The 144,179-nt window shown below is 38.7% G+C and overlaps 5 protein-coding genes, 1 long non-coding RNA gene and 3 pseudogenes across 6 annotated transcripts; 5 read left to right on the top strand and 4 right to left on the bottom strand.

Annotated features, from left to right (window-relative positions):
• Positions 1 to 28,473: 28,473 nt before the first annotated feature.
• Positions 28,474 to 34,472, top strand: LOC132644211 (germin-like protein subfamily 1 member 17; annotated as a pseudogene).
• Positions 34,473 to 35,499: 1,027 nt separating this feature from the next.
• Positions 35,500 to 39,630, top strand: LOC132644210 (uncharacterized). The gene is made up of 4 exons (XM_060360785.1): positions 35,500 to 36,090; positions 36,326 to 36,519; positions 36,672 to 37,024; positions 39,311 to 39,630. The coding sequence occupies exons 1-4, from the start codon at positions 35,500 to 35,502 to the stop codon at positions 39,628 to 39,630; spliced, it is 1,458 nt and encodes a 485-aa protein (XP_060216768.1).
• A 5,198-nt stretch (positions 39,631 to 44,828) lies between these two features.
• Positions 44,829 to 54,049, top strand: LOC132599810 (uncharacterized). Its single transcript, XR_009567026.1, has 3 exons — positions 44,829 to 45,099; positions 46,248 to 46,338; positions 53,827 to 54,049. It is a non-coding gene; the product is annotated as an uncharacterized LOC132599810 (long non-coding RNA).
• A 16,893-nt stretch (positions 54,050 to 70,942) lies between these two features.
• LOC132644836 (germin-like protein subfamily 1 member 14) lies at positions 70,943 to 76,511 on the top strand (annotated as a pseudogene).
• LOC132644209 (germin-like protein subfamily 1 member 7) lies at positions 71,262 to 73,906 on the top strand. Its single transcript, XM_060360784.1, has 5 exons — positions 71,262 to 71,385; positions 71,485 to 71,610; positions 71,773 to 72,038; positions 73,656 to 73,691; positions 73,805 to 73,906. Exons 1-5 carry the CDS (start codon positions 71,262 to 71,264, stop codon positions 73,904 to 73,906), a joined length of 654 nt encoding a protein of 217 aa, XP_060216767.1.
• A 262-nt stretch (positions 76,512 to 76,773) lies between the features above and the next one.
• LOC132644835 (protein IQ-DOMAIN 11) lies at positions 76,774 to 79,963 on the bottom strand. The gene is made up of 6 exons (XM_060361469.1): positions 79,262 to 79,963; positions 78,452 to 78,814; positions 78,158 to 78,373; positions 77,790 to 77,921; positions 77,107 to 77,705; positions 76,774 to 76,987 (listed from the first exon to the last, which is right to left on the bottom strand). Exons 1-6 carry the CDS (start codon positions 79,334 to 79,336, stop codon positions 76,963 to 76,965), a joined length of 1,410 nt encoding a protein of 469 aa, XP_060217452.1. The 5' UTR covers positions 79,337 to 79,963; the 3' UTR covers positions 76,774 to 76,962.
• A 6,023-nt stretch (positions 79,964 to 85,986) lies between these two features.
• Positions 85,987 to 91,821, bottom strand: LOC132644834 (F-box protein FBW2-like). The gene is made up of 2 exons (XM_060361468.1): positions 91,324 to 91,821; positions 85,987 to 86,900 (listed from the first exon to the last, which is right to left on the bottom strand). Exons 1-2 carry the CDS (start codon positions 91,683 to 91,685, stop codon positions 86,345 to 86,347), a joined length of 918 nt encoding a protein of 305 aa, XP_060217451.1. The 5' UTR covers positions 91,686 to 91,821; the 3' UTR covers positions 85,987 to 86,344.
• Positions 91,822 to 107,620: 15,799 nt separating this feature from the next.
• On the bottom strand, positions 107,621 to 108,802 carry LOC132644208 (E3 ubiquitin ligase PQT3-like). Its single transcript, XM_060360783.1, has one exon. The coding sequence runs from the start codon at positions 108,800 to 108,802 to the stop codon at positions 107,621 to 107,623; it is 1,182 nt and encodes a 393-aa protein (XP_060216766.1).
• A 1,811-nt stretch (positions 108,803 to 110,613) lies between these two features.
• LOC132644833 (indole-3-acetaldehyde oxidase-like) lies at positions 110,614 to 123,279 on the bottom strand (annotated as a pseudogene).
• Positions 123,280 to 144,179: the final 20,900 nt, after the last annotated feature.

Here is a 144,179-nt window from a genome sequence, read left to right as displayed (position 1 = left end):
TCGAATAAGTTTCACCTTATCCACGGCCTGCTGGACCACATCTGGGCCAATGAACTCAGTCTCCCCAACATCAAACCAACCGATCGGTGATCTACATTTCCTGCCGTACAAGGCCTCATATGGTGCCATCTGAATACTGGAGTGGTAGCTGTTATTATAAGCGAATTCAACAAGCTGCAAATGGTCATCCCAGCTACCTCTGAAATCAATAACACAGGCACGCAACATATCTTCCAATGTCTGAATAGTGCGCTCTGCTTGACCATCGGACTGGGGATGAAATGCTGTACTCAGACTCACCTGGGTCCCCAATCCCTCCTGGAATGATCTCCAGAACTTAGCTGTAAACTGGGCACCTCTATCAGAAATAAAAGACACAGGAACTCCATGCAGTCTCACAATCTCCTTAATATATAGCCTGGCATAATCTTCAGCTGAGTATGTAGTCCGGACTGGAAGAAAGTGAGCTGATTTTGTCAGCCGATCAACGATAACCCAAATGGAGTCGTACCTCCGTGGAGTGCGAGGTAAACCTGTAATAAATTCCATATTAATGACCTCCCACTTCCACGTCGGTATCTCCATCTCCTGCAATAGCCCACCGGGCTTCTGGTGCTCAATCTTAACCTGCTGGCAATTTGGACACTGAGCAACGAACTCTGCTATATCTCTTTTCATACCGTCCCACCAATATAGGCATCTGAGATCATGGTACATCTTCGTCGACCTTGGGTGAACAGAATATCGGGCGTAATGTGCCTCGCCCATAACCTGTCGCCGCAACCCTGCAACGTCAGGTACACACAATCTGCCTCTGTGAAATAACACTCCATCAGGTGAAATCTCAAACGGAGTCTTCTCCTGTGCCAGAGTTGCATCTCTGTACTGTGCTAGAATAGGATCCTCATACTGATGCCGCTTAATATCTTCTGTAATAGAGGACTCAGCAATACCTCGAACAGAAACCCCAACATCTCCCGAATCAGCCAAGCGAACTCCAAGACTAGCCAACTGATGAATATCGCGAACCATTTCTTTACTCTCTGATGGCACGTCTGCTAGGCTGCCCATAGACTTGCGGCTGAGTGTATCCGCCACAACATTAGCTTTCCCAGGATGGTAGAGAATGTCAACATCATAATCTTTCAGAAACTCTAACCACCTCCGCTGCCGCAAGTTCAGCTCCTTTTGCCTAAAGATGTACTGAAGGCTCTTATGATCTATATAAATGTCAACGTCAACCCCATATAAATAATGTCTCCACATCTTCAAAGCATGAATGACCGCGGCCAGCTCCAAATCGTGAGTAGGATAATTCTTTTCATGTTTTCTGAGCTGCCGGGAAGCATAAGCTATCACCCTGCCGTGCTGCATCAACACACATCCCAAACCAATACCAGAGGCATCAGAATAAATCACATACCCATCTGGACCCTCCGGAAGAGTCAGGACTGGAGCCGTAGTCAACTTCTCTTTCAGCAACTGGAAGCTACGCTCGCAAGCATCTGACCACTGAAACTTAGCTCCCTTCTGAGTCAGCCTTGTCAAAGGCGCTGAAATGGAAGCAAACTTCTCCACGAATCTCCGATAATAACCAGCCAATCCCAGAAAGCTACGCACCTCTGTCGGCGTCGTAGGTCTAGGCCAATTCTTTACGGCCTCGATCTTCTGGGTATCCACCCGGACGCCATCAGCCCCAATAATATGTCCCAGAAATGCCACTGAAGATAACCAGAATTCACACTTAGAAAATTTAGCATATAATTCCTGGTGCCGAAGTGTGCCAAGTACCGTCCTCAAATGGTCCGCATGCTCTGCCTCTGACCGAGAATAAGCCAGAATATCATCGATAAATACGATCACAAACATATCCAAAAACGGTCTGAATACCCGATTCATCAGGTCCATAAATACTGGTGGGGCATTTGTCAGCCCAAAAGACATAACTCTGAACTCATAGTGCCCATATCGGGTCCTGAATGCTGTCTTGGGAATATCAGCCTCTCGTACCCGTACCTGATGGTAACCCGATTGCAGGTCTATCTTCGAGAAGTACCTGGCACCCTGCAGCTGATCAAACAAATCATCAATCCTGGGGAGGGGATATTTATTCTTGATGGTTACCTTATTCAACTGCCGATAATCAATGCACATCCGCAGCGAGCCGTCTTTCTTCCTCACAAATAATACCGGAGCTCCCCAGGGTGACGCACTAGGCCGAATGAAACCCTTCTCCAATAAATCTCTCAGCTGCTCTTTCAATTCTTTCAATTCTGTAGGTGCCATTCTGTACGGAGGAATAGAGATAGGCTGAGTGTCTGGCAACAGATCAATAGCAAACTCTATCTCCCGTTCGGGAGGAAGACCCGGAAGCTCATCTGGGAATACATCTACAAATTCATTAACCACTGCGACTGACTGAAGAGTCGGTGCCTCTGCCTCTAAATCATGAACACGGACCAGATGATAAATATACCCCTTTCTGATCATTTTCTCAGCCTTGAGGTATGAAATAAACTTACCCCTCGGCGATACTGTATTACCTACCCACTCTATAACTGGCTCCCCTGGGAATTGGAATCGGACTATCTTCTTTTGACAATCAACATTAGCATAGCAAGAAGCTAGCCAATCCATACCCATAATCACGTCAAACTCGATCATATCTAACTCTACCAAATCCGCCTTAGTGCAGCGGCCACAGATAATCACGGAACAATCTCTATAAATCTGACTGGCTATAACAGAATCCCCTACTGGTGTAGTTACCTCAAAAGGCTCTATCGGTTCGGATTCTATCCCAATTTTATCAGCAACGAGTGGAGATATAAATGATAATGTAGAACCAGGATCAATCAATGCATACACATCACGAGAGAAAACCAGTAATATACCTGTGACGACATTAGGCGAAGCCTCCTCGTCCTGTCTGCTAGCTAAGGCATAAATGCGGTTCGAAGGACCGCTAGAACCCGAAGCTCTGCCGCGATCCCTGCCGCGGCCTGCTGGTGCTGGAGTACCTCGCCCCGCAGGGCGCATCACCACCGAGGCTGAAGATGAACCACCGGATGACCCGGTAGACTGAGCTGAACTGCCTGTACCACCTCTAGCCGGACAGTCTCTCATCTGATGGCCCTGACGGCCGCAAACAAAGCATGCACCCGTAGCTCGGAAACACTCTCCCGGGTGCTGTCTCCCACAGTAGGAACACAAAGGTCTGGGTGGCCTCATCTGACTGCTGGAACCTCTGTCCAACTGTGAACCTGAAGCCCTGGAGCTCGGGCCTGCCCCTGAATATCCGGCACCCTCGGATCTCCTGCCGGTAAACTGTGGGGGTGTACCCCGTGATGACTGAGAAGGATATCTGCTCTGCTGCTGCTGCTGAGGCTGTCTGCCTCGGAAATCTCCAGAATAGCCTACGGATCTGGCCCTCTTGGGCGGCCTCCTGTCCCGATCTCTGCTGGAATAATCAGCTCTATGTCGGTCCTCCATACCCAGAGCATAAGCCTGTAGTCGGGCAATATCCATGTCTGTCTGCAATGCCACCGCCATACAGCCATCAATCAAGTAGCGGTCTAACCCCATCACGTATCTGTGCATCCGATCGGCCATATCTGCTACTATGGCAGGTGCGTACCGGGCCAGAGAATCAAACTCCATATTATACTCACGAACACTCCGACCCCTCTGCTGCAGATGTAAAAATCGGTCAACCCGCGCCCGCCTAACTCTGGGGGCAAAAAGTGGCGGGTAAAAGCAGCCACGAACTCGTCCCAAGTAGCTGGGGAAGCACCCTCACCCCTAGATAGCTCTCAGGACTCATACCAGTGAGCAGCGACATCCCGTAGTCTATGCGAAGCCAACTCAACAGACTCAGTCTCTGAAGCCCTGACCAAATCTAGTGAGCGCCGCATCCCCGAATAAAGTCATGGGGGTCCTCGTCGGGCTTAGACCCGTAAAACTTTGGAGGGCCACATAATAGAAACTCTCGAACCCTCAGGCTGTCACGCCTATCGTCATCATCATCATCTCTCCGCCCGCGTCTGCGCGCCTGTCTCGCTAACAGAGTGATCAATAACTGCACAGCCTCTCTCAGTGTCCTGTCCTCCGCCCCTGGCTGAGGAGCTGGAGGCGCGGGAGCTGAAGCCCCTGGAGCTAATGGTGAAGCTGCTCCAGACTCCTATGACGATGAAGACGTAGCAGAGTCGGCTGGCCGGGACGTAATATCACGCATCATCTGAGAAAGGGTCCGAGTACCCTTCTGAGCCCGGCTGGTCTCTCCTACTACGCCCTTTTTCTTCTGGACGGCCGTCGCCTTTTTCGGAGGCATCACTGAAAGAAAAACAACAACAGATCAAAACAGAATCATCCTAATAGCACAGTTCTATCGCACGATCTATGATCAGAAGAAAAGACAACATCCTAAATGTCTTGTAGCCTCCTGTTTATAGATGTGGTGCACAACACACCGATAAACAAGACTCTACTAGACACGATCTGTGGACACTCCGAGGACAAACCGCTCTGATACCACTTTTGTCACGACCCAACCCCGTAGGCCGTGACTAGTGCCCGATCTGGGCACCCGAACCCATCTATCAAATATTATCTCAAATTCTATCAACTCATTCTAGTGTATGGCGGAAGCCGACAAGACTTTATTTCAAATTTAGGTAATTTCCAGAAAATTTCGGCAGAGTTTCCTTTGTTTTACGGACTATCCAATATACCCTGCACGCAGAAAATACCAACAAAAGCCACACAGGGCTAACCAAGCAATATATAAACATATGCGGACCGGCCGCCTCGGCGTATAGGATCGCCCAAACAACATATGCGGACCGGCCGCCTCGGCGTATGGGATCGCCCAAACGACATGCACATACATCTATACAGAAAGACCCTAACCCACAAACATGTCCACAGACCTCTAAACAGACCGACAGAATCATATGACAGGACAGGGCCCCGCCGTACCCATGAACGAATATATACAAATGCACTAATAAAAATATATATACCAAAAGTATAAGCTCCGGAAAGAGAGGAGCACTCCGAATAGCAGAAAGGGTGTCCTAAACAGGTGGATCACCAGGCTGTGCGTCCGTACCTGCGGGCATGAAACGCAGCCCCCGGAGAAGGGGGTCAGTACGAAATATGTACTGAGTATGCAAAGCAGAAGGTACAAAAATAATTCTGAACAATAATCGAATCAGATATATAGAAAATAATACATATAAAAAAAAATATCAAAATATTTATTTCCAAAGTATAAATTATGCATAGGGCACAGGAAAATGTGGTCGCCCGCCTGTCGATGGCGCCACAACACAGCATAACACCAGAAAGTTTCAAATCTCCGAATCCCCGTCACACATCACAACACAACATAACACCGAACACAGCATAACGCCAAACATAAGTGGAACTCGGCCCTCAAGCGAGGAGCACGGTGAACCATAATCACAGCATAACACCGGAATGTATCACAAAGCGCACGACAACAGAACCGGCCCGGGAACCGGCGAACGATATCATAGGGCACGAGCGGAGTAGTGAGGAATCATATGCATAAAATCATCATCATAAATCCAAAAGATAAGTAAAATAGTCATATTTGAAATCGGAACAATAATTACAACATTTTCTTCCCAAAGTTACCGAAATTACCTAAAGGGCGTCGCGGGACCCACGGATGAGTATAGGCCCGAACTGAGCCTGCCTATGAAAAACATACTCATTTTATATCATACAAACTCCTACGAAAATTTCAAAGCAATCCGAGCTTTTCTGAGGAAATTATGAGCGTTTGAAGTTTTGGAATCGCTAAAGAATGAACTTTAAAACAAAAATCAGCTTTCATGTAATCTTTACAAATTATGGATTCGAAGAACATAAGAATCAATGTTTTGCCATGACAAGGCAAGGATGCCAAAGAACAAATGCGATTCATAAACATGCTCGGATTGTGAGAATAGAGTTTCCTCGAGGCTTATATCATAGCCTATTTTAACTAAGGCATGCCGAAGAAGGAAGATTACTTTACATACCTCAAACGCTCTCCAATACGATCCAAACTCAAGCTAAATCCAACCTATGATTCGGGCTGCCCGCGATCTATAAACAAGCCATAAAATGCCAAACATTAGCTAAAGACTTTTTGGGCATTAAATTCCAATTTCGCCCTTAATTCTACAGAATTTTGGGCAGCATTTCCCCTGTAAATAGGCTACCCCGAGAATTTAACTCGGCCGTATCAATCAACAAAAACAACAGCAACCAACCTAACAACATTAATAATCAATCCGAAAGGTAATACAACAATAATAGCTCTTTTTTCCATCATTCATCAACTTTCATAAATTCAATTCGACGACTTACCTTCAAGCCAAAATCGACGCTTATACGCTCACATACTAACCCGAACCCATACCAAAAACATTTCAAGACATTCTAAGCAATTCATACAACATTTCCAACAACCCAAATTTTTTTCTCCAAGCTGGCCGAACACAGCCCCAACCGAGACAGCCCTTTAATTTATTGTTTTTTTTTTTCATTTCCAAATCATGGTTTGTATCCTCAATTTACATTCTAACAATGCTATCTCATCAATATACCAATTACAATAAATATACAATAACCTCCAAAAACAGTCCGCACATTAACAACATCATTTTGAGTCAACAAACATTCATTTCCAACATAAGATTCATAGCGACGACGATTAAAACATTAAGCGACGTTCATTCGTTCATCGTCATATAATGTGACCCATTTCAATCAACACTACACATACACATATATGGATGATTTCCAATTGTTCTTCACCTTACAATGATCATAATCAACTAACTAAACATTAATTCATAATTTTAATCACAACACAACAACACCCATCACACGCCCAACCCTCATACATATGGCATCCACTTCACCATTCTTTATTTCATGATTTTCAACCATAATAAGATACTACAACATGAATAGAACCTTCATAACACAAATACAAGATCAAATCTTACCTTTTTCTCTTCAACTTCCAATAGGCTAGGGTTTCCAAAAGATGAAAAACAATGGGTTGATCGCTCCAACGATGCTTCCACGCTACTTAGGGACCTCAATATAATAGGTTTTCATCATCAAAATAATTTTAGAAGGACAAGAAATGGAGGTGGATTTTTTTTTTTTTTTGGGTTGTGGCCGTAACATCCTTAATGGAGGGAGCTTCACTTTTTTTTTTTTTTTTTTTAAGTGTGGATGAAGAGAAAAATGAAGTGGTCATCTTTATTTAAGTTAGCAAGACTTGGTCAAGGTCCCTTGGCCCACATAATGAGTTGTTTCACTTAGAAGATGACACAAAGTTGTGTGGGCACCACATGGAATTTGTGGATGACTTTCCACTTCAAATTTTTTCACTTTTGGTCCCAAATTTTCCTAATTGTTCCATACCAATAAATTCATGCACAACTTATATCTCAAAATAAATTCGAAGGTCAAGAATCCCGACTTTGTATCCCAAAATAATTTTGTCCTTAGCTTATCATAAATAAATCCAGATTATTCCACTGTACAAAAATACGGGTTCTAACAATAAACCTAGACCGCGGTAAACCTTCGTAACCAAAGCGTCACGACGACATCCAAAGGTGACCTTTGGGTTCTTAAGTAGGGGGCAAGGAGGAGCACGTAGGAATGCCGACCACTACATAAGCCACTAGTGGTTGAGAGAAAGCGAGCAGCACCTTGTATAGGTTGGGCGGAGCTTAAAGAAGCAAGCCCCTATCAGAGAAAGCCATTGCGTTCTAGCCTAGCTAGCTAGCGTTTTTCAGCTGGCTGTTATGTTAGTTGTAACGCGCCTTTCCTCCTTCTCTCACTTTAGAAAGATTTTTCAGTATTTTATTATGATGACCTGGTCGAGAAAGTACGATACATCGGTGTAAAATATTTCTTTTTTTCTGTGAGCTTGGTTTACTTGATCGAAGGGTGCAGTAGAACTTGAAGGAGAGGAATAAATACCAGGTCTATAATTTTGACAAAAGGAGGACCGCTTCAAAAGGAGAGGTACTGTACTGCAGCTTCATATTGCTGGACAAAAACAGAGCAAATGGAGTACCGTACTGCAGAAACTCGATTGCTACCCCAGATAGAGGAGGATAGTGTGTGCTAGGGAAGAAATTGGGTACCTGGACCCTTGACAACAGACCTAGGACTACATAGTATAGCATCAGATGTCCTTAGAGTTATTTTGTTGGTTTATCTTTTTGAGAGCTAGCTCTAGAGTCAAAATGAGCTAGTTGTACATAACTGTTACTTGGTTGAATGAAAAGTTTTCTCCTTTGACCAAAAAAAATATATATGAGGGCATGCTGCCTGAGGAATGAGTGTTATACCCCATTTTAACCGGGTTGAAATTAGGAGTATAACGTATTGGTGATTCTTATTTTGTTTTTAAGGAGTCGCCACCTAATTAATTTAACGGTGAATTAGGACACCCAGATGTTAACTAAGGTAAAGTTAAAACTAAACCTCCGTCAATAATCTGCTTAATCAGTGTGATTCTTGATAAGGGTTCTATATTATCCTAAAGGAAAGGGGTTAGGCATCATTTAGAATCCGTTAACTACGGTTATCCGGCCAAACTTAGGTTAATTAATCAAGGTGAAAATTTGTATAAAAGAGGACTTTGAATGCCATTTTAAATAAAACTTATAACAGATGGTTTCCATAAAAGTGGATTTTAAATACTCTTTAAAATAAAATTCACAAAATGTTGCTAAGGTTTTGAAAGAAAAATATAATAATGCTATATAAAAAATAGGATTATAAATACATATTAATTGATTCTTTTATGGTTTAGGAGTATAAACTAAACACAAAAATAGCTAATATGAGTTTCTTTATCCTTTTGTCATTTCTCATTAACTATGCATAGCTGAAAATATATGTGATTGACTCCAAACTTGAAGAGTTATTTATAAAATATCCTTGAGTTTATATTTGCGTATTAGTGACATTTTAAAATGTATATGATAATAAGAATAAAATATGATCCCCTTTACTTAATATATAGTCATGCCATTTTGCAAATCGATTATTCCAAATAAATAAATATTAGACAAATATTAGACATTATAAATAGTTTTAACATAAAAAGAAGGGAATAAAACTTATAGAATTACTTGTTAGTTTCTCTTAAATTAACTACCCATGATTAACACTAAACCCCACTAAATTTACTAGAATTCATCTAAGTTCAGAAAACAAAAAATAAAGAGTTAATCATGTCATACAAATTAAATGCACAACAGTAAAATAGAGAAGTAGATGTAATTTAAATGGGCTCAGCCCATTCTATAAAAGAACTGCTACATTTGGGAATGGGCTCAGCCCATTCTTAAAGCTGTGGCGGTCACTGCTGCTATTTGGCTTTGGCCCAACAATCTCTTTTTTTTCGCTGTAGACTGTCGCTGCCGTATGGGCCTCGGCCCAAAATTATTTTACGCAACTGATGGGGCCGACTCGATAAGAGAGTTTCGTTGGGCTTTTATCCCAAATGAAAGGAAAGATCAATAAGGTTAAACATGTAAAAATACGAATTCAAAACGGATTGTGTATATGCTGTGTATAATTTATGTATAATTCCAACAAAGATGTATACTGATACTATGGAATATATATAAAGCTTAACTAATATACCACTGCCTGTGTTCTAAAACACGGGAAACACAAAGAAAAAACAGAAACTGCACGACAATCCCCTTATGTTCTCAAATTTTATCCTTGGCATGGTTTAACCCAATTCAGAGTTTCTCTATTAAACAAAATAGAAGGCTCGACCAAACAGTAAACTCCAATAAACAGGCAGAAATAGAACCTCAGAAATATTTACTCCTATCATATTCTCAATGGATTTTCGGAAAAGCCAACCAAAAGCTTGGAGAAATATGCTGGAAAGTGAGGGGTTGTTCGATTCATACGCTAGTTATACGAAAATTATAATGCATGGATTGTTTATGTGGTTAAAAATAATGAAGGGATTGTCATACAATGAACAGTGGTGTAGAGACTGTTATACGATGAATAATAATAAACAGAACGTTATGTAGTACTCTTTATAGTGACACAACTTGGTTATTGACTAATCATATGAGATCTCACTCATGGTTATGTAACTGAGACTATCCTACGACCAGTTGTTAACAGAAAATACTTGATCGTTTATTACAAGTTCCAAAAGATCAAAGAAGGCTATTATTAATGAACAAAACAAGAAAGGCTAATGGTCGTTTAACTGCTCCTCATATGAAACTTCAAACCACACGACTGAATATGTATTCCGATTTTAAGATTGTCACTTCATGAACTAACTTGTAAATTGAACTCGTAGACAAGTCTTCTTCTTTATATAGCAATAGTTCATCTTAAATTACTCTACCAACAAATTCAGATTACAAAATAAAAGGGAAAACTGAAACTCCGGATCATTTGTTGAGGAGACAACTTGAAAATCACTTGATACGAATGGAGTCTCCAAAGCATAAGTCTCAAAGAAACAGAATCCAAAGATTGTTACATAAACTAGAATCGTTTGTTAAATCGCACGATAAGAAAGTAAAACAAATGAGAAAGAAATCTAGAGTCATAGCCTCTTACTCAAACATGAAAAGATAACATCTATCCTTAAGATATTAACGGTATATGAATCTGGCGTATTAAGATCCCTTTTTTTTTACCACACTCCTGGCTATAACAAAGAATCAGAAAGTTAACTTTCACGACATTAGCAAAATACAAACACGTATTTAATCACTATAATCAACATGTCTAATACGTCATTTGTTTGAATATGAAGTAAAAATGAAGAGAAAGACAGAGATGAAAGGGAAAATAAGAGCGCTTATTCATTCAAATTAAACACAGAACTTGAATTGATCTACCTACTTTGGACGAAACTAAATACCAGCTGATTAAATGGCTAAACTTTTAATCCGTAAATTAAATAAAGACCTATTAATTAACAAGCTTAAACAACCAATAAAGTAAAAAATTGAATAAACCTTAAACAAACTTTATTGTTAGCACATACTCATACCAGAGAAAAAGTCTGATTCTCTTATCATTTACGACACAAAGCAGAACACAAATATACTTAATTATCATAATAAAAATTATTTATGTGACATCCATTTGAAATTGAAGTAAATCAAAAGGAACAAAAGCGATAGAGAAGAAACACGCACGGCCATAAACTTGTCTAATGGTAAGGGTATACATCAAGCAAAGTAACAGGGCACTAACATACTTCAATTTTTTTTCAGAGGAACCACTTTCAACAAAGGAAAACAACACTGTCATGGGCTTCAACATACTCAAATAACACACACACACATATGCATACATGCTTGCTTAATTATAAGGCTGTAAATATGATTAATCAAAGAGTGAGTTAAGTGGCAAAGAAAACAGACCAATGTTTAACTAACATACACTTAGCAAAGCCTACTGGTTGCTTATTTTATTCATTTTTTTTTCAATATTCCCCATAAGATGACTGAAAATCACAAACAAATAAATTTCTTTTCTTTTAGCGAGACAATAACGATTCTCAGACGAAGGACTTCTTTCTCAATTCATTTCATCCCTTTGAGCCATTTTTAACTTAAGCCATCCATAACATTAACACAACATTAATATACAGACCTAACTACACACGGCTAAATCACAATATTACCTAAGTAAACTTGTTCAGGCTAACTCTCCACAGAAAAGGGTAATGCACACATATACAACTAACAGGTCACATAATCTAAACTCACGCGCGATTAATCCAATGACAAGCGAACCAAAGTCGACTTAAAGCACCAGGCTAATCTAAATTTGTATATAAAACTAAAACAATCACAGAATTAAACTGAACAGGACTTAATTCAACTAGAATAACTACAAAAAAAAAAAAAAAAAAACTAAAGTGCAACTAAGCAAACAAATCGCATAAACGGTTTCAAACACTCAAACAAATACTAAAACAAATTAAAGGAGGGAAGTTTACCTTCTTCGGGTGCAGCGAATCTGAGGTGCGGGGGCTTCTCGGATCTATACTCGTAACACCACAAATCCCGAATTCGCACACACTCGAACTTGAACTAATTCCCGAGATAAAACGAAAACAAAAAAAAAGACTGAGAATCTTTTAATCGATATCAACAAAGAATCGTGACTGCTAAATAGTATTTCTTAAGGGGATTTTTTTTTTGGGGTTCGAAAGCTTCAGTTCTTGGGGGAATTTCCTGAATAAAAAAAGATCCTCTCTACAAGGACTGGTATTTATAGTGGCGAGTTAGGGTTTCTTATGAAGAGCGTGGACAGAGGAACGTGGGGATGGCAGAGGCGTGGGGAACAGGGGAAGGTGGAGGTGGCAGAGGTAACGTGGGGGAGAGAAGAGGGAGACAGGCGTGGTGGGGATGCAGATGAAGGAAGAGAGAGGAAGGAGCGTGAGAGAGGAGAGAGAGAGGCGATGGGGGGGGGGGGGGGTGGCGCTGAGGAGAAGAGATGAAACCCTAGGGGTTTCATCTTTTGTTTAAAAGGAAATGGGCCAATCGGGTCAGGTCGGGTATTGGATGTGGTGGGCTGAAAATATATGGGCTGGGATTTGTTTTTTTTTTTTTTGGGCTGGGGTGAATTAAAATGTGGGCTGATTTTATTAATTGATCCGAAAGTAATACGGGTTCTAAAGAGACCCGTTTTAAATTAATCATATACTGAGTGTGCTAAAATATCCTCTAATATAAGTATGCGTTTATTAATATTTAGATGAAAATAAAATGACGTCGTAATAGCTGTGCAATAATATATCGAAAGTCCACAGTAAATAAACACTATTATTTAATTATGCGAAGATAAATGCGATGCGTGTGCGTGAGCTGGTAAAAATGCCGAAATGATAAAAATTGTGAATTATAATAATAATAATAATAATAACGATAATAATAATAATACTAATGATGATAAAAATAATAATAATAATAATAATAATAATAATAATAATAATAATAAAAATTACAATAGTTGGTGAATGCAATGGAATAATGAAACGCTGATTTTAATAAAGCTAATAATTATAGTAAAAAAATATAAATATATATTTTTTAATTTTCCAAAATATTAGAAGCGCAAATAAGTATTTCGGAGGAGAGGCGGGACAAAATTGGGTGTCAACAATGAGTACTCTAACACTTCTTGCTTGAGCATGGCAATGAACTTGTGGGGTTTAACCATTTAAGGGTTTTGCCAAAATAGACTGTCGCACCCTCTTTTAACCGGGTCGATTTGGAGGGTATGACGTATTGGTGATTCCTGTTTGTTCGTTTTAAGGAGTCGCCACCTAATTAGTTTAACGGTGAATTAGGACACCTAGAGATTAACTAAGGCAAAGTTAAAACTAAACCTCAATTAATAGTCTGCTTAACCAGTGTGATTCTAGGTAAGGGCTCTATATTATCCTAAAGGGAAGGGGTTAGACATCCTTTAGAATCCGTTAACTTACGGTTATCCGACTAACTTAGGTTAATTAATTAAGTTTTAAATATAGTGTTTGAATTTTAAGAAATAACTTGTAAAATATAGTAGTGCCATTTGAACTAACTTGTAGGAAGATATAATAACTTGCATAACGGGAATGTTTCTTTTTAAAATGAGACTTATAAATACTGTTGAAACTTTGAATGAAAATAGTAATGTTATCTGAAAATAAGACTTACGAAGTATAATGTTTTGCGTAAAGAGGGGTTTCAAATGCTATTTATAATAGGACTTGTAAAAGGTTTCAAATAATGACACTACTCAAAACGAGACTAACAATTTGTATAAAAGGATATTCTAAAATGCTATAAAGTTATGAGTGTTACTAATGGTTTAAATGGAAGTGGAATAATGCTATTCAAAATTAGTTTTACGAAATACGATAATTTGCATATAAAATAGAAGAAGATGCGGGGCAATGTTTTAATATATATTTGAAACAAACCAAACGATGAGGTATGAATTGACTTTGCATTTTAGAAAGATAAATGAAATACAAAACCGCTAATGAATTTACTTTATCCCTTTTATTGTTCCTTATTAAATACTTAGCCAAATATGTGTGGTTAATTCGACTTGAAGAATTTAAAATATACTGAAATTTATATTGGCACATTAATGACGTTTTGAAATGTTTAGGATAAAAATATGATTCCCTTTTTACTTAAAATATATAGTCGTGCCATTTTGTAGTTCAATTATTCCAGTGAAAAATAAACATTATAAGTATTATAAATAATTTTAACGTAAAATAAAACAAGAATGAAACCTATTAATTATTGGTTTACTACCCGTTATTAAGTAACTTCACTAAAGTTCATCTAAATTAACAGGTGTTAGTCACGCAATATAAATTAAATGCATAAAAAAAGTAGATATAGTTTAAACGGGCTCAGCCCATTTAGGACTGCTACAATCGAGAATGGATTCAGCCCATTTTTGGGGCTGTTTGCGATCTGCAGCTGTTATTGGGCCTCGACCCAATTTCTTCTTCTTTTGCAGGTGGGTTGACTCGAGAGCTGAGTTGGGCTTTTAGCCCAACAGCGAATGCAGGAATGACGAGTCTCTTGGACTCGTACACGATGGTCATGCACAAGAATGAAAGGAAAAGAATTAGTATCTAACCAATGGATAAGCCAAACATAAAAATATACATCGAAAAAAAAGGATCAGTAAGTTGTGTATATTCCGGGTATATGTGAGATATGTCCCATGTTTCAATCAATAACAGACTCGAGGCGTTGAACTAATTACCAGTTTAATCACTTGCAAAGACAAACGAACAGGATACAAAAGTATTTCGGATTATCAATATGCAAGCAATACGAACCAAATCAAGATATTTTTTACAAAAATATAGTTCTCTCAGACATAACAAACATAACAGATATTGCAACAAGCACTCAAAAGAGACAACACACAGCAGACGAACAAACAGATTTGCACATTGGATTCACACTTATCGGAGGCATGAACTAACTACTTATAAACAGAGGGAAATATCAGGGAAGAAGGGGAAAGTGTACATGATAAGAATAAAAACAACTAGAGTCTCAAGTATTAAGCAGGAGGTCTAAATTAGATATACCACTAGATTGATGGTGATTCTGCATATGAATTAGGACACAAGGACCAGTTTAGAATGACATGTGCAAACTGGACTGGATTAGGCAAAGTCCCCCACATTATTAAAGTTTAAACTGACCATGTTTTTCATAAATTATGAATCAACAATTCCATAGAATCCTGATTCAGTTACCAGAACCCAACACAGCATCCCAGGTTACTTCCATATCAAACAAAATCTACAGACTATACTAAAGCATATTTAATCATACTGATTTCATCTTTCAACAAATCATAGATGACTGAAACCAACTAATATTGAGCATAAACAAGTACCACCGAATCTGCAGGACTATGTTAAACTACCACAGACTTAAGCAATCAAATTTTGATTGAACATACAGACTTAACCTACATCAGGAGTTGTGTAAACATAAGTTTGGATTGAACAATACGCTGACTTTGAAATGTCAAAATCATCTTCGGCAAATGAATGAGCTATTCTAAACATGCTCAAACAAACCTGATTGTGTCAGATTAGAGACCAAATCGAATCAGCGACCAACATTGACGTATAATCATTCTATCATATTTAAAACAAACAGATTTCGTTCATGTCAGAGTATATTACTCGAATAAACAGAGTGAGAGAGAGGCAACACTGAACTGTTTTATTCACATGCCAATATACCTAAGTTATACACACAGTGCTATGTATATTAGATGTATATCGAACACATACTTCCCTTTTTGCCTTGATATCCACTGTATATTCTATGTATATTTATCTTTGAACAGATTCTAACTCTCGAGAATTCAGTCTAAAACCCCAAAATTACAATGTTCATCTTTCACAACTCGTCTTAGTAATCAAAACACCTTGTTCTAACAGCATCTAAATATCAACAAACAAACGACGATAGGGACAAACTACACATTTAACTAACTAAAGCAAATGCTAAAGACCAAAAACAAGAGATGTATTAAGGTTTACCTTTTTGTCGTGCAGCGAACGGGATTCTAAATCTTCAATCTACCTCCAAACACTTATCAAATTCAGCTCGCATATGTGCGGATTCGAACTGATATCGAGGGTAAACGAAATAAAATTGATTTAATATTTTTGACTTGGTAGAAATGACCCCTAAAGGACTGATGTTTAGGGAATCCTAGGAGACTTATGTTTTCTTAGGATGATTTTTTTTTGCGACTCGAGAAACTCGGATCTTAGGGAGTTTTTCTCAATCCAAAACCCATCCTGTTTCGATGAATCAACCCCATTTTATAGGGTTTTGGGTTCAAGGCCAAAATGACGAAAGGAACAGAGGGAGAAGTAACGTGGCGACATGCGGGTGTGGGGGTGTCAGACGCGTGGGGTGTCAGTGGTATAATGGAAGTAACGTGGGGGTATGGGGGGCGTGATGGTGTCAGTAATGAAGTTGAGTGGAACAGATGGATGGCAGAGGTATGGGCGAAGTCAGAGGAAAAGGAGAGAGTGTGAGATCTGTGTGTGGCGGCTAGGGTTTAAGGAAAAGGGGAAAGAGAGGAGAAGAGGAGTGCGGCGGAAGAGGGGTGGGGCGATGGGAGGAAAGCGAGGGGAAAGGTGGAAGAGCGGCGGTGGGGTGAGGCGATGAGAAAAAGGCGGAAAACGAAGAAGAAAATGAAGGGGAACCCTTTTTAGGGTTTCCCTTATTTTCTTGACAATGGGTCGGACCCAGTCCATAAATGGACTGGGTCAATTTTTAGACCGGGTATTAAAGAATGAGCTAGCAAATTAAAATACGGACTGGTCTAAAAATTAAGGTAAAAATATAGGCTGGTTAAGAACTATTTATGAATCGATTGGACTTTGATTTGGGATCTGATACGTCACAAATACGGACTGAGTGCAAAAAATAGTTTGGCTTCTGAATTTGAATAAGAGACCTATTCAAATAACTTGTGTTAAAATATTGCTCGACATGAAATATGCAAACATTAATGCTTAGATAAAAAATGGCGTTGTAATAGCCGTGCAATAATATTTCGAAAATCCACAGTAAGATAAATACTATTATTTAATTATGCAAAGATAAATGCGATGTGTATGCGTAAGCTGGTAAAATACTGCAATGATAAAAATTGTGAACTGTAATAATAATAATAATAATAATAATAATAATAATAATAATAATAATAATTAGTAACTGTAATATAATAATGAGACCCCGGCTTTGATAGAAGGCTAATAATCATAATATAATATATATATTTTTTAATTTTCCACAAAATGTTAGGAGCATAAATAGGTATTTTGGAAGAGAGGCGGGACAAAATTGGGTGTCAACAACTTGTCCCTCTTTGCCCGGTAATGATGAAAGAGTTGTCGGGCAAAGATGTTGACTCAGTAGCCTATTTTGTCCCGGCTAAAGGAAACTTGAAAGGATTATGACCGAACTCCGGTCTCTGAGTTGCCTACATACCTCGGGCTGTACGAGAATCAGGTCAAGTGTAGTTCTGGGACAATTACGACACTTGAACCCCAATTGGCGCGAAACTTGCAAAATATTGTCCCAATGTTGAATTATGATAACACTGGGTATTGTGATAGAAACTTGAGAATTCTGAAAATTGAATTGCTGGAATGCAAAAGAATACTAGTGATTAGAGACGAGTGTTCGAGGTAGATCTTTGACCCGTGTCGAGAAGTCTGATTATCCTTCCCGACGAATTGCCCCAGTTCGCTGCCAAAGAAAAAGTTCCACGATTTGATGTGTGATGCCAACTTTGATATTTGTTCAAAGCCACCAGCTAAAAACAATTGTTAGCAATAAAGAAATATATGTAAATAAGCCAGGGTTGGAGAAATTACACTTTCAGCCCCTGTTTCAGAAGTGGAATCCACATTTGGAGGTGAGTGCCCGCATTCGGAGGTGGGTGCCTGAACTTTGAATATAAAATACCCGCATTCGGAGGTGGGTGTCTGAACTTGAATATAAAATACCCGCATTCGGAGGTGGGTGCCTGAAATAAAATATAAGATACCCGCATTCGGAGGTGGGTGCCTGAACTTGAATATAAAATACCCGCATTCGGAGGTGGATGCCTGAACTTGAATATAAAATACCTGCATTCGGAGGTGGGTGCCTGAAATAAAATATAAGATACCCGCATTCGGAGGTGGGTGCCTGAACTTGAATATAAAATACCCGCATTCGGAGGTGGGTGCCTAAATTAAAAAATTGAAATACCCGCATTCTAAGGTGGGCGCCTAAATTAGAAATTGAAATACCCGCATTCTAAGGTGGGTGCCTAAATTAAAAATCGAAATACCCGCATTCTAAGGTGGGCGCCTAAAATTGAAAATTGACATACCCGCATTCTAAGGTGGGCGTCTAAATTGAAAATTGAAATACCCGCATTCTAAGGTGGGCGCCTAAAATTGAAAAATTGACATACCCGCATTCTAAGGTGGGTGCCTAAATTGAAAATTGAAATACCCGCATTTTAAGGTGGGTGCCTATATCATGTCCACTTCCCATGGTGCAAAAAATGTAAATCCACATCCACTTTCGGTGCAAAAAATGTAAATCCACATCCACTTCCAGAGTGCAGAAAAATAAATCCAAGTCCACTTCCATAGTTCAAAATATAAATCCACGTCCGTATTTCACGGTACAAAAATATAAATCCATGTCGACTTTCACGTCCGTATTATATAGTACAAAATAAATCTACATCTACTTTCACGTCCGTATTATACGGCGCAAAAATAAATCCACTTTTACTTTGGAAAACATAAATCTGTATCCACTTTCTACAATTATATGTATATTTTTTGTAATATAATTCTATTTCTACTTCCATGCTCGCATCCACAATGTAAATGTAAATCCACGTCCACTTTAGAAATAGTATTGTAAAAAGATATCCACATCTTAATCCATGTCCCGTTGTGAAGGAATTTAAATCTATAATTAACCCCACAATACGATGCAATATTTTGATTTTGTTATCTTATTAAAATACCCCATTCTAAAAGAATTTGATAATGATTTGAACATGTATGAAGTGATGACGAAATTGAGAAATTCTAACCAATAATAGATGATCAGGGTCAGTGTCCATGATTATATGTATTCGATCCATCGATGAATGTCACGAGCTAAAACAACTGTTAGTGATAAGAATCAATAGCTGGGTCTAAAAGAATTAGACTTACAACCCTTGGTTGAGAAGATGAACTTGTGTCCACTGTTGCAATTGAAATTTCGTGATGAGTGGAACGACGTCCACCGTTCGGCATAAGCTACCTTTGCATCCATGCTGAAGAGTATTTGCATTTTGAAGAAAGTTAACTTTTTTATCACGCCCATAATTTAATACATGCACCGTGTTCATGTTAATTGGACCTGTCTCAACAAAGAAAAATTGTGAGTTTAAAAGAAAATTGGTTGACTTGTGCATGTCGGGGAACTTGGCTCTTGAATTGACTTTTGTCTCGGTCGCGTCCACGTTCTTCGATGTCTCACCACATATCTTGCTTTGCCGGGGAGTTTCAGTTATAAAAAAAAATGTATTTTGAAAATAAAAGTAATGAGATTTGGATGACTTTGAAAGGAAATACTTAGTGGCTCTAATATGTAACATGATTAAGAAGACTCAATTTTTGAATTTATTCACATTTTAGAAATATGGATGGACTTTTGTTTAAGACCACTTTTATGCTACGTCTAAAAATTTGTCCCAGTTTCAGTCTTAGAGATGCTTGATTCTGGACAATTGAAAAATAAGAACTTATAATGAAAGTTTTCGAAAGTGATTTGACCGACTTCGAAATTTGTCCCAGTTTCAAGTCCTGGAAACGCTTGGTTCTAAACGATCAAAAAGTGAGAAAATTGTAATGAAAATTTTTTGAAAGTGATTTGACCGATTTCAAAAATTTGTCCCAGTTTCAAGATACTAAGACACATGAATTTAAGCGGTGGGGAAGACCAAGTTTTGTATAAAAATCCTTATGTATTTTATAGGAACCAAAATGTTTGGACAAACTGAAAATTTTTAAAATAGAAGGGCCGAACCCGCCTCGGGTTGCCTACGTATCCCCAAAGGAATCAGGCCAGACGTAGTTCGTGATGAACATAAAGATTTTTGAGTTTGTTTTGTTTTTTAATAAAGGGGCCGAACCCTATGTGGGTTGCCTACGTATCCCCAAAGGAATCAGGCCAGACGTAGTTCGTGATGAACATAAAGATTTTGAGTTTGTTTTGTTTTTTAATAAAGGGGCCGAACCCTATGTGGGTTGCCTACGTATCCAAAAGGAAATCAGGCCATACGTAGTTCCGCTCATACAACAAAAACACTGAAATATTTTGAAAAAGTGGCCGAACCCGATGTGGGCTGCCTACGTATCCAACAGGAAGTCAGGCCAAACGTAGTTCCAACCACAAACAAAGATACTGAAATGATTTGAAAAGAGTGGCCGAACCCGATATGGGCTGCCTACGTATCCAACAGGAAGTCAGGCCAAACGTAGTTCGTTACAAACAAAATGACAGAATCTTAATTTAAAAAGGCCACAACAAAACATAGAGGCCACATGACAAAAGGAACTAAATGTTCTAGTTGATGCCTCCGGCCTACTACAAAAGGAAATTTAAACTTAAAATATTGAAACTCCCGGCGAACCGGGGCTAAGATAGAAGTCCAATTTTGCAACTCCGGTCCTGGCTCAGCAGCCTATAAAGTCAATATTTCAGCAAAGTCTTTGATTATCACCGCATGATCATCTTCATTTTCCACGAACAGGTTCTTGACTCCCTCCACGATATCATCATAGGCAACTTCAACAATCAGATCTGAAGGTTTTGAGAAAGTTTGATCAATGGTAGGAATGGGTTTTGGCAATGCAATCTCTTTCCTTTTATTCTTTCGTGCTTTCTTCACTTCTTCCTCAGTTGGCTCATATCCCAAACCGAATGTAAACTGTTGCGTAGGGAGAACGACTGGCTCAACCCGCCCATTTAATGTCTTCCCTAGCCCAAATCCAGGTTGGTACCCATTTCTCAGCATTTCTTCCGCAACCATAATCGCGGCGCATGACCTTTTAAACTCTTGAGTTTGACATACTTCACTCTCCTTAGTGACATTCACAACCTCCCAAGCGTGGTAAGCTGCTCCGTCGAACCCTCCTTCTGCCTCGACGAATGGGGTGGATTGCTCTAGATAGAAAGACGTGTCCCCTTCTCCATGTATACATATTTGTTGCTGATCCCACTCGAATTTGACAGTTTGGTGCAAAGTAGATGGTACAGCCCCAGCCAAATGGATCCACGGTCTACCTAACAACATGTTGTATGTCGTGGAAATATCAAGTACTTGAAAATCCATAATGAATTCAACAGGGCCAATCAACACTTTCAACTCTATTTCTCCAATGGGGCGCCTCTGAGCCCCATCAAATGCTCGAATATTCAAATCACTTGTCTTAAGCTCACTAACATTGTATCCTATCTTCTTTAAACTTGTTAATGGACAGATGTTGAGTCCAGAACCCCCATCAATCAATACTTTAGCCACAAACATGTTACGACATTTGACAGTTATATGGAGTGCTTTGTTATGCATGCATCCTTCTGGCGGCAGTTCTTCATTATCGAAACTGATTCGATGGCTGTCAAGTACGCGCTCAATCATCCCAGCTAACGCCTCACTAGTTGTTTCGCTTGGGACATATGCTTCATTCAAGATCTTCAACAGTGCATTTCTGTGCATATCCGAACTCAAAAGCAAAGAGAGAATAGGAATTTGAGCATTGGTCTTTTTCAACTGATCCACGACCGAGTACTCACTAGCTTTAATTTTCCTCAGAAATTCTTCTGCTTCGAATTCAGTCACGACCCTTTTGGGAGGTACGTTGGTTTCCTTAACTTTCCCCAATCTAACTAGCTCTTCTGGAGAATAGCATCTTCCAGACCTTGTCATTCCTGATGTCTTAACCTTGTCAGTGATCGCGTCCTTTCCTCGACATTCCATAACAGTTTGTTGATAATTCCATGGTACGGCTTTTGTATTGAGCGCTGGTAACTGATTTGGTGCTTGAACTACTTCCACAGGCGTTGATGAAGCTCCTAATATCTCGACAGCCACACAACCCCTTATCACTACAGCCGGAGAAGCAACGGCTACAAAATCATGATCCTCCATACGATCCACAGGCACTATAAATTCGGCTGGGTCATCAACATTTCCATCTATTCCAATCATATTTATCGTGGCCCCATCATGGGTCGGGAGTGGATTGTTAACCACATTTGGTGTTGGTGGTTTGACCGTGATCTGTTTTGCTTCAATAAGATCCTCAACCTTATGCTTCAATGCGCAACAACGATCAGTGGAATGGCCTTTTACCCCCGAATGATATGCACATGTTTTAGTGGGATCAAAGCTTTTGGGTAATGGATCTGGAATTTTACCTTCCACAGGATATACTAAGCCTGAAGCTTGCAGCCTTTCAAAAACAACGCTCAGTGGCTCTCCTAATGGTGTGAAATTGCGAAACGGTTTATTTGGGCGAGGTGCGAATGCATTGTTTGGATGATGAGTTTGTGATGGTGGAGCTGGATATGTTGGTGGTCGTGGAGCTCGATATGCTGGTTGTGTGTTGTAAACAGGGTACGATATTTGTGGTGATTGAGGTTGGTAAGATGACAAAGCTTGGTCGTAGGGATGTGGAGAATATTGGAAATATTGTGAGTGGTGAGCGTTAGGCTGGTATCGCGGGGGTCGTTGATGGTGGTACGAGGTGTTTCCCAAAGCCATTACCGAGGCTGCTTCCTTTTCTTTTTTCTTTCCGCTTCCGAGAGTACCTGTTTGTATAGCCCTACTAGTAGACTGCAAAGCCGCAAGACTCATTATTCTCCCTGTCTTAATGCCATCTTCGATCATGTCCCCAGCTTTGATCACTTCTGCAAAAGTTTTTCCACTCATTGTCACCAAACGTTCATAGTATTCCGGTTCTAGTGCTTGAATGAAGAAAGTAACCATTTCTGTCTCCTCCATGGGTGGGTGTACCCTAGATGCTTCTTCTCTCCACCGTATAGCATATTCTCGAAATGATTCGATCGACTTTTTCTGCAACTTTGTAATTGAGATTCTGTCAGGAGCGATCTCAACATGAAACTTGTAGTGATCCACAAAAGCATTTGCCAAATCATCCCAAGTACGCCATTTGGTTGTATCTTGCTTAGAATACCACTCCAAGGCTTTTCCACTCAAACTCTGATTGAATAGTTTGACTCTTATCCCTTCATTCTTCCCCACACCAATCAACTTTTCACAATAGACCTTCAAATGGAAGAAAGGGTTCCCCGACCCATCAAACTTCTCAAATTTTGGAATCTTGTAACCTGGTGGCAATTCTACCTCAGGAAATGCACATAATTCTTCATATCTCACGCTTTGGTTACTACCAAGTCCACGCAAACTTCTCATGGCATCCTCCAAACTTTTGAGCTTTCTATTTATCATTTCATCATTAATTGACCGTGCCTCATTTTCAACTTCGACATAATGATCAACATCTGTGCGACATTGTCCCTGGATTTGTGTCATGGGTGGAGCTGTGGTATAAGTATACACTGGCGGAACTTGATGTGTATTGGTAACATCATGTGCCGGCGGTATGAACTGAGTTTTTGAAGAGGTGGTTATAAATAAAAGGGGAGCATTTTGAGTGAGGGGTTCGGAACGAACCGGCTGAGAGGTGGTAAAATAATTTGCTTGGTTAAATTCGTCCAAATTTGGGAATGGAGGTGGCATAGGCAAAGTCTGACGAACCCCATGAGATGGAGTCATATGTGGTGGCGTTTGAGAAAATGACCGGTTGTGAAGTACCATGTGACTTAATTCAGCAACTCGTCGCTCCAAACGAGCAATGATCTCCAAATGTGTTTCTGGTTCATTAGAAGATGTGGGATCACTCGTGATCGGTAAACTAAGAGATGGCTCAGATGAAGTGGTTGCATTGATCAAACTTTGCTCCATTTTAGAACGAGTCTTTTTAATTAACCAGGTGACTAGTGATGAGTCAGAGTCTGATTTCTTGGCTCTAGACCGTGTGAAATATGGATGCTCTGCCAGTTCCCCTTTAGCACAAGTCAACCTTTTTTATTTTGAAAATAAGTTTAAAAGAAAAAAAAATAAAACAAAAAAAGAAAATGAGTCAGTATACGGTAAGGACATATTATTGCATATAAACACATTATTGCACATAATACATCGCGTTTTATAATGCAAGGGACCTCTTTATGCCAGAGGTAGGCCTAACGAATATTTGAAGGACAAACATGTTTTTTTATGTGTCATTCCATAACTCTTTACAAGAATAATAAAAATTTATTACATGCCAGTCAATAATACAATTCAAAGTTAATCTAAGATATCTAATACTTCAACTCCACTAATTTCCTTTGGCTGTCTTCAAACCTCCGGCATTAATTTTGGATGCTCCACAACAACCTGCAACAAAAGGTTAGTTTCCTTGAAATATTTATCTATAGAGTATTAGGTCCACATAATCCACATATTTGTCCTTCAAATAATGCACATAAATAGTGAATGGTGTCACTTAGAGTCATAGACTCATTTGGACATTTGGTAAGGTTGACTAATGAACTTAATACTCCAAGGGTATTAAGCCTCTTAGGTTTAAAATGATGCATGTCCTTACAAGGTTTTGGTTTTCGCTCTACCTAGGTAGACTAAGAATGGTTTTCCTATGACACAAGGCTCCCCCAAGCGGACAACTTGGAAGTGGAAAGTCCGTGGCCGTCGACTGCACCGCTGATCGACTAAATCCACAAGACCAATCCAACTAAAGGGGTAATTTAGTAGTGCACGGGCGCAAACTGCGAAGCCGCTTTAAGTGTGTGAATATGTGTGAGTTTTCCAGGAGTGGAAGAAATATGAGCGGAATGCCAATTTAAGGAAAGCAATAACATACATATTACATAGAAAAATGCATATAAAGAATAAAACAATAATAAAACATTTAAAAACATATAAAGCAAAAAATACAAGAAAAATAAAGCAAAACAAACAAAACATCCAACAAATTATTTATTAACCTAAGTTGTTATGGTTAGAGCCTAAAGTTCCCCAGCAGAGTCGCCAAGCTGTCGCACCCCCTTTTAACCGGGTCGATTTGGAGGGTATGACGTATTGGTGATTCCTGTTTGTTCGTTTTAAGGAGTCGCCACCTAATTAGTTTAACGGTGAATTAGGACACCTAGAGATTAACTAAGGCAAAGTTAAAACTAAACCTCAATTAATAGTCTGCTTAACCAGTGTGATTCTAGGTAAGGGCTCTATATTATCCTAAAGGGAAGGGGTTAGGCATCCTTTAGAATCCGTTAACTTACGGTTATCCGACTAACTTAGGTTAATTAATTAAGTTTTAAATATAGTGTTTGAATTTTAAGAAATAACTTGTAAAATATAGTAGTGCCATTTGAACTAACTTGTAGGAAGATATAATAACTTGCATAACGGGAATGTTTCTTTTTAAAATGAGACTTATAAATACTGTTGAAACTTTGAATGAAAATAGTAATGTTATCTGAAAATAAGACTTACGAAGTATAATGTTTTGCGTAAAGAGGGGTTTCAAATGCTATTTATAATAGGACTTGTAAAAAGTTTCAAATAATGACACTACTCAAAACGAAACTAACAATTTGTATAAAAGGATATTCTAAAATGCAATAAAGTTATGAGTGTTACTAATGGTTTAAATGGAAGTGGAATAATGCTATTCAAAATTAGTTTTACGAAATACGATAATTTGCATATAAAATAGAAGAAGATGCGGGGCAATGTTTTAATATATATTTGAAACAAACCAAACGATGAGGTATGAATTGACTTTGCATTTTAGAAAGATAAATGAAATACAAAACCGCTAATGAATTTACTTTATCCCTTTTATTGTTCCTTATTAAATACTTAGCCAAATATGTGTGGTTAATTCGACTTGAAGAATTTAAAATATACTGAAATTTATATTGGCACATTAATGACGTTTTGAAATGTTTAGGATAAAAATATGATTCCCTTTTTACTTAAAATATATAGTCGTGCCATTTTGTAGTTCAATTATTCCAGTGAAAAATAAACATTATAAGTATTATAAATAATTTTAACGTAAAATAAAACAAGAATGAAACCTATTAATTATTGGTTTACTACCCGTTATTAAGTAACTTCACTAAAGTTCATCTAAATTAACAGGTGTTAGTCATGCAATACAAATTAAATGCATAAAAAAAGTAGATATAGTTTAAACGGGCTCAGCCCATTTAGGACTGCTACAATCGAGAATGGATTCAGCCCATTTTTGGGGTTGTTTGCGATCTGCAGCTGTTATTGGGCCTCGACCCAATTTCTTCTTCTTTTGCAGGTGGGTTGACTCGAGAGCTGAGTTGGGCTTTTAGCCCAACAGCGAATGCAGGAATGACGAGTCTCTTGGACTCGTACACGATGGTCATGCACAAGAATGAAAGGAAAAGAATTAGTATCTAACCAATGGATAAGCCAAACATAAAAATATACATCGAAAAAAAAGGATCAGTAAGTTGTGTATATTCCGGGTATATGTGAGATATGTCCCATGTTTCAATCAATAACAGACTCGAGGCGTTGAACTAATTACCAGTTTAATCACTTGCAAAGACAAACGAACAGGATACAAAAGTATTTCGGATTATCAATATGCAAGCAATACGAACCAAATCAAGATATTTTTTACAAAAATATAGTTCTCTCAGACATAACAAACATAACAGATATTGCAACAAGCACTCAAAAGAGACAACACACAGCAGACGAACAAACAGATTTGCATATTGGATTCACACTTATCGGAGGCATGAACTAACTACTTATAAACAGAGGGAAATATCAGGGAAGAAGGGGAAAGTGTACATGATAAGAATAAAAACAACTAGAGTCTCAAGTATTAAGCAGGAGGTCTAAATTAGATATACCACTAGATTGATGATGATTCTGCATATGAATTAGGACACAAGGACCAGTTTAGAATGACATGTGCAAACTGGACTGGATTAGGCAAAGTCCCCCACATTATTAAAGTTTAAACTGACCATGTTTTTCATAAATTATGAATCAACAATTCCATAGAATCCTGATTCAGTTACCAGAACCCAACACAGCATCCCAGGTTACTTCCATATCAAACAAAATCTACAGACTATACTAAAGCATATTTAATCATACTGATTTCATCTTTCAACAAATCATAGATGACTGAAACCAACTAATATTGAGCATAAACAAGTACCACCGAATCTGCAGGACTATGTTAAACTACCACAGACTTAAGCAATCAAATTTTGATTGAACATACAAACTTAACCTACAACAGACTTAACCTACATCAGGAGTTGTGTAAACATAAGTTTGGATTGAACAATACGCTGACTTTGAAATGTCAAAATCATCTTCGGCAAATGAATGAGCTATTCTAAACAGGCTCAAACAAACCTGATTGTGTCAGATTAGAGACCAAATCGAATCAGCGACCAACATTGACGTATAATTATTCTATCATATTTAAAACAAACAGATTTCGTTCATGTCAGAGTATATTACTCGAATAAACAGAGTGAGAGAGAGGCAACACTGAACTGTTTTATTCACATGCCAATATACCTAAGTTATACACACAGTGCTATGTATATTAGATGTATATCGAACACATACTTCCCTTTTTGCCTTGATATCCACTGTATATTCTATGTATATTTATCTTTGAACAGATTCTAACTCTCGAGAATTCAGTCTAAAACCCCAAAATTACAATGTTCATCTTTCACAACTCGTCTTAGTAATCAAAACACCTTGTTCTAACAGCATCTAAATATCAACAAACAAACGACGATAGGGACAAACTACACATTTAACTAACTAAAGCAAATGCTAAAGACCAAAAACAAGAGATGTATTAAGGTTTACCTTTTTGTCGTGCAGCGAACGGGATTCTAAATCTTCAATCTACCTCCGAACACTTATCAAATTCAGCTCGCATATGTGCGGATTCGAACTGATATCGAGGGTAAACGAAATAAAATTGATTTAATATTTTTGACTTGGTAGAAATGACCCCTAAAGGACTGATGTTTAGGGAATCCTAGGAGACTTATGTTTTCTTAGGACGATTTTTTTTTGCGACTCGAGAAACTCGGATCTTAGGGAGTTTTTCTCAATCCAAAACCCATCCTGTTTCGATGAATCAACCCCATTTTATAGGGTTTTGGGTTCAAGACCAAAATGACGAAAGGAACAGAGGGAGAAGTAACGTGGCGACATGCGGGTGTGGGGGTGTCAGACGCGTGGGGTGTCAGTGGTATAATGGAAGTAACGTGGGGGTATGGGGGGCGTGATGGTGTCAGTGATGAAGTTGAGTGGAACAGATGGATGGCAGAGGTATTGGAGAAGTCAGAGGAAAAGGAGAAAGTGTGAGATCTGTGTGCGGCGGCTAGGGTTTAAGGAAAAGGGGAAAAAGAGGAGAAGAGGAGTGCGGCGGAAGAGGGGTGGGGCGATGGGAGGAAAGCGAGGGGAAAGGTGGAAGAGCGACGGTGGGGTGAGGCGATGAGAAAAAGGCGGAAAACGAAGAAGAAAATGAAGGGGAACCCTTTTTAGGGTTTCCCTTATTTTCTTGACAATGGGTCGGACCCAGTCCATAAATGGACTGGGTCAATTTTTAGACCGGGTATTAAAGAATGAGCTAGCAAATTAAAATACGGACTGGTCTAAAAATTAAGGTAAAAATATAGGCTGGTTAAGAACTATTTATGAATCGATTGGTCTTTGATTTGGGATCTGATACGTCACAAATACGGACTGAGTGCAAAAAATAGTTTGGCTTCTGAATTTGAATAAGAGACCTATTCAAATAACTTGTGTTAAAATATTGCTCGACATGAAATATGCAAACATTAATGCTCAGATAAAAAATGGCGTTGTAATAGCCGTGCAATAATATTTCGAAAATCCACAGTAAGATAAATACTATTATTTAATTATGCAAAGATAAATGCGATGTGTATGCGTAAGCTGGTAAAATACTGCAATGATAAAAATTGTGAACTGTAATAATAATAATAATAATAATAATAATAATAATAATAATAATAATAATAATAATAATAATAATAATAATAATAATAATAATTAGTAACTGTAATATAATAATGAGACCCCGACTTTGATAGAAGGCTAATAATCATAATATAATATATATATTTTTTAATTTTCCACAAAATGTTAGGAGCATAAATAGGTATTTTGGAAGAGAGGCGGGACAAAATTGGGTGTCAACATAGACGACCAGATTTGACGGAAAACGAATCTCATCTGGGTATATTTGGGCGGCTATTTCTGATAAAAGGTACTTTTAGAGATTACTGGTTTCAGGTTTGGCAATGGTTGGTTAGTTATAATGAGATTATATATAACTAAAAGGTAAATATGCTAATTAAGATAGTACAAAGTTTTACTTATTTCAGTATATAAAATGTGATTATATATTTTAGGGAGAATTGTCAAAATTGTACCTAACCTATTCAGTATGTTTTACTTTTACACTTTAAGTAATTTGTTTGGTATGGAGAAAAATACTTTCAAGAAAATGTTTTCTAATTTTTTATGTTTGGTTGGTCATATTTTTCAGAAAACATTATCTCTATGAAAACAGGTTTTTTACAAATGAGTAAAATAATTTCTCTAATGAAAATAGGAAAAAACAACTTTCACAAGTAGTGGCATTACACATAAATTGTCTCAAGCCCCGCCCTCCAGCACAACCCACTCCCACCTTCACCCTCATAGGCCCCATCCCACCACCCCCACAACCCTACCCCCAACTTCCATAGTGTTTGGACTAGATTAGAAAGAAATGTCTGGGACAATATTTTCTGCATACGTACTAAATATAAAAAAATAAGTAAAAAAATTATTTATTTTTGAAAAATATTTTCCTTCGTACCAAACACACCCTTCATCTTTCTATTGCTTCCTCAAAAGTCAAAACCCAACCTAAGCTTTTAGCCTAAAATTACCCCTCTTCCCCACGGAAAAAATCTCCCAATCTCTATATAATTTAGTGACACCATATAATTGGTCCATGTAACTCTTAGCCCGATACTAGCCCTGCCAAGCAGACTCGATACAAAATTTTCAATACATATTAATTTGGGGAAAAAAACATATATGTACATGGTAGAGGGTATATTTATAGAATACGACGATATTTTTTAATTTATAAAATATATCAATAGACTTGTTACAAAATCTATACGAATTAGGTAAATTAAAAATAAGCAAATAAAACACATTAAATAATGTAAGAAAATCGTTTTACTTATTTTATCCACTTTTCTCTCTCCATTCAAAATTTAGAGATATAGTTCCCTGATTTTCTCCAACTTCTGCTTCCTTATTCCATCCATTTTTCTCTCTCCATTCAAAATTAAGAGATATTGTTACCTAATTTTCTCCAACTTTTACTTAAAAAGTCTATTATAATAGGTAATTTTTATGTACAAAGTCCATACACCAAAAAACATATATTTATAATTTTCGTATGAAATATATATAACTATATAGATTCTTATAATTTTTATATATGAAATATGTATAAAAATTGTATGTGTATTTTGATTATTATAAAGTACTTATAAATTGTGTAAAATCTAATCAAAGTATGTATAAATTTTGAGAAAAATATGTATAATAAACTTGTAATTGATACAAACCAGATTCCATACAAAGTTCATACACCAGAAGTAAATATATATTAATTTTTGTATGCAATATGTATAAATGTATAAATTCGTTATAATTTCTACGTATGAAATATGTATAAAAGTTGTATGTATATTGTGATTATGATAAAGTACGTATAAATTGTATAAAATCTGATCAAAGTATGTATAGATTATGAGAAAGTATATATGTATAATAAGTTTTCTTATTGATACAAACCAAATTCCATCCACATTTCATACACATATCAGTTTTCAACATTTTTAAGACTAATTGATATCGAATTTGTTCGCATTTCATACACATTTTGCCGCATATATCTAAAAAATGACATATAGCAGACTCCATACATATTTCACACATATATTAGTTTTCAACATTCTTTTAAAACTACAGTTTATATAATTTATACAGATTTTCAAAACACACAATGATTATATATATCTCAAAACGATACAAATCAATTTTTATATACAATTAATACACAAGTTAGTAATAAAAAATAATTTGTAATATTTGTTTGAAAATTTATACTAGGAGAGAAGATGGATTTTAGGTATGAAAATGGTGTCTATCATAGAGGTGGAGGGGGGGGGGGGGGGGGAGGAGAGAGAGAGAGAAATATTTTAAAAAAGAAGATGAAGTTGAATGGTAACTATCCTAGAATTAAGTCCACATTTAAAATCAGATTTTCTTCCTTAAAAAAAAATCTAAAATCGTGGGTATTCCATTAAACCCAAATCTGGTATACTTTGTAATTTTGTTGGTATGTTTTGTAAATTAAAAAAAGTATCCTTATGTTTTGTAATATAGAGGTCATTTGCCCTTATTTTTTCCTTATATTTCAACTAGATGAGAGTATAAGTAGTCACACCTTTCTGGTCGTTTGAAAAAAATTCATAACAAACTCAAAGCATAACAATGAGGATGTGCTGGTTCATAACAACTTTATCCGTTACTGCTTTCTTTTCTTTCCCCTGCTTATCTTTATGATCCCAACCCTCTACAGGACATATGTGTTGCAGTTAACGACTCTAAGACTGCTGCTAAATCATCCTTCTATATAGGAGTGTAAATGGGGCAGGGCGGGGCAGGATATGACAGGCCTTGACCCGCTAAAATTTTGACCAGCCTTGCTCCATTTAGCACTTTTTAAAATGGGAAAACTACGTGTATATATATGTTAAGGAGAAATATTTGTGAAACGTGACAATAGCTTTCTTTATTTACAAAACATAACTATATTTTACCAAACATGACAGATTTTCATATATTTTTCGTTTTTTATTTTATTTTCAGAAAATAATTTATTTATTTTTTAAAAACAATTTTATATTTTTTTTTAAAGATTACATCAAATTTTTGTGTATGAAATGTGTATGTGTAAGAGAAATTTTTAATATAGTTTTTCATACACAAAATGTGAATGAAATTCTAAGTCTTGAGCGAGATATACACATTTCATACCATTCTCATACATAAAATTTTGAGCATAATGTTTAAGCTTTGATCGAGATATACACATTTCATACATTTTTCATACACAAAATTTGAGCAAAATTTTTAAGCCTTGAGCAAGATATACACATTTCATACACAAAATTTAAGCGATTATTTAAGTCTTGAATGTTGTATCAAAGTTGTATACAATGTTGTTGTAGTTGTATTAATTTTAGAGAAATCTAACATGAACTTGATACACGAAAATGTGAGCGAAATTCTAAGCTTTGAGCGAGATACAAATTTCATACCGTTTTCATACATACAATTTGAAGGTGATTTTTTAAGCCTTGAACGAGATATACACATTTCATATAGTTTTCATACACTAAATTTTGAGCGAACTTTTTAAGCCTTGAATGATATATACACATTTCATAAATAAATTTTGAGCGATAAATAATTTGTTATAGGATTTGTAATGTTATGTTTTGTAAATAGAAAACTATCGTTACGTTTCGTAAATATTTATCCTTAATATGTATATATACGTAATTCTCCCTTTTAAAATTTTTGCACTCCTGCCCCGCCCTGCTAAGCCTGCCCCATTTATGTGTTTTTCATGTTTTCTATATTTTTCGTTTTGCAACATTTTAAAATAATCGTTTTGAACTGTTAAAACTTCCACCCCATTTTTAAAGTTACCATGTAGCTGTAGATTTTCAACATTAACAAGTAACATCTAATCGGTTCATGAAACCCATATTCTTAATTATTGTCTCCAAGACTCCAACTATTTAATTCTGTGAATTATTTAGGTGTACTCGGTTTCTTTTCGTTTCATTTTTGGCTGTATTATGAGTTCAAGTTGAGCTCATTTACAATGACAATATTCAAAAACAATGAAAAAAGTGTGATCAAAATTTAATACTATAAGATAACTGACAAGAATGACTCTGTAATAAATGAAAGAAAGGGCGTTTCATATGTTGATGCAACAAATATAAGATAACTGAAAATGATAATTAGAGTCACAAAAGAAAATAATAGATTAGTAACGACAAAATAATACACTACATATAGTACTGATAATAGTAGTAAAAAAAAGTTAATTTTGTATCTTTTTCACGTGAAGACATCTTAAATTATTTATACTTCCCAAGAGCATAATATTAATATGTCAAAATTTTAAACAAACGACTTATGGCCAAATACAAGGCACTGTTTACATTCTCTGTGTTGTTTTTAAATTATTCGAACTGGCATCTGGCAAATGGAAATCAAGAGACAAGAAATGTTGTTTGTGCAACAGGGTCGTCTTTTTTGCCCTAACCCAGCTTTCAACCCGGACTTTGCCCTGCCCTGCCCCAATTAAGGTTTTCCAAAAATTAAGTTTTGCCACGGCCCGCCTTGCCCCAGTTGTCATCCCTACCTCTATAAAACTTCATTGTTTGGGAATGAGGCATAATTTTTGTAAATATGTTGTATAACTTCTATCATTTGACGTAGCTTCATTTTATTTCACTTGTGCAGTCTTCGTGAATGGAAAGATTTGCAAAGACCCAAAGCTTGCAAAAGCAGATGATTTCTTTGCTTCAGGTCTTAATGTTAGTGTAAATGCAGTGCCTGGGTTTGGTTTTGCTATAAAGACTGTCGATGTAAACAACATGCCTGGACTTAACACTCTTGGTATTTCTATTATTCGTGTTGACTTGGAACCACAACGTCTTTTTCCACTTCACACGCACCCTCGAGCTTCTGCGCTGATGACTATCCTGGAGGGTACTCTCTATACAGGATTTTTTGTCCCTGATGTTGCAAACTTCTTTAAAAGTCATCTCTTCTCCAAAATCTTGAATCCTAGAGATGTGTTTGTGTACCCACAAGGTCTAATTCACTTCCTGTATAATGTGGGACACAAAAAAGCTACTTTTCTCGCTTCTTTAAACAGTCAAAATCCTTGACTTATCATGATTCCTGGTTCAATCTTTGCTTTAGAACCACCTATTAGGGACGACGTTCTTGTCAAAGGCTTCCAGCTTAATAAAACAGAGATTTCATAACTTCGAAAGAAATTCTCTCATTATGCTCTATATTGTTAGCATGAGTGGATATTATGCAAGCTACTATGGTTAGGTTTTTAGAACTAACTATCCTAAATGGTTAGGTAGTTAGAGTTAACTAACTCAAGATGGTTCAAGTTAAGTGTAGAGTGTATATATACATGTATGTTGAGTATAATCAAGTAAGTGGAATCATTCAATATCAATGTAAGGCGTAAAAATTCTCTCACTATAACAGAATTCTCTCCTCTTCTCTTCTCTTTCATTTCGTGCAGTTACTTCTCCTTCAAGCTATCTTCTTCCTTAAGTTTTCTCTTCATTTCATCTTAGTAATTCAAGCTCCTTCAATGGAGTTATCATGGTATCAGAGTCTATCACGATTGTAGATTAGTATCGAGGGAAAATTATTGTTCATAGTTTCCAGAAATTGCTTAGATTCGAAGAAAATTGAGTCCAGTCAAAATTAAGCATAAATAAGTAGAGTTATTGATTTCAAGTTCATTCAAAGGTTAAAATCATGACGAGTGTAACTACAGAAGGATCACAATCTCTAAAAACTGGAAACAATTGTATGAACAACACTTTAAATGAAACAAATGGAACTACAAGCACTAGAGCGACAAATGCATCAGTTCCAGTGATAAATCACACTTATCCTTTGTACCTACAGTCAACAGATACACCAGGTAGTTCTCTAATCACTATGCAACTGATTGGTTCAGCAAATTATGCCTTATGAAGTAGATATAAGAGAATTGGATTGATAGGAAAAGGAAAACTAGGCTTTGTTGATGGCAGATATCCAAAAAGTAGTTTTTCTGCAGAGCTTCATGATCTGTGGGAGAAGTGCAATGCTGTAGTACTCTCATGGATCATGAGTGTTGTCTGACTTGGTTTACTTAGTAGTGTAGTGTATGCATGTGATGCTCGCAAAGTCTGGTATGAGTTTAAAGAAAGGTTTGGTAAGATCAATGGATCTTAAATATTTCACCTACATAAAGAAATTCACACTTGCACACAAGGAACCATGTTAGTCTCAGATTACTTCTCAAAACTGAGTGATTTTTGGAATGAATTTGATGCAATTATTCCTTGTCCTGGTTGTCCATGCCCTGAATCAAAGAAATTTATTAAGCACTTTGAGTACCAAAGACTCCTACAGTTTCTTATGGAACTGAATAAGTCATATTCACAAGCTAGGGGTCAGATTCTCATTATGTCTTCCACTCCTAATTTGAACAAAGAAAATTCCTTAATAGTTGATCAGGAAAGTCAGAGGAACCTAGCTAGTGCTGCTCATGTGAGTCTAGGATCTGGCACTATTGAAGGAACAACACTGTTTAGTCACAAAGGGAGTGGTATTGGAGGTGGTGATGTAGGTGGTATTGGTCCAAGTGTAGGTGGTGTTGCAACAGGCAATGGTCACTATGGTAATCATTTTCACAAACCACAGAAGCAGTTTACAATATGTGAAATGTGTGGTTATAAAGGACATACTAAGGAGAAATGCTTTAAGATAGTTGTCTATCCACCAGGTTGGAAGACAAGAAGGAAGAACGGACCACATGCTAATCAAGTTGCACTCAAGCAGCCTATAGCACACATGGCTGCAAATCCAGTACAACCTAGATAAATGCAAACATGTTCCTAAGAATAATAGGAATAAAGTTCATTTGCCTATTAGTAGTGTGGTGCCAGTATCTCATGTTGGAGATTAAAAAATCTTTAAGGATCATCTCATCACCAATGTTCTGTTTGTCCCAGAGTTCAAATACAGTCTTCTATCTGTATCTCAACTTACAAAAGAAATAAAGTGCTCGGCATTTTTCTTTCCTGATTTCTGCATTTTTCAGGATCTTTACACTGAACAGGTCAAGGGGATTGGTAAAGAAGAATGTGGAGTTTACATACTAAGAGAAGGAGGGTCTCATCAGACTCAAGTCCAAGTTCAACCAATAAGGGAAGTTGTTAATACTGCTAGTTCAGCTGAGTCTAGTTTTTTGTGGCATAAGAGATTAGGACATGCTTCTGTTGATATAATAAAGAGGCATGTGTTTTTTTAGAACTTCACTATCTGCAAATCACTCTCATTGTACTGTTTGTCCCTAGTAAAACAACCAAAGTTGTTATTTCTTATGAGTACTCATGTTTCACATTCTGTGTTTGAACTTATGCACTGTGACTTTGGGGACCTTATAGAGTTCCTACTTACAATAATAAAAGGTACTTTGTAACCATTGTCGATGATTTCTCTAGATATACTTGGGTGTTCTTCATAACTTCCAAGTCTAATACTATTGTAGTTCTGAGACAGTTTTTGACTCAAGTTAGAAATGTGTTCTCTACCACTGTGAAAACTCTTAGAACTGATAATAGGGGAGAATTCTTTAGTTCTGAATGTCAAACTATGCTTAATGAATATGGGATAATACATCAATCATCATGTGTGTACACACCTCAGCAGAATGACATTGCTGAGAGGAAACACAAAACAATACTTGACATGGCAAGAGCCCTTAGGTTTCAGGATTCTGTTCCTTTGAGGTTCTGGGGTAAATATGTCCTAACTGTTGTATATATTATCAACGGAAAAGGCTCAAATATGCCATCGAACTATCAGAAATGGCTCATTTATGCCACTCGTTGAAAGTTTGGCTCAAATATGCCACTGCCGTTACCTTTTTGGCTCATCCATGCCATTATTCACTAATGGTGGTTTTAAAATACCAGATATGCCACGTGGCAAAAATTTATTGGTCCACGTCACTTAAATGAAAACCAGCCAAAATAAATCCTAATTAAACCAACGGAAAAGGCTCAAATATGCCATCGAACTATCAGAAATGGCTCATTTATGCCACTCGTTGAAAGTTTGGCTCAAATATGCCACTGCCGTTACCTTTTTGACACTCAAATAATAATAATAATAATAATAATAATAATAATAATAATAATAATAATAATAATAATAATAATAATACAAAATTCAGTTAGAATACTTTTTTTTTACAACCATGGTGTCCGGCCAGATGGAAAGAAATCACCTAGTATTTTTGCCTTTGCTAAAATTTGAACATGAGATCTCATGCTTCATTGACCACTAGACTGACACGCTTGAGTGCCACTTAGAATGCATTTTATCTTCAATCATTTCATCAGCCTTATTACTTCAAATTTGCTTTTTGACAAATCAACATTGACGAGATTACAATTATGTTATATTGCTCAAATATATCTATGAACGATATATATAAGGTAATTAAAATTTTACTTGATTTTAAACTCCTAAATTTAGTACTTCATATATATAGTCAGGCCTCTCTATAATATCATCTTTATATAACAACTCACTATAAAAATCAATTTATTATCGAATTCAAATTTTATGTTATATTTTTCACTCTATAATAACTTTTTACCTACGGAAAAAGGTTTAAAAAATGTTCTTAACACATTAGAAATGACTCAAAATGTTCTCCTTTTATTTATTGGATCAAATTTGCCCTATCTTCCACCGATCAAAAATGTCCTTATATGTATTCGAAATGACTCAAAAATGTCTTTCTTCGGTTATATGACATTCAAAAATGATTCAATCATATGATTTTTTTAATTTTTTTTTTGAAAAAGTAAACAACCAGTATAACGTAATTTGAAAATAACAAGGCACAAAGTGGCTCTAAAAATTCGTCGTAACTGGAAAATGTAGAAGTTTGTCAACAATTATTTGTTTGAACGATTATTTTATAGTGCTTTAATTTGGACACGACCAACAATGATGAAGGTGCAAACAGTTGAGCTATTTGAGCAGTGGCATAAATAAGCGGAGTGTCAAAAAGGTAACGACAGTGGCATATTTGAGCCAAACTTTCAACGAGTGGCATAAATGAGCCACTTCTGATAGTTCGATGACATATTTGAGCCTTTTCCGTTGGTTTAATTAGAATTTATTTTGGCTGGTTTTCATTTAAGTGACGTGGACCAATAAATTTTTGCCACGTGGCATATCTAGTATTTTAAAACCATCGTTAGTGAATAATGGCATGGATGAGCCAAAAAGGTAACAACAGTGGCATATTTGAGCCAAACTTTCAACGAGTGGCATAAATGAGCCATTTCTGATAGTTCGATGGCATATTTGAGCCTTTTCCGTATTATCAATATAATTCCCTCCAAACTACTCAAATTCAAATCTCCTTTTGAGTTGTTGTACTCATACCTTCTATCACTCAGCCATATCAGAGTTTTTGGCTGTCTATGTTATGCTTCCTGTCCCAAAGTTCTTGATAAATTCTCATCCAAAGCTATACCAGTTGTCCCACTTGGTTATTCCTCCACTCAAAAAGTTTACATCCTATATGATCTACATAACAAAACCTTGTTTGTTAACAGACATGTGGGGTTTCATGAAGAACTGTTTCCTTTCAAACATATGCAAACCTCATCTAATCCTATTTTTCTTATATTAAAACTCTTGTCTCCTACTTTATCTCCTGAATCAACCCAAACCATCACCTAGTCTATCTGGTTCTTCAAGCTCTATATCACACCAAAATCTAGCACCTTCTAGTCCTACTCACTCAGATCACTTTGAACCAAATCCTCATTAGACTGCAGAACCAAATCCACTTCCACCTCCAAATGAAGAACCAGCCCAAAATTCTATCCCAATACCTTTCTCTATAGCAATCAGTCTTCTAGAACTGTCAAACCACCCATATGGATGAAATATTATATAACCACCTCCATAAAAGACTCTTGTCTATATCCATTCTCTGATCATGTGTCCTATAACCACCTCTCACATTCATATATGCATGCCTTGTCTGCTTACTTAGCTTATATTGAACCTTGCTCATTCAAAGAAGCATCAGCTGATCCTAAATGGGTTCAAGCAAAGCAGCTAGAGATTGCAGCTTTAGAAGACAACAAAACTTGGAGTTTAGTGGATTTGGCTCCAGGAAAGAAGCCTGTTGGATGCAGGTGGATTTATAAAGCTAAATCCAAGTCTACTGGTGAGATAGAGAGATTCAAATCTAGACTTGTTGCTAAAGGATACAGTCAAAAGGAGGGCCTAGATTATGGAGAGACATTCAGTCCTATTGCCAAAATGGTCACTATCAGGTCAGTTGTTGCTATAGCTGCTGCTAAACACTAGTTTATCTACCAAATGGATGTTCATAATGCATTTTTAAATTATGATCTACTAGAAGAAGTGTACATGCAAGTTCCTGAAGGGTTTTCTAGACAGGGGGAGTCTCATAAGGTTTGCAAACTACATAAATCACTGTATGGGCTTAAACAGGGCCCTAGACAGTAGAATTTGAAATGAACTGAATCCTTGGTGCATATGGGGTTTCAACAGAGTCACTATGATTATTCTCTATTCACAAAGAAGTCTAATAGTGACGTTGTGATCATTCTAGTCTATGTAGATGATCTTTTGATAACTGGTAACAATCCACACATGTTATGTGACACTAGAATGGATTTGTAGAAGAGGTTCAAAATGAAAGACTTGGGTGAACTCAAGTTCTTTCTAGGTATTGAATATGCAAGGTCAAGTAAAGGGATCATATTATCTCAAAGGAAGTATGCTCTAGAGTTAATAGCAGAATCAAGGCAAAATTGTTGGTACACCTCTTGAACTAAATCAGAAGTTAACCTTAGTCCAATATGATCAGTGCATCTCAAGTAGCAGCACCGAGAATGGTCAAACAATAAATAAGCAAGAGTCTCAGGATGATGATCAATGCTCTCCAGGTAAAAGCACTAAGAGGGACCAAGCCATGAATGATCAGATGCTACAGGATCTTAGTAAGTACCAGAGATTAGTAGAAAGACTACTATATCTCACTATGACCAGACTAGACTTGGCATTCTCAGTTCAGGTGCTAAGTCAGTATATGCATTGTCCAAAAACTTCACATATGGAAGCAGTACTCAGAGTAGTTACATATGTAAAAGAGGCACCAAGATTAGTCTTGTTCATGCCTGCTGAGGACACTACTAAGTTGTCAGCCTATTGTGACTCAGATTGGGGTGCATGTTTGGAGACTAAAAGATCAATTACAGGGTATCTAGTCAAATTTGGAAGAGCATTGGTATCTTGGAAGTCAAAGAAATAAGGAATTGTGTCAAGAAGCTCTGTTGAAGCTGAGTTTATTAGCATGGCTACATGTCCAGCTGAGGTAACTTGGTTGATTGGACTATTTAGAGAACTTGGAGTACAAGTTGAAGTACCCGTAAGAATGGTGAGTGACAGCAAAGCTGCTATTCAAATTGCAGCCAATTCTATATTTCATGAGAGAACTAAGCACATAGACATTAACTGCCATTTTGTGAGAGAGAATTTGTCAAGGGCTGCTAAAAAATGAATATGTGCACACTAATGATCAACTAGCAGATTTACTAACAAAGGGACTAGGGAAAGCACAACATCAGTACTTGCTCAATCAACTTGGAGTAATGAACCTATTCTAACCATGAGTTTGAGGAGAAGGGTTAGCATGAGTAGATATTATGCAAGCTACTATGGTTAGGTTGTTAGAACTAACTATCCTAGATGGTTAGGTAGTTAGAGTTAACTAACTCAAGATGGTTCAAGTTAAGTGTAGAGTGTATATATACATGTATGTTGAGTATAATCAAGTAAGTGGAATCATTCAATATCAATGTAAAGTGTAAAAATTATGTTACTATAATAGAATTCTCTCCTCTCCTCTTCTCTTTCATTTCGTGCAATTACTTCTCCTGCTATCTTCTTCCTTAAGTTTTCTCTTCATTTCATTTTAGTAATTCAAGCTCCTTCAATGGAGTTATCATATATGTCATTAAAAATATGATTCTGTGTTTTCTGAAAGTTGTTTGCAGCGCGCTGCTCACCAGCGTTGGAATACACCTTTCTCCAATAACCAACGTCTTATGAAAGCATTGGAATAATACTTTTATCTAATAACCAGTGTCTTATGGAAGCGTTGGAATAACACGTTTTTCTATTTATTACTGTTTGTTGTGTTTTTCCAGTATTTGGAGTGAACTTATTCATTCATAGAAGCTGACATTTTCCCTAATTTTCTTTCCTCTCTGTCTTGCTGTTATTCTTGGAAAGTGAAATTAAGTTAATGAACTTAGGATATATGTTACATACTAGATTAGGCTTGCCCGTGCAAACACAGGCCCAACATTTTAAATGAATCTCAATAGCAAGAAATATCAAAGATCAGAAAATGGAGAATATAATGGTTAATAAAGTTGATACAATAATAGAAGTGCATGGGGAATATCCTCTCACAGGGTTGTTGATGAGTCTACATAAAGGAACAGATGATATCACTGGTAGGATTGGGCTCATTGAGTCCTGGAACAAAGGTCAATGCGGCCATCTGCTAAGTTCTTCACCGTACATGAATTCTAGCATATTCTTGAATGCTTCAAGAGGAACATCTTTTATGCAGATCATTGAAGAAACACTCCCCGTCATTCCGTTTATAAATAGCTGCCAATTCAAAAAAAATTCAGAGTAGTCTAAAAGTGATGCAGAAGAAAAATTTAACTACTCACATAACACAACTAAATTTTTTGATGTTATTTGCACAGTATAAAATCAAAAACTTGGAAGAAATAACTATTCAACTTATCCATTAAAGCAATATTTGAGTGTTGATTTCTCAATAGAACTCAGAGTAAAATCTCTCATTAATTGGTTTAACCGTTGTTTCAAGATAACAGTGCACAATATTTCTCTGTAGTTCTGTAATTTCACACAGATTTTAAATACATTGATAGCAAAGAGCAATATGTGAGCATATATTTTTCTTCAATGTCTCTTTACTACTGTAGGAGATACGCCAAGCAACCTTTTGCCTTTCTATTGTTGTGAAACCATATTTTGCGCGACATCTGAGTGAACGATGGTTGTTCCAAAGTGCACACATATATTAACAGTGAGTGCAACTGTAAACTAAAAATAGTTCTAAAATAATTTTCTTCTACAAAGTGAACCATGTATCTCAATACAGGAAGTGAACAAACTGAAAACAAGAGACCTTTCTGGAAGCGTGTCAAAAATTTGAACTGCATGATGCCAATATCAGTTGATCAATAATAATATTCATCACCATGGAACTAGCCATCAACCGAGAATTATATGCCCATTGGAGATTACTTACTACACCAGAGAAGACTTTGTTTCACAAGTTTTTGATCATATATTATCAAGGGAAGGGGCAGTCACTAAGTTCAAAATTTTGGAAGTGATAAGTTGGAAAGGAAAAATAAATGTTACCATATCTCCAACTCTGACCGGCTCATATGTTTTCTCCAAGTAGTTCACTATCATTTTACAATCATCTGATTCTCTCTGTAAGGGAGAAAGATAACAACCGAGTTTCTTGTAACGCTCAAATAGAGGGTCATTATAAGTGTAGAGCTAGATCTGTCTACTATAAAACGCGTGCCAGAATTGATCTCTTGAATAGTTTCATGGGCTTCAAGTCTGTCGTTTCCCATGAGCATCAGCTCTTCTTCTAGTAGCACGTGCATGCTCTCGCTACAAAGTGAAGCTATCAGCAGTGTCGACAAAATTTACTGTAAGCATAGTAAAATCAAGTAATGCCATAAACGACCAAAACAACCAATTCAATCAATAATGCAAAGACCAAATCCTGTAATAGCACACTGATCAACAACCAAATACAGCAAATTTCACATCCAATCTTACTGTCGATGTTTTTTTTGTTTGTTTTATATTTTGTTCTCCCTCATTGTCGTTGGCATTCTCCCAGTTTTTGCTGCTAAATACTTGCCCTTATTTTCCAACTTAACTAACAAAACTACTAAGGATATAAAAAAAAAAAAAAAAAAAAAGTCTAAAATAATCCTTTTGATTTGCAGAATTGTTACTTTTGCATTCTGTTAAAATATCTATGCTAGTATTGCCTTTTTTCTTGAAAACTAACATCTCTATTTGTGCCAATTAAAATTACAAAAGTGCCACTGGACAATTAATTTAACCATCTCTCTTTTACTAGCTCCCTCCCTTAGTAGGAACCACGTCGAAGACGTTTAATTTTAGCTTTTCATTTTTCAAGTAAATCAAACTTTAAGATTCATTTCTCCCATTCTATCCCTCTTCTATTTTATATTTGAGTCAGCTGCTCCATTCTAACAGTTATTACGTAGGGAAAACACGTATATGGAGTGTTAGAACTAATGTACATCCATAATGGATGATACATAAGTTTTAATTTCACGAATGAACCAAGTGTAACTCCGTTGTAATTTCAAAAAAAAAAAAAAAAAAAATTCTACCTAAAAATGTAAAAAACATATTGTATAAATATTTACAAGAGAATATTACATAGTGTTGCTAACCAGTTCTCAAATCCACGATTAATTTATCTCAATAATGCTTATCGAGTACTCTCTGGGTCCCATTTTATGTGAAGATGCTTGTCTGAAGAGATAAATAATTTTTTCTTTAACTACAATTTTTTTTAACTTTTTTATATATTTTGAATCATAAGCTATGTTGGCTTGTATTACTTTTTGTGTAACTTTCAAAAATGTAAATTTTCATTTTAATTTTCTTTCCGATCGAATCTATACCCGAATTCGTAGTTAAACTTAAGTGTTTGACCCTCGTAGAACCCCATCACATATATTAGCACCGAGAGATTGCTAATTATCCATTGGCTTTGATTGTTAATGATGGCCATTACGTAGGGGTGTAGAGAAAGCTGAAGAAAAATTAAATTGGCCGGGGAGACCTTCTGCTAGCCCAAAATCGTTAGCTAAGATCGGAAGATTCAACTAAAGAAGAAGAAGTTATGGAAAGGAAGTGTTTACTTCAGATGGCTTGAATTGGGTTGATTACAAATGACTAGGGTCACCCAAATTTATATTTGTGTAGGGATGATTGTAGAAATTATTCTAGATACATGTACAAGAAAAATCTAATAAACTTTAGCTTCTACCACTACTCTAGAATATTGTTATAGAATAATTAGCGAGCTGTAAATATATTTCCTTCCATATATAGGTTACACAATTATAGGAGCAGATCAATAGGATATTTTCCTTTAATTGTTTTGATTAGTATTCTTAAATAGAACCTTATGTACATGTATAAATACCTTGAATTCATGAATAGAAAAGTACAACTTAATTCTTCCACTTGATTACATGTATATCTAGATTTTTCTATAAGATAATTATCCAAGATCCTACACTAGACTATTCTAGATAGCTTACTAAATATCTAGGATTTTTTGTAGAGCTTTTGACCAAAATCATCCTTATAGTTTCACCACAACTTTCACTACATCCTTATAATATTTCACTTAATGGAAAACTTCCTTTAAGTTTTCCAAAGAGAACCAAAAACATCCCTCTGTTAAATATTTCATCTACTTTTAACAGAATCTTTATTACTCACGTGAGCCCTCCCTGTTTCTATTCCCCCTTTTCTCACAAAATCTTCTCTCCTTCCTTCTTTCAAGAAGAGAAACATGACTTTTCTGGGAAGCTAGAGAAAAGGGTTTGTAATGGTTATATTACTTATTCTTCGGTGAAGCTTCTTCTTTTCATTGGAAACACAGAGATGGTGCTATTACCGATGAAGATGGTAAGAATCATTCACTTCATCCCTCCGTTTCGATCTATTAACATTCCCAATCTCCAATCGTAGAAATCAGTCCTGAACAAGTATTCAAGATTCAAACTTGAAAACAAAAAGAAAGATCACCAAGTATACGGTGTTTTTTTATTGATTTGCTGGTTTTAGTACAAGTTTGTTAGTTTCTAATTCAAGTTTGACTTCAAGTAAAGATTTGATAGTAGCCTTGTGTCATTGTCTGAAAGGTTATCTATTATGTTTTCAAGTTGAAATCTCTACCATTCTATGCATTTATCTTGGGTACAATCATACAAGATAACAATCTTATTGGACCGAAAGTTTTTGCAAAATTTAATAACTTTTGACGACATTGTTAACAGATAAATAATTGATATTACTAGAACTAAATAGAGATATTAGTAAGAAAACTAAACAGTTAATGAGTAACAATGGAACAACTAAATAATTGTGTTTAAATTCAAGACTTTGGTCTTTGTAATATGAGGGCGTGTTGCCTGAGGAATGATTCTACACATTCTCGCCGAAGAAAGGCAATGAACTTGTGCGGTTTAAGGGTTTTGTCGAAGTCAACGACGAGATTTAGCGGAGAAACAATTCTCATCTAGGTGACAGGACGATCGATGAGGTGAGAAGTTATAATGAGATTAAATATAACTAAAAGGTATATGCTAAGATAGTGCAGAGCACTAAACTTTGGTTTTATTTTAGGGAGAATGGTCAAAATTGTACCTAACCTATTCAGTATGTTTTACTTTTACGCTTCGTCTATCTATTGGCCCCTCAAAGCCTAACCTATTGCTTTTTAGCCTAAAATTACCCTTCTTCCTTATGGAAAAATCTGCGAATCTCTACATAATTTTGTGAAAAAATTGGTTCATGTGGAAAATACTAGCCCTACGTGCCAAATAGACTCGTGCAAAATTTCCAAATACGTATTGTTTTTTTTCCTCTTATTTCAAGTAGATCATAATATAAGTAGTCACACCTTTCTGGTTGTTTGAATAAAATTATAACAAATCAAAAGCAAACAAAAGTTCGCTATAACAATGAGCATGTATTGGCGGTTCTTAACAACTTTAGCCATTACTGCTTTCTTTTCTTTCCCTGCTTACGCTTATGATAACAACCCTCTACAGGACATATGTGTTGCATTTAATGACTCTACGGCTTCAGGTAAATCAACGGACAAGAAAATGAAGATCAAAATTGCGACTACTAGTATGACGGGTACGTGAGACTATCTACTAGTCTTCTATCCTAATATGAGTCCTCCATAGCCTCTTATCTAAGGTCATGTCCTCGGTAAGCTGGAATTGCGTCATGTCCTGTCCTAGGACCTCTCCCCAATACTTCTTCAGCCTACCTCTACCTCTTCTGAAACCGTCCATAGTCAACCTCCCACACCTCCGCACTGGGGCATCTGTGTCTCTCCTCTTAACATGCCCACACCATCTCATCCGTGCTTCCCGCATCTTGTCCTCCACTGATGTCACTCCCACCTTATCTCAGATATCTTCATTCTTAATCCTATCTCGCTTGGTATGCCCGCACATCCATCGCAACATTCTCATTTCCGCAACCTTCATCTTCAGGACGTGCGAGTTCTTGACTGCCCAGCACTCCGCCCCGTACAACAAAGTCGGTCTCACTACAACCTTGTAGAACTTGCCTTTAAGCTTTAGTGGCACCTTCTTATCACACAACACTTCTGAAGTGAGCCTTCATTTCATTCACTCTGCACCAATACAATGCGTGACATCATCGTCAATATCCCCATCTGCTTGTATAATAGACCCAAGATACTTGAAATTTCCTTTCTTTTGGATAGCCTGGGTACCCAGCCTCAGTTCCACGCTAGCCTCGTGTGTCTTGTCTCTAAACTTGCACTCCATGTACTCTGTCTTGGTCCTACTCAACTTAAACCCTTTAGACTCCAAATTTTGTCTCCAAACCTCCAGCTTAGCATTCAATCCGTTGCGGGTCTCGTCAATCAGGACTATGTCATTCGCGAATAACATGCACCATGGCACCTCACCTTGAATTTGCTGCATCAAACCATTCATCACCAAGGCAAATAAAAAAGGGGTAAGAGCTGATCCCTGATGCAACCCCATCTCCACTGGGAAGTGTTCTTAGCCTCCTCCCACTGTTCTAACCCTGGTCTTGTCTCCCTCATACATGTCCTTTATTGCCCTAATGTAAGCCACTGGTACACTTCTAACCTCCAAGTATCTCCATAAAACCTCTCTTGACACTTTGTCGTAAGCCTTTTCTAGGTCAATGAAAATCATGTGTAAGTCTCTCTTCCTCTCCCTATACTGCTCCACCAATCTCCTCACAAGATGAATGGCTTCTGTAGTCGAGCGCCCGGCATGAATCCGAACTGGTTCTCTGAAATGGACATGCCTCTCCTCACCCTCATCTCCACCACCTTTTCCCACACTTTCATAGTGTGACTTAGCAACTTGATGCCTCTATAGTTGTTGCAACTTTGAATGTCGCCTTTGTTCTTGTACAAAGGAACCATCGTACTCTACCTCCATTCCTCGGGCATCTTCGTCGTATTAAAAATGACATTAAACAACCCAGTCAGCCACTCCAAACCTGCCCTGCCTACACTCTTTCAAAACTCCCCAGGGATCTTGTCAAGCCCAGTCGCTCTTCCTCTACGCATCCTACGAACAACTCTCTTAAACTCATCTACCTTTATACTCCTACAATACCCAAAATCGCGACGCCTCTCAGAGTACTCCAAATCTCCCAACACAATGTCTCTGTCACCTTCTTCATTCAAGAGTTTATGGAAGTATGACTGCCATCTCCGTCTAATGAGAGCATCCTCCACTAATACTTTGCCATCCTCGTCCTTGACGCACTTTACTTGATCCAGATCCCATTCCTTCCTCTCCCTTACCTTGGCTAGCCTGAACAACTTCTTATCCCCGCCTTTGTCCTCTAGTTCTGCATATAGGCGTTCAAAAGCTGCCATTTTTGCCACCGAAACTGCCAACTCTGCTTCCTTTCTCGCAATCTTATACCTTTCCCTATTCGTCCTCTTTCCCCCCTCGTCTTTGCTATCTACCAACTTCGCATACGCCACTTTCTTTTCTTCCACCTTCCCTTGGACTTCTCCATTCCACCACCAGTCCCCTCGGTGCCCACCATGATGACCTCTCGAGACCCCCAGTACGTCTCTAGCTGCTTCCCTAATACAGTTGGCCGTCCTATCCCACATACTGCTCGCGTCCTCTCTACTCTCCCAAGCCCCCATATCCATTAACTTCTCCCCCATCTGCTGGCACTAGACGAAGTCAGACTCCCCCACCTGATCCTCTGCCGGTCATCCGCGACCCTCTTTTTCTTCTTCCTCTTAATCTCCGAATCCATCACTAAGAGCTTATGCTGGGTCGTAAGGTTCTCACTCGGAATGACCTTGCAGTCTTTACAAAGACCTTTATAATCTTTCCAAAGGAGCAAAAAGTTTATCTGCGTCGCAGCCGTCGAACTACGGAAGGTTATCAGGTGCTGCTCCCTCTTCGGAAAACTCGAGTTGGCTACCACCAATCCAAAAGCTTTTGCAAAATCCAGGAGTGCGACCCCTCCTCCGTTTCTATCCCCGAAGCCAAAACCACCATGCTCATCGTTATAGCTCCCCGTAGATGACCCAGTGTGTCTATTGAAATCTCCTCCAATGAATAACTTCTCGGTGGGCGGTATACCTCCCACCACTTCATCCAAATCCTCCCAAAAACGCCTCTTCTCTTCCTCGTCCAAGCCTGCCTGTGGTGCGTAAGCACTAATAATGTTTAATGTAAACCCTCCCACGACCAACTTAATCGCCATCATCCGATCATTGACCCTCTTAACCTCTACCACCTGGTCCCTTAGCTCACTATCTACTAAACTGCCTACCCCATTCCTATACATCAACTTACCGGAGAATCATAACTTATACCCATCCACATCCTTAGCTTTAGATCCTACCCATTTGGTCTCTTGGACGCAAGCTATATTAATCCTCCTCTTCTTAAGAATATTAACTAGCTCTATGGACTTCCCCGTCAAAGTCGCAATATTCCAGGACCCTATTCTCAACCTAGACGTTCCCTGAACCCACTTACCACCCCTAACCCTAGCCCCCGTCCCCGACCGAGAACATGACCCTAGTCTACCATCGATCATTAAAGCCACTAAGGCAAATATGAGCTGCTCAAACATTTATCTAAAAAAAAATAGGAATAAACACTAAAGTACAAGTTAGCAAGAAACTATAGGCAAGTCGGGCCACTACGCCAAGAATGATAGCACTATAAGTGAGAGGAAATCATAGTAAAGAATATTAGATAATATTATTTGTAATTATATATATTTAATTTATGAGTTACAAAAATATTACTATAATATAGGATTCTATCTACTTAATACTTCTTTGAAATTGATGTTTTCGGTATTTTTTTTCTTTTTTTCCCATATAGAAAACATGTTACGACTAAGATTATCCAACATTAGATATTAAGTAATCATATATTTTTTTATTGTCACTTACAGATACAAAAGTATTGAAGATCATCCCTAAACAAAATTAATATCAATCAGTTTTAAGAATATTTAGTTATTAATTTTAAAAAATTAGGTTGATCACAAAAATAAGATATAATAATATTTTCTATTAAAGACATACATAAAAAAAGTACATACAAACAATCCATAAATAAGTATATATTTATTCGCCAATCTGCACCCATGCTTCCCACTTGCAAAAGATAATCAATTGATTTTATGATGGTTATTCCTTTTTTTCTCATCCTCCTGTTTTATTTAAGCATATCCGTATTGTTTCCACAAACTATCCTAACCGATGGTCATTCAACATTGAGTTTATCACAAAAAAAACACTTTTTTTTTTACTTAAAAGTCATCCAACTTAAAGTTTATCACACAAAAAAGTACTTTTCCATTTTTTGTTATGTAAAGGGGTGTTCATGGTTCGGTTTGACTCGGTTTTTTGTTCAAACCAAACCAAACCAATTAAGTCAGTTTTTTCTATTCAAACCAAACCAAACCATTATAGTATAAATTCTATCGGTTTCGGTTTTGTCGGTTTTATCGGTTTGGTTCGATTTTTGCGATTTTTTTCGGATTTTAAGAATGTATTAATACAAAGAATCTTTGAATCGAATGGTAACTAATTAGGCTCTGACCGTGATCCATTCAAATCTAAGAATCTTCTTAATTAATTCATTAACTTTATTTAGGTATAGGCCTATGGCTATGTATAGGAATTACATAAACATAACATCTACCTTTTATGATTTTAGTTATCTCCCTACATATAGCCTTTTGATATTACGCAGTCCCTCCGGAATTTTTGATATCTAGACTCATCATGTTTATGAAGCATTGAGAAGAAAGCACATGAGTTGAAATGGAAAATGATAAAAAGAAAGACAAAGTCATCTACCCAAACTTTTTAAATTTCAATTGCCATTTTTTTCCCTTTAATTTGGTATGGATAAAATGCTAGCTTATTAGTAGTAATTTAGAAAATTTCTTTTTATTTTACCTTAAACTTAAATGGGATACACTCTTCTTTCTAATTATTTGAATCTGCATTGGACTTGGAACGAGCCAAAATTTTGAAGAAGATATATATATATATATATATAATATGTATGTATCTATCGGTTTGGTTCGGTTTTGGTTCGGATTTTTTTGGTTTAACACCAAACCAAATTTTATCGGTTTTTTAAAATGTAAAACCAAATCAAGTCAAACCAAGCCGGTTTTCGGTTTATTAAGTTGGTTTGACTCGGTTTACCAGTTCGGATCGATTTTTCGGTCTCATTTGAACACCTCTATGTAAAGGTCATTCAACTTAAAGTTTGTCACACAAATAAAACTTATTTATTTTTTGTTATGTAAAAGTCATCCAACTTAAATTTTATTACACAAAATTACTTTTCTATCTTTTATCACGTTAAAGCCATCCAACTTTGGCAAGTTAACTACAAAGTATATGTCACCTGAATTCTTATACTTTGTATCAAAAATATGACATGACACTTCAATATACAAAAGTGACTTTTATGTGAGAAACTCAAAGTTAAATAACAATCAGTGAAATTTACTTGTCTATCGCCATTGAAATGCCTGTAAATTATAATATTTTATATTTTAATATTTAGTGCCTAAAATGAAGGAGTTTGAAATCAATTCAAAAAACAATAGAATGTTGGATAAAATTCTATCATTTATTGTCTAAAATAAAGGAGTTTGAAATCAACACAAATAAACAATAGAATGCCATTGAAATTATTATCCCTAAAATATAGGAGCACCACTATAGATGACAACTATACGGCTAATACCTTATGGTAATTGATTCTAACTGGCAATTGATAAGTTATGCTATTATGAGTTTTGATGATTTGACAAACTAATTCGAGGAATCAGATATGTTTTTAGAGGAACCAGATGGAATCAGGTTCTAGGCAGTGCAAGTCAACTCTACAGCTGTAAAGTTCATGACACTATACCAACTAAGAGCAGTTTAGCAGCAGCATAACTACAGTAATGAAATGTCACTTTCATATCAACCCACTTGGTCATGATTTGAAAAACTCATTCGAGGAACCAGATAGGTGTTACACCTTGGAAATTTCCCGTTAATGTACAGTGAATGGACTAACGAAGGGCACGACGTATACAATTTTTTTATAAGTAAGAAATAGCATTTGATGATCCTAATCAAAATTTTAAAGACATTTGAGGTGATGGAAGAAGGTTGTCAAGGAAAGCTAGGGATATGTTGTGTGTTGGGTAAGAATTACGAGTGACAAGTTAAGGATGGCATAATGATGTCTTGGAGCAGAGTGATAATGTCCCTTACATTGGTATTGAGGTGTTGAGAAAGTGTCAAGAAGGTTCCATAAGGATTGGAGATCAAACGAGTCAACGAGAACGAACTTCGGAAGGCTGGCATTATACGGCCAAACATACTAGCCGTATAAAACATACGGATCGTATGTCCAACCGTATGTTCTTCCCAGAATGAGGGTCTTCACTGGACCAAACATACGGTCCAGACATACGTTCAGTATAAAATATACGGACCGTATGTTGGTCCGTATGCTCGTGTCGGGTCAGATTTTAAAATGATATAAGGACCCCCTCCCTCATTTAATTCATTTCATTTCTCCTCTCCACACCTCAAGAACACTCCAGAATCCTCTTCACTCTTCACCCACAAGAACCCAAGAGGAATCTATGATCAACTTCATCAAACCCACAAAATCAAGTGTATGAAACATATCAAAGTTCATCTAAGCCAAGAAATTCCAATAGAAGTGGACTAGGGTTTTGGTGCAAGGAGAGAATTTCCACTCAAGGTTTATTCTTTCACTATCTAAGGTAAGTTTTATGGTATTTTCATATTGTTTGAGGTATTGTAAAGTTAAAACACTTGGATTGTATAAGGATGTAGAAAATGGGTCATGAATGCAAGAATAGTGTCATTTTTGAGTAGTAGTTTGGAGTGAATCATGAATATTGGTATGTTGTGATTGTAATTACATTATGAATGATGTTAAGAGCATGATAGAAATATTAAATGAGAATGAAGGTAGTGTTGTATTATGATCATGATTATGGATGACCTTGAGAGGAAATTGTGGGGATTGAATAATGATGAATTTGACGAAAGTTATTGGTGATGATATTATGAATGTTATTCTCGACGTTTGGGAGTTGATATGTAAATTGAGGAAAGTTGTATAAACAAAGGAAATGCTGCCTAATTTTCTCTAGCATTAGTAACACGTTCATATAATCGATTAGCTAATGTTGATGCGAATTCTCTTGAAGGTAGAAACACGAGCATCGAAGGAGAACGATCAAACGATAAAAATATTAAACGAAAGAGGTATGTAAGGCTAGTCCCTCCTTTCTAAGGCATGATTCTTATGGCACGATACTCCCTATCTCTTCATGACTTTCCTCCATCCCGAAAACTAAGAGTCAATCTTGGTAAAGAGCTTCACATGAGATAAGATAAGAGATATGTTACGAGTGCGATAATGATGATGATGAGTCTAAGCCTAAAGATTCTAAGACATATAGTATTATGTTTCTACAAAGCTAATGATCCTTGTTTTCATCCATTGATGTTGTTCATTGAATACACTCACCTTATATGCTAATTCCTTCAAGGTGAGGCAGAATGCTTATGAATATTCCATAATGGAATCGGGGGTTCACGACCTTACGTCACCCAGACAAATGTATAGTTTGTCTTGCGTTCTATGCATGATTCATAATAAGTATATGATGATGTTATTACACCGCGCCTACATGGCCGGGCAGACAGTGCTAAGGCGGGCAGCGTATATACCATGTCTAGATGGCATGGGCAGACACCACTAGTGGGCAGCATGATATGGTACCCCGAACGCGGGAGGCCTGGACGCGGGCTAATGATTATCACACCATACCTATATGGTCGGGCAGCTTATATATATATGCATACATGATATGATGGTGATTATGGAGTAAGCCAGCATGCATAATTTCTTTTATAGTTGATAGTCAGTTACAGGTTGCTCCTTATTTGATGCTTCCTTATTTCATTGATGTATTATTATTGTTTATGCCTTACATACTCAGTACAATGTTCGTACTGACGCCCGTTTTCTTTGGACGTTGTGTTCATGCCCACAGGTAGACAGGGAGGTGATCCAGACTCATCAGCAGGTTTACAGCAGCACTCCATTATTCCGGAGGTGCTTTTTGGTTTATTCTTTTGTGTATATATATGTACGTATTTTGGGCACGACGGGGTCCTGTCCCGTCCATATGTCTAGTACTCTAGTAGAGGCTCGTAGATACGCATGTGTGGGTAGTATGGTCTCACGATGCCCCTATTGTATATATATTATTTTGATAGGCGAAGGGCTTATGTGTATTAAGGTATTTATGTTTCCAAATGAAAAGTGATTTTCTTATAATTATGAGCACATGAATAGTAAAGAAGTGTATAATGAGTATGATGAGTGATAGAATGAGTGGTGCTCGGTGGTTAGCCCCGGGTACCCGTCATGACCCCTAGTCGGGTCTTGACAAAAGTGGTATTAGAGCAGTTCAGTCCTAGGAAGTGTCTACGAGCCGTGTCTAGTAGAGTCTTGTTTATGGTGTGTTGCGTGCCACACTAATAAACAGGAGGCTACAGGGCATTTAGGAAAAATGACCATTTTTCATCTTAAGAGATTGTGCGATAGAGCTGTGTTATAAGATTTGCTCCTCCTTAATAGTGTGCTATGATTTCAGAAATGCCGCCAAAGGGAAAAACTACAGCCGCCCAGAAGGGAATGGTTACGATGAAAAGGCGGGTAGAAAGAGAGCCGCCAATGAATATAGAAGAGGGTGAATCACTTAATGAGGCTCCATCTAATACTTCCTCCGCTCCGCCTATTATAGAAGAACAGGAAGGGGCTTTAGCTTCAGCTCCTATGCCTCCAGTTTCTCCACCGGCTACTTCGGGACAACAAATGACCGAGGCTATTAATCTATTGACGCAGTTAGTTGCCGCCTAGGCATAGCGGCAGAATGTGGGTTCAAGTGATCGGGCAGCTAGTACCCGAGCCCGTGATTTCATGAATTTGAATCCTCCGAAGTTTTTCAGGTCAAAGTCGGATAAAGACCTGCGAGGTTTTATTGATGAGATGCTGAGAACATTGAAGATTATTCATGCCTCCGAAACTGAATCTGTGGAGTTGGCATCTTATAGACTCCGGGATGTGGCGGTTTTATGGTACAATAATTGGCTATCATCAAGAAAAGAGAATGCGCCTCCTCTCATTTGGCAAGAATTTTTAGATGCCTTCATCCGCCACTATTTGCCACCCGAGGTTCGCCGAGCTAGAGCGGATAGGTTCTTAAATTTGAAACAAGGAAATATAAGTGCCCAGGAATATAGCCTTCAGTTTAATTCATTGGCTAGATATGCCCCGGCTATGGTGGCCGACATGGGAGATAGGGTGCGCAGGTTTGTGAGTGGCTTAGGGCCATATTTATTTAAGGATTGTTTGACGGCTTCATTGCAAGATGGGATGGATATTTCTCGCATTCAAGCCCATGCCCAGAACTTAGAAGGACAACAACATCCGCAAAGGGGTGATCGTGATATTGATAGAAGGCAAAGCAAGAGGGCCAGATCTATGGGGGTAGGAAGTGATTATAGAGGGGGATCAAGGCAGACATATTCTAGATATTCAGGCCAGTCGGCGACTAGTGCGCCTCCACGATTTGCAGGTAGGAGATTGGATCGCTTCTTTCGTTCAGCACAGGGTCAGAGTTTGAGGACCTCAGATTCTCAGTTTGGGGGAGATTATAGCCAGAGGAGAGACCCAGTACCGCGATGCGGCCAGTGCGGTAGACTACATTCCGGACAGTGTCGCCAAGGTTCAGATGCTTGCTATGCATGTGGTCAGGTGGGGCACATGATGCAAGATTGCCCGTCGATGAGTGGTAGAGTTGGGGTTCAGCCCACAGGATCAGCAGCTGGTTCCTCTTCAGTGCGCCCGGTAAGGTAGACTCCCCAGATTCCAGCAGGTTGAGGTAGAGGCAGAGGGGGAGCATCTACTTCAGGTGCCACTCAGCCCCGTATGTATGCTTTAGCGGGACGACAGGATCTTGAGTCCTCCCCGGATGTGGTTACAGGTACATTATCCGTATTTTCCCATGATGTGTATGCATTGATAGATCCGGGTTCTACCCTATCTTATATTACTCCGTATGTTGATGGTCGTATTGGGGTGAAACCTGAGCCAATTAAACCTTTTGAGGTATCTACTCCGGTTGGTGATCCCGTGATAGCTAGACAAGTGTATAAAAATTGTGTAATTGTGATATGCGACCGCCAAACTAAAGCTGATTTAGTTGAGCTGGAAATGTTAGATTTCGATGTGATTATGGGTATGGATTGGTTGGCTTCATGTTATGCTAATGTTGACTGCCGAATGAAAGTAGTTCGATTTAAATTTCCGGGAGAGCCCATGTTCGAATAGAAGGGTAATACAGCATCTCCAAGAGGTAGGTTTATTTCCTACCTTAAGGAAAGAAAGATGATAGCTAAGGGCTATATTTATCACTTAGTCCGAGTTCATGACATCGAAGCAAAGTCGCCAACTTTCCAATCCGTTTCGGTAGTGAGTGAATTTCCACATGTATTTCCAAATGAACTTCCAGGCCTTCCTCGGGAAAGAGAGATTGATTTCACTATTGATGTGTTGCCGGACACCAAGCCTATTTCTATTCCTCCTTACCGGATGGCTCCAGCAGTATTGAATGAATTAAAGGCACAGTTGAAAGATTTTCTTGAGAAGGGATTTATTTGACCCAGTTCATCACCATAGGGAGCACCAGTCCTATTCGTGAGAAATAAAGATGGTTCCCTACGAATGTGCATCGATTATAGACAGTTGAATAAGGTGACAATAAAGAACAAATATCCCCTTCCGAGAATTGATGATTTGTTTGATCAACTACAGGGTGCCAAGTGGTTTTCCAAAATAGACTTGTGGTCAGGTTATCATCAAGTGAGTGTTAGAGAAAACGATATTCTCAAAACAGCTTTTAGAACGAGATATGACCATTATGAGTTCGGGGTGATGTCGTTTGGGTTAACTAATGCTCCGACAGTGTTCATGAATTTGATGAATAATGTATTCAGGCCTCTCTTGGATTTATTCATAATAGTATTCATTGACGACATTCTGGTATACTCTCGCACAGAATCAGAACATGCAGATCATTTACGTATTGTTCTAAGGATTCTCCGAGCTCGAGAATTGTATGCAAAATTTTCAAAGTGCGAGTTTTGGCTGAATTCTGTAACATTTCTGGGTCATGTTATTTCAGATGATGGCATTCGAGTTGACACTCAGAAAATCGAAGCTGTGAAGACTTGGCCAAGACCTATGACGCCTACAGAGGTCCGTAGTTTTCTGGGATTGGCAGGGTACTATAGAAGGTTTGTAGAAGGATTTTCGTCTATTTCATCCCCATTGACGAAGCTAACCCAGAAGTGAGCTAAGTTTCAGTGGAATGATGCTTGTGAGCGTAGCTTCCAAGAGTTTAAGCACAGATTAACCTCAGCCCCAGTCTTGATACTTCCAGAAGGGCCAGATGGTTACGTTGCATATTGTGATGCTTCCGGTGTTGGGTTAGGATGTGTGTTAATGCAGCACGGTAAAGTCATTGCTTATTCCTCGAGACAGTTGCGGAAACATGAAAAGAACTACCCAACTCATGATTTTGAATTGGCTGCGGTTATTCATGCATTAAAGATGTGGAGACATTACTTGTATGGTGTGCATGTTGACATTTATACAGATCACAAGAGTCTTCAATACATTTTCAAGCAGAAGGAGTTGAATCTGCGGCAGAGGCGGTGGTTAGAACTATTGAAAGACTATGATATGAGCATTTTATACCACCCCGGAAAGGCAAATGTAGTAGCTGATGCGCTTAGCCGCCGATCGATGGGCAGCCTATGTGAAGTTCCTCTGGAGAAGAAAAAATTAATTCATGAGCTCTACCAATTAGCTAATCTTGGGGTACGTTTAGTTGATTCAGGTAGTGCAGGGATTGGTATTAATGATCCCACAGTTTCGTCCCTGAATATGGAAGTAAAAGAGCGTCAATATGAATATTATCAGTTGAGTCATTATAGAGATACATTTCATGAAAAATAGAAGTCTCCGTTTGAAACTTCTTTGGATGGAATTCTTAGATACCGAGGCAGGTTATGTGTTCCAAATGTTGCAGAATTGCGCCGTCAAATTTTAGAAGAAGCTCATTATTCTCGGTATTCTATTCACCCAGGTGCAACAAAGATGTATCATGATCTCAAGTTGATATATTGGTGGGATGGCATGAAAAGAGACATAGCAGAATTTGTAGCTCAATGTCTAAATTGCCAGCAAGTGAAAATCGAACATCAAAAGCCAGGAGGATTATTGCAAGCAATGGAAATCCCTACTTGGAAGTGGGAAGTGATCAACATGGATTTTATTGTGGGGTTACCTCGTTCCCGAGGCAAGTATGATTCCATATGGGTGATCATGGACAGACTCACGAAAGCGACTCATTTTCTTCTAGTTAAAACCACATACTCGGCAGAAGATTATGCAAGGTTGTATCTCAAGGAGATTATGCGATTCCATGGTATTCCGATATCTATTATCACAGATAGAGGAGTGCAATTTACAGTCAAGTTCTGGAAATCCTTCCAAGAAGGTCTAGGTACTCAAGTGAAGCTTAGCACGGCATTTCATCCGCAGACTGATGGGCAAGCCGAAAGTACCATTTAGACCTTGGAGGATATGCTAAGAGCATGTGTTCTAGATTTTTGTGGTAGTTGGGATGACCACTTACCTCTAATCGAGTTTGCTTACAACAATAACTATCATTCCAGTATCCAAATGGCTCCGTATGAAGCTTTATATGGAAGGAAGTGTAGATCCCCAATTGGATGGTTTGAAATAGGAGAAGTACAACTAATAGGCCCTGAGTTGATTCAACAAGCAGTAGAAAAATTCAAGGTGATTCGAGATCGATTATTGATAGCCCAAAGTAGCCAAAAATCTTAAGCGGATAACGGCCGGCGAGAATAGGAATTTCAAGTTGATGATTAGGTATTCTTAAAGGTGTCACCAATGAAAGAAGTGATGAGATTTGGTAAGAAAGGGAAGTTAAGTCCTCGATACATTGGAACCTACAAGATTAGCCGCAAGGTGGGTCAAGTAGCTTATAAATTGGACTTGCCTCCAGAGCTCGAATCAGACCATCCAGTTTTCCATGTTTCCATGCTTCGCAAGTGTGTTGGAGATCCTACGAAGATTGTCCCAACAGATGATGTTCAAGTGACAGAAAAGCTGGTCTATGAAGAAGTGCCCATTGCCATATTAGACAGGCAAGTACAGAGACTTCGAAATAAGGAGGTAGCTTCAGTTAAAGTCTTGTGGCGAGATAACAACCGAGAAGAAATAACTTGGGAAGCAGAAGAGAGTATGAAACCCAAGTATCCGCACTTATTTCAGCCCCCAGAAGAGAGCTAAGATGCAACATCAGGAGTATGAGGTATGTATGTTTTCTTTTATGCATATGGGTCGTATGTGGCCAACTTATATTGCTGTTGTGTTGTGGCCCTGTGAGGCAATGTTATTGTGGGCTGTTGTGACAGGATGGTAGTGCCATATTACAGGGGAAACTCTGGCGAAATTTTCGTAGAATTCTCGAGTGCTTAACATTCGAGGACGAATGTTCCAAAAGGGGGGAAGAATGTTACACCTTGGAAATTTCCCGTTAACGTACAGTGAATGGACTAACGAAGGGCACGACGTATACAATGTTTTGATAAGTAATAAATAGCATTTGATGATCTTAATCGAAATTTTAAAGACATTTGAGGTAAGGTTGTAAAGGAAAGCAAGGGATATATTGTGTGTTGGGTAAGAATTACGAGTGAAAAGTTAAGGATGGAGTAATGATGTCTTGGAGAAGAGTGATTATGTCCCTTAGATTGGTATTGAGGTGTTGAGCAAGTGTCAAGAAGGTTCCATAAGGATTGGAGATCACGAGAACGAACTTCGGAAGGCTGGGCATTATACGGCCAAACATACTAGCCGTATAAAACATACGGATCGTATGTCCAACCGTATGTTCTGCCTAGAATGAGGGTCTTCACTGGACCAAACATACTGTCCAGACATACGTTCGGTATAAAATATACAGACCGTATGTAGGTCCGTATGTTCGTGTCGGGTCAGATTTTAAAATGATATAAGGACCCTCTCCCTCATTTAATTCATTTCATTTCTCCTCTCCACACCTCAAGAACACTCCAGAATCCTCTCCACTTTTCACCCACAAGAACCCAAGAGGAATCTATGATCAACTTCATCAAACCCACAAAATCAAGTGTATGAAACATATCAAAGTTCATCTAAGCCAAGAAATTCCAATAGAAGTGGACTAGGGTTTTGGTGCAAGGAGAGAATTTCCACTCAAGGTTTATTCTTTCACTATCTAAGGTAAGTGTTATGGTATTTTCATATTGTTTGAGGTATTGTAAAGTTAAAACACTTGGATTGTATAAGGATGTAGAAAATGAGTCATGAATGCAAAAATAGTGTCATTTTTTAGTAGTAGTTTGGAGTGAATCATGAATATTGGTATGTTGTGATTGTAATTACATTATGAATGATGTTAAGAGAATGATAGAAATATTAAATGAGAATGAAGGTAGTGTTGTATTATGATCATGATTATGGATGACCTTGAGAGGAAATTGTGGGGATTGAATAATGATGAATTTGACGAAAGTTATTGGTGATGATATTATGAATGTTATTCTCGACGTTTGGGAGTTGATATGTAAAATGAGGAAAGTTGTATAAACAAAGGAAATCCTGCCCAATTTTCTCTAGCATTAGTAACACGTTCATATAATCGATTAGCTAATGTTGATGCGAATTCCCTTGAAGGTAGAAACGCGAGCATCGAAGGAGAATGATCAAGCGATAAAACTATTAAACAAAAGAGGTATGTAAGGCTAGTCCCTCCTTTCTAAGGCATGATTCTTATGGCACGATACTCCCTATCTCTTCATGACTTTCCTCTATCCCGAAAACTAAAAGTCAATCTTGGTAAAGAGCTTCACATGAGATAAGATAAGAGATATGTTACGAGTGCGATAATGATGATTATGAGTCTAAGCCTAAAGATTCTAAGACCTATAGTATTATGTTTCTACAAAGCTAATGATCCTTGTTATGATCCATTGATGTTGTTCATTGAATACACTCACCTTATATGCTAATTCCTTCAAGGTGAGGCAAAATGCTTATGAATATTTCATAATGGAATCGGGGGTTCACGACCTTACGTCACCTCGACGAATGTATAGTTTGTCTTGAGTTCTATGCATGATTCATGATAAGTATATGATGATGTTATTACACCGTGCCTACATGGTCAGGCAGACAGCGCTAAGGCGGGCAGCGTATACACCATGTCTAGATGGCATGGGAAGACACCACTAGTGAGCAGCATGATATGGTACCCCGAACGCGGGAGGCCTGGACGCGGGCTAATGATTATCACACCGTACCTATATGGTCGGGCAGCTTATATATATATATGCATACATGATATGATGGTGATTATGGAGTAAGCCAGCATGCATAATTTCTTTTATAGTTGATAGTCAGTTACATGTTTCTCCTTATTTGATGCTTCCTTATTTCATTGATGTATTATTATTGTTTCTGCCTTACATACTCAGTACAATGTTCGTACTGACGTCCGTTTTCTTTGGACGTTGTGTTCATGCCCACAGGTAGACAGGAAAGTGATCTAGACTCGTAAGAGTTATCAACAGGTTTACAGGAGTACTCCATTATTCCGGAGGTGCTTTTTGGTTTATTATTTTGTGTATATATATGTACGTATTTTGGGCACGACGGGGTCCTGTCCTGTCCATATGTCTAGTACTCTAGTAGAGGCTCGTAGATACGCATGTGTGGGTAGTATGGTCTCACGATGCCCCTATTGTATATATATTATTTTGATAGGCGAAGGGCTTATGTGTATTAAGGTATTTATGTTTCCAAATGAAAAATGGTTTTCTTATGATTATGAGCACATGAATAGTAAAGAAGTGTATAATAAGTATGATGAGTGATTGAATGAGTGGTGCTCGGTGGTTAGCCCCGGGTACCCGTCATGGCCCCTAGTCGGGTCGTGACAATAGGGACCGGATGTGATGAGGTTTCTCTAGCCGTTGCCGGATCAACTCTATAAATGTAAAGCTGCTGACACTGTACCGACTCGACGGTGCAGCAGCACAGCTACAGTTTGCTAGTGGACAATGCAATGTCCCTCTCATCTCAACACATGCTCCTCCTATATAAACAACATTATACAAGTGCAAACCTAACACTTGCAAAATCAAAAAATTCACTCTCATCTCAAGTGCTAGCAGCCACACCTCAAGGCGCTCTCAAGAACAAGCTACAAAAAACAGAAGGACCAGTTCCCAATCACTGAAGATGTTTTGAGTCCTTAGGTTTGTTGAGTCTTTTTCTTTTGTTCTTATCTTGTATTCCTACATGACTTTCAAGAAGTGTAATAGTAGGATAGATCTTCAACCATTCTGAGTTGTTCACTTGGCTAGAGTTAGTCAAGGTGTGTTCTTTGCAATAGAGTTATTGTAAAGGTCTTGCAATAGAGTTATTGTAAGGGGGAGGGATTAAGAGTTTAATTCCTAGGTTGCAATAGGTTGTAATATGAAGTTTCTGAGTTATAGTGAAGTTGAGAAAATCCTAATGCAGTAGGTCGTGATTTTTAATCTCTTGAGCAAGGAGTTGTCGATGTAAATATCTTGTGTTATTTATTTTCTGTTTTACTCAAGGGAACAGATAGAGAACCTGATTCTCTATGCTGTTTGGTGGACTCATACATTCTATCAGTGATAACTTTATGTCCCCTTTAAATAAAAATGCTAGCACTATATATAAAGGATTATGTGATATATCCACCGTATGAATCTTCTCCCATCATTCCCTCCAGAAAAAGGTATAGTTTTGCTAAAAGCTAATATCTCACGCCTTCTTTCATTAATTTGTTCAAGTGATTTTCTAGCTTGAATAGAATAAGTTCTTAATCTACTTTAATGAAATAGTTAGTTCCTAGTAGTAGTAGAAATATGTCCCAAAATAATATTAGTACCGTGCTTTTAGATTTTAGATGTCCGAAGAAAGTAGGATTAATGCTTATTAAGAGTATAAAAGTCATTTAATATTTGAAAGATATTTTGGTTTTTGAAAAGGCTTGATCTTGCTTCCATTTAAAGCTTAGGTCAATTTTTTCCCTCACTGTTAACAAATGGACACACACGTGCCCTTATTTTTCAAAATTAACTAACAAAATTATTAAAAAGAATTTTAAAAATAAAAAATGTCTAAAATTATCTTTGTGATTTATGATGCTTACTTTGAGCTCGTTACAACATCCATGTTTTTTTTTTTTTGGTGAAATAGACACTACTGATATATTAACATATATCTACAAAAGCTATATTAGAGTTTATGGCTTTTGAGCCATTGAGTTGTTTTGGTTGCCACCCACTTGGAAATTACACAACAAAACATTTCTTTTTGTACGCAGTTCCTAACATGTCTGCCAAAAATACACTAGTTACAAACATAGGAGGAACTTCTAGGATCGTTGCTCTATCAAAAAGTTGTTGCTTTCCACATTCCTTGGCCAAAAGATCTGCCACCTTGTTTTGCTCCCGATAACTATGCCTTAGCACCGGATGTTCCAGCTCTCTCATTAAGTACCTGCATTCAGAAATGATAGATTTATAAGGCAAATGTCCCTCTTTAATCATTTCTATTACCTCAGTTGAATCTATGTTGATCTCGAGAGGCATTAGACTGTGTTCCTATGCAATTCTGTGTCCCCGCATAATAGCTGTTAGTTCAGCAAGATTGTTAGTAGTGTGTGGAAGTCCTTTTATGTAGCCAAGGACCCAATTACCCCTACTGTCTCTAATTACACCCCCTATCCCTCCCAGCGTCGGATTCCCTTGGCAGGATTTATCTCTGTTAAGTTTTCAGGAATTAGGTTTTGGAGGTTCCCATTTGATAGATATGATGGTTCTAGCATTGGGAGTTATGGTATGAGGGCATGCTTTGGTGTACTTTATGGCTTGACTATAAATATTTGGGAAGGATGGATATTCATGTTTTCCATTGAAGAGGTTGCTATTCCTGTTCAACCAAATCCCCCCAAAACAAAAAGGCATTAGGCTAGCCCAATATATGAGATGATCAAAATCTTCTTTTCTCAACTTGTTCCTGGTGCTGGTCCAACTACTGAACATTTCTAGAAAGTTTCTAATAGTTGTATTCATCCTCATTAGTATTATGATAATGGTAGGTGTTGGTAATGATGTCTTTGACAGAGTTTGGGAAAACAAAGGAGAGATTTTCAAACTGACACACTCCATTGTGTCTTATGTCACAAACTCTATGAAGTTCTTCATTTTTATTCAGAGGTCCCACTATCATCTCCCTCAGGCTAGGGCTATAGGGAATCCATTTATCAGTCCAGAAGTTGACATTGTAGTTTTTCTACAATGTTTATAGCCCTCTAGTACATTATTCCAAGTCCTAGAGTGGTGTCTACAAGGTTTGGGTTTGAAGAGAGTCAGGATTCTTTAGAAGACTCCAAATGAGACTAGTCAAGATAGTTTTATTCTTAACTTTAGCTTTTTGGATGCCCAAACCTCCCTCCCTTTTGGGTCTAGTGATAGTTTGCTAACCCACAAGGTGCAGTTTCTTCTTTTCAGTAGCGGTTCCCCAAACAAAGTTTCTTTTGGTTCTATTGATTTGTTGGTTAATCTTAGCGGGTAGTTTAATGTATTGCATAACATGATTGGTAATACTACTTAGACAAGACTTAGCCAGTACAGTCCTGCCAACCATGTTGCGAAACTTTGTTTTCTAAGCAGCTAGTCTAGCTTTGAGATTATCTAAGATAGATTGGAAGTCAGCATTATAAGGTCTCTTATGGAGGATAGGAAACCCTAAATATTTCCCAAAATGGTTGCTATATTTTATGGAGAGATAGTTTGAGTTAGTCTCTATGTCTGTAGGGCTACAGTTCTTGGAAAACATGACCTTAGACTAAGCAAAGTTGATTTTTTGGCCAGATATTGTGCGAAAGTTGGACAAGGTTCTCATAATGGCATGAAAATTCTTAATATTGGCTCTGGCGAAAAGGGTAAGGTCATCTGCAAAGAATAGGTGGGAGAGTTTGGGTCCATTTCTGCAAGTGGATATGGGAAATCAGTTGAGAAAGTCCTTCATGGTTAATATTCCTAGATAGTCTTTCCATACACATAACAAAGAGGTAAGGAGACAGAGGGTCTCATTGCCTGATACCTCTATAGGGGCTAAAAGAGTTTGCCTTTCCACCATTAATAAGAGCAGAGATGGAGGAGGTGAATATGCAGGATAGGATAAGCTTGATCGGGGTTGGTGGGAAGTTGAGGAAAGAAAGGGTATCTTTGATGAAAGACCATTCTATTCTATCAAAGGCCTTTTCTAGGTCAATTTTTAAAATCATATTAGCATGTTTTCCTCTCATACAATTAAACTGGTTGATGTATTCTTGCATAATGATAGCATTATCAACAACTCTTCTTTCAGCTAAGAAACTAGCTTAGGTGGGGCCTATGATCTTAGGAAGTAATTGTTTGATTCTATGCACAATGATCTTAGTGATGATTTTGTATTGAGTGTTATAGCGGCCAAAGAATCAAAAGTTCTTGAGAATAGTAGCATTAGCACAGTTTGGGATTAGACAAAGGTAAGTGGTGTTAACTTCTTCATCCATTGTGTGAGCTGTAAAGATTTTCTGGGAAGAATGGAGTAAAGGGTGCTTGACATTGTCCTAAAAATTTTGGTAAAAGAAAGGGTGAATACCATCAGGTCCTGGTGCTTTCAGAGGTTGAAAGGAGAAAACAACTTGTTTGATCTCTGCATTCCTATGTGGGCTAGTAAGAAGTTGTTTATCTTCTTCAGACAGACTGCCTCTAGTGGATGAGTTGGTGTTATGATGTTCGACAGTTTGGCAAGGCTCAATAGTGTAGAGGTTTTGTAGTAGTTTGCAATGGTGTCGTTGATAGCATGGTTGTCATAGACCTAATTCCCTACATCTTCTTGAAGTGCTAGGATTCTATTCTTCCTTCTCTTATTCAAGGTTGAGGTATGGAAAAACCTAGCGTTGGAATCTCCTTCAGCTAACTAGGTTATTCTGGATTTTAGTTTTCAAAGTTTAGTTTCATGTCTATGGATATCATCATACTCACTGAAGAGGTTATATTCCAAGTTTTGGAGAAAAGAAGCTGTAAGGGTAATTTGGTGATTTTTTAATACCCTCAATTCTAGCTAGAAGCTGCTTTTTCTTAAAGAAATGTTACGAAAGGTGTCATTGTTCCAGTTGGTAATCTTACGTTTGAAGGACTTGGTAGACATAGTTAGGCTTTGGGGGTTATCAAAACATTCTCTAACAATATGTTTGAAGTCAGGATGACTACACCACATAGTGTCCAACCTAAAGGGTTTATCAGTAGGGTTCAGGTGGTGGTTTGTAAGTTTTATAAGTAGAGGGCAGTGGTCAGAATGAGTTCTTGGAAGATAAGTGACAGTAGCATCAGGAAAAAGATGGAGTTTGTAACACCTCGTGCATTCGGGCTAAGGTTTGACTCGTAAGAAACCAATATGAGTAGTGTAAAAAGGGGTTTTTAAACCTAATCAAGACATAAGGAAAGTCTTTGGATGAAGTAAACACGGAAGCTACTCTACAGAGCATGTTTCCAAGTGAGTTTACACAAAGCCTCACTTTAATCAAGAATATGGTAACATATATAAGAAATTTGGGGAAAATTCCAACATGAAAGTTATAGCCCTTTGAAATACCTTTCCAACGGTATATAGTGGAGGTCAAACGGACATCTGTACAAAAGTTTATGTACAATATACTAAACAGTGTTCTGCTGACTCCGGCAGAATACATGGTCTGTAAAAATGGGCCATAAAATGCTTTACGGGCCATAAAATTGGGCAGTAAAAATGTCCAAAAGATCCAACACACTATTACGGTTTCGCGGTATGATTTATGGGTTGTAAAATGGGCCTAAAGTTAGCATAAAATGGGTCTGACAACAACTTTAAAACTTTATTTTTTGGCTTTTTCACTTCATTCTACACATTCTCAAGCCCTAGAACGACCATTCTCTCTTCCCATCATCCTCCTACACCAAGGTAAGCCTCTTCCAAGTGATTTCGAGTGTTTCTAACATCAACACATGAATTCTAAGTGAAAATCCATTGTTCCTAACCTAGGGTTTTCAAGAAAACCCATCTCAAGGTTCAAGATTCAAGCTTTTGGAATTTTTCTTCAAAGATTCAGACTTTTCTTAAGATTTTGGAGCGATTAAGGTATGCAGGGCTTCTATCCATATGTGGGAACATCATTGTTCTTCCCCACGCCACGGTTCTTCCATGATTTGTTATAATTTCCCTAGTTCATGAAAATACCAAACCATGTTATAGCCAAGTTATAATATCTTTGTTTGTGTTCATGATATATCATTACGAATGCCATGAACCTTGCACGTAATCCATGAATGCTCATAATATCGATTCCATGAGTTTTAAGCATGCAACGCAAGTATTTATGAACTACTATAGAATTACTTCATGAATCTCCATGATTTTTCATGTCTTATGAAAATTATATTCATGTTATATTACACTTACAAATCATGTCTACAAGTCATATTTATGAAATCCACGGGCTTCTAAGCCAACTATAATAATGTTCATGTTTTGGGAGAAGCACAGATTATCGAGAGGGTTTAATACCTGAAACTACGTATGCCAACGTAGGATAAAGATCGCTCCGCCCAGTTAGGACGATTTCTTCATATTTACCGATTGCGGGTTATTTTATGGATCCATTCATGTCATGTTCATGTCTCATATCCTGGCAAGGTATGAGATGGCTTAGCTGATCGGATAGAGATCACACGCCACGTGTTCACGTGGTGGTTACATGTCGGTTATACTAAGGCTATCTCATTTAATAATGTTTTAGTCATGTTATTTTATATTCAAGTCAGATTATGATCAGCTTACAGTTTCAGTTTCAGTTCTATTATTTCATGTTCCATGTTTATTCATTCAGTTGTTCTACATACCAGTGCAATTCAAATGTACTAACGTCCCTATTACCCAGGGCCTGCATTTCACTATGCATGTATTGTTTTATACGACGACGGATCTACTTGTTAGGTTCACATGTATCAGCTATTGGTGAGGTCCACTTCATTCGGGGTGTTAGCTTTATTTCATGTTTACATCAGTTTATGCAGTTAAGGTATACCGGGGGCCTTGTCCCAGTAAACAGTTTAGCAGTCAGACTCATGTCAGAGGTTTCATAGATTAGTTCAGTTATGTCATGTCAGATATTCAATTGGGTTAGTCTTGTTGGCAACCTTACTATGTTTTCAGACTTTTTCCGCATTCATAATACAAACAGTATTTTCAGGATTATGATTACTTAATTCATGCCATATTCAGATTTTTATGATTTAACTTATATTCCGCGCCGATACATGCCCCATGTTGATTCAGCAAGCCATGTGGTTTGCTCGGTCACATGCAGTCAGGCACTAAGTGTCGTGTTACGCCCAGGCCATGGTTCGGGACGTGACAGAGCCACTCTTCATTAGCTAGGCATCTATCTAGTCTTTCAAGAATAAGATTTTTCCTATTCCTAGATCTTTTATTAGTCTAGGTATATCTACTACCTTTGAACCCTAAGTCAACTAACTTAATCTGGTTGAAGCATTTCCAAAGACAGCTAGCTCTATTGTTGTTAATATTACTACCCCTAAATTTATCAGAGGCTCTTAGAACCTCATTAAAGTCTCCTCCCACTAACCAGCTTCCATTATTGGTGTTAAAGAAAGTGCAGAGCTGTTCCCAAAGTAATTTCCTTTCAGAGAAGATATTACTAGCATAAATAGCACTAAATAATCATTGATGACTAGAGTTACATATCTTAACAATGGCATGGATGCCCTGGCTAGTGATGGACAAGTCCTCCCCTTTTAGGATATCATCTTTCCACATAATAACCAACCCTCCAGAGTTTCCTACAGCTGGGCTTTGGATCGAGGTGTTAAAGCCTATGTGCTGAGCTACATGTTTGTGCTCGTTCATTTTTGTTTCAAGTAGAACAAGCATAGCAGGCTTGTGCAGGCCTATCAGGGCATTACAGTGCCTCTTAAACTCTACATTATTTTCTCCTCTAGCATTCCGTATTATGAAGTTCATGAGTAACATTCTCTATGGTTTTGTGGCTTCCTTTCTTACACCCTTCCCCTACCCCTTAAGGCTTGAGATGTTCCACTGGTTGGTTTGGCCAAAGTTGGGTTCACACTACAAAAAAATAGATAATTTGCGGAGGTTGAAAGTTACAGTTCGCGAAGGTTTAGCCTCCGCTAGTTGCTAGAAGTGACTAAAACCTACGGAAATTACAACTTTCAACCTCCACAAATTACCCATTTTTTTGTAATGTCAGCACCGCCGCAAAGTTTCCTGTTTGTGGGTCCACTGGGTATTTTATCCTAGACCAAATTTTATTAGGAGTCAGAGAAAAAGTACTATCAGCATCTTGCTGTGTGGACCCTTGAATTCTGCAAGATGCAGCTTCTCCAGGGTCATCGCATTTGATTTTGGTACATGCAAAGAAGTTAACATGGCCTCCAACTCTCTGTTGTTGGCTCTCTGAGTCTCTTGGTTTGGGGCTTGAGGTGTATTCACCTCTGGGGTTTGAGAAGTGGTAGCCACTATGGTTGACTCTATCTGCATGGGATTTTAGGCTGGTGGAGGAGTCCATGGGACAAAAGTTGGGTTCAGAGGGGCCATTTCTGGGTTGATCATGGGGAAAAAAGGAAGTGTCTGGGTCACCTCCTTGATGATGTTCGAGAGAAGGGTTGCCTTTTTTGAAACTAACATCTCCCTTTCAAATCTTAATTTGTGCCAATTAAAATTACAAAATGCCACTTGACAATTAATTAAACCATTTCTTTTTTACTAGCTCCCTTCATTTTAGTATAATTTTAGCTTTTCTTTTTTAGAACTAACATACAATCATAATGGATGATACAAGTTACAAGTTCACGAATGAATGTTATGAATGAATCAAGATGTAACTCTATTATAATTTTTTAAAGCTATATTCTAACCTAAAAATGTACATAAATACTTGCAAGATAATATTACTCAAACTCACAATTAAACTATCCCAATACTTATTAAGTACACCCTCCGACCCATTCTCTGTCAAGATGCTTTTGTTTGGAGAGTCAAATAATTTTTTCTTTGACTAAAATTTTAAATATTTTGAATCATTAGCTATGTTGACATATAATACTTTTTGTGTAACTTTCAAATATGTAAATTTTATTTTAGATTTTGAAGAATCTATACCCAAATTCATAGTTAAACTTAACTGTTTTGACTGCCTTCACATATATTGGGATACATGGATGCTAATTATCCAATGCTTTTGATTGTTAATACTTCCCATTAAGTAGGGGGGTTGTAGTATTTGGTTTGTACAATTTTAGTCGTATATGATGTCTTTTTATTGATTTGCAGGTTTTAGTAGTTTGTTGGTTTTTATTTCAAATATGAGTTCAAGTAATTTGGTTGTAGCTCTGTGTCATTGCCTTAAAGGTTATCCCTTACGGCTTCAATCTGAAATCTCTACCATTCTATGCATATATTTCTTGTGTACAACCATAGAACATAACAATCTTATTGGATTGAAAGTTTTTGTAAAATTAATGACTTTTGACGCTGTAAACAGATAGATAACTGATATTACTAGAATGAAATGGAGATGTTAGTAAGAAAACTAAACAGTTAATGAGTAACAATGAAACTAACTAAAAAAATTTGTGTTTAAATTCAAGACTTTGGTTTGGAATATGGGGGTGCGTTGCCCGATGAATGAGCTAGCATGGCGACGAACTCATGGGGTTTAAGGGTTTTCCTGAAATTGATAACAAGATTTGGCGCCGGAAAAACAATTCTCATCTGGGTGACACGACAATCGATGAGGTTGGAAGTTACAATGAGATTATATATAACTCAAAGGTAAATATGCTAAGATAGTGTGCTGAAATTTGGTTTAAAGAATGGTCAAAATTGTACCTAACCTATTCAGTATGTTTTACTTTTACGCTTCATCTATCTTTTGGTCCCTCAAAACCCAACCTATTATTCTCTAGCCTAAAATTACCCCTCTTCTAATGGAAAAAACTGCGAATCTCTACATAATTTCGTGACACCATATAATTGGTTCATGTGTAACTCTTAACCCTGTACTACCAGCCCTACCAAATAGACTCGATGCTAAATTTTTAGTACCAGTTGTTCTCAGAGTATAAGTAGTCACACCTTTCTGGTTGTTTGAAAAAAATCAAACAACCCCAAATCATAACAATGAGCATGTGCTGGTTCATTACAACTTTAGCCATTGCTACTTTCTTTCCCCCCACTGCTTATGCTTATGATAGCAACCCTCTACAGGACATATGTGTTGCAGTTAACGACTCTAAGGCTTCAGGTAAATCATCCTTCTATAATACTTATTTGTATATATGTTGTAGTATAATTTCTGTCTTCTGTTATCTCTTTACTATTATTATCTGAATACTATGCTTAGCTTCATTTTACTTCACCTATGCAGTTTTCGTGAATGGAAAGATTTGCAAAGACCCAAAGCTTGTAAAAGTAGATGATTTCTTTGCTTCAGGTCTTAATGTTAGTGGAATTGTAGTGCCCGGGTTTGGTATTGCTGTAAATTTTGTGGATGTAAACAACATGCCCGGACTTAACACACTTGATATTTCTATTTCTCGTGCCGACTTGGAACCATAACGTCTTTTTCCACTTCACACGCACCCTCAAGCTACTGAGCTGATAACTATCTTGGAAGGTACTGTCTATGTAGGCTTTTTTGTTCCCGGTGCTGCAAACTTCTTTAAAAATCATCTTTTCTCCAAAATCTTGAATCCTGGAGATGTATTTGTGTTCCCGAAAGGTCTTATTCACTTCCAGTATAATGTGGGACACAAAAAAGCTACTGTGCTTGTCTTTTTCAACGGTCAAAATCCTGGACTTATCACGATTCCTGGTTCAATCCTTACTTCAGAACCGACTGTTCCGGACAACATTCTTGCCAAAGGCTTCCAACTTACTAGGACACAGATTTCAGAAGTTCGAAAGAAATTCTCTTAGGCTATATATGTCATTAAGAATATGAGTCCGTGTTTTCTGAAAGTTGTTTGCACCGTGCTAGCTGTTCACCAGTGTCTTATGAAAGCGTTGGAATAATACTTTACTCTATAACTCCTAAATCAAGTGGCAATCTATGTAACTATAATCTACTTTGCAATATAATGAATAAGCACTATGTTCGCATGCACCTGTGTAATCTGAGAGTGGAATTGACATGTTTAATAGCTATATATTTTCTAGACTAAATCAAGTGAAGCACAGGTGTTAAGAGTCACTTAAAAATGTCATTCACTTGGAGCCAAATTGGTATCCCTCTTTATATGTTTGAGTCAGGGTGCATTAATTAAAATTAAGCAGAATTTCTTGCATCTGAATTTTATCATCAAGAGACCATTTCAGAGTTGAAACGACTACTCCCTTCGTTGGGTCTGTCTCCTCAGTGTCTTTTTTCTTTCATTTTCTAATTATTAACTCAGTCTTTTCATGTAGCCTCCTTTATAGCTCATAAATGATTCTTCTTTCATTATTAGATGGTGTATGCCCATGCGCCTATGCCGAATTGTTAGAGAATCTTGAAAGTTCTATTAGTTTTTTTTTTTTTTTTTTAATCAGGTAAGACTTCGCTTATTAAAAAAAAATTAAAAAAGGTACTTATAGAATGCATAAAAATGTACTCCTACAATTCCTCAAAAAATAAACAATGCTCCAAGTCTTCTAATACCCTTTCTTTACAACAGAAACAAAAATTTTCCAAGCACAGTTTTTAACGTGGGATTTTGGAGCCTCCGATCTTCAAAACACTTTTCCAGCCAGATAGTTCGCATGATGCACAAAGGAATGGTCTTCTATACCTTCTTCCTCCTCTTGCCTATCATTTGACCCTGCCAACTCTCCAATAGACTTTAAACACTACTAAGCATTGACCATTTCATCCCATATATATTAAGGAAAAGATCCTAGATCTGTCTAGTATGTTTGCAGAGATGAAATAGATGATCAACATATTCCTGATTTTCTTGAGGAACAACACCTGTTGCATAAGGCATAACCTCTTTTTTGTAGCATATCTTGAGTAAGACATTTGTTCCAAGAAGAATGAAGATACAATGTGAAGGATATTATGTTAATATCTAGCTTGACAGCATCTCTTTTTTTTTTTTTTAGGGTAATCCTATTAAAGAACTAAAAAAGCATGAAATTACCTTTCCAATGTTGCATCTCTTTAGTACAACAATGTTCGAGAAATGTGTGTGCACAATTCGGGCTAAGGCCATCTAGTTGTTTTATATATATATAATTTTTTTTTTATTTTTTTGTTTGTTTCGTTTTTCTAATGCGTGTTGGAAGTAGAAACAGTTATACCTAATGCTTCAAGTCCTAAAACTGTGACAGATACTATAAAAATTCTCATGTCAAGTTGCATGTTGAACAAAGTTTTCTTTCTTGCTATTTGCTTCACATTGAAATTATCCTTTTCGTTGTCAACAAGAAAATGTTTAACAAAACTGAAATTCGCACAAACCACTAGAGTATATATGACATTAAACCATTCCAACTATTACAATCTGTATTTTCGTTTTAGTCAATCACCTGCAGGCACCAATGCGCTCCTGGTTGATTTTATGGGACCAGGTGTGTCTTTTAATCATGGTGATCTTTGCGAGAACTCAGTAACACTGCCGATCCTACTTGTGACCGTTGCATCACTGTTGATAGAAGATATTGGAGATAGTTTGTACTTATAGGGAGAATTAATCTCAGAGTACACATCAGTATTGATAGGTCTTAACCTTGGTGAGCTCAGTGATCTTGCTTTTGCTCTTGCTGCTTCAGTTGCTGCCGTGTAGGTTGGAACTTGGAATCGAAGGAGAGCTCATGAAAGTATTGTCATCCCCGCTTGACTTCTGCCTTCTGTGGTGAAATGATATTCTTAGAACATATATTGGAGAAACCAATTCTTGGTCTTTATGGTATTGTTTTAGAAAAGCCCTTGATTTTAATTTCCTTTCTCTCGAAGTCCTCTTTTTTTCTTGCTGAGAAAAGCAAGTTCACGTTTTTAAGCTCATCTCGCTTAGCCAGCTGAGCATCTACCCATTAACTAATATCACCTACTTCCGTTTACTTCTGACTCTGTGGACCTTTGCAAGTGAGAATACCCCTTTGAAATAATTCGTAGTGTGTGTGATGAATGCCCATTACGTAGGGGGTTTTAGTATTGGTTTGTTATTTTAGCTGTGTATGGCTTTTTTTTTCATTTGCTGGTTTTAGTACAAGTTTGCTGTTTTTAATTCAAGTTTGACTTCAGTAATTGGTTATAGCTTTGTGTCATTGTCTTAAAGGTTATCTGTTACATCTTCAATCTAAAATTTGTACCATTCTATGCATATATCTACGGTACACCCATACAAGATAATGATCTTATTGGGCATTAACGTTTCTGCAAAATTTAATAACTTTTGATATTGTTAACAGATAGATAACTGATATTACTAGAACCAAATAGAGATATTAGTTAGAAAACTAAACAATTCATGAGTAACAATGAAACTAGCTAAATAATTTTGTGTTCAAATTTAAGACTTTGTAATATGAGGGCGCTGTTGCCTGAGGAATGAGTCTAGCACTTTGCGCTAGAGCATGACAATGTAGTTGTGGGGTTTAATGGTTTTGCCGAAATCGACGATGAGATATGGCGGAGAAACGATTCTTATCTGAGTGACACGATGATTGATGAGGTGGGAAGTTATAATGAGATTATATATAACTCAAAGGTAAATATGCTAGGATAGTGCTAAGTGCTCAACTTTGGTTTATTTTCTGGAGAATGGTCAAAATTGTACCTAACCTATTCAATAAATTTTAGTTTTATGCTTGGTCTATCTATTGGTCCCTCAAAACCCAACCTATTATTTTCTACCTAAAATTACCCGTCTCCCTAACGGAATCTCTACGTAATTTCGTGACACCATATGATTGGTTCATGTGGAACTCTTAGCCCTATACTAGCCCTACCAATAGGCTTGATGTAAAAAATTTCAATACCTATTGGATTTCTCTTATATTTCAACTAGATGAGATTATAAGTCACACTTCTGGTTGTTTGAAGAAAATCATAACAAACCCAAAGCAAACAAAACTTGCTATAACAATGAGCATGTGCTGGTTCATGACAACTTTAGCCATTACTGCTTTCTTTTCTTCCCCTGCTTATGCTAATGATCCCAACCCTCTACAGGACATATGTGTTGCAGTTAACAACTCTACGGCCCCTTCAGGTAAATCATCCTTTTATATTATATGTTTGGGATTGACGCATAATTTTTGTTTGCTGTATAATTTGTCACTGTTACCCGCAAGGGTGGCTCAGTTGGTTGGGGCTTTCATAATGGAGGTCTCAGGTTCGAAACCCCCCTTCCTACGACAGCATGAGATTTGTCTTCTGGGTCGAGCTCGTCGCACGGGACTTGCCTAGTGCGGGTTATCTCTTCAGTGTGTTTTGCGAGCTATTACACAGGAGCTGGATTTACCCTATGCGCACCCGAAGGGTAGCGGCTGTGGGCTCCCATGTCATCAAAAAAAAAAAAAAAATTTGTCACTGTTAGCTCTTATTAGCTGAATAATAAGCTTAGCTTCATTTTATTTCACTTGTGCAGTTTTCGTAAATGGAAAGATTTGCAAAGACCCAAAGCTTGCAAAAGCAGATGGTTTCTTTTTTTCAGGTCTTAATGTTAGTGGAAATGCAGCACCTGGGTTTTGTTTTGCTGTAAAGACTGTGGATGTAAACAACATGTCTGGACTTAACACTCTTGGTATTTCTATTATTTGTGGTGACATTGAACCACAATGTCTTTTTCCACTTCACACGCACTCTCGAGCTTCTCTGCTGATAACTATCCTGAAGGGTACTCTCAACGTAGGATTTTTTGCCCCTGATGCTTCAAACTTCTTTAAGAGTCGTCTCTTCTCCAAAATCTTGAATCCTGGCGATGTGTTTGTGTTCCCACAAGGTCTTATTCAATTCCTGTATAATGTGGGACACAAAAAAGCTACTTGTCTTGCTTTTTCAACAGTCAAAATTCTGGATTTGTCACGATTCCTAGTTCAGTCCTTGCTTCATATCCACCTATTCTGGACGACATTCTAGCTAATGGCTTCCAGCTTAATAAATCAGAGTTCGCAGAACTTCGAAAGGAATTCTCTTAGGCTATATGTCATTAAGAATACGATTCTGTGATTCAATCAGAGCGTGCTGCTCACCAGTGCTTATGAAAGCGTTGGAATAATACTTTTCTCTAATAATTACTGTTTGTTATATTTTTCCAGTATTCATGGAAGCTGACGTTTTCACCCTAATTTTGTTTCCTTTCCGTCTTGCTGTTATTTGTTGAAAAGTGAAATTAAGTTAATGAACTTTGGCTATATGTTATATCGAAGAAATAGAGAAATGAATGCAGGGCTACAACACCGTTGAACGTAAAATCAAAATGTCAAAATAGGCAGCCGTAAAATTTCTTGTAGAAACATTTGCTTCCTGTTTAGTGTTCCTCTACATATGGTTAAGTATGGATTCATCAACATAGTCGATCAGCACTTCCAATGAACAATATTTGTTACACTATATGTGCATCGCTCTTCTGCATGTAAATACCTTGGCAGAAATGGTTAATGCTACTAATTTATCTAGAGGTACAAAATAATACACAATACAATGCAATGTGGACAATTTGAAAATTAATCTAAAGTGTGCAGCTGTCTCAGTAAATGGTGATACACTTCGTCTGGTTCTTCTATTGCGCATTGGAAGTAGGAGCAGTTATACGTAACTCTTCTTGTCCTAAAACTATGACAGATACTATAACAATTCCCATCTCTAGTTTCATGTTGATCAACGTTTCCTTTCTTGCTATTCACTGAGCATTGAAATGATCCTGTTCGTTGTAACGAGAAAATATTCAACCCAAAGTCAATCTCACAAACTATTAGAGTAGATATAATATTATTAAACCATTCCAACTATTACAATCTATATTCTCATTTAGTCAATCACCTGCAGGCACCAATGCGATCCCAATTTGCAAACGCCCCATCTGAACCAAAGGTGAGGTCCTTAATGCTCCTGGTTGATTTTATGGGACCAACTGGTGTGCCTTTTAAGCATGGTGATCTTTGTGACAACCCAGTAACACTGCCAATCCTACTTGTGACCGTGGCATCGCTGTTGATAGAAGATATGGGAGATAGTTTGTACTTATAGGGAGAATTAATCTCAGAGTACACATCAGTATTGATCGGTCTTAGCCTTGGTGAGCTCAGTGATCTTGCTTTTGCTCTTGCAGATTCAGTGGCTGCCATGTAGGTTGGAATAGAAGGAGAACCCATGAAAGTACTCTCATCCCCACTCGACTTCTGCCTTCTGTGGTGAAATGATCTCCTTGGAACGTATATTGGAGAAACCAATTCTTGGTCTGTATGGTATTGTTTTAGAAAAGGCCTTGATTTAATTTCTCTTCTCTCGAATTCCTCTTTGTTTCTTGCTGAGAAAAGCGTGTCCACATTTTTAAGGTCGTCTCTTTTAGCCAGCTGAGCATCTACCCATTGTTCTAACCAGTATTGCCTTCTTCCATTTACTTCCGACTCTGTTGACCTCTGCAAGTGAGAATACCCCTTGTCAAATAATTCATAGGCTGTGATGAATATGATCCGGATTTAAGAATTTGATAAGATACTTACTCGATGGCTTAACCAGTATTCTCTTACACGTTCTCTCTTGATCGCAGCTTCCCTTTTGCTTGAGAACATCTTATTTTCTTCTTCCCTAGATAAATATCGATTGTCCCACCTTTTCTGGCTGTTTAGATCAATCTGCAGAATTAGAAGATTCAACTAAGTTGGAATAGTTATTATACCTTAAGTGGTAGATGCTTATCTTGTGGAAACTACTCTCATCATCATAAGAATTTTCCATCTAGCTTATATATGATTTTTGCAACAAAGCAACTTTAATCGAATAACAGGAATTGCCTATGACGAACTATACTTTTTGGTTCTACAATTGGATCAAACACAAGCATGATCTATTACCATATTCTTTTTCTTACCTTTATATTTTTCTCTCCAAGATCCAACAATGTATTTTGTTGACAATGTACTGTGCTTTTCACCTGGTCACATCTCTTTGCACAGACTTCTGATTGAATGTTTACAATTGACTGCAAGGATTTAAGGGTAGCAATAGCCTGACGTCGTACCGCCCTACCGCGAACAATAGCTTGAAGCCTAACTAGCCCCTTTAGTGCTCTCAAAGCTTTTCTTGCCTGAAATTGAACTCATCAGTGAAAAGAACGTTCGTTTGTAATATGCAGAGATACAGAAGATTTAGAAGAAAAACATACAAGATAACCGCGAAAAGCCGTCTGAAGTTTGATGGCAGCAAAATTTTCAATCTCGCTCTCATAGAGGTAGAAGTACTGTGTTTCTTGGTCACGAAGAGTCAATCTTGACGGTACAATAGTTTCATTTTTAGGATCATGGATAGACTCAGGGCCTTCTTTTAAGGAAGCCATTTCAGCTTCAACCTCTGGAGTTTTAGCATCTGCATTAGTTTCAGCAATTCTTTCAACATCAACATTTATATCATGCTTGCTCTGCTTCTCTTCTGCTTTCTGGTGTCTCCTTTCCCTTGGTGGTGACAACGCCGAGGACGCCACCAATCTTCTAATCTTCAGCCTTGTAAACACCCATCTCTTCCTCTTTCCCTGTAATACAATAGTTGTGCAATGTCAATCAACGTTGGATACACAAGTTCAACACTGATAAAGATCACTACTGGCAGAGAACTCTATAACAACATTTCATTATAACAACCATGTTTTCTGCGGAACCGATCGTTTATGTTATGTTATATTATATGTTTTTTTATAACAACATTGTGTTATAACAGCCACAAAATATCGAAACAAACAACACTATTATACATAGGTTTGATTGTATGACTATTGTGTTCTTGAACATGTATCTTCAACGTACTCAAAACCTTGATCTAAACCATATAGTAAAGATTAAATCTTGAATTCTCCCCTCCCTATGTTCCTTGGTTTGTTGATTTGCCCTCAACATGCCCGTGTGAGACGGGGAGGACATTGTTACAGGTTCTGCTAGAAATTGATTCTATCAATTTTAATGACATAGGTAAACTCATTTACCTTCTCTAATCTTGATTCTGACTCTGAAACAAAAAACTTCTTCAGCAAGTTGAACCAGCTCTTCTTCTTTGCCATGAGTTATAATTACCTCATGTGAAACTCATAAAGCTCACTGAATTTTGGGTAGCACAAGGGAAGAGAGAATGACACTTGGGTGAAGCAAGAAAATCTTTTTGGGAGTAATTTAAACATAAAGAATACAAAAAGGGAAGTTTCAATACGTTGTCTTGTTAGAATAGAAGATCTATCGGTAACAGAACCCTTGGGATTTGAAGCATATTTTCTGGGGAATTTGCTAAGATTAGTAAGCAGTTCACACAAAAGAGATATAACTAGATTTCCTCATTCATTTCTAAAAATAACCAAAATCTTCTGAAGTAAGCAACTCTACTGAGCTAGAAATCTAGCCTTAAAAGCCCCACCAAGGAAAAAATAATAATAAATAAATAAATGAAGCCCTCTTCATGAATAACTCTGATGGAAACAGTGGAAATACGAGACATTAGAATAGGTGTATACTTTTCTTTATTCAATAATAATTCACATTTCTTTTTTCATTTTCTTTATGATGAGTTTCTCCTGTTTCAACATGAGGGCATTTCACCGAGGAATGTGGTGTGATGAATCAGATTCCTCAATTTTAAAATTTTGAGGTCTTAGATTAAAGTACTGAAAATGAAAAAATGTTTTGGTAAGAGATGCTTCTTTTAATGAATCTACACAGAGATGAGCCAGAATCTCGACTTTATGGGTTCTAGATTTTAAAATGACGATTTCAAGTGACAATAATTAAGTTATAAATTTAGTATTTATACTTATTTAATGAATTTTTTAACACAAATGCATTGTTGAGAAAAAACTATAGGTCCAGGAAAACCCGTTTCGGGATTCTAACTTCACCCTGACTCATTTCGATATTCTAAATTCGGATAAGTTGGACCAGTGAACTTCGAATATCGAAATGATTAAATTTAAAAAAATAAAAATCTGGGCCTTCCAAATGGTACAACTGTGGTAAGGGGTCTTTCACATTGATGGAGGGAAACCTGAGGGAGTATGAATTATGAGAATCTCTATGAGGTAATGGGGTATATGTTCCTCTTCCAGCTGCTATTTTGTTTTCTTCGACTACAATTAACATGTTCGAATGTTTGATGGACATACTGACACTACCACTTAGGCTAGTGGGAGTACTCACCTGATCAAATGTTCTTTGATTCATTATAATATAAACGAAAGATCTGGATATTCTGTAAAATTGAAACTATTTTTCTGTCTTTCTGCATATGGAAATCTTTTTCTTGAATAATAGTAGTATTAATATCTTTTCAAGCAAACAAAAAATATAGGATGGGGGTAGTTAAGAGATTTGAAGACATTTTGAGGGTTGTTATTGGAATCATGAATGACGTGGTATGGGACCATGTTCTTTAATTTCAGATATCTGGTACAAGTAATTATTAATAATAATATGATTGTGATAAGTTCCCAATAAGAAAGGATTGCTGATTTGAGTTTATTTTTTTCATTTTATTTGAATCATAGGGTTAATAACAATTTAGGTAACTTAGTTTTTGGTAAGTTCTTATAATATCTAAGCGCGTTAAATCTTCAATTAGCTAAATTGTGCCTTTTAATTCATTTGTTTGTGAATATTCACAAATTTTCTATAATTAACCTTTCACTACTTAATTACTCACATGTTATGTAAAATTTGTGTTAACACTTCATATTTGACGGTAATAGAGTTTTATAATATTCAAACACACCCACTTTATTTTCTATATGAAGGGATCAATAACGCACAATTTAATTAATTGAAGGCTATGCTAAGTCATATATCAATTAGTTTAGAATTGAGACGTAATCGTTAATGTTGATATATTATTCTGATAACTTAAACCGACGTTCTGCCTATCCATTATACAAAAGTAGTTTTGATGTGCTAGCTTAACACAAAAATTAATGATATGATACCCCATTTGCAATCCACACTTGTTTTAATTGAATCAGATTATTCCTAGGACACAAGAGAAGGTTGGAGATTATGACAATTGACATGTAGCTATGACCTACTATACAGTACTATTGAGCAATGATAGCTGATGAATATGCAAAAGCATTCTTTCTTTATTCAATGTAACCATTATTACCACACCTTTTTCTTGGGAGGCATTAATTATTGAAGGTGGTAGGGTAGTGGTAATGTGCAAGGAGATAGAGAAGGTGAAGAAGATAACAGAGCAGGCTTTAGTGGTAATAAGGAATGGACAGCCTGTTGTTGGCCCTTCTTGTCTTGCCCAGCATATGCCAACTTTTACTTAATCAACTCAAAGTCACAAAATTAATGACTTCTCAAAAAATTGAAGAAAAAGAGCTCATAAATAAACATGTGCTTATAGGTGTCGGGGAGTTCATCTGAAATAAAATAGGGAGAAATTCACAAATAACCACTTTTAAATTGGTATTTTTTGAAAATAAGCCGCAGGTAAAAATTAATGGAGTTTTAGCTACTTTTTCACGAGAAAATAATATTTGGACATAATATTTCCAACTTAAAAAAACGGAGTTCAAACACGTTACTATAAAATTTTAGGACAGTGTCTTAGAATTTTAATTTCTACAAATGAAATTCCAACAGTATGTGATGTTTCAGTAAAAAAAATTGGAGTAAACAAGCGTTGCTACAACAAATTTTCAATCTTATAAAGTGAACTTCCCGGATAAAGTAGTAGAGTTTGAACTCATACAATTGAACTTCAAGACAATCTCCGAGTTCTAACTTATAAGGAGGTACCATGAGTGAAATGAATATCTGTTTCACTCGAGAAACTTATAAATTTTATCACGAGGTGATAACCATTTAATATTGTTTCACTTTTGGTATCTAACAAAATAATTCTTCAACATTATTTTACGCATGGTACTTAGAAAAATATTATTTTACTCTAATATATATAATAGACTTAACAAACAAACAATTGAAATTGTTCTTGATTTTTGAGTTGTAAAAACTGAACTCCATAACAATATCACGAAGTTTCACTTGTAAAGTTGAAACTCCATGACAATATCCTCGAGCTCAGACTTCTGCAAGTGAAACTCGGGATAGTGTCCTGAAGTTTAAAAAAACGGAAAAGATGAAGAAGCGGATCTTGTCGCTTAACTTGCAAGAATTTGCAAGGGTATCTTCCATAAGGTGGGTCTTGAAATTTTAGCCTAGCTTAATAAAATCTTTAAAGAACAACCTCAACTAAATAAATATGTTTAGCAACTAGATAATTTAGTTTTTCTTATGAGGTATGAGTTCGAAATATTTCAATAAGTTACCGCGTGATAGTCTAGTGTGTTGCCTAGGGCGGGATTTTTTAGTTGTGTTAATCGACTTCCTTTTTAAAGCGTATTGATTATTTAATCATGGTAATTTAAATTCAATTTTGTTCTAACAATAAAATTCAACAACACACTTTCTTAGTTAAAACACAGGTGAATATTATTTTGTGGGTTATAAGAATGATTCCTTATAAAACGGAGGAAAACGTTGTGAACAATTTCACAACACAGAAAACTTTTGCTAATACAACATAACTTGTGATGAATTTAACATAATAAGTAAAATGAATGGTAGCAAATGTTGCCCATCTGTCACAACTTGCGAAAAATTGAGCAATACATGCAATTTTTTCTTATGAGGCAGAACTTGTGATCAATTTAGCAGGTTCACTGTCTTTGGCTTATTGAATGTCCCCAACTCCTGCACTATAGACAAAATTAATTTATGTACACAAGCAAAAAATTTGCCTAACGGGTTTTTTTTAAGCAGATGTCGTTTTATAAAGATTAATTTAAATGGGATTAAAAGTTCAAGACGACTGGCTGTTGAGTCCATTCTTGTCAATCATCCCTTGAGTCGAAGACTTTAGTCCTATAAAACATAGCTTTTTTCCAACTATATTTCAAAGGGTGACTAATTTTGGATTACAGATCCAAAAAAGTGTAATCCAAAAAATAGCATCAAAGGTAAGTAGTATTATCATTTCTTCTTGAAGCTTTAGAGGTAGTTACTTTAGATTCAAGAATCTTTCCAAGTACTCTAATAGAAGTCAAGTGAATGTGCAAGTGAGGAAAAGATGGAGCCTTGTCCCTCGTTGATTGGGGACTCATTAATATCGAGTTTTGCTTTGCCAAATAGATAATATGGATTTATTTTATACGTAAATCACACACACACACACAAAAACACACTTGGCTGAACTGAATTATTCATTTACTTATACCTAGTAAGCCGGCTTGTTAGAAACGTAATGAACCAATTTTTTTTTATTTTTTTTGGATGAGATTTCTCCGCTCTTGATCAGAGATCTCGGATTCAAGCTATGGGAATGAAGAGATTTCTGGTAAGGAGCACTTTCCCTTTAGTAGAACCTATACCGTGCGAATTGAAATTAGTCAAATCAACGAGTACCGAATATCAGATGATTATAAAAATTGTACCTTGCTTTGAAGCCACCATTCTTTTCTTTAGCAATGTTCTGAAGTAAATAAATCTTTTTGCATTAACAACGTAAAACTGCGTTTATTCGTTTTTAACCATTTACTGCACCATGGTTTATGCTAACTACTGCTGGTCTAGAGGTAACAAATGTGACCTAATCATTGAGTTAAAAAAGAATGTAAAGAGAATTTTAAGTGCTATTTTGTCAAGTTTAGAGATCCTTCGTTGAAACACCAACGGCCCTGTTATGGAATCGAAGGAACGGAAGCGAAATCGAAGAGAGAGGAGAGAATGAATGAAAGCTCATTGAATTAATTCATTACATTGTTTTTTTAAGGTATAGTCTAAAAAAAAAGACCTTTGGGTAGGGGGAAGTGCACAGATAGGAGCCCTTATTTAAGGTATAGTCTAAATTGTAAAGATTTTGTAAGTTTATCCAATTCAAAATTAATTTCAAAAAATTGTGTGGATTGTCCTTCATACAAACTGATCTTTAATTTTTGTCCCTCAATTCGCTGGTTTTTAATTTTTGTCCCTACTTCTCATTTAATGAAAATTTGTGGGCTAAAGTACCCTTTTCGCACCTCGGTTCGATCCCCAGCACAGTCAAAAATAATAATAATTTCGTAAGGCATAGGTTTCTATAAACCTATGACTATTCGGGCGAAGTTACACAGAACCTATGCCTTTGTCTGGTAAAGGTTCACAAAAATGAAGTTTTGCCTTAATTTCGCAACTATGCCTATAGGCCTAGATTCTATGTAGTTTCATAGAAACCTTTGCCATGTCCAGTATAGTTTCTATGTAACTACGTAGCGAATAGACATAATTTCATACGAACTTATACCTTATGAAATTATTATTTTTTACTGTACGGAGGTCGAACCCAGAACCTCGAGGTATTTTCGGTGACCTTTTTAAGTGAAATGCAAAAATTAAAAACCAGCAATTTGAGGGTCAAAAATTAAAGACTAGTGCATTTGAAGGCCAATCGTGCAAATTGCCCCATTAATGTTCACGTGATACGTGTTTGAAATTTATTTTTTATTTGAAGTTCTATCCAAACTTTTGAATTTTTTTATCTGAAGTTTCACCGCAAATGTCTGAAGTTGGCTGCAACTCCTTCGCTTCAAGTTTCGATCCAACCCTCTTCAGGTTGGTCCCAAAGGCTTCCAAACTTCAAATTTGCTTCATCCAAATAGTTTCAACAAGTTTTAGCAATATCCAAACAAGTTTCAACAAATTTCGGAATTCAACTTTCAGAACCAAAGCTCGGTCGGGTTTTTTCAGAGTTTTGTAGTACTTCAAATGTCTTTTTCGTCCAACCAGAAAACCAATTTTTGCGTCACTATGCTTCAAAATCGGTGCAACAAACAAGGAATTTTACAACTAGGAATAAGAGGGAGGAGGAGGCGAGTTTTGCTTTAAGTTCGTCGACAGACGACAATAGCTACGATTTAAATTAACTTAATTAGCAAGGTGAAAAGCTGATCGTCCCATTAAAGTTTCACCTTGTTTGGTTAAGCAATATACAAATTGACACAATTCATCATAAAGAGGAGTCAAAATGTCAAAAAGGAAATAGAACTTGGTCTCTTAAGCTCATCCCGTGGGGTTATCCAAGAGAAATTCTTTTAAGCAGGCGCCTGCACATGCGGTTTGAAATCATAATTTGAAATCATGATCAAATCAGCCTTTGGATATGCATTTCATCTCATATTTTCAAATCATAGTTTTAAAATTTTAAATATAAAATTTGACTCATAAGTTTATACTTTATAAAAAAAGACCCATAAATTGGTAAATATTTTTAACAATTAATCCCACTAATTATTTACCAACCTCATTTAACTTCCACCAATTTTTATTTATGTCTACCATGTGAAAGGATTATATTAAAGATTACTTACATTACTATTCATGTTAAATTTTTGTTTTTATTGAACTAAAGTTTAATCAATTGAAGTTGTATTTTTTAGAAAAGTCTTCTAGTAACATTAATTTTGTTATGAACTATGACTTGCCTCATTTGGTAAGATTGTATAAGAATTGAAAATGTTTTGATAGTTGTCATTACTTGTGGGTTTTTATGTCTATAAGAGAAAATGCAACTTAAGATATCCAAATTACATGTCCAACCATGTTTTCAAACCATGTCCTAAGTAATAGGAAATGTAGGTCTAGTTTACTGTAGTGTCTTGTGCAATTTGAACGAAAACACTAAATTGGGTAAGAAAATACTATCTAGCATATACTCCATATGAAAACAAAATTACAGATAAGAGCAGCAAACATTATAAGAAGATATTCCGGTATCGTTTCCAATTTTCAATAGCAAAGCTTCAAGTAGTAGTAATAATTTGATAAGGAAGCTTTAAGTACCTAATAATGTACTATCACCAGACTCACCACCAATACTACCATCAATTCCTATCACTTTCTAAGCATCTTGTTTACAATATTACAAATAACGTCTCAAACACAAACCAAAACCCATCTTTGGAATGTCTGTCTATGCATGGTGATCTGCATCCAAAAGCTCCAAAAATCAGAACAAAGACACTTAGAAGGTGGTGGACTGCATCCATCTAATCCAAATCTGATGAAGAGGGTGATTCTGAGTAGATTGATTCTTCATCACATTCATCTCCTCCACTATCAACATCTGAAGATTCAGCAAGGCTACCCTCATGTTCATCGATCCAAGGGCTCCGAAAGTCTACAAGCTTTTGACATCTTTCCTCAAGACCACCCTTCAGCTCCACATTCCAACACCCTTGGATTTCAAGGTGTGTTAGTCCCTTACACTGAGTGAGAATCGCGTCTAGGCCTTTGTTGCTCAATCGGTTGAATGCGAGGTCAAGGCGCTGGAGACCTCTCATAGTTTCTGCTATAATTAGTGCCTCATGATCATCGACGTCGGAAGCTTCAAAATTGGTGGGCAGATCCCAAAGAGGCATATTTCTTCTGAGATGAGTCAGGGACTTGCATTGTTCTCCAAAAGCTTTGAGACCCTTCTCCGTGATCTTTAAACAGTAGCTGATGTCTAAGAATGTTATATTGACCAAGGACCCTGCATGCTTTTCCACCACTTCGTCGGTGATTTCACTCTCGGGGATTTGCAGTATCTTGAGACATCTTCCACTGCAAAAGTATTGGTATATTCTCTATAAATCATGATCAACAAAATAACTGCAGGGCATCCATTTTTATGACAGAGTATGGTGCAGGTATTAATGTACGTAGAACGTCTTGTGAGCACAAAATTGACTAAATACACTTATCATATGATCGGATGGCTTATAGTTATGCTAACCTGTGCAAGACTGCACAAGCGTTTAATAGCATAACAGAATCTGAGCTATTCTGTGTTAACGTTAAGGATTTTTTTTTATGAAGGTTAAGGTTTTAGGTTTAAATGATGATCAATTTAATTATGCAGGAAACCCATTATGGAAAGCTACAAAGGAAAAAGGAAGCAGAATCACAGCAGTGAGGACACAAGCCAAATATGGAAAACTGACTTACTCAATTATGAAGCAAGTCAAGCGGAAATAAAAGAAGATATGCCAGCAAGGAAGGAATTTGCATAAATCAAGGAGTCTTCAACAACGAAGATCGAAAGGAATTAAAAGAAGGCAGGAAATTGTTGGTGGTTATGCTCTAGGCTATTGTATGGACCTTATTTGTTAGTTATGTTTTTGATTAATAAAAGAAGTTTTATTTATATCTCTTATTATTATATTGTTTTCATGTTACATATAATAATATATATCCCTAGATAATCATTTATAATTTGATTATAATGGTAAAAGACTAGTATGAGCTTAATCGATAATTATGAGATAATTATGTGTACGGTACAAATAAAACTCATAGGTATTTGTTAGAGAACAACATACTGGATAGACCCGTTATGGTATCATTGCATGAATCAGTGTCATAAGTGATTCTCATAATAGTTATGTCAATTAATCCTCACACCTGAGATTATCACAGTATCCTACATAGGGAACATTTTGTTTTGACATTCACAAACGTTATCTTTCACCGGATAATCATAAAGTGTATGATTGAACATAATGTGAACTGTGTGAAGGATAGTGATTATTCAAGATGGAATTTGTCCCTCTCTTTGAGAGAAATATCTTTTGGGCCCCTCGATTAGTAAGAGTGAGAAATGCATGGCCGTGCTCAGATGAACCGAAAGAGTTATCAGAATTATTTGACTTATCAGTTTACTAAGGGATCGAGAAATTATATTCGAACAATATAAGGATGACACTATACATGCCTTACGTTCGAATTAGATATCGTGTGACAAAAGGACTATGGCATATGCTATTTAATTAGGTTATTACAAACTTTAAATTATTATTACTTGGGTTAGTCATAATGTGTTGCTAGAGACCAATTATGATTTGTGAAATTAATATAGTATTAATTCTACTGCCAACGTAATATAAACCTATTGGGTCGCACATCAAGAATGTGATGAACGGACTAGGGTTAGTTTAGTAAATTTGTATTTATATATTATGAATATATAAATTCGTATTCTGTTATTGCATTATTTCGATAATGTAATCCGAATTTATTTTATGGTTAAAATATAATTCAGATTTATATTTATATTATTGGATAATTATAAATATAAATAACAGTTATATACAGACTGAAATATTTAATCAAGTTAGGACTCCTAATTAGTTAGGATCTTAATTAATTAGATATCCTAATCAGTTAGGACTCTACATGAGCTAGGGTTCGTATTATTAGGATGAATGTGTCACTATTAATAGTGAGAGACATCAATATTTCAGACTACAGGAAAAAACCTTTTTGCATAGTTATTTTCGAAATAACTATGACCTAAATTCTGGTAGCCGACTTAAGCTCTGCAACCCGATATTATACCCCAAAACTCGAAGCTAGCACTTCGTGTCTGTTTGTGATCATTCGTGTGTGGATACTGGTAGAGGGTAGTCGTTCGTTTTCGAGCAGCACCTACAGTTCGTTTTTGGCAGAAAGTATATCGAGGAATCACGCATCAAAAGGTAAGTTATCTGATCCTTTTGTCAAATTGATTGAAACATATAGATCTTGTATAGGGCTTAAGCAATAAATTTTATATTCCGCTTCTATTCTGTACTTAAGACAAATTCCCTTCAGAAATAACCCCTGTAAACAGTACGGATAACTTTTTGGATTTTTGTTAGTTCCCTGACTCTAGCACAGTAGGGTTTTGGAGATATCTTTTTTGGCTGTTGACGGACTTTTGCTCAGCTAGCTTCATGTTTATTTTGTTTTGAAGCAGCTATTTATCTTTCTTGTAACTTTGCATCTTCTTGATGCCTTTCTAATACTATTATTTAATTACTTCACCAAAAAAAAAAAAAAACAGGTAATAAGTAAATTCAACGATGCAATCAAGGAAGAAGATCTCAGAGCAGATTACGAACCAAGATTAAGGAGATTGGAAGATCGTTAAAGGGAACAAGTACCAAGAATCTAAAGAGTACCAAATCGACAAAGCCCAGAAGGAAACAAGTACAAAAGATAGCTGAAAATCAAGACCTGAAGATTCCAACAGTGTCATCAATAAAGGTCAACCTTATTCGTGGAAATAGGATCAATCAGATCCCTTTTTCCAAGGCTATCAAAACTCTTGGATTTCCATCTCTATCAAAGAGCCTAATGGGCAGATTCAAAGACTATTTAAAGGCTCACTTTGAAGGACAACATGTACTCGTCTCAACCATCGTCAAGTTCTTTGTTCTACATTTAATAAGCATTGTAATCCTAGTAGTTTACTGTGTACTCAAAGAGAGAACAAAGAAAAATATTGTTGGTGAGGCATTGTATCAACGGCTATAAGAAAAAGAGATTGAGTGTGAAGGTAGGAGTTACACTTCATTACAACTGCACAAGACAACTTACAAAGCTTACAGAGACACCCTTGCAACCCAAGGGGACTGGACTAAGATCCACATTGGGTCCTAACCAGTATCAAAGTATCGCGTGTCACTTTACCATACTGCACTTTAATTTCTGCGATTTTATTAAGTGTTCATTACTGTTCTAATCAACCGTCGACTACTACCCGCTGTCAATCAACTGGAATATCAGAAAAGTTCCCCCTCTTGCACTTTCATTCTGTGTCATTTCCATGTTCGTTTCCTTTCTCCTTAATAATGAATTGGAAAGTAAAGCACAACATTCATCTAGAAGACATATATTTTTGAAATAAACTAATGTAACAGCTGAACTAGAAAGCTTTAGAACTGATTCGTCACATGGAATTTCATTAAATTGAGAGGAGTGGCCTCTGTAAGTCTTTCAGTAGGAATTGGGATTTATAATGCCAAGGCACCAAGTACCACCCAACATGGTATAACTCGGAAGTGCCATTCTGCGAATTCTCCCCATGGTTAATCACCATTGGTTTTTTTCTTTTACCATTAACTAGTTAAAACTACATTGCCTCTTAATCTTCTTTGTCTTTTTCTGTTTCTTTCTCTTTAATTTTTTATTCTAATTTACAGTATTTGTATAAGCTGCGCATGAAGTATCAAATGAATCATTATGGGGCCTTTTCTCTTCATGTTTATTTCGGAACTCTTCCAATAACTTCTGTTTATATTTTGGGTTAGTCACTGTTTTACTGTTTCTTAACCGGAACCACCTATTGAAAGCTTCCATAATTACTCATCTGTTGGGCCTCTGCTTTATTTCCTATGGACACAAACAAGTTCCTCCTAATTGAATAAATCCATCAAACAAATTTTTACATACACCAATACTTTAATATCACTATTTCAATCTAACATGCCCTCTTTAAACCACAAAATAGCATTCACCCAGTGGCAAAGACACACTTCTACAAGGTGTGTCATCTGATGCTTATCCGGGGACGGAGCTAGGGGTTTCACCGGAAAATTATACAAGATCAAAGTTACTTTTTTAATGCATATGGAGTAGATGTTGAATCCCACTGGTTTCATGTTTTTTACTTCTTTATATTTTGAGCCCCTTAGTGAAAATCCCGACTCCACAACAGTTTTGGCGAATAAGTTCACCCATTCACACACACATGCATGTATATATAACAATATGTTTATATATATAACAGATTGCTCGAAAATAATGTAAAGTAAATACTCCCTGCGTACACTTTTACTTGTCCAGTATACTAAAAATAGATGTTGACTTTTTACTTGCCCAATTTAGAAAACCAAGACAGAATTAACAGTTAGTTTCTAATTTACCCATATTATTAACTATAATCATTTCTCAATGCAATTCCCCAAACATTGAATTTACTACATTCAAAAGGTGATCTAGTAACCTTATCATTTTGTGTTTTATTAATTACTTCTGGCGTACCAGTCAAACATGGACAAGTAAAATGGACGGAGGGAGTATGAATTTGGGACAAAAAGTAAAACTTTTGAACTTGTATAGGGTCCAGACCCAAATCCACATAAAAATAAACGGGTCCTGCTTGGGCAAAACCGCAAAAAAATAACACACACACACACACACACAGAGTAAGAAAGAAGAATACCGGGAGGCAGCGAAGGAGAAGCCGACATTGCCAAGACGGTAAGTGGAGAGTCGCCTGAATGTGAACCTACTCCGCCGAACAATTTTACGGACTGTAGGGTCAATTAGGTGGGAACGATTAGCAATGCAGCATTTCCGGCACCACTGTTCCAAGTCAATCTCCACCCAACAGTACGGTCCGGACACAGTCTCCATCCAATTCCGGCAAATTAACGCCACTGACCTCACCATCTCCTCCGGCGGAACAATTCTTACGAAAATTGAAGCTAATATCTCTGGGCTTAACTCATCCCACCTACCCACAGTGTCTTTTTCGAGTTTAATGCATGCCCTTTTGTTCTCACCATCCGTACTAGATTCCATTTCTTCTTCCCCTTTGGACAAAGGAGAGTGTGAAGTGAGGAAACTAGGTGTAGCTCTTTCAGTTTTCGGTTCTTGGGGGTTTTGGTTTTGCTTGCAGAGGGTTTTGAGTGTGACACGTGTCACGACAGCCTTTCATAATAACAACTCATCTTACGGCTGAGAAAAGTGTAGCATGTGAATGTTCGTATGTGCGAACTCTTTTTAATTTGTATGTTTTAAAAAGAAGCTTTTATCTTTTTCTTTTGTGACAACTCTTTTAATTCCATATGTTTTAATTGATTTATCTTACTTTCTTTTTTAGTTTATTTTATTAAAAAAATCTCTTTCCCTTCTTGATATATCTTTTAATTTTAACTTTTCACAAAATATGTTTAATATCACAAGATAAAAAGATATTATATTCTACATATCTTTAATTTAAGATCACAAGTTTTAAAAAAATTCTCTATTTTCTTTAAACTTTATGTCAAATCAAAACCAAACAAACATTATAAAACGGATGGAATAATAAATTTATTTTAGAATATAATTTTACTCTTAATGAGATAGATTTATAGACACCCACTTAGATCATAAGTTTTTAAAAAATTCTTTTATTTCTTAAACTTTATGCACAATCAAACACCATTACATAAATTGAGACATGAGTAATAAATTCCTTAGTTCTCTAGAATTATTTACATAATAGTTATCCTTTTTAACAACGTAAAATTCTGTATTTTTTAATAGTTTAGTGCATGGTTTGATTTTTTTATACATAGTATAAATTTCTGCATGGCAACAACAACATACAACAACATACCTAGTGTAATCTCATAAGTGGGGTTTGGAGAGGGTAGAGTATACGCAGACCTGACCCCTACCTTCCAAGGTAGGGAGGTTGTTTTCGAAAGAACCTCAACTCAAGAAAAAGTAGGACAAAACGTCAGATAAGAATTGACGAAAGTAAAGAAGCCATGGCACAATACTATAAATAAGCATTATGAGGGAAAGTAACGGTAACTGCAGCAAACTAATACGATAAACGAAGTACAAGATAGTAGCAGAGAATCGAAAGGCAGGAAACTACAAAGATAATGCTACGCCTACTTTTATGAAAGGATACATGAGACAGCACTCTATTACCTATTAACCTTCTACCCTAATCTGCATCCTCCACAACCTCCAATCTAAGGTCATGTCTTTGGTAAGCTACAACTGCGCCATGTCCTGTCTAATCACTTCTCCCCAATACTTCTTCGGCCTACTTCTACTTCTCCTAAAACCATCCATAGCCAATCTCTCACACCTCCGCACTGGGGCCTCCATCCATCTCCTCTGGACATGTCTAAACCATCTCAGCTTCGCTTCCTGCATCTTGTCCTCCACCAAAGCCACTTCACCTTGTCCCGAATAACTTCATTTCTAATCCTATCTTTCCTAGTATGCCCACACATCTATCGCAACATCCTCATTTCCATGAACTTCATCTTCTAAACTTGAGCTTTACTAATACACACATCATATTATTAATTAATACTATTTGTTCTGATCTAAACCTTTTGTATAACTAATATTTGTATAGATTAATACAGGATCGAAATATTGTAGTACTAGTATTTATGGATTTAAGTATATAATATGGAAGTAAAATATTCTTATGCTTTTCGCAATTACAACTTCAAAGCATAAGACTAGCTAGTCTGTTCAATACACCATTATTTTGACTAGTTAAAGACAGTGTGTACTCAACACTCCACTCATAGTTCTTTTGCAAGATAAGTTCTTTTGGAGCTTTTTGCTTGTAGTTTCATAACGTTTTTCATCAATAATTACGTATGTTGTTTTTTTCTTTTGGGTGAAGGGAGAGGAAGAAAAGAAAGTAGGAAAGCGAAATCAGATAAAATTCATTTTCTTTCCTTACTTCTCTTGAGGACTTTTACTTCCTACTTCTTTTCTAACTTTTGAAAGGATTAAAAATGTTGTACCCGTGGCCTAACTACCAAGTGAAGTACCTTGTATCCGTCAATTTTTTACTGTCCAAATTCCAATCAAGGATACAGTTCATCTCTTAGGTTGTTTTTCTCCTTTCCTCTCCTTTTTAAAAACAAGCTAAGAGGGAGCAAACTTAACTTCCATTCTTTTGGGGTGATTTTCAACCATCAGATCCTACTTGAAGCATTTTGGTTCTTTGTCATAAAATGTGACTGTCTTGTTTTTGGGGAGAACCAAAGGGAAGAGAATGGTGATTGCTCAAATATTTCCAAGACTTGGAATTGATGGAGAGGCTTATTGTTGTAGAATTTGCTTGTAAAGGCCAAAATGGTGTTACATTCATCTAAATTCTAATGATCATGAATCACTTCTTGATTTGAAAAATGACCTTAATGATCCTGAGAACCAGCTTTCGTCATGGCAAGGAAGAGACTGTTGTAAGTGTAGAGGAATAAGGTGCATTCTACTGGTTCTGTTATCAAAATAGATCTTCACAATCCATTTCCAGTCAATTTTGCTGATGTTATGGGAATGAATTTGGAGCTTGAGTGGGGAGATTAGGCCTTCTTTGCTAAAAATCCAATCTTTACAATACTTGGGTTTGAGTAGGGGTCCTTATCGTTTGGTTCAGTTCGGTTTTGAATGTTAGCAGTTTGACCTATCGGTTATCGATTTGTAAGTATGCTAAACCGATAACCGAACCAATAAGATATTGGTTATCGTTTATCGGTTCTCGATCGTTAACGGTTCGGTTATCGGTTCAATGGGTGATACATTTGTCAAAAATTTGAACAAGTTCTCAATGTTTGTGTGATAAACTGTCATTAAATAAGCATTGCAGCAGAAAAGCTTAAAAAAGATGTAGCAAAACTTGGTCGTTAATGAGTGAGATTTAGTGTTCATTAATGTATGTTTTTTCTAGGATAAAAAAGAACAAAATTTCAAGATTGCCAGTGCATCATACTAGAAAATTGTACCATAAATGAAGGCTTACTAAGATGGAATTAGAACAAATTTTTTAGTAGCGCGCAAAGAGACGAGCAAACACTGGACAAATAGATCCCTAAGGCAGGCTTTATATACCTAAGTATAATTTTAAAAATGTTAATTGGGTTACAATAGACCTTTGTGGTCCGGCCTTTTCCCGAACCCCGCGCATAGCCGGAGCTTAGTGCACCAGGCTGCTCTTTGTTTTTTCTTTTTCTATTGGGTTATCGGTTAAACCATGTGGAAAATTGGCAAAAAACCATTACACGAACCGATAACCTAATAATCAAATAACACGAAACTGTTACTGAACCGTTAACCAATAAGATTTCATCATAGTAACGCCAAGTGGCGGAGCCAGGATTTCCGCCGAGGGGGTTCAACATATAAAAAAGTAAACATACGAAGAAACCTAAGGGGGTTCAACATCTACTAGATATACATAAAAAATAATTTTAACCTTGTTAAAACAGTGTTTTTTTCCGCCGACAGGATTCGGATCAACTCCCTCGACTCTACGTGGCTCCGTCACTGGTAATGCCCTCTATACTTCCCATACATCATATACTGATTCACCATGGACTTGAGGTCTTATATACTGGTGAATGAGTAGATGTTGTATGGGAAGTATGGAGGGCTTTACTATGATCAAATCTCGGGAGTAAATTTGAACAACCAGTTTCAAAAGTACAGCAAGATTTTATCACTTCTGACCTTCAATAGACTTGTATACAAACAACTTCTTATGGAATTGACAAAGTTGCATGATATCATGGTTTTTAACTTGTCTGCAAACCAAATCAGTGGACAAATATCAGAAAACATTTCAAGCTTACATCAGTTGGCACCGCTTGATCTCCCGAGTAACAAGCTTTCTGGTGGCATCCCATCAAGCATGGAATCAATGTCATTCTTGAGCTACCTTAACTCCTCAAACAACAATTTATCCGATATGGTTCCTTACTTCCTTATAAGGGGCTGATGATGACTTTTACGAAGTATGCTTTTGAGGGGAATACCCATCTTTAAATTGTGGAGCTCCATTTCTAGCACTATGCCACAATTGGAAACTCAGACAATAGAACAATACTAGAGAATGACAGAAGTGATGAATTTCGTGATAAATGGTTTTATGTGAGTGTTGAATTAGATCTAGCAGGTATTCTTGTTCGTTACTACATCTTGCTCATTCAAAGGCTTTGCAGACGAGTATATTTTAGTTTCTTGGATAGAGTCATCGACAGAATTGTCTCAGTCAGAAGCAACAGAATAACCAATAACAGAGTAACCATCACCAGAAGATAAGATCAAGTACTAGATTTTCATTTTTGTCATTGTATTAAATTCTAGTAGATGTATAGAAGGTGACTCTGTTTACCCCGGATTCGGGTAATCAATTAAATTTATAGGTGGGTATAGGATATGTGTTTTGTTCTTGATGTGTACTAGACAAAGAAAACAAAATATTTGAAGGTTAGCGATATATAGAGGTTAGTGAGCAATGTATGATACTTGATAGATGAAATGCACTAATCACAATGACAGGCGTCCTTGGCCGAATTAAATGATGGAAGAATTAGTATACAAGAGTTCCTTTGTTACAAATGTTCTTGGAAAGTAAGAAGAGCCCAACCCCCATAAGGGAGGTAGATATGCCCTATTTATAGCAGTGAGCCCATGGGCCTCATACAATATGAATTAATAAAATAACAATAAAAAAGGACAGCCCCTGCACGGATTTGGTGAGATTGGACTGACGGCGCCGTCTGACACACGCATAGTTGGTGGCCGACCATGACGTGACACCACTAGTGCGCTTCAGCAATGGTCATAACGGCCCAACGGATACACGGGAAAATGGTGTCCGGATCAACGGTGATGAACCCTCGGGAAGAGTCCCCGAACCATCGGTGGCACAGAGACCGGACCAAAGGGCGCCTCTGCTCAGCTTCGATTAAAGCGCTTATCCGGGAAGGTGTGACGCCCCTCGTGCGAACTCCCGGCCCTTTTCTTCCTCCGATCCATATTTTCTCCGGATATGACTCATATCCGGTTTCTACCGTATACAGATAGCCCCCACGCTTCCCGGGTCAACGATCCATCGGAGTAACGGGAAATGAATGAATCATACAACCGACCTCCCGGATGGCCTATTCTTATCTCCTTATTTTGGCGGGAATAGTTGCGTCATGCCTTTTCCTTCGACGGCCACGTGTCCTGCTCCGGATGGTCCGCTCCTGCCAACCGCCTTTTGCACGTCGTTTCGGGTCGCTTCGCATTAATGATGGGGCACGTGGCGATCCCCGATTGGCCCTCCTCGATAACCGTTCCCCTCCTTATGCCTATATAAAGCCCCTCATCTCCTCATTTTTCCACTTTTACGATCTTCTTTTTTGTTTCTTCTCTCCTCTGCGTTCTACCTTCATCCTTCCTACAACAAATCTACTACCAAATCTTCGCTTATTTTTACGTGAAAGGGAGATTAATTTTGTCATCATTCTCGCCAACTGCCCTTAGCTCCAGTTGCTCTTCAAATCACCATTTCCTCCGTTTCCTTTGTATTATCTTCCGAAATTCCCTTCCCTTCATTCCTACAACATGTCTGAAACCACTTCTCCCGAAGTTCCCTCGGTTTCATCCCCGAGGCCCGAGACTGTGTCTCCGACTAAACAAAGGAGCAACCCCGAGACCACGGCCTCGGATATTATACCGGCCAAATTTAACTTCAATAAAGACCTCGAGGCGGAAAAGCCCTCTGCCGTCTCAGACCGGGGTTACGACGTGAGGCGATATCCTTCTTCCGTAACCGAGGATAAGCTTGACATGGTCCGGGCAGACTGCGGGTGGAACACACGCCCAGTGAGGGTTTTTGCACCCGGGCCGGACGAATCCATTACCGACCACCGGGAAGGGTTCTTGTACGTGTACTCTTACCCCTTTACCCTTAAACTCGACCCCCCGATTGATCCGGTCATACTGGATATGTGCCGGACCTATGGTGTGACTTTGGCACAGATCGGCCCAATCGTTTGGAGGGTCGTTGCTTGCCTCCGGCTGCTGGCCAACAGAGCCGAGAAGGAATTCTCGCTGGGCCACCTAATACGCCTGTATTCTCCGAGAATATTCCGGGGCGGTGTCATAAAACTAACCAAGCGTAGCCGGAACCCGTTCTTCTCGAAGATGGACGAAGACCGGGACAGGGGATGGCTAGAACGCGATGTCCGGGTAAAAACCGAGGACATAATCCCGGCCGCCCATCTACCTTTTCCGGAGAAGTGGAACGATAAGCGTAAGTTCGATCCTTTGAGCAATCGTCCTTACTTGTTTAGCCGTTTTTAGTGTTGTTTCCTTATTGCCCTTTCCTTATTTTTTGCAGCAAACGGATTTGTTCCCCCGGTTATTCGTGATCTGAGTGAATGGGTCACGACACTCCTCGGCCAGCTTCCCTATGAGGACCGAACATGGGCCCATTTGTCACGTGGTCGATGGATTGCTCAAAATCATGGTAACGTTTGACTTTCCTCCGTTTCTGTTGCATCTTTAGCCATTCGCGGTCGTCAGTTTTCTCAGCCCTGCCTATGCCTTTATCGTTCAGGTTTGCCGAAGGGCTCGGTGGCATCCAGATCGGAGTCGGGGGTCGCTTCCCCTGCTCCGGCATCCGCGTTCGACACGGCGGGTTCTTCCCGTGTTCTTGCCGAAGCTGCCAAAAGGAAACAGCCCTCCGAAAAGGGGGAGCCGCCCAAACGGAAGAAGGCAAGAGGTGTTGCCCGGCCCCCGAGAGAAGAAGCGGAGCCCGACATCATAGTTCGAAGGGTTGACCCGGCTCCGTCAACGACTCCAGTACCCGAGGAGACCGCCTCCGTTCCGCCTTTGCCTTCTGTCAACGAAGGTCTTTTGATTTCCGTTTTTCCTTCAGGTGCGGAAGAAATCCTCTCCCCGGCTCCTCTCCGGTCGGTTGACTTTGTCGACATTTCAGGTGAAACTTCTCCGGAAGATACTCCCCTGCAGAGGAGGAAGGGACCGGGGGAAATGGCTGTCACTGCAGCCGATCAAAGGATTTCCCCAGTTCCGGAGACCGAAGCCCCCATTTACGCACATCCGTCTCCCGACCATGAACCTGTTTCCACTGCGGAGCCCCCGGTCTTTTCCAGAAACATTGAGTCCACGCCAAGTTCATCTACCCCGGCTCGGAGAGCTGAAGATTTTGAAGATATGTTTTCAACCACTCCTCCTGCTACCGGTGAAACTGCGGGTTTCGGCCATCTGCCAATTTCTCGGGCCACGAGGCCGGCTAACCAACAGTCAGAATCTGGCTCTAGAGATAACCTGGTGACCATCTTCCCAGCCCCGAGCGTAGAACCAAGAAGGACTAGATCGGCCGTAATCACCGTCACCGAGGATTGCGGCTTTCTATCGCGCCCGGTGGGAGTAGCAAGCTACTTACGGCCTCTTGTCTCTGATTCGGACAAGCATAAAATGACCGGGGTCACCTGGCAATGCCTTATGAACGAAGGCATGCACGCGGGCAACCGGGTAAGACCCTCAGCCACCCTTATATATCATCAGACTTTATGCTCACTTTGTTTGATTCTTTATGGTTGTTTTTCTTGCAGAGTGTGATACTGGTCAATGAGGCCTTCATCCGTGCCCAACACGAGATGGACGATCTTCGAGGCCAACTAGATGCCCAAGGCCGAGAAACGGAGAAATATAAGCATCTTCTCCGAGAAAAAGAGGAAGAGTTGGGTCGGGCGGTTGTTCTTGCCAACCTTCGTCCCGAGCTCGATGCGGCCAAGGACGAAAATCATCGTTTGAAGAGCGAATTGGTCGCCATGACCGATTATAACCGAAGCCTCGAGACTGAGAAGATTGGCCTTAGCCGAGACAAAGCCCATTTTTCGTCGAGGCTGGACGAGCTGGAGACCACCGTATCCCAACTCCGGGGGGAACTGGATTTGGTGAAGGCCGATGCAGCGGGCCTAGCCGAGAGGAACCGGCTACTGGAATCCGACACCGCTCTGTATAAAGAACGTATGAGAGTTTTTGAAGGGAAAGCCGAGGAGCGGTCTCGGATATGTGAGGGCTTGAAAGCTGAGCTGGAGGAGGCGGTGAGCGCCAACAATGTTCTTAAGGTTAAGCTAGAAGCTGCTGTTCATATGAGGAATATTGCTGTGTTCAACCGGGCCGAGCTGGAGACTAAGTTAGCTAAAGCCGAGGCTGATTTAGAAGAAGCCTGGAAAGGCGTGGAGGCGGCCGAGGCTCATACCGCCATCGTCGCCGAGTACGAGAAGTGGAAATCTCGGCGGCTCACCCTCGAAGAAGCCGAGCACGGATTCTCCGATCTTCCGGCCCTGATAAACCAGGCCAAAGGAATGGAGGAGGAGGCAAACCACGCCCTCGGGTCCGATTCAGACGATTCTGAGAGAACCGAGTCCGATCATTCTGCCTCCAGTCATCTAACATAAGATTTTTACTTAGCTTTTGCCTTTTGCCTTTCCTGGCCTTTTGACCTTTGATGTGAAAGTGTTCTTTGTAAAAGTACCTTTTGTATATATGAAAGTTGCACTTTTCTTGTTTCTTCATTTGAGTGCTCGTTTTTATTTTGCTTTGAATTATCGGTCCATTTTTCGGACAAGATGACCCGTAGTCATTGATTAATTCTGCCCGTAGGGCCTACTAAGATGTTTTGTGACCTCGGATCTTTCCGTGCCCGTGATAGGCGCCTCTTTAGGACCGACATTTTTTGTGACCGGTTCGTAATGACCTCGTTGACCTTGTCGAATTTCGACCACAGTGCCTGGTGTAGGGCGTATAAATTGAACAACGTCGAAATACGACCAATGCCATGGTGTTTGTATTGTAAATGTTCGTATATATGAGAATTTTTATTTCTTGTATCTTTGCCGTAGCAAACACTAAATGGGACACGATTCATTATGATCGTTTGGTCCTTACATCGAAGGCGATGACCGGTGGCCAGCCTTTATTTTTGCCGTGGAAAATGCTGAATGGGACACGATTCATTATGATCGTTTGGTCCTTACATCGAAGGCGATGGCCGGTGGCCAGCCTTTATTTTTGCTGTGGCAAATGCTGAGCTTCTTCGTTTCTCTTTATCGTGGCGTGCTTCGATGTGGGTGTTGTGCCCCCCCCCCTAACACTTATCCGAGCTTTGAGGTCGGGTGAGTGTTATCAAGCCCCCACTCGGAAGGTGTGACCTCGTGTGTCCGAGTGCTGGCCCTTTATCTTTGTTGCGTAGCACGTTGTACTTGTTGCCTCATTAAAAACCTCGTCGGAAAACCCATTTCGGGACAAACCGCACTAAGGAAAAGAGTGCAACACGTGCTTTCAGTCCTAAATTTCTAATTTTGTGCTGTCCTTGATTTCCTGCAAAAGAAAGATACGGTTAACAAAAAGCATGTGGGAAGATCATACCTTAGCAGTAGTATCTTTTTAGATGGGATATGTTCCAGTTGTTGCGCAGGCATTTCCCATCCATGGACTCCAGCTGGTATGATCCTTTGCCCGTTACACCGGTTACCCTGTACGGTCCTTCCCAGTTCGGTCCTAGCTTTCCCTCGTTGGGGTTCTTTGTATGTAATGTGATTTTTCGAAGCACCAAGTCCCCCACTTGGAAATGCCGAAAGTTGGCTCTTCGGTTGTAATACCTTTCCATCCTCTGTTTTTGGCCGCTATGCGGACCGACGCTCCAGTAATAACCGGCCCTGACGATTTTCCGAACCAAAGCTTCTGCACCGGAGTGGTTGCCGCAGGTCCCCTCGTGCACCTCTCTTATCACATATTTCGTTTCACCAGGGCCCAAACACTTAGCTAAAGGGCCGAGGAAGGACCGTCGATACAGTTGACTATCCACCAAGCAAAAGCGGACAGCCTTGGTCCGCAGCGATCGTGACTCCTTCGGGTCCTTTGGGAGCTTCCCCTCACGCAGGTAGTCGATGTACTTATTGCGCCAATCCCAGGTCAAGCCCATTGTGTATATTTCGGCGTGCCCGGTTTCTATGGTCGTGTTTGATAAGTGCACCGTTGCCCCGAGGTTGATTTCCTCCCCCTCAACCGAGGAACCCAAGTTTGCTAATGCATCGGCTTCACTGTTCTGCTCCCTCGGTATGTGCTGCATGGTCCACTCTTTAAATTGATGAAGCACCACCTGCGTTTTTTCGAGGTACCGCTGCATCCGTTCGTCCTTTACCTCGAATACGCCGTTCACCTGGTTCACGACCAGAAGCGAGTCGCACTTTGCCTCTATTGTTTCGGCTCCCATGCTTCCAGCCAATTCCAAACCTGCAATCATAGCCTCATACTCGGCTTCATTGCTAGTCAATCTAGCAGTTCTAATGGACTGTCGGATGACCTCCCCGGCCGGGGTCCTAAGGACAACCCCAAGGCCGGAACCTCTAAGATTCGAGGCCCCGTCCGTATGTAGAGACCAAATGCCCGCGGTCTTTCCCGAGGTCAGCAAAAGTTCTTTCTCGACCTTTTTAAAGGGTAAGTGGTTACCACACATATGGGGTGGCATTGAAAATAAGGTTTGAGCTTTCTGGAAGCGCTTACCAATGCTAAGGCCAGTTTTTCCAAATGGGGATAACGGGTCTCCGCATCCCCCAAAGTTCTACTTACATAATAGATAGGGAATTGCGTACCTGATTCTTCTCGGACTAAAACGCCGCTTACCGCCATTTCGGAGACTGCTAAATAGAGGAAGAGTGGCTCATCGGACTTCGGCGTGTGCAACAACGGGGGGCTGGATAAATACTTCTTCAATTCCCTTAGGGCTTCTTGGCACTCCGGCGTCCAAACGAAGTCGTTCTTCTTTCTGAGCAAAGAGAAGAAACGGTGACTCATGTCCGAGGACCTCGAAATGAAGCGACTCAGCGCCGCTATCCGCCCGGTAAGCTTCTGTACCCCCTTTATGTTGTTCACGACCTCGATGTCCTCGATGGCCCTGATCTTATCCGGGTTGATTTCAATTCCCTGGTTTGACACCATGAATCCCAGGAACTTACCAGACTTGACGCCGAAGGCACATTTCTCGGGGTTGAGCTTCATGTTGTATCTTCGGAGTACATCGAAGGTTTCCTGCAAATGCTTTAAATGGTCCTCTGTTTCCAAGGACTTAACAACCATATCGTCAACATAAACTTCCATCGTTTTTCCTATTTGTTCTTCGAACATCCCATTAACTAGGCGTTGGTAAGTTGCACCGGCGTTTTGTAATCCGAAAGGCATGACGTTATAACAGTAAGTCCCATAACGGGTGATGAAGGATGTTTTCTCTTGGTCCTCCGGGTGCATCCGGATCTGGTTGCACCCAGAGTAAGCATCGAGAAAACTTAACATTTCGTGCCCGGCCGTCACATCGATCATTCTGTCGATGTAAGGCAATGGAAATGAATCCTTCGGGCATGCCTTGTTTAAATCCTTATAATCGACACACATTCGAAATTTATTACCTTTTTTGGGCACCACCACCACGTTAGCAAGCCAATCCGGGTATTTCACTTCTCGGATGGAACCTATATTCAAAAGCTTCGTTACCTCGTCTTTCACGAAGGCGTGCTTTGGCTCTGACATGGGCCTCCTTTTTTGCTTGACCGGGGGAAACTTTCCGTCCAAGCTGAGTTTATGTGATGCTATTTCCGGTGATATACTTGTCATATCTATATGCGACCATGCAAAGCAATCGGCGTTAGCTCGAAGACATTCAATTAACTTACGCCTGAGCTCCGGGGTGAGCCCCGTGCCCAGGTATACCTTTCTGTCCGGAAAGAACTCAAACAAGATGATCTGCTCCAGCTCCTCCACGGTTGACTTGGTCGCGTCCGAGTCATCCGGCATGACAAAGGATCTAGGCATCCCGAAGTCGTCCTCCTCGTGCACTGGACCCGGTCCAGTGTACTTTAGTTGCTATTGGGGGACCTCCCCTCCGGTTGTACCCTTCTCTTCCTGAGCCGGCTTCTCGGGCCGGGAAGCCGCCTCATCTACTACGAACATTTCCTTTGCTGCGGGCTGCTCGCCCGGGATGGTTTTCACCCCCTCCGGAGTGGGGAATTTCAACAACTGATGCAGTGTTGAAGGAACCGCCTTCATACCATGTATCCAAGGTCTGCCCAATAACGCGTTATATTTCATGTCCCCTTCGATCACATAGAACATCGTTTGTTGAATGGTGCCATCCACGTTTACGGGCAACGAGATCTCTCCCCTCGTGGTTTCACTTGCCATATTGAACCCGCTTAACACTCGGGCCACTGGTACGATCTGACCGAGCAGTCCCAGCTGTTCAACCACTCTCCATCGGATGATGTTGGCCGAGCTACCTGGGTCAACCAAAATACGTTTGACCTTAGTTTTAAAGACAAGTACATAAATTACCAACGCATCATTGTGGGGTTGGATGACGCCCTCCGCGTCTTCATCATTAAAGAAGATAGATCCCTCGGTCGAATGACCTCGAGTGCGCTTCTCACGAACAATAGAAATCTTCGTCCGCTTCATTACCGGCCCTCGAGGGGCGTCAATCCCCCCCACTATCATGTTGATTGTATGTTGGGGTTCGACAGGTTCGGGCCTTTGATAAGATTCTCTTTCCTTATAATGATTTTTGGCCCGCTCGCTCAGCAGATCTCGAAGGTGGCCATATTTCAATAACCGGGCTACCTCATCTCTCAATTGGCGGCAATCCTCGGTTCTATGACCGTGGGTTCCGTGATATTCACACACTACGCTCGGATCCAGCTGACCCGGGTCCGACCTCAACGGTTTAGGCCATCTTACATCGGGGACACGCCCAATAGCCGAGACAAGTCCCGAAGTACTAACGTTGAAGTTGTACTCCGAAATTTTTGGCGGAACCTTATTACTGGCGGAACTTCAGGCATCGCTCCTAAACGAGAGTACCCGACTGTTCGACGGGCGCTCAACCCGCTTGCTGCCCCGTCCAGAGAAATGGTTTGGACTCTCGATTAATTTTTCTGACCTGACATTTTGTCTCTCCGAATGGGGATATGGCCGAAATCTTTCTTTCGATGATTCAGACTTCGTTTTGTATACCTTCCTTGGTGCCTCGAAACCTCTATATACTTTGATCCTTACCGGTGGGAGCTCGAATTGATCATCCTCCACCCGAATCTTTGACTCATACCGATTGTGGACGTCGGCCCATGTTACGGCCTCGTATTCTAGCAAACTTTCTTTCAATTTGGCCGAAGCCACCAAACTTAGCATGTTGAGGCCCTTTGTGAAAGCCTGCGCGGCCCACTCTTCTGGCACCGGGGGGAGTTCCATCCGTTCCCTCTGGAATCGGGTGACGAACGCCCGCAGTAACTCGTCGTCCCTTTGGGTTATCCGGAAAATATCAGCCTTACGGGCCTGCACTTTTATGGCACCGGCATGGGCTTTGACGAAGGCGTCGGCGAGCATTTCAAAAGAAGTGATCGAATGCTCGGGTAGATGGTCGTACCACGTTAATGCCCTCTTCGATAGAGTCTCTCCAAATTTTTTCAACAATACCGACTCTATCTCATCTTCTTCCATATCGTTGCCCTTTATAGCACAGGTGTATGAGGTCACATGCTCATGCGGGTCCGTGGTGCCGTCGTATTTCTGAATATCCGGCATCTTGAATCTCTTCGGGATCAACTTGGGGGCCGCACTCGGAGGAAAAGGCCTTTGAATATACCTTTTTGAGTTTGGCCCTTTTAGCAGAGGTGGAGCCCCCGGTATCTGATCCACCCGAGAGTTGTACGTCTCGACCCTCTTTTCGGCGGAATCCACTCGCTGCGCCAAAGTTTCGAGCATCTTCAGAACCTCGGTGGAGGAACCGGCCCCAGAATCATTACTCTCGACCACCCGTGGCTCGTTCCTTCCGATTTCCGCTGTACCCTTAGCCTTTTCAGACCCAGCTTCACCTTTTCCGCTCTGCAGTTGGGCAATCGCTAATCCTTGCTCGGCGATTGCCGCCCTTTGTTCCTGCAACATTTCAAAAATTAATCGCAAGTTAATGCCATCGTTTGGTGCGTCCGGTTCTCTTCGGCCCCGATCCCGGGACAATGTAACGGAATGATGAGCGTTTAGGGGGTCGGTTGCCGGTGGGACGGCGTTCTCTTGATCTACGGTATTTTGCCGGTTGAGTCCTTCCCTCGAATCAACGGGGTTCGGATCAGCGGGGTTCGGCAATGCCCGCAGTCCGCTCCCTTCGTTTTCCGCCACGATCTCGGCATTATTGACATGACCGGATTGCTCGACGTCAGCCATTTGGACTGTTTTCACAGAGATAGGTAGAGACGTTTTTGGCTTTGATGAATATGGTAGAAATCAAGGCCAAAGACCACTATTATCCTAGCCCTACGGTGGGCGCCAAACTGTTTACCCCGAATTCGGGTAATCAATTAAATTTATAGGTGGGTATAGGATATGTGTTTTGTTCTTGATGTGTACTAGACAAAGAAAACAAAATATTTGAAAGTTAGTGATATATAGAGGTTAGTGAGCAATGTATGATACTTGATAGATGAAATGCACTAATCACAATGACAGGCGTCCTTGGCCGAATTAAATGATGGAAGAATTAGTATACAAGAGTTCCTTTGTTACAAATGTTCTTGGAAAGTAAGAAGAGCCCAACCCCCATAAGGGAGGTAGATATGCCCTATTTATAGCAGTGAGCCCATGGGCCTCATACAATATGAATTAATAAAATAACAATAAAAAAGGACAGCCCCTGCACGAATTTGGTGGGATTGGACTGACGGCGCCGTCTGACACACGCATAGTTGGTGGCCGACCATGACGTGACACCACCGGTGCGCTTCAGCAACGGTCATAACGGACCAACGGATACACGGGCAAACGGTGTCCGGATCAACGGTGATGAACCCTCGGGAAGAGTCCCCGAACCATCGGTGGCACAGAGACCGGACCAAAGGGCGCCTCTGCTCAGCTTCGATTAAAGCGCTTATCCGGGAAGGTGTGACGCCCCTCGTGCGAACTCCCGGCCCTTTTCTTCCCCCGATCCATATTTTCTCCGGATATGACTCATATCCGGTTTCTACCGTATACAGACTCCCATTGTAGATAAGACATCTTTGTACTGTTATTAAGATCAATGACAGGGAAAGTAAGGTATTTAGGCTATTTGAATAAAATTGAAGTAGTCTAATCCTACAATTCTATTTTATGCTCCTAGTCTAATTCCCAATATACTGTGTAGTGATACTATCTGGAAATATTTTTAAAAATTGATGTTGTTGACCATTTGCACCTAAAAGCTCGCGCAATACTCAGTAATAAGCCAACAAAGCAGGCAACTCAGTGGAATCGGCCCTCCAGAATACCATGACTATCTCATCTGAATGCCCTCCCCCAGTTATGCATTTGTGTTTTAGCCAAGCTGAGTTTCTGATTCATTTAGCTTACTTGAACTACCAATTATTCTGCTCTTCTAGCAGATATTAGCAAACTTGGCAATTATGCAAAAAGCTTGTCCATAGTTTTATCATAGAAACTTGTCGATTAGTAAACATTGCACATTGAGCAAATAGTGCAGCATTCTTATCTATTCAACATCAGAACTTCTAAACATGATTAGCAGATGGTGAGGCCAAATACTCAAATCCTATCCTGATTGCATGCCTACTAGTATAAGGGAAAGCAAGAAAAAGCGAAGCTAAGATGATAAAAGTACAATAAACAAATTTTGAATAGTCAACTACTGAGAATATTATTATTTCAATGATTTGAAGGGCATATGCCCAGAGTGGACTAACCAAAAATTCGTAACTGAATGATATAATACCCTCCACAATTTCTAAGACAATTTCTGATTTTTAAGTCACTGCTGGATTTATGTAGTTGATCCATATATCCCCCAAAAAAACAAAAAAACAATCTGAAGTAGTGATAGACAATATTTGAATTAAAATACATTATAGAATGTGATACATTCTTTTGACCCCTCAACAAGTGACTACACTAGGAAAGACATGATGAATATCTTTCTGACTAATGCCATAACTCATGTATTGTGCAAATCCCCATTGCATGTTTACAGCAGCAGCATCACATGGTTTCTTCCTTTTCTTCATATTTACTGCTTCCTCAGCAGCTAGTGGACACTCTTCTACTGTCTTTAATGCCGGGGTATTGGGTGCGGACGCCATAGCTTGAGCACTAACCCCATGCTCTGAACTAGTGCTACTGCGGGACTCCAAGATTCTGTTTATTGTGACCCTTAGAGTCATGTTAGGCAAGAGGGCATCAGCAAGTATATTTCTAGCCCCACATACGCAAACAGAGTTAGATATAGTAATATGATCCTTTATACACTTATTGCAGAAACTACTAAAACAACATTTGCTTGCTATAACTGCATCTTTCATTAATCCTTTACACAATGGGCAATGAAGCTCCGGTGGTATCTCTCTACAGGAGCGCTTAGAAGAAGAAGATGAAGAAGTAGACGACGGCTTATTGGGCTTCAAAACTCCAACATTAATGGCACTTGGTGTTGCCATCAACTTCACTTTCTTGATGTCATAATTGGGGTCACCATTTGTAGGGCAGTGCTGAATGAAATGCCCAGGCATATTGCACCGGTGACATACATACCCCGATGGTGGCTTTTTCCATTCCATTCCACCTCGACCAAAACCACAGCCATTAGAGAACTCTGGAGTATGAACTAAATTCTTGATCTTAGTAACCTCATCATTTATGCTACTAGTGGGAACTGGATTACCTGATTGAATTGGCATTGACTTTGGAATTGCATACACATCATCCCCAAAATCGTCGCATTCAAACTCTTGAGAATATTTGTCTGAAATACACTCTGCTTTTACTGAATGATCCACCTCCTCGTCACACACTTGCTTTGGCTCCGTAACTACTATGGGCAAGCGAGGTAGTCCAGGAACACGACGAATCAAAACACCTGTATTTTTGGGAATCAAAGTGTCATGATCAACATAATCCTGGTTAGTTTGTGCGTTGGTAATAAGAAGGTCAAAATCTTTACCCCTACCATAACGCTTGGATTCAAATACTTTTAGTTTCAAATTCCCAACAGAAATAAATTGATCGAGAATTGGAATTGAATCATAATCTTTAGCACTTTTATACTTGAAATACACTGCCATTCTTTTTGCTAGAAAACGAAAACAAGAATAATAAGAAAGAGGCCCTAATATTACTCACGCAGAAAGAGAAGTTAACTGTTTGCTTTTGGAAGTTGATTGTTGAGAATTGTAGTCCTCTTAACTGCAAAGTTATTTATAATGTACTATTTACTCCTAATAACACTCGAAGTGGGAAAAATAAAACTTCCCCAAGAAAATTAGGAAACTTTTCACGTCCATATAGGAATGGGAATGAAAAGAGTGTAATAATATTTTATTAGTGTCTCTAAACTGCTCTTAGTTATTTAATAGGAGGAATAATTACGTCTTATCCTATCAAAATAGGAAAACAGAAAATTTTCCTATAAAAATGAGGAAACATATTTTATGTCCAATAGGAATAGGAAAGCATAAGAGTATAATAATATTTCATTAGCATTAATCAATTCTTAGGTTTTCTAAGGAGATTAACTTGGTAATTTAATTTCTTCCGCTCACCGCAAGTTTTTTAAGGAAACTTGTCTTTCACGAACAAATATGGAAAGTTTGACTTGGAAACCTTTTTGTCATTTTGGCAAATTTCTTTTTTTTTTTTCACGAATACATAAGCAATGTTTTGAAGTGGAAACTTTCTTTTCCCAAACACATATATGCATGGAGACTTGTTTTTTTTTTCATTTTCATATTCATACTATACTTGTGTTAGGCCCCGAAGCTAATTTCTATAATTTCCAACCTAAGAAAATCGAATAAGTACTACTTAACCAGCAATTTTTTATTCATGTGTTTCCGAATAATTTCTTTTAGAAGTACTTATTAAATTGTCGATCACTTGGGAATAGACAAATGGTAGCGAATAAAATAGAGTGACCGTTTAGTGGACAAAAAACCAATCTGATGAAAGATCAAAGAATAAATAAGGATACACTAGTGAAATAAGTTTTCTTGTCCTTGTTTTTTTAAAAGGTGTGAAAAGACTAATATGACAAGTAAACAGACCCAAGGGAATATTTTTGTATCACGTGCAATTAGAAGTTAATTTTTTCTCTTTTATTTTCAACATAAATATTTGAGTTTTAATTTCCATTATTGAAATTACTAACATGAGAAATTCATTTTAATTTGTAGCAAAATGGCCGCATAAATTAGGATGTAGGGAGTAACAACTTGAAGGGCTAGGGATCACAGTACTGTGTAGATACCAATGCTAATACTTAATACCCCAGCACAACAGTACTGTGTAGATATCAATGCTAATACTTAATACCCCATCCTTTCCACTTTACGTGACATTTTCTTTCTAATTCATTCAACTAAAAAATGATAATTTTTAAAATTTGAAAATAATTCAGCTTAAACTTTCCTCTTTACGCTTAATAAGAAATTTTTATGGCCACGCAAATATTGTGAAATTCTTTATATATACTACTTACAAATTTCAAAAGTGTAATAGCCACAAAGTATTATAAAATATTTATGACCAGGAGTTTCAAAAGTCTTTATTTTATTTTTACACTCCATGCTTATTCAAACTTTGACACATAACATTGAATGAAGGAAGTAGTAATTTGAAATTGACAAAGATAGTAAATTATATTAGACATCCCTGTATTATGATTCCGTCACGGAGAGACCTCCTGTATTAAATCAAACACTTATTTCCCGTGCATTCTACACTGATATTAACAATCTAAGTGGTTTCAGGGTTCTCATAGTACATGGATATTTAGTGTTTGATTTTATAATACAAGGGATACCTCTGTGCCCATCATAATATATAGGGATGTTTCACGTAATTTACTCTTAATAAAATTCATTAGTATATCCCAATGTAGCTTCTTCACTTGCATCACAATCCTTTTTATTTCTCGATTGATCATCTATAATTCACTTCAATACAACATCATTTTTACTGCTATACAATCTAAGTTTACACTGAGGTTGATATAGACAAGAGTAACAGCGAAACTTTAAATCACACATTTCCTGTAAACAGAACAGTTCAAATTCGTTAAGAAGATTTGAAGAAAAACAAGTATTCAATATCTATATTGCTCGGACACTTCAAAAATGGTTTTTGGAGGAACCGCCATGGGTGCGGCAACATTTTTGGAGAGTCCGAGCAACATAGTTCAGTATCATTTGAGACATGTTGATGCATCTTTCGTTAGGTTTCTGATCCAGCAAAATTTCCAAGTATTTCTCCACATAATCCAGGCCACACTGTGTCTTCACAGCAGGTAATATGGCAGGGATGTCCAGATAGAATTCTGAAACAGACCCGTCAAGCTTGTCCCATAGTTTGAGCTGTTCACGTGCTGCTTTAACGGCTGCTCGTGTTGCACAATGGACCGTAGCTGCCAGAAGCAGCGGTGGCTCACCAGATGCTGCAAAAAGTATTCATATTAACATTCAACAGTTTGTATGTACAAAAGCGGATCTAGGATTTGAAATCTATGTATTGCTACGGCGACCTCAAGTTAATAATAATAACTAGATTCACAATCAATTGTTTATATATATACAGGGGTCTGGACAAAAGTTATTGGGTTTGCGTGAACTCATATAGTGTACTCTAGATCCACCAGTGTCTAGATTCACTCTTCTATTTCTCTGGCTAGTTTTTAAGGATCATCTGAAACAGGTTTCCGATATTTTTCCGCACAACCAAGTGAAGAATGAGTATAAGAACCTTCCATGACATCCGCAGTTATTAACAAACAAGCAAAGAACTCGGGGAACCTGTTTGACCGTAGGGATGGGAAAGAAAATGAAGAATAAATTTTACCTTTGGACGAGAGAACACGCTTTTCGTGATGTCCACTGTTTACCACATGAACATTGAAATTCCTAGGTATGGTGTCAATCGTCGGGATCTTGTACGTCCAAGTGCTATTTGAGACCATTAACCCATCTTCGTTTGTAAGATATTCTTCGTTCATGAAAAACCCGATTCCTTGAATGAAAGCCCCTTCAATCTGCAAGGAAAAGGAAAAACAAAAACAATATTCACTTTTTAGAACAATCTTGTGATCAAGAATTAAATAGTTCTGAAGTTTGAATAACAGCTTGAATGCATGATATACCTCTCAATTATATAATGAAATTCTAATTACAAAATCTAAAATCCACGACGAAGGGAAGAACCTGTCCCATATCAACGGCTGGATTCAAGCTCTGCCCGCAGTCATAAATAATATCCGACTGCAAAATGGTAGTCTCTCCGGTCAGAATATCAATCTCCACCTGCAAAAAGAGTTTTATAGGTTACTTAGCCACATGAAGGTGCTGTAGAAGATATATCTGCTGCAAAATGGTCCACAATCAGAATTCCCGGCCAAGTGTTGTGCACTCATTCAGATATATTGAAAATTGATAATCATTGAATACGATTCACTTTCAGGATGTCTTGATGGTGAAATGGTAGACATGCGTGACTCACAATCTTGTGCTAAAGAGAATGGAGGTCCGAGTCCTCTTCAAGGCTAAGCATTCTCAATAAGAGAGATCGGATTGAATCAGTATTAATATACCGATTCCATCCGAGCTCTTGGAATTGAATAAATTGGCAGCGGATCGCGAAATCTTGGTGATCATCTCTATCTAATGAATGGGGAGTCCGCTTTGAAATAGCATACTGAAGCAGGGAAGCTTACCAAGACATGGATGACGGAACCAGAAAAAGCAACAGAAATAACAAGTTTACCTCACTGACAGCAGCACCGAAGTTCAAATAACTCTTGGAACCAGATTCTGGTACATAATAACAATTTGCTGCTAAGTTTACTGATTGCATTTGTGCCTGCAAAAAGAAGGGGGTGAGTGGGAGGAACTGCAAACTCAGATATCTAACACGAGCAAGAGTGGCTAATGGATTTAAAGTAACAAATCATTCCCAAGCTACATGCAAGCGATTAGTTCAATATGGTTCCAAAGCTACTTACGTGCAATTAATTTCCTTTAAGTGAATCACTTTGTTGTGGTCTTCAAATTGAATTCAACAATAAAAAAGTTCATAGTGATTGGTGGAACCGATTTCAACTAGTATTTTCCAGTATTTTATCTTGTCACTAATTTAAATTTAGCATCTTTGGTGAAAATTAACTGTGACTGCAAAAACAAGCCCAGAAAAGCAGAAGTGACTGATCGTGACAGTGTGACTTGCGGAGTTGAAATATTCAATAAAAATTGAGGAGGTGTAATACAGTGGGAAAACAAACCTGGAGAATCAGCGTTGGCCAATCAACAGAGACATCTTTTTCCTGCAACTGTTTCTTCAGAGGAGTCAGTCTTTCAACCAAGACATTACAGCAAAGTCTAACAGCTTCACAGCTTGATTCCGATGTAGTGCTCCCGGCCGTAATCCCCCCTTGCACTATGCTTAAGGTGTCTGCTTGTATGACTCGTACTTTCTCCACAAGGTCTTCGGCCCAACTACTTTCGTGTCCCCTTCGATCACATAGAACATCGTTTGTTGAATGGTGCCATCCACGTTTACGGGCAACGAGATCTCTCCCCTCGTGGTTTCACTTGCCATATTGAACCCGCTTAACACTCGGGCCACTGGTACGATCTGACTGAGCAGTCCCAGCTGTTCAACCACTCTCCATCGGATGATGTTGGCCGAGCTACCTGGGTCAACCAAAATACGTTTGACCTTAGTTTTAAAGACAAGTACATAAATTACCAACGCATCATTGTGGGGTTGGATGACGCCCTCCGCGTCTTCATCATTAAAGAAGATAGATCCCTCGGTCGAATGACCTCGAGTGCGCTTCTCACGAGCAATAGAAATCTTCGTCCGCTTCATTACCGGCCCTCGAGGGGCGTCAATCCCCCCCACTATCATGTTGATTGTATGTTGGGGTTCGACAGGTTCGGGCCTTTGATAAGATTCTCTTTCCTTATAATGATTTTTGGCCCGCTCGCTCAGCAGATCTCGAAGGTGGCCATATTTCAATAACCGGGCTACCTCATCTCTCAATTGGCGGCAATCCTCGGTTCTATGACCGTGGGTTCCGTGATATTCACACACTACGCTCGGATCCAGCTGACCCGGGTCCGACCTCAACGGTTTAGGCCATCTTACATCGGGGACACGCCCAATAGCCGAGACAAGTCCCGAAGTACTAACGTTGAAGTTGTACTCCGAAATTTTTGGCGGAACCTTATTACTGGCGGAACTTCAGGCATCACTCCTAAACGAGAGTACCCGACTGTTCGACGGGCGCTCAACCCGCTTGCTGCCCCGTCCAGAGAAATGGTTTGGACTCTCGATTAATTTTTCTGACCTGACATTTTGTCTCTCCGAATGGGGATATGGCCGAAATCTTTCTTTCGATGATTCAGACTTCGTTTTGTATCCCTTCCTTGGTGCCTCGAAACCTCTATATACTTTGATCCTTACCGGTGGGAGCTTGAATTGATCATCCTCCACCCGAATCTTTGACTCATACCGATTGTGGACGTCGGCCCATGTTACGGCCTCGTATTCTAGCAAACTTTCTTTCAATTTGGCCGAAGCCACCAAACTTAGCATGTTGAGGCCCTTTGTGAAAGCCTGCGCGGCCCACTCTTCTGGCACCGGGGGGAGTTCCATCCGTTCCCTCTGGAATCGGGTGACGAACGCCCGCAGTAACTCGTCGTCCCTTTGGGTTATCCGGAAAATATCAGCCTTACGGGCCTGCACTTTTATGGCACCGGCATGGGCTTTGACGAAGGCGTCGGCGAGCATTTCAAAAGAAGTGATCGAATGCTCGGGTAGATGGTCGTACCACGTTAATGCCCCCTTCGATAGAGTCTCTCCAAATTTTTTCAACAATACCGACTCTATCTCATCTTCTTCCATATCGTTGCCCTTTATAGCACAGGTGTATGAGGTCACATGCTCATGCGGGTCCGTGGTGCCGTCGTATTTCTGAATATCCGGCATCTTGAATCTCTTCGGGATCAACTTGGGGGCCGCACTCGGAGGAAAAGGCCTTTGAATATACCTTTTTGAGTTTGGCCCTTTTAGCAGAGGTGGAGCCCCCGGTATCTGATCCACCCGAGAGTTGTACGTCTCGACCCTCTTTTCGGCGGAATCCACTCGCTGCGCCAAAGTTTCGAGCATCTTCAGAACCTCGGTGGAGGAACCGGCCCCAGAATCATTACTCTCGACCACCCGTGGCTCGTTCCTTCCGATTTCCGCTGTACCCTTAGCCTTTTCAGACCCAGCTTCACCTTTTCCGCTCTGCAGTTGGGCAATCGCTAATCCTTGCTCGGCGATTGCCGCCCTTTGTTCCTGCAACATTTCAAAAATTAATCGCAAGTTAATGCCATCGTTTGGTGCGTCCGGTTCTCTTCGGCCCCGATCCCGGGACAATGTAACGGAATGATGAGCGTTTAGGGGGTCGGTTGCCGGTGGGACGGCGTTCTCTTGATCTACGGTATTTTGCCGGTTGAGTCCTTCCCTCGAATCAACGGGGTTCGGATCAGCGGGGTTCGGCAATGCCCGCAGTCCGCTCCCTTCGTTTTCCGCCACGATCTCGGCATTATTGACATGACCGGATTGCTCGACGTCAGCCATTTGGACTGTTTTCACAGAGATAGGTAGAGACGTTTTTGGCTTTGATGAATATGGTAGAAATCAAGGCCAAAGACCACTATTATCCTAGCCCTACGGTGGGCGCCAAACTGTTTACCCCGAATTCGGGTAATCAATTAAATTTATAGGTGGGTATAGGATATGTGTTTTGTTCTTGATGTGTACTAGACAAAGAAAACAAAATATTTGAAAGTTAGTGATATATAGAGGTTAGTGAGCAATGTATGATACTTGATAGATGAAATGCACTAATCACAATGACAGGCGTCCTTGGCCGAATTAAATGATGGAAGAATTAGTATACAAGAGTTCCTTTGTTACAAATGTTCTTGGAAAGTAAGAAGAGCCCAACCCCCATAAGGGAGGTAGATATGCCCTATTTATAGCAGTGAGCCCATGGGCCTCATACAATATGAATTAATAAAATAACAATAAAAAAGGACAGCCCCTGCACGAATTTGGTGGGATTGGACTGACGGCGCCGTCTGACACACGCATAGTTGGTGGCCGACCATGACGTGACACCACTGGTGCGCTTCAGCAACGGTCATAACGGACCAACGGATACACGGGCAAACGGTGTCCGGATCAACGGTGATGAACCCTCGGGAAGAGTCCCCGAACCATCGGTGGCACAGAGACCGGACCAAAGGGTGCCTCTGCTCAGCTTCGATTAAAGCGCTTATCCGGGAAGGTGTGACGCCCCTCGTGCGAACTCCCGGCCCTTTTCTTCCTCCGATCCATATTTTCTCCGGATATGACTCATATCCGGTTTCTACCGTATACAGACTCCCATTGTAGATAAGACATCTTTGTACTGTTATTAAGATCAATGACAGGGAAAGTAAGGTATTTAGGCTATTTGAATAAAATTGAAGTAGTCTAATCCTACAATTCTATTTTATGCTCCTAGTCTAATTCCCAATATACTGTGTAGTGATACTATCTGGAAATATTTTTAAAAATTGATGTTGTTGACCATTTGCACCTAAAAGCTCGCGCAATACTCAGTAATAAGCCAACAAAGCAGGCAACTCAGTGGAATCGGCCCTCCAGAATACCATGACTATCTCATCTGAATGCCCTCCCCCAGTTATGCATTTGTGTTTTAGCCAAGCTGAGTTTCTGATTCATTTAGCTGAAATATTCAATAAAAATTGAGGAGGTGTAATACAGTGGGAAAACAAACCTGGAGAATCAGCGTTGGCCAATCAACAGAGACATCTTTTTCCTGCAACTGTTTCTTCAGAGGAGTCAGTCTTTCAACCAAGACATTACAGCAAAGTCTAACAGCTTCACAGCTTGATTCCGATGTAGTGCTCCCGGCCGTAATCCCCCCTTGCACTATGCTTAAGGTGTCTGCTTGTATGACTCGTACTTTCTCCACAAGGTCTTCGGCCCAACTACTTTCGATTAAACCAAGAGCATAGGCAGTCATCTGCTTAACCTTTGTCCATAGCCCTTGGCCAATTTCAATCCCTCCAACCTCCACAACAATTGATCCATCTTGCAGAATACTGACTTTTCCTGGGGTCGGTCGTTGCGTAGCTTGATACACACCTGGAACTCGAGAGATACCCCTTTTCTTCCATGTGTTTTTCTGGTTAAACCTTTCGATCATCTTGCTTCGTTGGAAAAAGCTCGAGGACACAGCCAACTTATCCATGATACTAGGCAATGTATATTCTCCTACTGATATAATGTTATCATAGAATAAATTAAGGCTTTCAAATGTATGAACATTTTTATTTCTGACCGAGTCCACCTCCATCGACAGTGAACTCGATACATGCTCTAGTATAGCTTCAGCAATATAAGAGCCTTGCACCTCCCCAGGGCCCCGCATAGCCGATTTTCTGGTGAGATTCGTCTTGCATAGTCTTATATCGAAAGATAAGGCACCCCAATCATATTTCTTTAGTGCATTAATCACATTTAATGGTAGGATGGGGCTTATATCTTCCGACATCCCAGCATTTATCAATAGATCAAGATGTAATGCTGTGATCTTTCCGCTCGACTTGAATCCTACACTATATGTTACTTTCATCGGGTGCCTTCCTCCTGTCATTATCATGTCACTGTTCCGGTTGACATATATCCTGACAGGTCGCCTTAACTTGTATGCTGCAAGTGCACAGGCTGTGGAGACCTAATATCATACATAAACTTTGACATTACAGTCAGAGAATCTCACAAACACGCACTATAGAAGATAAGCTAATAATGTTCCAAAACATAATTATGTAGATTGTAAATTCTGCATCATTAATTTTTTTTGTCTATATACTCACAGGCATTGCTCTGACTCCTTTTCCCCCAAAGCCACCTCCAACCCTTCTTGTGATTACACGGATATTGTGTTTAGGAACACCAAGACAAGTGGCGATCACATGATGCGCGTTCTCAGGGCTCTGGCTTGAAGTATAAACAACCATGCAGTTGTCTTCATCTGGAATTGCAAGGGCAGTCTGTGTCTCCATGTAAAAATAGTACTCAGAACCGAGTCTTACCTGGAAATTATTGTTAAAAGATTCAATCAGTAAGTAATTCGGGCCTTTAGCATACATCTACAGATAGACATGCTAGATCACCATCCAGGAATCAGAATTCAGGATGTTGAAGTGTGTGACCATCGAACTCTTTTATTTACTTAAATATATCTCCAACATACCCCTTCACGTACGGGCTTGATTCTTTTACATGAGCCAAGCACGTGGAAATTCTTTTTAATAATGGGTGGCGGTGAGATTCGAACCTAGGACATCTGCATGATCTAATACCATGTTGAAATGTGTGGCCATCTTATCTAAAAGCTTAAACTGTTAGAGAGAGATATATCCAATACGGGGAAACCATTGTGAACGGTAGAGAAATCGAAAGTACCTCAGCGGAGAGAATCTTGTGATCAGCTTCAGCCATCCCTTTTGAGAAATCACCGATCTGTTTTGGATATAAAAATGGCGGGATTTGGATAAAGCTAGATTTCTCAACAGCTTCCTCAACGGTTAAAATGGGTGAATCTATACTTGCAGTGTCGTACTCAACGAGGGCCGTTCTTGCAGCCACATCAGCAGACCTCTGACTGTCAGCAACCTGTGTCATTCAACCACCAAAATTCCTCTGGATTAAAGTGTATGAGAAATTAATGCATCATAGAACACAATTCCAGCAGAAGGAAGCTTTAAGTGCTCACTACAACTGCGATTCTGTCGCCAGCACATTGGGCAAGATCATCAGCAAATAACGGCTCAGGGTCAAACAATCTAATAGCTCCTATATTTGCCCCTCCGCTTGGGATATCTTTAGAAGTAATAATGGCGGTGACTCCATCTGTTAATTGATTAGACTTGAGCTGGATTCCTTTTACACCTGCTAATGGTTTCGTACTGTAAATAAATGCACCATGCAGGCAGTATGGCGGTGACGGAATGTCATCTACATAAACAGCTTCACCTGGAAAATGTGACAGAATGTCATTTACATAAATAGCTTCACCTGGAAAATAGTATATAAACCAGCACATTTGAAGTTTGGAAAGTTATCATTTAAAACTAATATGCAGATAAAACTATTGTGTGTTAGAAAAATAAAATCATGGCGGGAGCCGGGAGGAATACATGACAACGAGGGCAACAAAGGAGAAGAAATGACCAAAACAACTGGTCTAGAAAAATACTGAGCCATTTTCAGAGAAAAAGAACTTCAAAACAAAAGCTCAAGAATCGTCTCAAATGGAAAATAAATGACAATGAGGAAGAAAGACTGATGAGGAAATTTATAAGCAAAATACAAGTTCTGAAGAATATCTATTAAGACCAAAGAATGGTAACAACCAGCCTATAGTTGTACCAGAGGCGACGAATGAATGGTAACTCTATTTGACTACAGTTTTATCCGAGCTGAGACACAGTAAACTATTTCCTCAATCTCATATTTCCTAGATAGATTTTCTATCTGGTACTTGTTGTTTCTTTAGTTGTGTATTTTCACTTTAAATATTAGTTTCACAAAATATAACTATGTTGCTCGGACCCTCCAAAAATGTTTACGCACCCGTGGGACGTGTCGGATCCTCAAAAAATGCATAGATTTTGCAGGATACGACACACATCCGATGATACTTTGATCAGTCCGAACAACATAGGAATATAAAGCTCAATCATAAAAATGGATGTCAGCATCCCTGAAGAAACAAAAAGACTTGGGAAGGGACAAGTTTCCACATTTCTAAAGTTCACAAGCATCTAAATAAGGCTTCTCCTAAGTACCAGAATCTAAAGCAATTTTCCTTTGGTTTCAGCGAAAAAAGTTTCGTAAACATTTCTTGTCATTTTTTGTTGCTTAGTCTGGTTCTTATGAGAAACTTTGCGCCCTCTCAAAGTAAAATTTCTATTGAATTGCATTTACAGAAAATACACAAATCATAAGCAGTTGTTAGAGAATGGAAATAAAGAGAATGTATAAGATGATTCATTCATCTAGACAAAGATAAAATTTGCATGGTTTAACTGAATTAACTAGAAGGGGATCCTTGGAGCCATGGCGAAATTGTCTCCGTGTGACCAATAGGTCACAGGTTTGAGTCATGGAATCAGCCACCCGATGCTTGCATTAGGGTAGCCTTCCTACATCACAATCCTTGCCCATTGGGGTGCGGCCCTTCCCGGATTCTGCATGAACGCGGGATGCTTTGTGCACGGGGCTGCCCCTTTTTAGACTGAATTAATTAGAAACTTAATGATTGTAGTACTCCTAGGCATTTGATAAGTGTACTTTGTTCATAACGACTTATATTTCAAAAAGTCATTAGTGTCAAAGCTGGAAAAATGGGTATGAAGAACAAGATGAAATAAAATATCAAAAGGCAAAACAAACCAGCAGCTTGCATGGCAGCTCCGACATTCTTCATCGGTTCACCTGCTGGATAGTACTCGGTACTTGATTCCACAACCTGCTTAGCAGAAGATAGTAGTGTTTGCTTTCTCCCCGGATTGATGCAACCATCATTACTAATTTTGGAAACTTCCTCGACTGAGATGTCATTAATTCCATTTAGTAAACCACCATCAGTGAAGGGATAAAGAAACTCAAAAACATAACTGACAGCCAAGCTTGATCTGTACGCAGGGTGTAAAGTGCCATCTTCCGGTAAAACTGCTAGTTTGACTAATTTAAGTGCTTCATACAAAACATGTATGTTTAACATTTTCCCAGTTAGATATTCCTCTACCTTTTTTGCCCTTGCTGCATGTTTTGTGCCATAAGCACCAAATGCCAACCGAATATTGTTTATCAGGAAACCGTTCTGGCAGAGAAAAACATCAGCCTGGAAAACAGCATTTACATATGCCAATGCATTTCCATGAGGTCGTGGAGCAGCTCGATAGGTTTCAAACAAAAATTTAGAATTTCGATCTTTCTTAAATGGGATCGAAACACTTAAAAGGACAGTCCTCGAGTCTAGTGGTGATCTCGATAATAACTCCTCCCATGTGAGCTTTTCAAGTCCATGATCAGTCATCAAGCTAACATTAGCACAAAGCCCGAGAAACAATGTAGCAATATCTGAAGGAAAACCATTCTTCTGTGCCATAACCAAATTTCCTCCCACACTAGCAGAGTTTCTAACAAATGGCGAAGCAATCTTCTCCATGTGGTAAGCCAGTTTATCGGACACCAACTTCCCATATGAACCGTAATTGATTGTACTTTCCTCTTTCAAGAATAAAATGAGTTTAGAGATAGTCACAGTTGCTCCAACTTCAATGCCTGTCTTATCTCTTTTGATGATCGAGAGTTCGGGAACGTACCTGAGATCAACGTAATGATCATATCGCTGAGTTTCCTTATAATAACCTGTTCCGGTATTACCAACGACTAGTTTAAAGCTGGCACCATTTTCCATCACATTGGAGTGCAACAATTTCTGTAGCTCCTCAATGGAAACAGGACTATACCAAGGGTACCTTGAGGAGTCCAAATTTGTGGCTGATTCACCTTTCAAGAACTCGGGGTATGTATTAAAGTTCTTGGTTGGATCGTAGGGAGGTAATTTACTTACTTTCATTTCCTTGGAATCTCTGTTTTTTCAAAAAGCATTGAACCCCAAATCCTCTATATCAATATCAGCAGCAAAAGTCTTGCAGGCATCAGCAATGGGCCGGTATCCAGTGCACCGACAAAGGTTCCCTGCTATGGCCTTTTCAGCTTCGGACGAAGTAAGCTTAGAGAATCCCGGTGGAGGATCCGGCTTGTTTCCTTTATCGGCGTTGACAAGAGCGGAGAAAAACGACATACACATGCCAGGAGTGCAAAAGCCGCATTGGGAAGCATGGAAACCGGCAAACCTTTCATGAATAGAGTGGAAACCGTCTCTGGTGTTCCCAAGGCCTTCACTTGTAGTAATTGAACAACCATTTAAACTGCAAAGAAGTGTAAGGCACGAACTCACGCTAAAATCTTCAACCTTTTTAAGCTTCGGATCATACTTCGATACTAAAACAACACAAGCCCCACAACCACCTGTAAGCATAAAAATAAGTTAACTTCTTTCTGAACCCATGTTACACAAATACATAATCAGATTAAGATGGAAGGTGAAGAGATGATACCCCTCTAAAAGACTTTAAAGCAATAAGGATTCCATATAGCCTTATGTCAATAAACAAGGAAAATGATCATTACGTCTCGGGTTCGAGTCTTGAGAACTGATTGTTTTTGACTCCCAATTAACCAAAAGAAAAAGGAGAATGAATTACATAAAATAGCTTACTATGAAACTAAAAACTCCATTTACTTTATATGAAAAAAAGAAAATAAAAGGCTTGCAACCACAATTTAAGAGAAACTGATTCATGTAAATGAAAGATTTCATTGCCTGAAAACCTTCAAGCATCCAAAATCCAATGGCCTGACTAATCCGTTATAGCCCTTTGTGCTAAAGAGGACCCATACTCAAGACTCGAACCCGAGACCTCTGGTTACAGATGAAAGAACCCTTACCGTCCCACAATGCCCTTTGGCGGTCACAAAACACTTGGGAGTGAATTTAATTATGCACAGGAGCCAAAAACCTTCAAAGGAATTCCTAGTAGGTAAGTTATCATAAACTTTCTGCAGGATGACTAGTGAATAAGAAAAGTACAGTAGAAGTTATCAGTTTCCAAGAAAAAAGCACAGAAGAAGATTTTCCATAAGAACACCAATTTAACTAAATCACTGCTTTTTAACATTCTTTCTGTATTAGCACCAACAATAAGCATACTCTAGGTCAGCTGAGAACCATGAGGTCTTCGACTTAACTTCATTGGTACCAGCTACCCCTCATCAGGTCAGCTGAGAACCATTAAGTTGAGGTGTGCTTAAACTGGTTTGGCCTCTACGGTTATTAAAAATCATATAGTAGTATACATGGAACAGAGTGGTAAAAGTAACGAAGAATTACCTTCCCCACAACCAAGTTTAGGACTCTTGAAACAAGTCTCAGAGCGCAAGAACTGAAGCAAAGTAGTAGAAGGATCAATACATGGCAACTCAAACCTCTCTCCATTAACTGCAAAAACCAATGAACCCCCTTTTTTCTGTCTTTCCTCCATTAATATAACTGCCTCTTTAAAATCAAGATTCTTGACACATACCCTTTATCAAAATCTTATCTTTTTCTACTTTCTGAGCTAAAAAATATCAGAACAGAAAGAGAAAGCAAGAATCTTGAATTGAATTGGGTGTTCAATACTAGCTATTAACACACAAGTGTATGCTACATGCACAATATGGTCAACAAACATGTTCTTGCATATCATGATTGATTAAATTATAAAGATCTCTGAGGTTTCATGGAGTCTATTACTTTCAGAAGATTATAAGGTAAGAGGATATGAAGGGGATGGCCGTTAATTTTTGTACTTTTTTTCTATTCTAGATTATATTTTGCTGAGGTAGTAGCATTAAGCAACTGCCACGTAAGGCTTGTGTTTTGAGGAAAATAATTACTTTCATCCATTTCATTTTTTGTGTATTAATTTAAGCGAAAAGGGTAAAAAAATAACACACTATTTTTTTTTTATTAGCTAAGTTTGCCTTTCATTATAAGTTGGGCTATTTATACCGTACTGTCACCAGAGTTAACAAAATTACCCCAATTGAATAAAATCCCCCAAATTGTCATGACCACGGGGTCTTAATTCAAATAAAAGAAGTGAAGGGAGTAAACAGTAAAAAAGACAAGAGAATAAAGGGCTTAGATCATTTCAGGTTTAAAGATAGTACTCAACGGTTGAGATTAAGCTAGCTAAGTACATCTAACAGAAATGAAGTGGAGAGGACCATGCGGATTTCCGGTATCACAAATTTTCTCTCTCCTTCTCTCTTCACTCAAATTCTCTCTTCTTCTTCCCAAATTCTCTTCTACTTCTTCTTCTGCAGATTTGAGTTGTCATGGAGGTTCAATCTATCTTCCATTTCTATAATTAGCTTAGTTAGTTGTAATCTCAATTCAATTTTATCAATATTCAGAAAATTGTCCCAAAAGTACTCGTGTAATTTCCATTTAGCTGTTAAATTCTGTTTTGTGTGATTGAGTTCATAACGATTGGTTTCAAAGCCTTTGATTCTGCAACCTAATCTACTCAAACTCATGATGGAAGGAAAAAGGATAAAATTGATGGATGAGAAATTGGCTCACCATGATGAGCTAATGATTGAGTTGTGAGATGGCCAACAAGCTTTGCGTGATACTCAAACTGGTATACAAGGCACATTGGAGAAATTATTGGAACGATTGAATACGATGGATAAGAGACCCAATCGTGGACCTGAGCAGGTGCAAGGAATTGGAGGTGGATTGCTTCCCATTCCTGTTCCAGAAGTTCGACCACCTAGACCACCACAAGGGAATGATCCTAGTCCCATATGGGAGCTACCGAGCTTCGATTGACCTAGCCGTACGACATGGATTCGAAAATGTAATAGATTTTTCAATTTATACAAAGTTGCTGAAGAACAAAAGGTGGATGATGCTGCCCTATATATGAATGGTGATCACATGACCTACATACTCAATTCTTGCTCCTGTTCTCAAACAATCTTTGATTTCTTTCAATCGATAGGGCATAGGTACATTCAACAAACACCATCTTGAAGAGTTGGGGAGGCTGAGATTTACCCGAGCATGCATGGTACTCCATTGCACAAAGTCATCCCAGGTTGTAGCATCGCAACCCTGTTTATAAGAGAGTCAAAATATAATTTATACTTTTTTTAAAGGATTCAATATAGATAGTATATAGAGAGAAAAAAAAATTGACCGTAGCTATATAGTGTAATGAAGTGGTGTCAATTGACTTTCCTTGAACAAGAATAGCTCCACATCTGGTGGTGGGTAATTGAAAAATAATTATTGTCAGGTAATTTTAAATAGCACAGGTGAAATTTCATAATATTGTCATAAAACTTCATTTATGGAATTTAAAATTTCATGGCAGTAACTTTAATTTATTCAAAACAGGGCCGAGAAGTGATCAATAAACAGCTAAATGCTATTTTGATGCATATGTCAACTCGTGTGTAACAAGTATGCATGTTTATCATATAGTCAGATGAAAAGAGTTACAATGATAGTCTTTTCATGGAATGGTAGAGGAGCTGTCAAATATTCCTTCAGACTACGATTAGAGATTTTGTTAGTATATATAAAAGGTTAGGGTTTTTGCCTTGATTTTCTTGCCATATTTAAGTTTTACTTTTCTTTTGAAGGAAAGACAAAGTATTACCATAATTGCTTTTAATTTTCCTAAAAAGAAAATATAATTATCTTCCATATTTGGCTAATCCTTGTCTTGTAGGAAATGTTTTGGACATTTATAAATTGAAAACATACTTCCCACAACTTCAACACAATAGCATCCACAATATAGTCCTTTAGAGAGTTTTGTTTAGGGGAGATTATTCTCCCAATAGTTTCTATGCTTTCTTATTAGTCCTATCATATGTAAGTCGATTGACCAAACCATATCAATATTATGTCTTTTTAGTATATTCTCTTATTTGTCTGATTTATTACCGCTAAGGTTTGAAATTATTAACTTCCACATGTCGCCCTCTTATATCGATCACCAACAAGTGGCATTAGAGTTAATGGTTCAGCCAATGGTTTAACGAGGCTAAAGACAGGTTCAAGATGGTTTGGATCAAACTAAAACCAATTTGACGATTTTTGTCAAAAGAAAAAAGGCCGAGCTACTACATGTGGAGAAAAGTTTCAACCACATTTTCAATAATCCTGCTGCTCCATCTTTAAAAACGAAAAAATAATTTTCAACCCATATTTACTTTTTAATGCAAGGACTCCAACCTTCAACCCTTGCTTACTTTAATGCTTGGGCTCCAATTTTCAATCCATGCTTACTTTTAACGCATGAGTTCCAATTTCAACCCTGCTCACTTTTAACACAGGGCTCCAATATTATTAACTCGTGCTTATTTTTAACGCATAGGGCTCCAAGTTTTAAACTATATCAACTTTTAACCATGGTAAGCAATAATGATATATAAAGATTATGTGAAGAAGGAGGATAGAGTTTATTCTGCCAGAAAATTCAAGCCAAGGGGAGATTTGTTAGGGTTTTGCCCTGATTCTCTTATCATATTTGAGTTTTATTTTTCTCTTGAAGGAAAGTCAAAGTATTACCATAATTGCTTTTACTTTTTCTAAAAGGAAAATATAATGCTCTTCCATATTTGGCGGCTATTCCTTGTCTTGTTGAAAAAGTTTTGGACATTTTTAAATTGAAGACATCCGTCCCACAACTACAACAAAATAGCATCCACAATGTAGTTCTTTTAGAGTTTCGTTTAGGGGGAGATTATTCTCCCAATAGGTTTTATGCTTTCTTATTTAGTCTTTTCATATGTAAGTCAATTGACCAAACCTTATGCCTTTTTAGTATATTCTCTTAGTTGTCTGACTTATCGCCGCTAAGGTTTGATATTATTAGCTTCTGCATGACGCCCTGAATATTTCGGTCCCAACATAAACCTGATATAGTGCTTGAGTTTCTAGAAACTAAAAAAAATAACAAAAAAAAGGTCACTAGGTGGGTCCCTAGTGACTAATTTCGTTTAATTTAAAAAACCAAAAGAAGTTCAACAAGTAAATACATAAAAGGAAAGTAAAGGGACATAAAAACAAAAAAGACCCCTAAAATTTAGGGTTTTATCTTGTTTCCAAATGTTACACCTTGAAAATTTCCCGTTAACGTATAGTGAATAGACTAACGAAGGGCACGACGTATACGATGTTTTGATAAGTAAGAAATAACATTTGATGATTCTAAATAAGATTTCAAAGACATTTGAGGTAGGAGACGAAAGTTGTTAAGGAAAGCAAGGTATATGTTGTGTGTCGGGCAAGATTTACGAGTATCGAATTAATGATGGCTTAATGATGTTTTGGAGAAGAGTTATAATGATCCTTAGATTGTTAACAAGGTGTTAAACAAGTGTCAAGAAGGTTCCATAAGGATTGGAGATCAAACGAACGACGGAGATCATTTCAGGGAGATGGGGTTATACGACCGACTTATACGGTCCGTATAACATTATACGGTCTGTATAACACCCAGCAGAGATGATGTTTGCCTGGTGGTGAACCACGACCACTTATACGGGCCGTGCAATGTTATACGGACCGTATAAGTGTCTGTGGAAGTCCCGACGGGCTGAGTTAAGTTCAATTATATTAATGTGATCCCACTTCACTAATTTCATTTCCCACACTTCTTCATCTCTCTCAAGGCTTCTAGAGGGTTCCACACTTCTTCCACAAGAACCAGAGAGATAGTTGATGATCAACTTCATCAAACCAACAAAATCAAGTGTATGAGACACATTAAAGTTTATCCAAGCCTAGGAATTCCAATGGAAGTGAACTAGGGTTTTGGTGCAAGAGAATTATTTCCACTCAAGGATTATTCCTATACTATCTAAGGTAAGTTTTATGATCTTTTCATGTTGTTTAAGGTAATGAGAGGTTGAAAGACTTAGATTATGGAAGGAGATAGAAAATGGGTCACAAAGATAGGAATAATGAGATTTTGAGTAGTAGTTTGGAGTGAATCATGATTATTGATATGTTGTGATTGTAAGTATGCTATAAGTGACATTTAGAATATGGGATAAGAATTATATGTGAGAAAACGCAATAGTGAACTATGACCATGATTATGGAGGAATTGAAGTGAAATTGTGAAATGAGGAAAACGTAGATGAATGATGATTGTTGCTTATGACATTGTGAATGTGTTATGGATGTTTGGGAGTTGATATGTAATATGAGGAAATTTGTATAAAAAAAGGAAATGCTGCCCAATTTTCTCTAGCTTTAGTAAGCACGTTCTTATAATCGTTTATCTAATGTTAATACGAACTCCCTTGAAGGTAAAAACGTGAGCATTGAAGGAGAACGATCAAGCGGTAGAATAGCTAAAGGAAAAGGTATGTGAGGCTAGTCCCTTCTTTCTAAGGCATGAATCTTATGACATGATCTTCCCTTCTTCTCCATGAATTTCCTACATTCCGCAAAACTAAGAGTCTATGTTCATGAATAGCCATATGAGTTAAAAATAAGAGATATTATGAACATGATGATGATGAGCTTACGTCCAAAGATTCTAGAGTTCACGATATGATGTTTCTACAAAGCTAATGATGTTAACTACGATCCATTGATGTTGTTTATTGTATACACTCACCTTATATGTTAATTCCTTCAAGGTGAAGCAGAATGCTTATGAATGCTCCATAATGGAATCGGGGGTTCACGATCTTATGTCACCCCGATAAAGTATAACTGTCTTTGAGTTCTATGCATGCATTATGACGAGTACATGATGATGATATTACACCGTGCCTATATGGCCGGGACCCCGCTAAGGCGGGCAGCGTATACACCATGTCTAGATGGCATGGGCAGACACCACTAGTGGGCGGCATGAGATGGTACCCCAGACGGGGGAGGCCTGGACGCGGGCTAATGATTATCACACCGTACCTATATGGTCGGGCAGCTTATACATATATGCATACATGATATGATGATGATTATGAAGTAAGTCAGCATGCATTATTTCTTTTATAATTGATAGTCAGTTACAGGTTGCTCCTCATTTGATGCTTCCTTATTTCATTGATGCATTGTTATTGTTGATGTCTTACATACTCAGTACAATGTTCGTACTGACGTCCTTTTCTTTGGATGTTGTGTTCATGCCCACAGGTAGACCGGGAGGTGATCCAGACTCGTAGGAGCTATTAGCTGACTTGAGAGCACTCCATTATTCCGGAAGCTGACTTGAGAGCACTCAATTATTCCGGAGGTGCCATTGATTTATTCTTTTGTGTATATATATATGTGTTTTGGGCATAACGGGGTCCTGTCCCATCCAGATGTCTAGTACTCTAGTAGAGGCTCGTAGATGCGTATGTGTGGGTAGTATGGTCTCACGATGTCCTTATTGTATGTACATTATTTTGATAGCCGAAGAGCTTATGTATATAAATGTAATTATGTTTCGAAGTGAAAAATGGTTTTTTCTATGACTTGAGTATAAGATTAATAAATGAATGCTTGATGAGTACGATGGGTAATGGTATGAGCGGTGCTCGGTGGTTAGCCCCGGGTACCCGTCATGGCCCCTAGCCGGGTCGTGACACCAAATCGGCGATTTCTCATCGCTGATTCACTTGAAGCTCGATGCTTGTTGTCGTTGATAGCTGCTTCTATTGAAGGTCGATGCTTTGTTACTATAGCTGCTCCTGTTGGTGCTCGTGTTGTGGTGATTCCACCACTACAGCTGATCGGAACTTGATGTTGATGCTCGTTTCTGCTGGTTTCTCTGGTAATTTTTCGTGCTTCCTCTTTCTTGAATAAATACTTGTGTTGTGGTGGTGTTGTTGATAAATGTTGCTTAGGAATTTCCATTTCTGCAGCACATATTTACTTCAATTTGATGAGCATGAAAGATTAGTTGTGACTCTTCATCCTTTTGGTCTTAAGTTGTATAAAACTGATTTTTGTTCATTCGATTGAGCACCAGGTGGTGCTAATATCACGAATCGAACATCTATCATTCCTAACTGATTAATACCAATATTAATGTTTTTCTGAATTGCATGTTGAGAATATTTGGTGGCCATGTGGTTTTAGTTGCTGGATTCTAAATCTTGTATCTGTTTTGAATGTTTATTGAGTTCCTTCACTGTGACCGTTTGCTTTGATACTGTTGGCCTTGAAGTGCCTCCATGTATGTTTGAAATACCTGCAAACATTAACAAACAATTATTATACACATCCTTCACATTCTCTTCCCAAAGGATTTGAATGTGAGGATTTCCTCTGCTCCAAACCTCCCCTAGTTCTGGCTTCCTCAATATTTCCTGATTCTTAGGTAGGGCATCTGCAATTTGTCACTGTTCACTATTCTTTTACATTGACTCTCCACATCTTGAAAAGAACTGAACAACGCCTCCCCATTATCCAAAGTTAAATTAGCTAGATGATGTGCTAATTTATTGCCCTCCCTATAGATATGCTCTATCACCACTGTTTTATCCTCCATAATCTTTCATATTTCTTCCACCATAGTGAAACTTTTCCAGGGTATTTCCCAAGTCCTCTGATTGATTTTTTTTAATAGTAATGAGTCAGTTTCAATCCTGATTTTATCCATCTGGTTATCCTTCAAATATCCGAGAACTTGCAGAATAGCCAGTGCTTCTGCTTCTGTATTGGTACTTAGAGAGTCTTCCATATCTTTAGCCTAATCTTGCGCCACATTGCTCATCTCATTCCTTACACAAAATGCCCATGAGCTTCTCCCATGGATTCCTTTAGAAGCTCCATCAGTGTTAACCTTGAGCCATCATATTTCTGGTAATTTCTAATGAACTTGTGTTACTTTCACCTTTGAAGAGTATCTGTGTAAAGCTTTCACAACAACACTCCATCGATAAGGTGCATATTTGAAATTCTTTCTTCTTATTTCATGAACTAAATCAAAGTATGCATCACTAGATAGATGAGCTTAGTGATTGAAACCTTCCCATCATGTCTCATGGTGTTTCTTTATTTCCAAAGTTCCCAAATAATGATAGCAGGTACAGCTTGGTAAATACATTTGATATGAGGTTTTCCAGGCATATCCCACCAACTATTAATTATTTGAGTAAATTGAATATTATCAATATTTATCCCCACTGGATTACAAAAAAGCTTCCAAATAGCCTGAGCAGTTGGTGAGTTTAAGTAAACATGGGAAAAATCTTTCACTTCTGGATGTTGGCAACAGTAACATCTGGAAGGGAATTGATGACCCCATTTCTTCAGCTTATCATCCAAAGGAAATTTGAATTTTCAAAACCTCCACATAAAGAAAGATAAGATATCTTTATAGGAAGTCCTTTTATCTAGGGGTGCCAATGGGACGATTCGGCCCCGGTTATTCTTAAAAAATTATACCATCTCAATTCTTCAGTTATTTTACAATGTATAACCAAAATTAGATTCTTTTAAAACCATCCCAATTATGTCTATTTCTCTTAGGTACCGGTACGGTTCGGTTAATTTTCAGTTATTTCACTTTTAATGTATCACCTCATAATATACCATTATTAAAATGTCAACAATGATTATTATAAGGAATCAACTCAATGAAGTGCAGAGAGAAAAACACAATTTGTTGTTCTATAGTTCTTCTACTACTTTAAGTGTAACGACCCACCCGGTCGTTATGAAAAATCTAGGATCACACTACCAAATAGAATCCTTCTAAGGGTAGAGTGAGCTGATAGAAACTCGAATGTAGAAGTCTAATAACTAAAAACTTAGATTGTTGTGGTTATTGGTTGGTTGTGTTGAGTCCATTTGGGGGGTGACGTAGGAAATTAGACCTTCGCTGGGGATTCCGAGGACACGGGTGAGTCTGTATGGTGTTTTTACATTAATGTGCATGTTTTGTTTGTGTTTGTGAGGCCTCGGATGAAGTGTCGTGTGGTAGAGTGAAAAACTGTGGAAATTAGCGAGCTCACTGGTTTAGTGGCACCGCTGCGGCAGGCCGCTGTAGCAGCGAATCTCTCGTCGCCGCAGGCATATAGGAAGTGGGGTGTCATCTATAGCGGACACTGGACCGCTGTAACAGTTACGCTATGGCAGGGCGATGGTTCGTACATAATCCGTTGGGATTCGGTTTTACTAGATGAGAAATTAACTTGTGACGAAGAGCCTATTGCTATCTTAGATAGAGAAGTTCGCAAGTTGAGGTCAAATGAAATAGCCTCCGTGAAAGTTCAATGGAAAAGTCGCCCAGTTGAGGAAGCTACTTGGGAAACAGAATCGGATATACACAACAAGTATCATCATCTTTTCATCGAGACAGGCACCTTTTCCTAGAATCCTCATCCTTGTCCGTTCAGAAAAGTTTTTAATTGGTATCTGATGTAAGGACCCTCCCGATTGTTATGGAAAATCTAGGATCATTCTACCAAATAGAATCCTTCCAAGGGTAGAGTGAGCTGATAGAAACTCGAATGTAGAAGTCTAAGCACTGAAAACTTGGCATGTTTGTGATTATTGTTTGGTTGTGTTGAGTCCATTTGGGGGGAGACGTAGGAAATTAGACCTCCGTTGGGGATTCCGAGGTGACGGGTGAATCCGTATGGTGTTTTTACATTAATGTGCATGTTTTGTTTGTGTTTTTCTGAGGCTTCAGATGAAGTATAGTGTGGTAGAGTCAAAAACTGTGGAAATTAGCGAGCTCACTGGTTCAGTGGAATTGCTGCGGCGGATGAAGTACCGTTGTGGCAGGGCCACTGTAGCGACAGATCTCTCGCCGTTACAGGTTTATGGGAAGTGGAGTGTCTGCTATGGTGGACGCTGGACCGCTGTAGCGGTTGCGCTATGGCAGGTTCGTGCTCGTCACAACGGAAAGTAGCATTAGTGGAGGTCTGCTACAGCGGGAATTTGCCCGCTATAGCGAGAGCGCTGCAGCGACATAATGACCGTCGCAGCAGTCGACGGGGGCAGAATCCCGATTTTTAAACACTTAGTTCCGAATTCTTTATTCATAAAACTATAAAACAGTTCCCAAGGAGCACCTAGGGCGAAATTCTAAGGCTAAGGCAAGAATATTCCTGAGAGGTAAGTCTCAACAATTCCTTCATTCATTACGCTTTCATCTCTAAGATTATCATCATTCTAATGGGTCTACAATGGTGAATTGAGACTAGAAACCCTATAACTTAATAGACCTTCAATAGTTGGTGGGCTATGAATATTATTGTGTGATTAGCATCTAAAGGCTTGGGTCATCACTTTCTAATCAAGAATTGAACCATTAGAGACATAAACTAAGTGGATTGAGACTTAGGGTTTATAAAGATGGTAGCTTGACCATAGAAATTACTTGTAAGAGATAACTTGAATGAGTAACCTTACGAATTGGTAGTTTATGGTTGCTAAGGCCAATGTTAGGATGATGTACACCTAGTAAGAATTCATCCATTAGAAAAGGGGTAAAGTGGAAGGGTGTTCATTGAATTGATATTTTTTACTAGAGTGATTGTGACTTATTTAGCATCTTAATTGCTAGACTTTTAGCGTTCCGAGGCATTGCGGAAGGGAAAGGCCATAGCGGAGTGATTCGCATTGTTCTAGCTCTGCAGTTGAGGTAGGTTACGCTCTACTTGAGTTAGACTTGGATCAGTTGATTGTATGTTTTATGAGATTGATAGAAGAAAGCATGTCTAGTCTTCGGGCATAATGTGTGGACGGAATTCCTATATGTTATTGATTGAGTGATAATATGGGCTTAATGCCATTATTCGATGCGTTGTGATCTATATTTTGATGACAATTGTGGTGAGAAGTTAATATGATATTCTTAATGAAATTGAGATACTACGTGAAAATCGATCATAGAAAGTGATGTGATATATATATATATATATATATATATATATATATATATATATATATATATATATATATATATATATATATATATATATATATATATAAACCTATGAAAAGGCACATTTGACAGAGGGTGAGGATGTGACCTAGATTATAGGCTCGTGGTCCGAGTTTCGTTCCGGAACAAGTGGTACATGGACACCATGGGTCACCTGCAGGTCATGGCCATTGGGCAAAGACAACAATTAGCATGTATGTACATGAGTGATCAGTGGCTGAGTAAGTGAGCATGTCGTTAGGAGGTTTATTCAATTTCTTATTTTCGTTGATTTGATTGATAATATCTTTGGGTGACTTGATTTGTTAATATCATTGGTTGACTTGGTGTTGGCTATCTAATTATGTGATGTTGACTGGTCTGTCTATTTTATTGATTTTATGATTCATGCATGATACCAATCTTATTCGCCCTATGATATCTACCGGTACATAGTGTTTGTACTGATACTACCTTACTGCATTCTTTTGAGTGCAGATTGTGATCCAGAGACTGCTACTCGACCTCACATTTAGCTTGAGGCCATTTACTGATAGATTGAGGGTGAGCTTCTATCCATGCTAGGCAGCCTGAAGATCTTCTTTATCTAATGTCTATTTCCATTTCAGACATTTATGTTTATTTATTTCAGACAGTATGATTTCCTTAGACATGCTTGGATTAGAGTCCTTGTACGGTGACTTTTCAATTTTGGGGTTGTAATAGTTAGGACTTCTGCATTTACATTTTATTTTATGGAATGACTACTTTTGATTTAATCTTGCGTTTAATTTATTATGAACTGAATGAATTGACTAAGTAAAAATGGACTTTGAATAAGTAGATGGTTAAGGGTATTGGTTCGCCCATTAGGAGTTAGTGTGGGTGTCAGTCATGGCGGGTTGGGTCATGACAGAGTTGGTATCAGAGCCTTAGTTTCATCTATCTCGTCATACAAGACATGTCTAGTAAAGTCCTACGGATCGGTACGGAGACGTCTGTACTTATCTTTAGGAGGGTACCGAACACTAGGAAAGTTTCATTTTCTTTCTTTCTTTCTTTCGTGCTACTTGATTCCAATTGGTATCTGGGTGATTCAAATTGGTATATGACTATACTTCATTCTCTCTCAGATGGTGAGAACACGCGCGGCAGCAGCCAGAGGTAGAAGAGCAGGTAGAGGGGCAACGCCGGTTGGGGGCGGGGTTCCAGCCGTTGATCCCGTGCCTCCAGTGGCTCCTAATGAGGCCGCGAAAATGTAGTCGCACCTGCTCAGGCAGCGGCAGTGCCAGCTCCACCTGGGGCTGCAGTTGCTCCAGGTTTACCAGATGCGATGGCTCAAGTGCTGAACTAGTCATATGGGTTGGCACAGATCGAAGCGATACATGCCATTCCAACAGGTAAGGATGTAGCGATAGCAGCCCCAGGTCCGGACAGAGTTCAGGCACCGGAAGTTCAGCATGGCTCTGCCGCGGCTCCTTGCTTAGATGAAGTTTCGGGTTTTGAGGAATTTCGAGGCCAGTGGCAGGGCCGGTGATGACCGTGAGGAGCATGATTTATTTTGATGGTTCACTAAGATCAAGCCTCCGATTTTCTATGGTACTGAGTCAGAGGATGCCTACGAGTTCATTATAGATTGTCATGAGAGGCTCCATAAGATGGGGGCTATGGACAAGTATGGTGTTGAGTTTGTGACTTTTCAGTTCTTGGGTGATGCCAAGTTATGGTGGATGGTGTATATGGAGTGCAGGCCAGCTGGGTCACCTCCATTGACTTGGGTTCAGTTCGATTCAGTGTTTTTAGAGAAGTATGTTCCGCGTACTTCGAGGAATAGGAAGAATGATGAGTTTGCTAATATTGATCAAGGGAACTCGTCTGTTGCTGTTTATGAGTCTCGTTATCATTTCTTGTCCCGCTATGCTCTACAGTTGCGGCCTACTGAGGAGGAGAGGATCAGGCGTTTTGTGAAAGAATTGAGCACTGGACTTCAGTTATCAGCTCTTCAGCTTGTAGTCATTGGGGCTTTATTCCAGGAGGTAGTGAAGCATGTCCGTGTTGTTGAGAGGATTAGACAGGAGGGTTATGCAAAGCAGGCAGAGAAGAAGGACCGAAAGGTGTGAAATTTCAGCAACTCCTTTTCTAGGGTCAGAGTTCTTTGGTGTATTCAGGGCATCCGGTTCAATCCGCTATGTAGGTGTTTGTTGGGGGCCCATCAGGGACCAATTATTACTCTTCGGGTCAGCATGGGGGCTACACTACTTCATCAGCTTCTGTTCAGCGACCTACGCTGGACCGTTCTTGTTACGAGTGTGGTGAGCATGGGCATATTAAGAGATTTTGCCCCAGACTTAGACAGGGTGGTCAGGGGACTCAGTATCAGGCTCCCCAAACTCCATTCGCACCAGATAAGGGAGGCAAGGACCGTGTACAGGCAGGGCGGGGCGGCCACACCGTGGATAAGGATGGCGTTCAGCCAAACCGAGGCGGATCTCAACCAGGCAGAGGTGGACAGCAGCCCGGTAGGGGTGGGGCTCAGACTGGACAGGGTAATCACAATGGTTCACAGGTTACAGGAAGGCGCGATCATTTGTACGCCCTCCTAAGCAGACCCGAGGTTGAGGCCTCCGATGCCTTCATCACAGATACTATCTCAGTTTGTGACCGGACAACTTCTGTTTTATTTGATTTGAGTACTACTTTTTCATTCGTGTCTTCATATTTTGCTGTGGGTTTGGATGTGATTTGTGATACAATTGATGCCCCTATTCATGTGTCTACTTCGGTCGGGGATTCGGTAGTGGTAGATAGAGTCTACCGTTCTTGCGCTGTTACATTTATTTGGTATAGTACTTGGGCGGATTTAATGATCCTAGACGTGGTAGACTTTGGTGTCATCTTGGGCATGAGTTGATTGTCCCCGCATTTTGTGATTCTAGATTATCATTCTAAAGCAGTTACCTTAGCTATGCCCGGGGTACCTAGATTTGAGTGGGAAGGTAACCTTAGTCCCCTCCCTAAGAAATTTATATCCTTCGTTAATGCTAAGAAGCTAGTAGATTGGTTGTTTAGCTTATTTGACACATATCCTGATACCAGCGCAAATATTCCACCTATTGATTTAGTTCTAGTGGTACGCGAGTTTGCGGAAGTGTTTTCTGCGGACTTTCCAGGTATGCAGCCTGACCGTGACATTGAATTTTAGATTGATTTAGACCCAGGGACTCATCCTATCTCTATTCCACCCTATAGGATGGCACCAGTAAAGTTAAGGGGATTGAAAGAGCAGTTGCAAGATCTCTTGAGTAAAGGGTTCGCCCGAGTGCCTCTCCTTGGGGTGCTTCCGTGTTGTTTGTTAAGAAGAAGAAGGACGGGTCTATGCGCATGTGTATTGATTATCGTCGGCTGAATAAGGTTACTATCCGAAACAAGTATCCCGTCCCCCATATTGATGATTTGTTTGATCAGCTACATGGAGCTTCTATGTTCTCCAAAATTAACTTAAGGTCAGGGTATCACCAGTTAAAGATTCGGGCAAAAGATATTTCTAAGATAGCCTTCAGGACCAGGTATGGACACTATGAGTCCTTAGTTATGTCTTTTGGGCTTACTAATGCCTAGCTGCGTTCATGGATCTGATGAACAGTGTTTTTAAGCCCTATTTGGATTCTTTTGTGATAGTGTTCATTGATGATATCTTGATGTATTCTAGAAGTAAGGAGGAGCATGAGAAACATTTGAGAATTGCGGGAGAAGAAGTTGTATGCTAAGTTCTCCAAGTGCGAATTTTGGTTGTCTTCTGTGTCCTTCTTGGGGTATGTAATTTCAAAGAAAAGTATTATGGTGGATCCACAAAAAATTCAAGCAGTCAAGGAATGGGCTAGGCCCACATCAGTATCCAAAATCCGTAGTTTCGTGGGTTTGGCTAGCTATTATCGTCGGTTTGTGAAGGGGTTTGCCTCTATTGCTTCTTATTTGACCCGTTTGACTCAGAAAGAGGTATCGTTTCAGTGGCTTGACGAGTGTGAGGAGAGCTTTCAAAAGCTCAAGACCTTGTTGACGACAACTTCTATTTTAGCATTTCCCGTAGAGGGCAAGAATTTTGTTGTTTATTGTGATGCTTCACTCTCTGGTTTGGGTGCTGTTTTGATGCAGGAAAATAAGGTGATTGCTTATGCTTCAAGACAGTTGAAAGTGCATGAGAAAAACTATCCTACTCATGACTTAGAGTTGGCAGTGGTGTTTGCGCTGAAAATCTAGAGGCACTACTTGTATGGTGTTCGTTGTGAGGTGTACAGTGACCATCGCAGCTTGCATCATGTGTTCACTCAGAGGGATCTAAACTTTAGGCAGCGGAGATAGATAGAGTTGCTTAAGGATTATGACATCACCATTTATATCATCCTGGTAAGGCGAATGTGGTGGCCGACACTTTGAGTAGGAAGTCTGGCTCGTTTGATCCCTCGGAGCATCCATTAGCTAGAGAGGTTCAGACTCTGGCTAACAGTTTTATGAGGCTGGGTATGTCTAGCACGGGCAGAGTGTTGGCTTGTGTTGAGAATAGGTCATCATTTCTAGAGCAGATTAAGGCTAAGCAATTTGAGGATACTAAGTTGTATAAAATTCGTGACAAGGTGTTACGTGGTGAGGACAAGGAGGCCGTGATCGACGAAGAGGGGGTGTTACGGATTAAGGGGTGAGTTTTCATGCCACACGTGGGTGATTTGATCAAGACTATTCTGGAAGAGGCTCACAGTTCAAGGTATTCCATTCATCCTGGTGCTACTAAGATGTATCGAGATCTGAGACAACATTGCTGGTAGGCTAGGATGAAGCATGACATAGTGGATTTTGTTGCTCAGTGTTTGAACTGCAAACTAGTGAAGTATGAACATCAGGAACATGAGGGTACACTTCAGAGGATGCCCATTCTTGAGTGGAAATGGGAAATATTATCAATGGATTTCGTGGTTGGTCTTCCGAATACGTTGGGGAAATTTGATTTCATATGGGTCATTGTCGATAGTTTGACTAAGTCTGCTCATTTTATTCTGGTTCGGATAACTTATGATGCTGAGAAATTAGCCAAGATCTACATTCGTGAGGTTGTTAGACTACATGGGCTTCCTATTTCCATCGTATCCGATAGAGGCAAGACATTTACATCTCAATTTTGGAAGCATCTGCATGAGGAATTGGGTGCTAGGTTGGACCTTAGTACAACTTTCCACCCTCAGACTGACAGGCAGTCCGAGCGGACTATTCAGGTTCTTGAGGATATGCTTCGGGCTTGTGAGATAGATTTTGGTGGTCACTGGGATCAGTTCTTACCATTGGCAGAGTTCGCATACAACAATAGCTACCACTCGAGCATCGACATGGCTCCCTTTGAGGCTTTGTATGGGATGAGGTGTAGGTCTCTTATTGGTTGGTTCGATGCGTTTGAGGTGAGACCTTGGAGTACGGACCTTCTGAGAGAGTCATTAGAGAAGGTGAAGGTGATTCAAGCCAAGCTTTTGACAGCACAGAGTAGGCAAAAGGAGTATGCGGACCGCAAGGTCCGAGATCTTGAGTTTATGGAGGGAGAACAGGTTTTGTTAAAAATTTCACCCATGAAAGGTGTGATGAGGTTTGGGAAGAAGGGCAAGCTCAGCCCGATATTTATTGATCCATTTGAGATTCTCAAGCGTGTGGGGGAGGTAGCTTATGAGTTGGCTTTACCTCCGGGCTTATCAGGTGTTCATCCGGAATTTCACATTTCAATGTTGAAGAAGTATCAGGGCGATGGTTCGTACATAATCCGTTGGGATTCGGTTTTACTAGATGAGAAATTAACTTGTGACGAAGAGCCTATTGCTATCTTAGATAGAGAAGTTCGCAAGTTGAGGTCAAATGAAATAGCCTCCGTGAAAGTTCAATGGAAAAGTCGCCCAGTTGAGGAAGCTACTTGGGAAACAGAATCGGATATACACAACAAGTATCATCATCTTTTCATCGAGACAGGCACCTTTTCCTAGAATCCTCATCCTTGTCCGTTCAGAAAAGTTTTTAATTGGTATCTGATGTAAGGACCCTCCCGATTGTTATGGAAAATCTAGGATCATTCTACCAAATAGAATCCTTCCAAGGGTAGAGTGAGCTGATAGAAACTCGAATGTAGAAGTCTAAGCACTGAAAACTTGGCATGTTTGTGATTATTGTTTGGTTGTGTTGAGTCCATTTGGGGGGAGACGTAGGAAATTAGACCTCCGTTGGGGATTCCGAGGTGACGGGTGAATCCGTATGGTGTTTTTACATTAATGTGCATGTTTTGTTTGTGTTTTTCTGAGGCTTCAGATGAAGTATAGTGTGGTAGAGTCAAAAACTGTGGAAATTAGCGAGCTCACTGGTTCAGTGGAATTGCTGCGGCGGATGAAGTACCGTTGTGGCAGGGCCACTGTAGCGACAGATCTCTCGCCGTTACAGGTTTATGGGAAGTGGAGTGTCTGCTATGGTGGACGCTGGACCGCTGTAGCGGTTGCGCTATGGCAGGTTCGTGCTCGTCACAACGGAAAGTAGCATTAGTGGAGGTCTGCTACAGCGGGAATTTGCCCGCTATAGCGAGAGCGCTGCAGCGACATAATGACCGTCGCAGCAGTCGACGGGGGCAGAATCCCGATTTTTAAACACTTAGTTCCGAATTCTTTATTCATAAAACTATAAAACAGTTCCCAAGGAGCACCTAGGGCGAAATTCTAAGGCTAAGGCAAGAATATTCCTGAGAGGTAAGTCTCAACAATTCCTTCATTCATTACGCTTTCATCTCTAAGATTATCATCATTCTAATGGGTCTACAATGGTGAATTGAGACTAGAAACCCTATAACTTAATAGACCTTCAATAGTTGGTGGGCTATGAATATTATTGTGTGATTAGCATCTAAAGGCTTGGGTCATCACTTTCTAATCAAGAATTGAACCATTAGAGACATAAACTAAGTGGATTGAGACTTAGGGTTTATAAAGATGGTAGCTTGACCATAGAAATTACTTGTAAGAGATAACTTGAATGAGTAACCTTACGAATTGGTAGTTTATGGTTGCTAAGGCCAATGTTAGGATGATGTACACCTAGTAAGAATTCATCCATTAGAAAAGGGGTAAAGTGGAAGGGTGTTCATTGAATTGATATTTTTTACTAGAGTGATTGTGACTTATTTAGCATCTTAATTGCTAGACTTTTAGCGTTCCGAGGCATTGCGGAAGGGAAAGGCCATAGCGGAGTGATTCGCATTGTTCTAGCTCTGCAGTTGAGGTAGGTTACGCTCTACTTGAGTTAGACTTGGATCAGTTGATTGTATGTTTTATGAGATTGATAGGAGAAAGCATGTCTAGTCTTCGGGCATAATGTGTGGCTGGAAATCCTATATGCTATTGATTGAGTGATAATGTGGGCTTAATGCCATTATTCGATGTGTTGTGATCTATATTTTGATGACAATTGTGGTGAGAAGTTAATATGATATTCTTAATGAAATTGAGATACTACGTGATAATCCATCATTGAAAGTGATTATGGCCTCGTGGTCTGAGGTTCGTTTCGGAACGAGTGGTACATGGACACCATGGGTCCCCTGTAGGTCATGGCTATTGGGCAAAGACACCAATTAGCATGTATGTACATGAGTGATCAGTGGCTAAGTAAGTGAGAATGTTGTTGGGAGGTTTGTTCCATTTCTTGTTTGCGTTGACTTGTTTTGATAATATCTTTGGGTGACTTGATTTGTTAATATCATTGGTTGACTTGGTGTTGGTTATCTGATTATGTGTTGTTGACTGGTCTGTCTATTTTATTGATTTTATGATTCATGCATGATACTAATCTTAGTCGGCCTATGATATCTACCGATACATAGTGTTTATATTGATACTACCTTGCTGCATTTTTTTGAGTGCAGATTGTGATCTAGAGACTGCTACTCGACCTCACATTTAGCTTGATGCCATTTGCTAACAGATTGAGAGTGAGCTTCTATCCGTGCCAGGTCGCCCGAAGCTCTTCCTTATCTAATATCTACTTCCATTCCAGACATTGATGTTTATTTATTTCAGACAATATGATTTCCTTAGACATGTTCGGATTAGAGTCCTTATACGGTGACTTTCGTATTTTGGGGTTGTAATAGTTAGGACTTCCGCATTTAAATTTTGTTTTATAGCATGACTACTTTTGATTTAATCTTGTGTTTAATTTATTATGAACTGAACGAATTGACTAAGTAAAAATGGACTTTGAATGGGTAGATGGTTTAGGGTATTGATTCACCCACTAAGAGTTAGTGTGGGTGCCAGTCATGGCGGGTTGGGTCGTGACATTAAGTAACGTTCTAGCCATGGCATGCAAACCACCACAAAACTATTTGTAGTACCATCAAATAATGAAGCCATCAATTTTGCTACTACTAAATGGTTCCCACAAGAGAGAGAGAGTAAAAACATTGTGGTTGTGTATAAGCTCCAACAAAAGTACGTTTATGTTCACTTGCACCTCTAGAATCCCAACATTTCTAGGTTCTGTCCCAACTACTAGTTATCACTTGTCCTATGCCACACAAGAAAATCACATAATTCTATTGGAGCCAACTCTCCACCTGAAACCAAAAAAACAGGCATTGAGTTTGATAGGAAATTTTAAGATATTCACTTCTAGATTTATAACTTTTATATATGCACAACTAATATTATTCCACCACCAAGCGCATAGCTAGACAATTGAAAAGCAAAAGAAACAATGCTAACCTGAAATGCTAACTAATCACAAGAAAATTAAGTTGTCGTTGTTCATAGAAAAAATATACTTTATAAATAATTGACCTTGAAATTGTCGTATCTTACCAGTGTAGTAAGAGTCTTGGAACTAAATTACTCATCAAGATAAACAGTGATGGTTGCTCCAAATTTAAGACAATCTATACAAAATATGACAAACAAAATTTACATAATAGATTATAAGTTTTCAAACGAATCATAAAAAAAAATTATAAAAGAATAATTACCTTCTTCAATCTCCTCAAGATGTTTAATAGTATCCAGTGATTCACGCAAATCAATAGGAGTAGAATGCAGCCAATTTTGAGCACAAATAAGAGCTTCCACTGTACTGTTTTCGGGAATTTTGAGAGAACAGGGAATTCAGTTACATTTCCTTTCCACCAAGCTAAGACATCAAATTTACCCTTTTTCTATAATCAACTCGTCATTCAAGTATTTATCTATCTCTGATGCATTCTCTGATTTCTTTAGTGATTCCATGCACTTAGCAAATCAAGAATCAAGGAAGTCTAGGCTTTTATCACACTCATCAATATTCATGCCATGAGAAACATCGTTAGATGTTGGATCTTCAATTTCATCTTGTTCACGTGTATATAATGTTACACCTCGGAAAATTTTCCGTTGATGCACAAGTGAATAGACTAGTGAAGCGTACGAGCATACGGTATTTCAATAGGTAAGAAACGACATTCGATGACCCTAGTTAAGATTTCATAGATGTTTGAGATAGGCGAAGAAAGTTGGCTAAGAGAAGGCAAGGCACACGATAGGTATCGGAAAGGAATTACGAGTAACGAGTTAATGAGGATTTAATGATGTCTTGGAGAAGAGTGATAACGTCCCTTAGATTGGTATTGAGGTGTTAAGCAAGTGCCAAGAAGGTTCCATAAGGATTGGAGATCAAACGAGTCGACGGAAACGAGCTTCGGAACACTGGGGATTATACGGCCAAACATACTGGCCGTATAAATTATACGGTCCGTATGTTAGGACCGTATAATCAGCCCAGAATGACATACTTCTCTGGATCAAACATACGGCCAAACATACGGCCCGTATAAAATGTACAGACCGTATGTTGGTCAGTATATCTGGTCGGGGACAGATTGGCTCATTAAATAAAGGACCCAAGTGTTATTTCATTTCATTTCCATATCACACCCCTTCTCTCTAAAACATCTCTTTACATTTATTCCACAAGATTGCAAGAGACATTAGTGATCAACAACATAAACTAAGTGAATCAAGTGTAAGAGAACCCATTAAAGATCATCCAAGTCAAGAAATCTCATTGGAGATGAACTAGGGTTTTGGCTCAAGTGAATTATTTTCACCAAGGCTTGTTCCTACAACATCTAAGGTAAGATTTATGGTATTTCTATGTTGTTTAAGGTATTTGAGAGTTGAAATACTTGGATTGTAGAAGGGTATAGAAAAAAATGGGTCATGAATGTGGAATAGTGCCATTTTGAGTAATAGCTTGAATTGAGTCATGATTCTCGATGTATTGTGATATGAATATGTTATAAATGATATTAATGGCATGAGATAGACCTTGTATACGAATGAATGTAAATGTGTGTTATGACCATGTATATGGATAATTGGAAATAAGTTGAGAGATATGGATAATGTGGATGAATAAAGACTATTGTTATGATATTGTGAATGTATTGTTGACGTTTGGGAGTTGATATATCATACGGAGGAATGTCGTATAAATAAAGGAGATGTTGTCCGATTTTTCTCTAGCCTTAGTTATGTATGCTAGCTAACGATTTCTAATGAGAGTATGACTTTAATGAAGGTAGAAACGTGAGCTTTGGAGGAGAACGCGCAAGTGTAGAATAGTTGAACGGAAAGGTATGTAAGGCTAACCCTTCTTTCCTAAGGCATGGTTCTTTGGGCCAATCCTCTAAATCTTCTATAAGTCTATGACGAATTCCAAATGATTCTATCTTCAAAAGCTACTAAGCTTATGATTCTCGATATATATT

The sequence above is a fragment of the Lycium barbarum genome, chromosome 6, assembly GCF_019175385.1.
Source record: "Lycium barbarum isolate Lr01 chromosome 6, ASM1917538v2, whole genome shotgun sequence".
NCBI lineage: Eukaryota > Viridiplantae > Streptophyta > Magnoliopsida > Solanales > Solanaceae > Lycium > Lycium barbarum.
This window is presented reverse-complemented; position numbering and strand designations above follow the sequence as displayed.

What these genes read in the sequence shown, in the direction of transcription:
- LOC132644210 (XM_060360785.1), top strand. Translation starts at nt 35,500, where the DNA reads ATGTTAGTCTCAGATTACTTCTCAAAACTGAGTGATTTTTGGAATGAA. An exon ending in TCTGTTGATATAATAAAGAG is followed by an intron (nt 36,520 to 36,671) that starts GCATGTGTTTTT and finishes GGGACCTTATAG; the next exon opens with AGTTCCTACTTACAATAATA. An exon ending in TGTTCCTTTGAGGTTCTGGG is followed by an intron (nt 37,025 to 39,310) that starts GTAAATATGTCC and finishes CTGCTTACTTAG; the next exon opens with CTTATATTGAACCTTGCTCA.
- LOC132644209 (XM_060360784.1), top strand. Translation starts at nt 71,262, where the DNA reads ATGAGCATGTGCTGGTTCATTACAACTTTAGCCATTGCTACTTTCTTT. An exon ending in TAACGACTCTAAGGCTTCAG is followed by an intron (nt 71,386 to 71,484) that starts GTAAATCATCCT and finishes TACTATGCTTAG; the next exon opens with CTTCATTTTACTTCACCTAT. An exon ending in AATTGTAGTGCCCGGGTTTG is followed by an intron (nt 71,611 to 71,772) that starts GTATTGCTGTAA and finishes CTGTCTATGTAG; the next exon opens with GCTTTTTTGTTCCCGGTGCT.
- LOC132644208 (XM_060360783.1), bottom strand. Translation starts at nt 108,802, where the DNA reads ATGGCAGTGTATTTCAAGTATAAAAGTGCTAAAGATTATGATTCAATT.
- LOC132644834 (XM_060361468.1), bottom strand. Translation starts at nt 91,685, where the DNA reads ATGGAATCTAGTACGGATGGTGAGAACAAAAGGGCATGCATTAAACTC. An exon ending in TTCTCCTTCGCTGCCTCCCG is followed by an intron (nt 86,901 to 91,323) that starts GTATTCTTCTTT and finishes ATACTTTTGCAG; the next exon opens with TGGAAGATGTCTCAAGATAC.
- LOC132644835 (XM_060361469.1), bottom strand. Translation starts at nt 79,336, where the DNA reads ATGGCAAAGAAGAAGAGCTGGTTCAACTTGCTGAAGAAGTTTTTTGTT. An exon ending in AATACTGGTTAAGCCATCGA is followed by an intron (nt 77,706 to 77,789) that starts GTAAGTATCTTA and finishes TCTCACTTGCAG; the next exon opens with AGGTCAACAGAGTCGGAAGT. An exon ending in GATCGCATTGGTGCCTGCAG is followed by an intron (nt 76,988 to 77,106) that starts GTGATTGACTAA and finishes TACAACGAACAG; the next exon opens with GATCATTTCAATGCTCAGTG.